This window comes from Aplidium turbinatum, chromosome 5, assembly GCF_918807975.1.
Source record: "Aplidium turbinatum chromosome 5, kaAplTurb1.1, whole genome shotgun sequence".
In the NCBI taxonomy this organism is placed as follows: Eukaryota; Metazoa; Chordata; class Ascidiacea; order Aplousobranchia; family Polyclinidae; genus Aplidium; species Aplidium turbinatum.
In genome coordinates, this window is record NC_137476.1 from 786571 (window position 1) to 924763 (window position 138193).

Consider the following 138193-nt stretch of genomic DNA (forward strand, 5'->3'; position numbering starts at 1 on the left):
TTAATCTGTCGATTTCAGTAACGGGCTGGCGTCAATGATTCAACCTGTCAATATGTGAAACTTCCGTCATTAAGCATTTATTCCGAGGATAAAGATTCAACAGGGAGCCGGAAGCGGGGAAGGACAGGGGGCGGATGCTACCTGCCCTCAATTTTTTATGGGTGGGGTTTAGGGTGGCAAAGGTGTCCCTTTAAGGTCATGCAAGCTACTGCACATTTTGCAATGTAACAATTTCTGCTATAATATTTCATTTTTGGTTTAAAATAATATTCACCACATAAAATTCTGTATCACAGTAGGTTACATCATTATAACATAACATGATGCCCTTCCGTGCCATTGTTTATTGTATACCAGACACTTGTATCATTCATCGATAATGATTTGATAGATGAGAATTATCGTTATATCTTATCATAAATTTTTAAAAAATTGGCCTTTTAGCAACAAAAGTGTCATTTTTCATAATCCTGACCCCCAGTCAAAAATCGTTAAAGCACCCCTGAGATTCAATCAATCAAACGGAACCTCAATAAATATCAAAGATACATCAGTTTAGTCATGAAAGGATCTTCATCTGAAAGCTGAAGAAGTTGCGATGTTAAAGTGAAATAAACTTATAAATCTAGAACATTCGATCACCGTTTATAATCCAGTTAATATTTGTGTTATTATATGAATTGAACTCCACTAGGCTGCGTAAAATCTTAAAGAATTGATGGATACTTCTCAACATTCTCTTCAACATTTACTAGATGTATCACGTACCATGTAGTGCCTTTTCCTAATGTAAATTGTTTCCCACTCTGTCTGTTTTCCACATTATTGCTTTTAATCGCTACGTATTTCGAGATGGTTATAGTCAGTTAGTTAGTTTCCTTCAAGAAATGGAAACCTATTGCATTTTATAAATATTTACAGATTCCTCATGATGGCTTAAGTTAAGCCCAAAACGTTTGACTGACTATTTGTAAATATGAAAAATATATTGTTATAATGCTCAACCCTGTTGCATCCATCATTGTTGTTTGCATGATATTATGATCAACAATTGTTTGACTTCTGGCGCATCACTCTTTACGATGACATCTGTGCCAGTGTTTACAATGTGCATCGTCAATGTTTTCCGCTTCGGTACCAAGTTGATGACCAATGCGCGGTAGTTTCTGTTCACGTTTTAAAAGATTACACGCAACGTAAGCTTTGTTACGCAACAACAATTTCACGCACCACGTTCACACGTTGATGATGCTTTCATATTTGCACTTTCATGACGTCACATGCTTTGTCGATTTATGTTGATCATGTGCAATACAGGCTGGGTTGGAATAAGACGTGGAGGGGGTTCATGCTCTTTTTGTTTTTGCCATCTTCACTTTATTTTCAAAATATAGCAATACTTTTGTATAGTTGTTATCGATATGCCCCTAGAGCTTGTCCATGAATAGGATTTAATATGTTTGATCGACGTAACAACGATTGTAAAAGTGCTTCAGTAACCTCTGAAAGATTTACTTTTATCATCCCATTAGATTTTATTCCTGCAGAGATAATCAAATACAAGTTAAATTTGATTTTACACTTTGTAGTAAAAAATGCAAAGTGCAACAGCAATCTGAAAAAATGTAGACTCTTTTTTAATGACGTCACCACCAATGTTGTACACATTATTCACAAACGTTCCATTACAACCATTCAGCCAAGTATAAACAACCATCCACTCTAGTATAAGCAATCATCCACCCAAGTATAAACGGTGTCCGACGTTTCTTTCGTAAACAGTTTTTCGTAGCCTAAAACAATTGTTCGTAAGCAATTGTTCGTAAAATCAATTCTTCGTAAAGCAATTGTTCGGGCATGCAATTGACCGTAATACTAATTGTTTGTAAACAAATGTTCATAAAAGTTAGGCTACAGCTTTTAAAAAAAAAACAGTTACAATTGTTTACGAACAATCAATTAGGGTAGCCTATATGCTAGAGATGTGCTAATTGTGCTTAAAGACGTGCTGTACCTGTAGAGTGTAGACGAGCAGACAGAGTGTAGAGTCCCTGATTCAGAATGGCATTACAGTTTGTGAGCAGCGAAAAAGGAAAGCCAAAACTTTTGTATAGTGGCCAGCTTTATTATAAAGATTATAGTGCACTTAACGCACAAGGGCAAGAAACTACTTATTCGAAATGTGAGCATTTTAATAAGAAATGTCCTGCACGAGTAACAACTGGTATGGCAGCCATTGTACAATCCAGAGGTGAGCACAATCATGCTGGAGATGCTGGTCATGTCGAAGCAGCAAAGGTTATGGAAAATATTCGTTGTGCAGCAAAAGACAGTCGTGATGCCCATGGGCGTCCGCACATAGGGGCAAATGGGGTCAGCTGACCCCCCCTGGAAAATTGTTGGATGAAAAATGAAAAAGCGAGAACATGCAAAAATAGGCAATTTTCTGAAAGGCTGGTCAAGCTCTCCGATTGTGATCATCACCCTTCTTCGGGAGTATCCCACTTCCTCTATTAATTTACGAAGACACCTATACGAGCTACCCGTAATCGCAAAATTCGACAACTTGAGCTCCTGTACTCTTAGAACCACATTACTAGTACGGGCACTGGCTTTATCGCACATATATTTGAAGAAGGATAATTCACAGTTTCAAATAAAATCATCTCGTATTTCGTGAATTCAATGAAGCTGCACGTAACATTGAATCATACAGAAAAGAACAATCAGCCACCAGTTTAGTTAATCAGTTCTTGAATAAAAAGTGAAGTCGACGTGGGTCTTTGCCGAATTTTTCGATGACTTTTTGGATGAACAAATTTTGTGCGAGTTTATTCGGCTTCTGTGGACACTCATCATACACAGCCCGGATAGCCTGTCGTCAGACATAGTTGATCTGAGCCATGTTTTGACCCCCCTCCTTGTGCTGAATGATCTTTCTACCGTACAAGTAGTGGCGGGGAGGGTCAGTAATGTTATCATCGCTTGACGTAGCCTACAGCTGGAAAAAGTTTCATAGTTTTGACTAAGTCCACAAATTCCAATTCTTCCTGGTTTTCGGACTGAGGAAATTTTCCTTTTATGGTTATGTCATACCACGACATGGCGTCCTGCTGAAAATTGTCAAAGTAGTAGAATTGGTGTATGGTTTTGACCAGGGCTTTGTAGTCTGAACGGTCATTTTTCTCCATCTGCGCTGGATCTGGATGCAGTCGGTATAACATGAATGCCGGCATGTTCGTCTCTGAGAAGCGGCTTTTCAGAGACTGGATTAAAGAGTCCATGTAAGGAACGTAAATGGAGCGGCGATAGTATTTCTCACTGGTGCCACCAGTAGGCTATTTACTCTGAATACTTGACGCTAATTTTCAAATTTGCTGTTGATATAATCACAACTCATAACTTTTTTCTGTGTATGGTTTTAAAGATTATATAGACTCCTAACTACCATCGCGTAATTGAAATGCTTTTTTTTCTCTGTTCTTACCTTCCTTTACTATCTCTTCTTGGAACTATTAGCCTTACTAGCAGTCGGTCGCTGCGGAAACCACACAGTTATGACAAAACAAAGTGCATTATTACCCCAAATGTATATATTACACATTACGCAAGGTTCACTTGAGCACGATAATAGTATGCAATAAAACGATTATATAACTCTGATAATTTTTGCTCTGGCCAATTTTGATAAAAATCCGTAAAAATGTAAACACTGATAAAAATGATAAATTGTCTGGATGGTGTAATAGTCAAATTTTCAAAAAAAATTTGCATTCGGCCGAAAGGGCAGAGTGAACCCACCTGACCCCCCCTAACCGAAAACCTGCGGACGCCCTTGGTGATGCCCCAAGTTACCTCGTCTCAGCAAAAACTGTTGGACTCAGTCAAGCCACGGCAGTAAAACTGCCAAGTGTGCAGAGCATGAAAAGGGCAGTCACTCAAGTGCGATTGAAGGAAAATGCAGGCCCGGCAATTCCACATTCTCTCCGTGACATTGTGCTTCCAGTAGAGTACAAGCAAACGTTTGCTGGTGTAACATTCTTGGCCTATGATTCTGGGCCTGGAGATAACCGTATGGTCCTCTTTGCCACTGAAAGAAATCTGCAGCTCTCTGCCCGTTCAAAGCACTGGTATGCTGACGGCACCTTCAAGAAAGTGCCTTCACTGTTTGAACAGCTTTACACAATACACGGACTGAAGGAAAACACTTCAGTGTCTCTGGTGTATGCCCTGCTGGGGGACAAAAAGAGAGGGACATACATTCATCTGCTGCAAAAGATCAAGGAGTTGTTACCTGCTGTTGCTGTTCCAGAGACAATCATGACTGACTTTAAGATGGCCATACTTAATGCAGTAAGCAGAGAGTACCCACTTTCAACTCACCGTGGCTGTTTCTTCCATTTATGCCAGTGCATTTGGAGAAAGACGCAATCAAGTGGCCTGAAGGAGCAGTACGAGACAAGTGCAGAGTTTGCTCTCAGGCTGCGCATGTTGTCGTCTCTGGCCTTTGTGCCTATTGATGAAGTCAGCCGGGCCTTTGACATTCTCATTGATGGGAATGTATTACCAGATGTTGCTCACTGTAGGGTGGATCGAAAAATCCAAAATTTTTATTTTTCTAAGCTAGTATGTGAAAAAGGTGCAAAATACCCATAATAATATACATGCAAATTTTTTTGGGGTTTTGACAATTTTTTGATCGCCCCCCGCAAGGTTTTAATTTCCCTAATATCGGGTTGGTGAAAGTCTCCCGCAAAATTGGTCAAAAGCATAAATACTGTGTGACTCACTTATGCGCTTTATGATGTCATAATAAGCGACTTGTGTTCAAACAGATAGGCTACAATTGACCGTTTTATCACCATTGCTAAAATACTTGGTTGGGTATCTCAACAATTAGCTGATGTAGCATTTGATTCTTCAAAAGAATTCTAGATATAAAAGAAGCTTTATAGTAGAATTATTGGAATTTGCTTGCACTACAGGTTCCACAAAGTTTAATAAAAGTTATATGCGCTTCTTACAGATTAAAAGGCAGTTTACTTAGACTAGTATGGGTAACTCTTCTGGGCGATGGCCTAGTTTTATTATTACTTGGTACTCCCTTCATCAATCTTCACCATTCAGTTTGACTGCACTGGTGAATGTAGCATTGATCTGGCGATGCGAAACCCAGGATGCTTGAATCACTCAGACACTCACGATGGCTGACTACAGCTAATTAATAGAACCCTTAGATTATATGTCAGCGATAACAATCCGTATGAGAAACTGCAAGCATTGGTTATGTTCATTATCCGTGTTTATGCTCCAATGTGGTTCGCAATAAAATCACACTCATCTTGCAAAGATGGAGCTACACATTCACCAAATGATAACCACATCACGATATCTTTGTCAGAAACACAAAAAAATTATCGAGCCAGTTATGCACCGCAACTCATACTTTGCTCATTCGGAAAATATAATTTTGGCTATGATAACTTACCATCGACCACATATTCGAGAACTAGGCCTGCGTGGAGTGATGAAAGCTAGAGCTGCAAAACCCAGCGCAAAAATACAAAAATTTAAAGTTTCCTCAAAGCTTAATTTTGATGCAGTGAAATACTTCGAATTGATTAACTGGACAGATCTTCCTATCACGGAGCCTCCTGTAATTAAAACAATGACGGATGCTGAGCTCCTGCAATTCATCATGATAGATGTGACTCCTACTGTATTTTTTCCCGAATTTCCATGTCACACGTAGGCTGTTAAAAGGCTCGTGCAAGCTGGTTACCGATGCATCTAAAGCAGTTTGTGGACCGAAATATCGAGACGGCTTCATTTGTGCCCGAATTGCTTCTCGTCAGTTAATGCCAACATTTGAGTCTAAACGTGACTTTACTCACTTCAACTTGTAACTGTTTGTAATATTGCTTGCAGTCTTTGTATGCATGAGCGCATAAATTAATAGGAAGTGACTTTGCCAATGGGCCACCTGTCAAATCAGTCATACAAAGTTTAAGCTTGTGAGTCTATACTCGGCCATCTGATGGTGATGGCTAATAGGCGTTTACCTGTCGGAACCGCGGGTGGTCCATCAGCCAAGTCACTTTAAAATTAATATGCTGAAAGAGGGTGAAGTCAAAACTCTTAAGTACGCACATTTTCATTGTATTTGGTGTTATATTAGAACCTTTTGCCATGTCTGCAAAGCGAGTTAAAATCGAAAAAAAAATTGCCATGCAGTTCTTGTATGTACAAGTGCCTAAATTTGTATGTCGCGGGGGGAGATCAAAAACTTGTTCAAACCTCTTCAATTTTTTACATTGTGTTATGGTGATATATTGGCAACTTTTGCCATATCTAGCTAATTAAAACTGAGAAAAAAAATTTTTTTTGCCATTTTTGATCCACCCTATTGCTCAGCCAGTTATTGACTACTTTGAACACACGTGGTTTGGGCGCCCAAATCGTCGTCAAGGGCGCCGTCCTCCAATGTTTGCAATTCAAATGTGGAACTGCTATGATGGCGTCCTCAGTGGCCTTCCCAAAACTAATAATAGCATTGAAGGATGGCACAGAGGGTTCATGTTCCAGGTATCTGCAAATCATCCAGATATTTGGAAGTTCATATCTGCAATCAAGCTAGAGCAAAACCTAAATGAGGTTTGCATTGAACAGTATGTCAGTGGCCAGGCAGGACCCCCTCCAAAGAAGAAGTACAAGGACAGTGTAGAAAGACTAACTAGAGTCGTCCGAACTTGGCGTCAAGACTTTCAAGATGATGAAATTTGTGATTACTTGCGTGGAATTGCACACAATACTTCATACTAAACTTGGCTCGTGGACAATTTGTACGAAGTTACTCAAAGTAGTATTGGTAGTGTAAGCAAGAATTGCTAAACACAGACAATTGTTGTATTCCAATAAATAACAAAAAATGCGCTTTTTCATTGTGCTTATTTCTTTGTGCCGTCGTAACTTGGTTATTCAGGAAAATTTGTATTACGCACCTTCATCGGAAATTGCAAGACAAACCTTGCTGTTGCGAAAAATTGTTCACGAACAATTCACCTATCACCTGTTTACGAACAATTCACCTATACGAAGAATTGATGTATACGAAGAATTGCTTTACGAAGAATTGCTTTACGAAGAATTGATTTTACGAACAATTGTTTACGAACAATTGCTTTACGAACAACTGTTTGCGAACAATTCACCTATTACCGTATAAACAACCATCTACCCAAGTATAAACACTTAAATTGCAACCAATTGATTTGTCTGCTGATCGTGTGAGTTTGCTTCATTGAAACATACTTCCAGCTGGCAGTGTGGAATAAATCTCTTGTCTGTGTGGATTTCGTAACCAGAAAACCATCACCAGCTTGGCATGGCCTGGTATCAATTGTTCCTTTCGTAATATTCCATAACTATTATTCATATTATTTCATATTTCTACATTGTAATACTGTAGTTCGTAGGCAATTCAGATAAAGGCTGCAATCAGACACCGGTAAGTTGCATTGCATTCATACAATGTAGCTCATTTTATTGTTTCAAACCTAACCTAAGGTGGACCGTAGCGTTACGCTTGATCAAACATGCTGTTTCTGTTCCAACTAATTGTATCTGTCCTGAAAAAATTATACGACACTAAAAGTTAGTGGACTTCGAATGCAATGCATGTTTTTCCAAGTTATACGAGACAATTTGTTTTACTTGGGATCAGTTCTAACTTACTCATATTTCCATAGTAACTGATATAAGAAGAATCACCACTGTCATCCCTGACGAGAAAAAAAACTTGCTACTCTCTAGTAGTTTTTCAGCGTAGTCCGAGAAACATTGTTAACCTGGAGTGGTGGAAGGATAGTAAGATAGGTCACCTCATCAGCTATCTAGTTTTTTTTAGAAATGATGGAGATTGAGATTTGGGTAAATGTGGTATTGTGCATGCGGATGCAGGCGCATCGTTTCACTTTAATAAATAGTTTTCTGTTTAATAAACGTGTATTACTTTATATGAACGTACAGTTTGTGTATTCTTGCCAGTAGAACCTCTATATACATTATACAACCCACATGCTAACGGCCTGTGCAAAAGGCATCCAGGGAGCATTTACCTTCGAATAAAAAACCTATCAATGAAGAATCACTTACTCCGATGCTGGGATGTTGTTGTAGACACACACTTTGACTCTATGGAGGAGATAAACGACGTGATATTGTTCAAAGCAACATCTCTGTTGGTTTCCTGTCCATTTGTCTCTGTATTCCCTGAGGTTTGATGAAATATCTGTTCTGTTCCTTCATCCTATGTTCAATTTAGTTTGTTTGAAGTTGATGATTTTGCTGCTATTCAGTTGAATAAAGTTTAAGCCGATGGACTGTGGTTAGTTTTCCACATCGGAGGTTTGGTGGTTGTGAAATAAATAATATTTATTCAAGAGGATTCTATAATCGCTAAATGTTTTGAACTTGTCTGGTTTTGCCACTTTTTTCTTCGTTGAATCCAAATTCGTGTGCCTAGTATTTCATGTTCGACACGTTTTGACCAGTAATGAAATACAAACAAACTTGAATTGCAAAAATACCACCATTCACACCCAAGCCTTCTTAAACCAGAAAAATTTTTCCAAAACAACTGCTTATAAGCCTACAACGATTGAAGTGTTTCTATGTGTTAATTAGAGAGTTTGAAAGATGATATGCAATATCATTTTTGATAATTATTTTTAATCCTTCGATTTGTATGTGAAGAAAAAATAGGAGATAGGTCAGATTGCTTCAGTGGCCTCCACACCAAAGCGAAACTCTTTTCAACATGTTTGTTCAACTGTGAGCGCTGTCATCTTTTACAAATACTTTTGCATTTGTAAATATTTGCCAATAGAGACTGTGGCAGTGGAACGGTTTAACCATTCACTTGTGATGTCATTAAACCTTATGACGACGCACAAGGCATCGATTTATTGGCTGCAGATTATTTTCAAAGGTTTTCACTTAATAAGTGCTAGTCACTCAGGTCTTATGAAACTACAAAGGAAATACAAATGACAAAAAGTGAAGATGCCGATGAGATGCTTGTATTCCTAATTATTTATCACTGTCTTAAATAATATACTATACTTTTGTGTTTTAAGGAATAAAACTGCAGTAAAATTTAGTTTTTATTTCATTGCTACCAATTTATAAACAGAAAGTGAATATTTGGAAGTGTTGGTGAAGTGGATGATAGATCTGTTGAGCGCTGAGTCGCCATAATGTCAAGAAAAGGACGTTTATTGTCATTTGTTGTTTTCATCTCCTTCCTAACTTCAACGGTGAGTCCATAAACATTTTTTCTTGTGGGTAAACATTTTTAGTAAAGAAGTTGCCAAAAAGTGTAGTTAGAAGTGCGTTTCAATGATAAACAAGTAGAAAGTTGTTTAAATCTACATACTGCAACAAAATTCCATCAATCTAGACATTTAATTTAATAGACTCGCAGTTTCGAAGTCTTTAAAAACTGTTAAACTTGAGATTTTGTAATAATTTAAATTTAAATTCTGCAATTGAAATTTTAAAGTTCTATCCTGCCCTTAATTCTGGACAGATACTTAAACTACAAATATTACAAAACCTCAGTAAACGAATAGCTTGCTTGATATTATCTACAAAGCACAAAAGGCAACATACTGAGCAATATCTCATTGCTTGTTTTAAAGTTGTTTGTTAATTGCATAATATAAATGCGATAGGTGTTTGTGTGCATGATATTTATAACACAATAATATCTCATACACTATAATATCTCATACATTATAAGATCTCACACATTATAATATCTCATACACCATAATATCTCTTACACTATAATATTTCATACACTATAATATCTCATACACTATAATATTTCATACACTATTCATCGTTTTACAAATCTTTTTCTAAAATCTATATGAAATGTTTAACATACACCAGGGCTTCCCAAACTTTTTTGCTTGCGACCCCTTTTAATCTCTTAAAATGTTTCGCGTCCCCTTACGATTAAAACCACAAACAGTGCGAAATATGCATTTGTGATATTTGTTGAAGTTTTTTCTAAGTTTAGATGCATTAAGTTGAATATACAAATATAATTTTGATTATTTGAGTAAGAAATCAAACTAAGTTCAATCTGAATAAAATGCTTGAAACATGCTGAAAGTTCCTGCCCAAATTTGTATGACATTTTTCCAAATTTTTGAATAATTGGAACGTTTTTGTGGTGCGGTTGCCCTCCCTTCACCCGTACCTCCTACGCCTATATTGTCTAATCGTGGTTGATCGTACAATAGTATACATTATGATCAACTACCATTGGACAAATCTAAACAAGTTGTTTTCCACTTCAGTTTTAGAATTTGAAAACAAAGTAAAAACAAACAAAATAATCTACTTACAACATGAGAACTTATTTTTTATTTGAAATAAATTTTCTATGCGATTGCAATGCACTGACATTATTGGAAGCATCCTATAGCACCAACCCTAACGTTCATGCAACATCTCCTTCCCTCTAACAAGCTGTGTACAATCGTTTCAACTTCACTAGGTTTTAACGATTTAATTGTAAAAGGTAAAGGTGAGTCCCATACTTGATTCAGGGGAACGAGAAGATAAGGTTCTCATTAGACTAAGCCTTCGGCATTAACGGAGTAGGGTGGCCAGTTCCGTTCTCTCAGCCGCCTTTCCTTCAGCAACTACGCCCACCCAATTTGTTACACCCTGGGTAGAGGTGAGCGGTGTTTTTCAACAACCAGCTTAAGCCAGGAGTCGAACAAGGATTGCATGATTGGAAAGCGAGCTCCTTATCCGCTGCGCCATCCCACCGCTTAATTGTAGTTTGTTTAAATTTGAATGCTGGAGAAGAAAGGAATGGTGGAGTGCATAGGGGAAGGTGGGGTGAGTTGAGCAATGGGGTAAGTTGAGCAACCCCTAGTTCCAAGAAAACGGAAAAGCTAAAACGAATTTTTCCGTCACCAAGTTATTTTACCTATAATGCCTTTTAAGCCAGTGTATCGATCCAAACAACTGGAAGCTTTGTCTAGGAATGGTTGCACTTTTTTGAGTTTAGGTGCTTAGGAGTAAATATTTGGCAGCGGCAGAAATTTCTGTTCATTGAATTATCAGTAGAGACAGATGAAATTCGTTTTGCAATCGAGGTAGACGTTACATCTGCCTCGGTTTGTAGCCAATTATGCAATATAGTTTTCTAGCCGTTTTTGAAAAATTTAACTTTTTTTAAAAATGGTGGAGATGGGGTAATTTGACCAATTGCTCTTGAGATAACTTGAGCAGTTGCTCAACTTACGCCAGTAAATAACTTAAGACAGCTGATCAGGTCAAGCCAGCTAACTATCTTGTTTTTTCTTTCCTTTTCATGTTAAATATGGCAATGGACTGAAATTAAATTGCGTTTTTCTTTGTATTCGTCTTGTTGAACTGTTGTAATTTACTAGATGGATGCCCATTTACACTTATTCTTTATTGACGCTTTATCGATATAAACTTACGGCAATGGACTGAAACTAAATTGCGTTTTTTCTTTGTATTCGCCTTCTTAAACTGTTGTAATTTACTAGACGGATGATCAGGTTAATGTATTTCTTGAATTTTGTACCAGTATATTGTTGGAAATCGTGGGAGAACACCAGTTAAGATTTAGGCTTGCAGGTTTTGATTTTAATATTATGTAACCATCTATTTAAAATATAATTTTTATGCGTGTTGATAACATCGGAGTTTGCTTTATTTGTTCGTTTTACGTATTTTTCAAATTTTCTTCTTTTTTTACATGTGCTAGCTGAAGATGCTATTACTATAGCGAAATCGATTCTTAACTTAATAAATTACACTAAGAGGTTAGATTGTTGTGCAAATGCCAGCATTTGATGAATGCAAATTAGCAGTACCATCTTTATAGAAGATCAACAATCACCTCAGTTAGACTTCAGGAAAAGCAGATTCCGGCATGAACAGACAAAACAAGATATTTGATTATATACCTAGAATCGCGAGTACCTGGAGTAAGAATTTTAAAGAATGCTTGAAATTAATAAAATTGCAAACTTTGATGGTGTTTTTGGCAAGATGCATCACATGCCGAATACTTTTACCTTCAAATGACAGAAAAGGAATGGACTTCGAATTGCTTTTGCAACAGCAAACTAGATCAATACAAAATCAAATGTTATCTATGAAACAAACCCTCATTGAAACAAACAGATATTGGAAGACGCTATCAAACGAACAAAAAAGGAATTTACTAAATTTTAAACAAGCTGAAAAATCGAGGCACATCAAAAGGTTTCAATGGCTTTGGAATAAGCAAAAAAAGAAACGAGAAGAATTTGGACATTTGATACATCAAAATTCCAATTCTAAAAACCAACGAGATAGAAAGAGATACAAGATGAGAAAGATCTTCAAAAGAAAACAAGACAGTCTTAAAAGAGCAGAAATAATGATTTTAAATAAATCAGACATACAATTAGAAGAAACAGACAAACTCTTGCTGATGCATGGCTTAAATTTTGTCCTCACACCCAAATGGTCTCATAAAACGGAAACTAATGAATGGTTAACTTTGCACCAACACATTAGAAGAGTAGAGTGGTTCAACGTTTTAAAACATGGCGAACAAGAGGAAGAACAAAAAACAACTATACCACCCAAATTAAAAGTAACAAAACACTCTCGACCAGACCCAGATCTCATTGACGAAAAAATTAAAGTTTACACGAATATGGCTACTTCAAAATTAAGAAATCTAGGAGATATGGTGACACATAACTTTAAACACAAGAACAACTTGGACACAGGATTAGGAAAAAGCTTAAAAAAACTAACCAATCTGACACAAAACAATACCATAGTCATTTGCAGAGCGGACAAAGACGGGAAAATTTTGATAATAAATTACAAAGACTACCAACAAATCTTGGAACGAGAGTTAAACTCTTTTAAAAAAATGGATATTACACAGAAAGGAATTGATGCACAACTGAACTTGATCCTGCAAACATGTGAAAAGGAAATAATATCACTTCACGAACTAAATGTTATTGACGACGATTTACTCTTCCATACCATTGGAAGAAAAAAATCTGCACAAGGGATATACACCAAAATTACAGGTAGTAAAGCAAAATATTTTTCGACCAAAGACCCAGCATTTGCCTACCCCCTGTTCAAAACACACAAACTCACACAGAACAATTTAAAAACCATCAATGTCACTGAAATTCCTGTACGATTGCTACAGGCATCTGGCCACATCACAACATCCAGAATCACCGCTTTAATTGAACATTTGCTTAAACCCGTCAGCATAACTTTTTGTCAAAGTGAAATAAATGAATTCTGTAGAGATAGTAAACACTACGTAGAAACACTCATGCAATGGCAATCTGACAAAGAGACCCAAATCACAGAAAAGCTTGAAAGCAATCAATTACATTTAGTTGCCGCTGACGTCAAAGCTCTTTATCCTAACGTCAAAAGATCATTAATTAAAGAGGCACTGAAATATGCTTTAGATCAACACACCACATATCCTCGGATTGCAATAGAAACACTCACAGATTTGACGTTGTATTGTCTTGACAATGTTATCACGCAAAACGGTGAGAGTTTCTATAAGCAACCAGAGGGTATAATAACAGGTGACAACCATTCTGTATCAATCGCCAACATTGCCATGCACTACGTCATCAAAACAGCTTCCAACATATTGAAACAAGCAGAAATATTCAAACGCTTTATAGATGACATAATGTGGATATCATTTGGCCAAAAGACCACAGAATTGATAAAACGCAGCTTAATTACAGCATTTCAAAATCACGACTTGGAACTTACTTTCAGAGAAATCAACACCTCCCAAACTGATAAAAATGTTGAGTTCCTAGATGTTAACCACCGCACTTGCAAAACTTCGAACTTTAAATTTGTGACCACCAACTACACCAAAGAAACAGCTATTGATCGCTTGTACCTCAATGGTAAATCACATCACCCCACATCTACATTCAAGGCAATCATACATGGAGAAGCATTACGACTCAGGAGATTGAATGAAACACAACACGACTACACTGCAGCACTTGAACATCTTAAAAACAAGGCTTTGAAATCAAATTTTCCCCAAAAACTTATCAAAGAAAAAATTCAACTTGCTGAAAAATGGACAGAACGGATACCTAAACCCACAGAAAAAAATGCAACCAAAGCCCACAGAGTAATCTGGCCTACATCTTTTCCTAATTTACTCAAGACCACCAACGCAGAGAAAAAACTACAGCCCAATCAAATGATGACATATAAAAAGCCAAGCACGCTGGGAAATTTACTCACAAAATACAAAAAAATTGCCCTGAATACAGTAACACCAACCAATGGCTACTCCAAACCATGCGGCAAATGTGCACTGTGTGGCAACCATGGAGCGCATAAGCCTATGGTAAAAGAATGCACCTCTATTAAATGTAAACTCAACAAAACATACAGTCTCAAACAAAAATTAACTTGCCAAAATTACGGGATATACATTGCAACGTGCACCATATGTCACGAACACTATGTAGGACAAACCATGACAAAATTTTCCACACGTTGGGCCACACATAGATCTATTTGGAACAGTTTTAATTACTTTGATAAATCCGGTGACAAAGCAGCATTATTGAAACATTATGCGAAACTCCACAATATTGAACTCAAAAAGAAACCAGCTCTGGCAGACTGCTTTGTCGTTACTTTCGCCGAACAACCCAGCAAACATTATTTAGACATCGCTGAAGATAAATGGTTACATACAATCAAAGCCACCATAAACATACAGAAATTGATTCGACCAACCACTTAAATCCCATGTCATCAGCAACCTCCGACTCCTGTGGTGTAGATTCTTCAACTATGCCCATTTAAACGTATTCCTTTTTGACGCTTTGTCTATGTAAGCTTATGGCAATAGACTGAAATTAAATTGCGTTTTTCTTTGTATTCGTCTTGTTGAACTGTTGTAATTTACTAGATGGATGCCCATTTACACTTATTCTTTATTGACGCTTTATCGATATAAACTTACGGCAATGGACTGAAACTAAATTGCGTTTTTTCTTTGTATTCGCCTTCTTAAACTGTTGTAATTTACTAGACGGATGATCAGGTTAATGTATTTCTTGAATTTTGTACCAGTATATTGTTGGAAATCGTGGGAGAACACCAGTTAAGATTTAGGCTTGCAGGTTTTGATTTTAATATTATGTAACCATCTATTTAAAATATAATTTTTATGCGTGTTGATAACATCGGAGTTTGCTTTATTTGTTCGTTTTACGTATTTTTCAAATTTTCTTCTTTTTTTACATGTGCTAGCTGAAGATGCTATTACTATAGCGAAATCGATTCTTAACTTAATAAATTACACTAACTAAGAGGTTAGATTGTTGTGCAAATGCCAGCATTTGATGAATGCAAATTAGCAGTACCATGTTAAAGCTACAATTGATGTACAGGTTACCTTTTCGAATATATTGCTTGGTCAGTTAAATACAATGCCATGTATATAGCCTATCAAGGAAAAACAAACAGGAGAAACATTCAAGATGCTGCGCTGAAGAGTGCAGCAGATGATGTTACACATGGAAAATCCGTGAATGCTGCTTCTATTGATCATGGTATTAAACGGATAACGCTGACTCGTTACATGAATCGAGTGAAGAATGCTGTCGCTGCCGATAATGTTATATGGTGATATATTGAAAACTAGGGCAACCACCACATCCCTAGATACGAAAACTAAAAACGTATTCTGAGTGGTAAATCAATGGCTCAGTTGCTATAAAAACATGTATTAATACTAACTCTGCAACTTAAGAAATTGAAGTTGTCTTGATTTCTTATTAAGGTAAGCAATCAACGCCTTAATTCATTGTTGCTCAACTTACCCCATGCGGTTGCTCAACTTACCCCATTAAAAAAGGGTGGGGTAAGTTGAGCAACTTTTACAAAACTACTCAGATCAGATAAAATGTAAGAGACAAGAAAAATATTTTTGCTTTCAAGCAATGAGCATACCATTAACATCCATGACAAAAATATTCTCTGAAGCCTGACACATTTTCATGAAACGCGTTTTTATAAAAACCTGCTCAACTTACCCCACCTTCCCCCTACTTATGCAAACTTATGAGGGTTCCTCCACGTTCATGCATGGATAGTGGTAATGCAGTTTGCTATATAGTTAAGTGCGTCTCTTGCAGAACTGAGCCTTGTGCTTCTGACCTGCGTCTGGAAACGTCATTGCAGAAATGTAGGCTTACTGAAAACGATAATTATCATGTAACAGATTTGTTCTGTATTGTTGAATGCTTTGTTGGATGCAATTTCAATTATAATTGCATAAATATTCACTTAACTAAATCACCAATGAGAGATTGAATAGTTTGTTCTGCAGGAGCATTAGGGGTTAGCTACATAAGTCATTTTCGAAAGACTGATGGATAAAATTTGACAAAACGTTTAAACATGTCGCCATTCCATGTACCATTATGATTCTTAAAAAACACATTTTGTGGTTCACCTGTTTGATCAAAACTTTTACAGAAAAGCTTAACTGAAACAATTGAGCAGGTTAGTTTCGTTGTAAAGCAAAATCTGATGGGATTGGCGAAATCAAATGCCAGATTCTAAACCAAATTCTTCAAATTATCTCCAATCAATGTTAAGTATCAATTCAATCGAAACTGTGTTGTTTTGACATCTCAAATGTTTAGCAAATGACAAGCAACATAAAACGGCTATCGACCTGCCACAAAATCATCTGGAAGGAAAAGTGTCAATTTTACTTTTGTTTTATTAAAAATTGTAAGTAGGCTATCAATTCAATTGAAACTTCGTTGACCAGTTTTGTTTATTGTCGATTTTGTTTCAGTTTTCAGTGACACAAGATAGAGATGGAACACCATTGCAACCGAGCACGAAGTGCAAGATCGATGAGTGCGCGCATTCTATTTCTGACCCTGTACCAAATTCTCCTAGCTCACAAACTTCCATGAGTGATCCTACAAGTTTCAGTGATGATCAAACAGGTAATCAAGCCCCATTCAAAATAAGTAAAATAAATTTTTTTGTGAAAAGGTTCATTGAAAACTCGGTAATTACACTGGTAATCACTCAACCGTTCAAAGAAATCAATCGTTGTTCCAAGTTTCCGTGATACGGTAAGAACAATCACCGCTGTACACAATTATTTCAAAAGTTGGAGTAAATGCAGACAGAACGATTGATATGTAATAGCAATGTGGAAAAAGCTGTAATTTAAGGTAAAGGTTCATGTGCTTGTATATTTATTGAAAAAAAGTCAGAGAAATTTAATAAGACTTTTAAAAAAATTTGCTTCAGTAGGTGATAATATTTTCATTGCAAAATATAAAACTGTTTACCGGATTCAGTAAACATAAGTATGTAAACATTAGTTCGTAAGCATAAGCATGCAAGCACAAGAATGTAAACATAAGTATGTCAACATAAGTCAAGCATAAGTACTGTATGTAAGTATAAGAATGTAAACATAAGTAAACAAGACTCTGTTCAGGGCTAGACTGACCACAAAGCATTAAATCTGGAAAAAAAACAAGTGAAAATGTACTTTGATCTCTTAATCCAGATACCAAGTTGAAACATTGTGTGTGACAAAATACAACAGTTGCTTGGTGATAAAAGTGAAACATTATTGCTTCCTCTATACAAAGAGGGTCTATGGAGATGTTTAGATTAGTCAGAAACGAAAGATGTACCGCAGGAGCATGCTTTTTCCTCTTGGAAAAGAGTTATTTAGTTCAGAAAAAATTGCTTAACGTCTTTTCTTAATTCATCATAATAAATGATGCGTTTTTGCCTTGCGGAATTAACCGCCATGTGATGTGCTTTTCTTTTCTGCTTTGCCGTTTCAATCTTATGCATTTCGTTTTTTCAATTCATTGTATAGATCAGTTACGGTATTTATTTTAAATGTAGATGTAAAATCAGTTATTTTTCGTTACTTGAAAAGGGCTAATATGTGTAAGGGCGAAAACGTTCGTAATAGTTTATGTTCAGTTTAAATGTATTATGTTGAATGCCGCGTGGTTGCTTGGTTTTATCTGTCAACAAATAAAGGTTCGAAAAGTGATAAAATTGTTGGACATTTACAACACGTGATAGCTTCTAGGCAATTTATATGCGTAAATTCTCAAATTCAAATTTTTATGAGTTTGGCGTTATAGTATTGGTGATAGTGCTATGTATTCTTGGTTGCAGTGTCTAAAACAGTGATTCTTTCCCTTTTTAATGGTTTAACCATTCCTTTATCATTGCATGTTTTGCGCCCCATTCCGGTTTCGAACAACTAAAACACTAAAAGTCAATTTGATTTTGTAGACCACGGTAGGCTACACGTTAGTAGGCTGAAGTACTTTAAATTAATTCTAAGCAACTAGATTTTTAATGTGAAGTTTAACTTCAGAAATTGAGAAACGTTGTTTAAGTCTTCAACTCTCAGCCTGTCCTTGGTCATGACAGCAACGTCTCTTTACACAGAATAAAAAAACAACTGTAAGAGCTCTAGCTTTTTATAAAGCACTCTGCTTTTGCAAAGTTGACCATGTAAATAATTAAGTTCGTTCAGCGACGCTCTGCGTTGCTTTACTGGAGACAAAGTTTTGGATGCTAAGACTCTTCGATAAATAACTCAATCAGTGTTAATCCCATCTGGCATTTGTTTCAAACACACTCGAGAAGCATCAGACGGAAATATTTTAAGCCCTAATATATCGCATTATGAAAATCTTATGAAGGATAGTTGGTTTCACTTTTCAAGATTAAAAATGTATAATATTGTACGGCAATTTTGAGTCAACATACATTCATAAATGATAGTAAAGTTTGAAAAAGAACGTTTCACCAGCACTTTTGTCCACAAGCACATGTGGTTTGCGCACAAAAGTAAATAGCATATTATGGAACAGCGATGAAAAACTTTGCTAATTTTATTTTATTTTATTTTTTGGAATATCCCGCCTCTGTTCTACCTACCTATATGGCTCAACATTTTTGTGATGGCTGTGGAATCAATTGTGGTTGTGATTGCAGCACTTCTTTCTTGGATTTGCATTTGTTTTTCTTTTATTGGGCTTTGAATATCGTCGAATTCAATAATTTTATTTGAATTAGAAGCTATGGAAAAACGTTTTCATTCTAGACTCTGGAATATTGGGAATGCCAACAACGCACATTTTGCAATAACATGAATGACACTTTCGTAAAAACGACAAAGTTTTTCAATTACAGGATAGAAAGGGAAATTTATACGTGCACACAGCGTGATGTAAGACAATTATTATTTTGCCAAATGTCCATATTTTCAAAAAGTAGCAAGGTGCATAATCCTTAAGTAGAATTTCATTCCGAGTGGGCAAAGTTTACTTTCCATGTTTTGGGACAATGTCGAATCATCGTAAAAACTGGTTAACTTTACCATCTGAAATCGTGCACTGAGCAACACAAGTGCCTGAATTGAGAAGAGAAACTATAAGTTATAGGCTACTCAGCGGTAGTCTATGCAGCAATGGCCTACTGTCGTTTGACAGGGCAAAAACTTTTAACTTGATTAATCCGCCTGACTCGCGGTTGAGCGCGGCTACTGTGTGAACAATTGGAAGACAATATGAGACATTTTGACGTCGATTACCAAAATGTAGGAATTTAGACAAAATTTCTGCATTTACTTTTTATTTTCGATAGATCCTGACACGCCAACAGCGTTTATTGTTGATTCAATCTTCTCAACGTCACTTGAAACCTCTTGGCCTACCGAACCTGGTTTAACATACAAAGTTGCAGCAGAACGATCTGAGGCAGCGATTGATTGTAACAATGGAGAAGATGCGACATTACCTGGTGGCAAGGTATTGATATTAAGGAGTAAATTATGGCAAGCAAGATGTTGCACTCATTTCTTCTACATACAGTATGTCTTACAGCATTCCTTGGAATGTTTAGCCAGTAAAACATTCCACGTATCAAGGTATCATAGTTGTTAGTTTTCTGACTTACAAACACAACTAAGACGATATGTCTTGTGCATTATTACAAACAGTTAATGATATTACATTTATTGATATATATTCAATGCATGGGCTAAGAAAGATGGATTGTTTGATGTAACTATGGGTTTATTTGATGCTGCAGAAGTTTGCGAGTTGGTTGGTTTGTTTCTTTTGAACGAACTTTCTGCTATTGTTGACGGAATGATGCTTGGGTTGTATCGTGATGATGGTCTGGCTATTTTGCGTAATTTATCTGTCCCAAAAGTTGATCATTTGAAAAAAAGTGTTATTTAATTATTTAAACAATGTGGCTTAAGTATTACTGCAAAAACTGTCCTAAATTAAAATGATTTTCTTGATGTGACTTTTAATTTACTATCTGATAAATTCTGGCCTTATAAAAAACGCAAACACTGATCCAATTTAAATCCATGCCCAGTCTAACCACCCACCTAACAGAGGCAAATCACGATTATGGTTGCAAAACGATTGTCCGCTACATCATTTGGCCAGAATGAATCTGATAAGACCGTATCTGTTTATAACAGTGGTTCCCAACCTGGGGTCCGCGGACCCCTTGGGGCTCCGTGAGAAAGCATTTGGGGGTCCGTAAATACCTTGATGAATTTTAGAGAAAAAAAAAACGAAAAGCGATCTTTTTACTTTCATTTCTCTCATTAAATTTGCTTACATTAAAAAAGTTTTGGCATATGGCACTTTGGGTCACCTTAATATTCAAATAGGCTGCTGCTGACATTTTTTTGAACTATTCATTCATTTTCTTATTTGAGCAACTGTCCTGATCTTGGACTACTATCTTAACGCGGTAAGAGAGTTTCAGTGCCTCGATGACCTCTAGAGCTATACTGGCGGGAGCATCTGCTCCTGGTAGGGCCACCCAGGCCAGGTTGGTCGAATGGTAGAGGCTAGACAAAATGTAGTCCCTCGACCAGGGCAGGAGAGCCCTCTAGTCCAGTGAGACAATCTCCTAGTGATGGTAACACAAAATCAAATCACTCTCTTCCAACCTGTCATGAGCCAGCATGGAAGCAGTACGGCTTGTGAAATCACATGGAATAATATGTCCACCAATAATAGCATCGCAACTAAGAGGAGGCTACCTCCGGATCCTCGCATGTCGACCAGGAGGGCACATCAGCAGCCCGGGACTGATGTGACAGTTACGACCAGAGGTTTGCATCAGCAGCCTCGGACTGATGTAAGACAAGTGAACAGAGGTAACAAGAAGAAAAATAAACAAATATTCAACCTATGCACACACAATCCAAGGACAATCAATGACTTAAATAATCATGCACTTGAAACAATGATCCATGAACTCGAAAATGTGAATTGGGATGTGGTCGGTCTAGCTGCAACCAAAGTCATGAAAAGCCAAATTACAATTTATAACACCTCTAATCACAAACTGTTCCTATCAACTAATCGAGCATACCCAAGCTCTGGAACAAATTATAGAAAAGTCTATTGAATTCAACAATCCCGTCCATAACACCTTCATTGACTTCAAAAAGCGTTTGACAGTGTTAAATTACCCTGCCTTTGGCAACTTCTGGATAAAACTTCCATCAACAAAAAATACATCAACCTCTTGAAAGCAACGTACGACGATTCGAAAGCACTAATCAAAACAAACATCGGAACAACCAGACGAATTGATATTATACAGGGTGGTCCACAAAAATGTGACATATTTTGTTTATCTGTCATTTCCATAAAAATTAATTCTACCTCTTGATTTTCAGGTTAGTTATAGAGTACAGCTATAAGTTTTATGTGTAGCAGTATGGAACCGGGATATCAATTTTCAGTGGCTGAGCGGACAAAAATCATTGAACATTACTTTTCGACAAAATCTGTAATCTTGACCCAGAGACATTTTCGTCATGACTTTCCTGAAAGGAAAACACCGTCTCGGAATACTATCAAAGGCTTTTTGGAGAAGTTCAGAGACACTGGCAGTGTGACTAACAACAGTAAGAACCATAGTGGTCCACCTTCCACCGCAAGAACCCCCGAAAAATTTTATGATGTTTGAACTCGTGTGGAAAAGTCTCCACGGAAATCCACCAGAAGACTTTCTCAGGAAGTGGGGATTTCAAGATCTTCTGTCAATACAATTATTCATGCTGACTTGCAACTTTTCCCATACAAAATTCAGCTTCTTCAGACTCAAAGTCAAGCCAACAAGGATGAACGATTTGAATTTGATCAGCAAATCAGTGAACGGATTGAGAACAATCCCGGTCTTTTGGATGTGCTTCTCTTTAGCGACGAGGCCCACTTCCATTTGAGTGGCCATGTGAACAAACAAAATATGAGATTTTGGGCAAAAGCACAGCCTCATGCGCATGTGCAAGCACCCTTGAGTGTAACAAAAGTCACAGTTTGGTGTGCAATAGGACGTAATGGCATTTTTGGTCCCTACTTTTTTGAGGACGACGAGGGATGCCAGGTGACTGTTAACACTGAACGTTACATCAAATTGCTCAGACGACAATTCATTCCAGCAGTAAGGAGGAGAAGGGGGACCGACTTGAATACAGCTGTATTCCAGCAAGACGGTGCCCCACCGCATTGTTCCAATCGTACCCTTGAGTATCTGCATCAGTACTTTCCTGGGGATCGATTGATTTCAAGGAGGACCAACAACCCCTGGCCGCCATATTCACCTGATCTTAACCCTCCTGACTACTTCCTCTGGGGATATCTGAAGGATAGAGTCTACCAGGACAATCCTGATACCATCGACAGACTGAAGGAAAACATTAGAAGAGAAATTAGAAGAATTCCAATGGACATGTTAGGGAGAGTAATGGACAATTTCAATGTGAGAGTGGCAGCGATGATTCAGCAGCGAGGAGCATGGATCGAACATATTATCAAATATTGAAATAACTCAGAAACCGGTTTGTTTTTTCAAAAGTGCTTTTGAGGGCGAAAACTTATAGCTATGACCCATCTCCGGCTGAATAGATTTTGAAAAATCTTTAGATTTGTAGAAACTTTGAACAAACGAAATGTGTCACATTTTTGTGGACCACCCTGTAAAAGGTGTTAAGCAAGGAGATGGCTTGTCTGCTACCCTGTTTTGCATCATAGCTACTGTAATAATTTCAGAAACAGAAAATGAGTGTAGGCCTACAACTGGATTCACCATAGGCGGTCATGTAATATCCAACTTAAGCTACGCAGATGATATGGCCATTTTGAATAATTCTAAACTGAAAATTCAGGAATATCCAGATGCCCTGTCAAAAATGCTGCTAAATTCGGCCTCCAAATAAATGTGTCCAAAACCAAATGTATGACAACCGACACTCAATCTCACTCACTACCGAAAACAAATAGAACAAGTAGGCTACCAGAATTCACATATCTCGGCCACCGACTATCCGCGACCAACGATGGAAAGACTGCAGTGCAAGACCGAATTGGCTTAGGCTGGGCAGCATTAAAAAAGAACCAAAACATTTTTACATCCAATAGACTCCCAATCAAACCGAAATCAAAAATTTTCAACACCTATGTTTTACCAGTCGTGCTGTACAGTCTAGAATGCGTAAATTGGACATCATCAACAATAAAAAAAACTCACTACATTCTAAAATCACATCATGAGAAGCATGACCAACAAAAGGCTACTTGACCACACGAAAACAGGATATTTTAACTATGACAAAACTACATCCAATTGCAGCAATAATAAAGTAAAAAGTTTTAAAACTGTTCGGCCACACTAAAAGATCACAATTCGGAATCAGCAAAGTTTGCACAGAAGGCAAAGTAGAAGGAAAAAGAAAACGTGGCAGACAACCAAAACGATGGCAAGACAACATCCAATCATGGACCGGACTCAACTTGGCGACACTGGGCGAGTTGGCTCAAAATCGCCACTCTTGGAAGCAAATAACCCGTGTTGATGCGCAATCTGCTGCAGGCGGAGATGACGACTGATGATGATGATGTTAGCATGATACTTGCCGCACGAGTTATAGCGACAATGCAATATGACACAGTGCAGTAGTTGAGTAGCATAATTATTACATTAGTCAATAGTATGTTAATTGAGTTTAAGGAAAAGTTTAGGTAGGGGTCTGCAGAATTAATAATTTGTCTAAAGGGGTCCGTGACAACAAAAAGGTTGGGAACCACTGGTTTATAATGATGCCCTTTTAAAAAGTGGTTATACAGAGAAAGTTTGCTGCAATCCTGCTAATAACTTATGCACATCTATTCTACACTCGATCTACACTGAGATGACTCCATTTGAATTGTCTGCGCAATTGTCTGGGCGAAGTATTCAATATTGTCCGTCAGTTTGCGATTTTGTTTAGGGAAAATAACCGTGACTTTACTAATACGAAACATAAATACAAAACAGTTACAGCAAAGTGTAGACATGATAGCATCATACATTATGGTAATATGATATACAAAATTTTATAAGAGATGCACAGCTGGTAACAAATTGGGCAAACTATGAACCAAAATGAAAATCGTATTTACCGGTTGTTGACAACTTTCTTTTCCAGAAGTCATTTTCAAGGTGATATACTTATAAGCATTATATCACGACTAAATGGAAACAATTTATAATTAACAAATATTCCAGAAAGATCTAACATAACATCTCTTAAATTAGAGTACCATCAAAAGTCCTTTTCTATACAAATACGATATTTCTATACTGCTAAGCAATTCTATCCATTAACCAAAACATTCGCGTATATATGAGCTATTCATGTTGAATCAACAATAATAATGCGACATTCATCCATTTAAAATGTTATGATTATATTTGTAAGTCGTTCGTTAACGTGGGTGTGGCAAGTGTTTATGATGCAACAAATCTGGTACACAAAAGTACACTCATGAGCAAATAAAATTCGTTTAGCATCCAAGCCTATTGTAAAACAATGTTATGCCAATATATAGATGGCTTTCGTTTACAATAATCAGTCAATTTGAAAGAATCTGATAACACAAGTTATTTTTGATGCTTTGAAAATTAAAAATAGTACAATTGTAGGAATAGTGGCACCAGTGTATGGCTAAAGGACGCACGAGTCTGAAAGCTGTCAAATGCAAGATAGTTAATATACATGTTTTTTCCTGGAATTGTAGACACGAGAAGTTAATTCGTTAATCCTTAAGTCCGTTAATTTTACCTAGTAGAATTTATATTGTCATTTTTTTGCAATTACAATGTTCAGTTTATGTGCATTCCGTTAATGTTCAGCAGCCTACATCAACCAAATATACGTTATTATTATCAGTGCTCTTCATGCTTACTCCGATTTACCACATTGTTACTGTTTATACTTGCGACGATGAATTCTAATATTTATTGTTCTCTTGCTTTAAAGTAGTGCCCTCAATGTAAAATATTTCGTTTTCTAAGTTATATCAAACTCCACTGTAGGCTACACATTGTAGTGTTTTTGTCCGTTTTGTCGTATCCAGGCATACACCCGGTGGTTGAAGAATTAGATCAAGCGAACGGAAGGCAGGGAAGCCAATCTTCATGTCCACCTTCAGGCATGCCTTTTAAGTGTCCTGCCAGAGACACAGCCGCATGCTCTTGAGCGGTGTCGAACCGGCGCCCTTTCGATTGCTGTTTCAGGGCTCTCACCACTCGGCTATGAAGTTGATCATGGTAGTGTTGACTTTGTCTGACACTTCAATTGCAGAAAATAATTTTTTATCAATACATAAAGTTTTTGAGCATTAAGCGATATAACTACACTGATGTGTCAATTCCAGTTTAAGTTCACCGAAACAAGCGACGGAACTGCCTTCACACCAAGAACATCATATTATCTTGCTGTGTGCGCTGTCAATGCTGGAGGTGGAACTAGTGTCCCCAATATTCGCAGCGCAGTTAAGACTGGTAAGTTATCGTACTGAAATATGGTTTTCACAGTTATGGAAGCAAGCACCAAATGTGATTTAATATTAAATGTTTGCTGAGTTCTTGATTGAGGTATAATTGTGAGAAAAACGTAATTTTGTGGTATCGTACACAGGTGGTTCAAATTAAACTAGTCTGTTATAATTATTGCTGAATAATAAAATATTTTGGTTGAGTAAAATTGTTCAAAACCTTACAAAACCAAACAAATTTTAAGGCTTTTATTATCAAGAAAATACAGTAGATTAGCTAAAAAATGAAAACACGAAATAAAATGAGCTGTACTATATTTCCATAAAAATGACAGACAAAACAAAATACTGAAAAGTTTGGGTGTTCATCAGGACAATTATCGTTTCTAGCACTAGTTGCTACGTTCATCTGATAAAATTGAAAGTAAAATTAACAACAAACAAGATGGTTTATTGCTTCACTGACGTTTCGCGCACCATGACAATGCGCATCCTCAGAGCGAATAACATACACAATAAAATTTCACAACATTATATACTGCAGTGCGATTGAAGGCAAGAAAAAATAAAACACGCAATATTTTAAAAATTGGCCAATGATGTGTGAGCGGTTACTTTCCACGTTAAATTACGTAAAAACTTCCAACAACCGCTCACACATCATTGGCCAATTGTTAAAATATTGCGTGTTTTATTTTTTTTTTGCCTTTAATCGCACTGCAGTATTGTATGTTATTCGCTCTGAGGATGCGCATTGTCATAGTGCACGAAACGTCAGTGAAGCAATAAACCATCTTGTTTGTTGTTAATTTTACTTTCAATTTCATCAGATGAACGTAGCAACTAGTGCTAGAAACGAGGCAAAACAAAGTAACCTCAACGGGTTTCACATATTTTATTACACAAAGAAATATAATTAAAATAAACTCAAACGTTTTTGACACGTACGTGTGTCGTCATCAGGAATTACTTTACATCTGCAATAAATGAGAATAATGGGATAAATCTGATTTTGCACAATAACTGTAGTTTCGCTTTTAGCAGCATGATCGTTGCTTACTTCACAGTGTAGATTCTAATGATCTTTTTAAGCCTGATGCTGCGAGTTCGTTGTGGCAATATCGAATTACACGAGCTTTCGGAACACAGTTCCCTAGTCATGTGCTATGACGAATGGTGTTGAATTTAGTGAGTGGTTCTTTCATGTGGCTCTTTGGTTTAGCTTGAGGCTGCCGGCTGTTGAGTTTCTGTGCTGGCTGCCGGCTGTTGAGTTCACAACATTAGCGCCTAACAGCACATTTTGTATTCTAATTTCCCGAAAATAGCTTCTAAATTGAAAATTTTGAATTATAACATAAAGTATTGCTAAACTGAACAAGAATTACTTTTGCTCATAACTATAAGGCTATTTTGGGCGTTTTTACATTTCAAAGTAATTGCACTAACATTTATATTCCACTTATTGTATATTCCTAGCATTGCACGAAAATGTCTAGCCACCAGAGACGAAATGCTTATTGTGAAGGGCGAGAAGGTAAAAAAAGTACCATTGTAGGTTTAGAAAATTTGCAAAGAACAAAAACTAAAAGTCAAAAAATTTCATATTTCTAGCATATTTCCTACTGTGAAATATTTCATTACTAGTGTGGGGCGTCCTCATAAAGCCCCCTGTCGTTATAGATACTGTTAAGGCTTCCAGGATTTTATTCTGGATTTCAGATCTGTTTTGAGAGATTATTTTAAATTGGTCAAGGACACAGGTTTATGTTGAAAACGTTTGAATTTATTTCTAGTTACATTATTTTTCCTTGTGTAATAAAATATGTTAAACCTGTTAACTTAGTTTTGACTGTCTATTGTTTAACAAAGCAAACTCTCTATCGAAGATTTACATAAAATTTTGTGACAATCGGGGCAAATATAATTAAACTTGAAAGGGAGAGATCAGTAGTTTTATGACATACCTGCTGTAGGTTATAGGGTGATTTAGAAAGAAAAAGATGGTGCTAGGAAGGATAGGCTACAAACTTAAGATAAAAATATCAAGAAAATCATAGAAACAATAAACATCAAAAAATTTCTTTTAAATTTATTGTTTCTATATTTTTCGTAGCGGGCACACACTGTAGTTGTGAAAATGTCCACATTTGTTCTTTTTTTTTTATATGTGTATTCTTTTTAGTGCAAGTTTGTTAACGTTATCTGTATCGACATGGGGTTTTATGAGGGCGCCCCACTCTAGTAGTGAAATATTTAGCAGAAGGAAATGTGCTAGAAATGTGAAATTTCTTAACTTTTAGCTTTTATTCATTGCGAATTTTCTAAACCTGCACTGGTCATTTTTCTACCTTCCTGCTCTTCACAATAAGCATTTCGTCTTAGGTGGATAGACATTTTCGTGCAATGCTAGATATATATAACACTAGCCAACAACAAAAAAATTGTGGTGCTGAAGATATTTCAATTGTTTTTAGATAATTTGTGTCTCTGATTTAGAAAATGCAGTCAGTTTTTGTCTATCAGGTCTAGTTTTCGATTTACGGTGATGCCACTGCATGAGTGAACTTATGCATAATTGCTCATGTGAAATCTAAATACGAGTCAAATATATTTTCAAAAGACATAAATCAATTTCAGAAAGCCAACAAAGATATTAAAAACGTACACACAAACATAGGATTAATAAGTCTGGTAGCTTCTCCTTATAGTTCACCTTGCTCAATAGTTTGCCATAAAGTGGCACTAAAAAGATCTACGAGGGTGAACAGCAAAAGCATCATCGCGTTTAATATACCAGCAATAGTCAGCTAGCATGGTAGGCTACCATCCTATCTCCATTGATATCTGACTTTCATCTCACTCATGTTTTCATGAAATCGCACCCCTTGCTCGCCTCTCAAATCGCCAAGATTACCAGGAAAGTAGTCTAGATGACTGTGCAGAAAATGAAGTTTGATGCTCATGTTAACACCAATAATCTGGAGTCTTCTGAGTAAAATAAACACGAGTTCTTTGTATTTGGATGCCTTATTATTTCTCAAAAAAATCTTAACAACTTTTACAAAAGCATCGCAGGCACTCAGTTCTTTTCATTCATGGAAAATGGGAAGTTTGGATCATTGATTAATTTTCTGATTTGAGGCTCATTAAAAATGCCGGCTTTTCAATTTTTAATCCGGGAAATTTTGTGCAAATATATCTGAAACAATTTCCATCTTGTGTTCTTTTACAAATTACTTCATGATATCCAACTTAATATGAAGAGGTAAAGGTAAAGGTCCCATACTCAGATACTGAGCTTTGGCTAATGAGAAGATAAGGTTCTCATTCTACTAAGCCTTCGGCACTAAAGAGAGTAGGGTGGCCAGTTTCTTTCTCTCGGCCGCCTTTACTTCAGCAACTACGCCCACCCAATTTATTACACCCTGGGAAGAGGTGAGCGGTGTTTTCAACAACCAGCTGAAGCCGGGAGTCGAACCAAGTTTGCATAATTAGAAGCCAACGCCTTATCCGTTGCACCATCCCACCGCTACATAATGAAGAGGAGGTAACACAATTTTTGATCGTTCCACCAGAGAATGAACTTGAACAGTTTTCTCGCCAGGAATCATTTTACTTCTCATGGACCAATGTTTCCTTTTCCAATGCTGATCTTTTTCCCTGCTGTTCCACAAACAGAGAAAACAAGGAAACTTTGTGTATCCACCTTGCATTACAAGCAGAAATCCAACCATTTCTAAATCAACGCAAATGATCCAATTGTGTTCATTGTATAAAATTTTTGCAAAACAAATTTGACCTCGTTATACTATTCTTTGAGAGTTGTTGAATGCCCAAGTGGTACAGATCCATAAACAGTTCCATTATGCAGTAAAACACATTTAAACTACATTTACAGCTCTCAATAAAAAGTCGCTAATCTTAAGGATTGTATTCTGCTACACCAAGCTTTTTACGAAGACCTTCCACATCGGTAGCCTACAGTATACAATATCATTTTCCTGAGAAAAACATAGGGCAAAAATTCGACATGGCGTTTCCGATAAAAAGTGAATAGAGTACCTGGTTCCAACATATTAATTTTCGTTGAATCTTGAAGCGAGTAACTCAGAAGATTCTTTCGATAAATTTATATCCCTCGCCAAGTCATTGAGTTATCCCTGAGAAAAAAGTTGACAAGATAAAATAGCAAGAGGAAATTCGCTTTCAGCAAGGGTGGAATCGCTGTCAGTGGAAGCATGCTGTGAGGAAGTAAATCCAATTGTAGCAACCCTTCGAAAACAGGACCAGGAAGTTCTTCACTGTGTGACACTGGCCTGATTGATGAAGCTAGGTTTGGATATTGCAAGGAAGTCCTATTTTTCCTGTTTATGCCTTTTATGTTTGGGGAGCCCAAGACTTATCTTGGTCCCCCAACTTCACTTTAAAGTAAGACAGATAAGCTTTCTTTACAAAATCATACACATGGCTATTATCCAGTAAAATATTTTGGCTCTGTGATTTTCATTGCTCCCGTTATTAACGATTAATTAGCACCGGGCTAAGATAGCCGTGACGTGCTTTCCGCGTACGAAAACAGCTCGTATTTAAGATACTAGGGTTAAACAACCAGTCGCTATCTGCATAGTCTTCTGTGCGCTCGAATAGCGACAACAGACTATTTGCCTACAAGCTGCAATTAAGTGCGCTGTGCCCCGTAACTCCAACATCGTTAACTTACCAATCTCTGCAGGCACTCACTGTGATGAGCTTCACCAAAAAGAGTTGATATATTCTGAGCTATGGTAATTGATCAATCATTTCCTCTTTACAAAATTCTACACGCTAAAACTGATTGACGATATAATGTGATAGACACTCTCTTTTGCGCAAGTAATACTTTAATTATTACGCCTACTTCTTACATCAGAGCCCATAATCGAAATGTTAATTCCAGAACACTACTTAAATATATTCGTCTCTTACCGTTGTTGGAAAACAATCTACTGGCCACGCTTTCCTTGAATACCCACACACATATGGCGAAAACAGGATACATAACATGGGAGAGCTATAAGAACTTATCACTGACTTGGCTTGCCACAAGCTACCCTGTTGTTTGAAAAATATTTTCTGTACACGGAAGCTAGCCGCTTATCACAATGAGGGTACTAATTTAGTAATGATATTAGTTAGGAACAAATTTTGATTCAGGAATATTACTTGACAATTGTAAACACTTGAAAATTTCTTGTAAATGCACGCAAAGGCTCAGGCTGGAGAGTCAATGTACTTTTCTCTCAAGCCTGAGTTAAAAAAATCTTTTGTTTGATTTGTTGCATTATCAGCAGTTATTTGCATTGTTCCTGAATCAAAATTTATTCCTAATTAATATAACAAAAATATTTGACCACATAGCTGATTCACGCTTTTTGTAAAATTAGTTCACCTAATTCACGCTTTTTGTAAAATTGGATTCATTAAATTTTGTAGCCTACTACTCAGTAGGTGCTACCTACTACTATAAATAGCGTATTATATTGTGCATCATGCACGGCTGATCACCTGTTTTTGCTCTTTTGGTCTCTACATAACAAGCATCCTGACTTGTAATGTGTTGTATTTCTTCCTTCAAATGCATAATTGCATATTACATGGCACAACCACTATTTTTGCTGAAAGAGCCATTCAGCGCGTAGCAAAGCGATAACTAAAAAATGCGGGCTGTAAGCTTAATAATAAAATAAAGTCTATTATTGTTTGTCAACTTAATGGATCGACGACCCACCGTACTGCAGATGAACACCGAGGACATCACGGCCAGCAAGCTCAACATCATCGAGCACCTGGCCACCAAGCATCAAGCCCTCATCATTCTCCTCCAGGAGACTCACTGTACATCTGTGGATAAGTTGATAATAACCAACTTCACACTCGCAGGCACAACCTGCAGCAGGAAACACGGCCTCGCCACGTTTGTCCATAACCGGCTGAGCTGGTCCTTGGTTGACCAATCCCAAGCTCAATCGGAGATCGAGTGGCTTTGTGTAGATGTAGCAGGCTACAACATCGTCAATGTCTACAAGCTCCCACTTTCGCGGATAACATCAACAGCCATCCCAGTGTTCCCCCACCCCAGCCTCTACGCTGGCAATTTTAACTGCCGCCACACTAACTGGGGCTACAACTCCATCAACAACGACGGAGAAAGTCTGGCCGCTTGGGCAACCAACAACAACCTCGCCCTCTTATACGATCGTTGGAACACTAGCACGAACCCAGACCTGGCTTTCGCAAGTGATGACCCCGATGATCGCCAGCCGGACAGACGTGTGCTAGAGAAGTTCCCAAGGTCTCAACACCGACCCTCGCTAATCACGGCCCCCTTGCTTGCCACACCTATTCCGAGCAAGCCTGTCAAGCGATGGAACTTCAGAGAGGCCGATTGGGAATACTACAGCTTCCTCACAAACGAAGCTACGCAGTACCTTCCATCCCCACATACCATCAAAGTGGATGAAGCCTACCAGGACTTCTGTGATGCAATCATATCTGCGGCAAAATACTCCATCCCGCGAGGTCGACGTAAAAACTACATACCTTGCTGGGATGTGGAGTGCGACAGGCTCTACCGCGACTTCCTCCGTTCCTCCCAGGGCACCGCCACCACCAACTCAGCAACAGCCCTGCTGGCAAGATTGGATTCAAAGAGGAAGAAGCGCTGGACAGAAGCCATAGACTCAATCGACTTCACGCACTCCAGCCGCACAGCATGGAGTACACTCAACAACCTCACTGGCAGATCACGTTCCCCTCGTCGCCAATGCCCCATTTCAGCAAATGCCATCGCCTCACAACTTGTGAAAAATGGAGTGCACAGAACGAGAGACCGTGAATCAGACAAGTCCGTCCTCAAGGAAATGACGGACCTCTGGAAGGTCCCAACACCTGTCGAGGGCAACATCTCTGGTAAGTTTACCCCAGAAGAATTTGCCCCCGCCTTCCAGCACCTAAAGCCAGGCAAATCCCCGGGCCTTGACCACCTATGCCCAGAACTAATACTCCAAGCTGCCTTCTCTATGAGGTTCTGGTTAAAAGACTTCCTTTCCTGCTGCTTGCTTCAACTGCGCATCTCAAGAATCTGGAGAAGAGCCCTAGTGGTTGCAGTCCCAAAGCCGAAGAAGCCCCCAGGAAATCCGAAGAGCTACCGCCCCATCTCTCTGCTCTGTATCCCCTTCAAGATACTCGAGAGACTTATCTACGCCGTGTCGAACCGATAATAGACCCTCAGCTCCCTCGGGAACAAGCCGGCTTTCGCCAAGGAAGATCAACTGCAGACCAGGTCACTCTGATGACCCAAGACATCGAGGACAGCTTCTCGGCAAAAAAGAAGGCTGGCGCCGTAATTGTCGATCTCACGGCTGCCTACGACACTGTATGGCACAGTGGCCTTACCTGCAAACTACTTCGTCTCCTTTCTGACAGGCACATGGTCCATATGATTATGGAGCTTGTGCAAAACCGCAGCTTTACCCTTTCCACCGGTAGCGGCCGACGAAGTAGACTACGTCGACTCAGGAACGGCGTCCCACAGGGCTCTGTCCTGGCTCCCCTACTCTTTAACACTTACATCAATGACTTGCTTGACACCATCTCCAGGAAGTATGCTTACGCAGACGATCTGGCTCTTCTGCATTCAGCAGGAGATTGGCAGTCAATGGAGAGGAACCTAAGCCAAGACATGTCAACTATATTAACATAACTTATCTCCAGAAATGGAAGCTACAGCTCAGCAAGGCAAAGACAGTGTCAGCGGTCTTCCATCTAAACAACAAGGAAGCAAAACGTGAGATCAACATTACTACCGATGACGAACACCTCCCCTACTGAGCCGAACCTACCTACTTCGGCGTAACCCTGGACAGGTCACTCACGTACCGACGACACCTGGAGTCACTGCGCAAAAAACTATCTGCGCGCGTTGCACTTTTGAGGCGGCTGGCGGGTTCCGGCGGGGGAGCTGATGCGAAAACCCTTCGCACAGCTACCTTGGCCCTCGTCCATTCTACCGCTGAGTACTGCGCACCAGTGTGGTGCCGCAGCTCTCACACCCGCCACATTGACACCGCCATCAATGACGCACTACGCACTGTGACTGGATGCTTGCGCCCCACTCCAACGGACTGCCTTCCCATCCTTGCAGGCATTCAACCTGCTGAGCTTCGCCGTAAAGGAGCCATGATTTCCCTTGCTCGTCGCGCACAGGACCCCGACCACCTCCTCCACAGTACACTTCAGCGCCTACCTGGAGGACAGCAGCGACTGAAATCAAGACGCCCATTTGTGCCCGCCGCACGACAGCTTCTGAACAACGTTGAAGATCTTAGAATAAGTGCGGCACGCTGGACGAACTACACATGGAACATGGAGTGGCAAAACAACATCTCCCGACTGCGTGATTTCCTACCCGACGTCGATCCCCACCCTCTGGGAATCTCCCTCGCAAGACTTGCGTGGGTCCGGCTTAACCGCCTACGAACCGGCGTCGGTCGCTTTCATTCAGACATGTGCAGATGGGGCCTGGCTCCCTCACCGGGATGGGGGTGTGGTGCCACAGACCAGACAGCAGACCATGTCGTCCATGACTGCCCAATCCATCAACCACCACATGGAACGCTTGGACTTAAGGCCCTGGATGACGAGACTGTCGAGTGGCTGATGACATCATGCCCAAGCATATAGTCCGGAAGAAAAGCTCATACGACGAAGAAGAAACATAATGGAGGCCTATAAAGTAGCCTACCTTGTAGCCTACCTTGCAACACATAGCCTACTGTAGTAAATATGTTACAAGCAAAAGTAATATTTAAAATTTGGAATAACTATGATCTTACAAATTCAACATACGCGGATGGACCAACTCTCCTTGTAGCTCAGGTCGCTGAGATATCCTCGTAGAGCTGCACAAAGTGCTCAGAACTAAGTTGATTCTTTGCTTTGAGACCTTGTAGGAATTATTAGGTGATTTACTTAGCCAATGTTAAATTCGAAGACATTTAGCTTCCGGGACCACTGCCGTAGTTTGCAGTACGTATTGTTGATGAGTTTACCTGGGATGTTTACAACATAAATGAAATATCGGGATTGTCTATAACTTAAATTTAAGTTTCACATTATTATTACAGATTTTTTGACCCATTCCTTAAAAATGGATATTTCACTATGAAAGCATTGTCTGCAATTAATGATAGGGTAACAGGTGTTTACCCTAAGCAGTGGTGTTAACACTTTTTGATTTGCGTCCAAACAGCTTTTCCACGAGCTTAGCAGCATTGCTGTTACTTCTAGCGATAGTGTAGAAGAGGGAGGCTCTGCTTCGAGACTTGTATGACATCAATATAATTGAACCAATAATAATAAGTGTCACAATCAATGTGCAAGGCCTCGCGTCGGGCTGCTTTGCGTCTTGACAGAATGTGCTGTTTTCATTATGGAATTTTGAGCGATGTGTTATTATCGGGTATTGACCTGAAGTAACCTCTGATGACGAAATCTGTATTATGTAACGTGTATTCTAGGTCATTCGATTGCTACGTGCAGTTCTAGAGTCTTCTTTAAACTTGCTTGTTTATGCCGCTCAATGCAACGTGACCGAACGATGAGTTCGTGTGATGCAACATTATGTAACCTTCTCGAAGTTACTAGACCGAACAAACCTTTTATAAATAGTGGTGTAATTTGCGTAATGATTATTATTGAGTTGATTATGTGATTGTAATACCATACATTTAGTCACACAAACAAAGTTGGTTTTAATTAACTAAGAAGTTGCATAAACCTAAAACACAATAAGGTTAACTCACAAAACTCAACAAACAACACTTCTACTAAAGGTTAAACTAAACAAAACAACTGCAGCTCAGTACACAAGACAGAACTCAACTGTGGCAAACAAAGTAAGCGTACAAATTAATCAGCGTCAGCGCAAAGCGCTTCAGGACAGAAACGTCCGAAATCGAGTACCACATTCTTCCCTCCTTAAAATGTTTTGCCAAATTATCACGATAGTCTGAAATTACAGGTAATTAGATGGGTTGAATCGGTCAGGAGGTCTTTTTGTTCTTTGCGAGCGCCGAAGCTCCGTCTTTCTTTGTGAGTCGTTTTCAACTTGTGTAGCGGTATCTGAGGGACTTGAAACAGTAGGCCCGCTTGATGAATTTTCCTTGTTCTCAGAAACTTCTTGGTGAATTTCGTTATTACTTGAGTGATCATTAAAGCAGTTGGAAACATCAGCATTCGTATTCTCTTGTGACTCTGGTTCTGCTATCTCTGCTTCTTCACCATAAGTTGGGGCCAGGTTTTTAAGAGCAACTGTGTCCTCTCTGCCGTTCTGGAATCGTATATGAGCGTACTGGGGGTTTGCTTCAATGAGTTCTACTTTTTCTGCCAGTGGATCATATTTTGATGCTCGAACGTGACGTTTCAGTAGAACGGGGCCTGGCGTCGTCAACCATGAAGGTATGGAAGTTCCAGTTGTTGACCTGCGTTGATATGCAAAAAGACGTTCATGTGGCATTTGATTTGTTGCTGTGCATAACAGCGTGCGGATAGAATGAAGTACATCATCTAACACGTCTTGCCAACAATTATTCGGCAGTCCATGCGTTTTAAGGGCTAAAGTGATCGCTCTCCATATGGTCCCATTCATACGTTCGACTTGACCGTTTCCAGTGGGGTTATAACTTGTGGTTCGGCTTGTAGCGATACCTTTTTCATGAAAGAAACGTTTCAGTTCTTCGCTCATAAACGCTGATCCTCGGTCCGAATGCACATAAGCTGGCATTCCAAACACGGAAAAAAGTTTTTGAAGATGAATAATGATGCTTTTAGTGCTTGTGTCTTTGCAAGGGAAAGCAAATGGAAATCTGGAGTACTCATCACATATTACTAGTATAAATCGATTTTTATTAGTAGACGGTAAGGGTCCCTTGAAATCCATACTCAGTCTTTCAAAAGGTTGAGTAGCCTTTATCAAATGCATTGCGTTGGGTCGATAAAAACGGGGCTTACACTCGCAACAAGTTTTACAGGATCGGATAACATCGCGAATTTGATCGAGTGAGAAAGGTAAATTTCTAATTTTCACAAAGTGGGCCATGCGCGTCTCACCTGGATGGCAAAGAGAATCATGTAAACTTTTCAAGGTATTTTTACTCAGTGTCATGCATTTAATACGAGAAAGTGTGTCAGCTGGAACGTTTTCTTTCCCACATCTATAGATGATATCGAAATCATAAGTACAAAGTTCAATGCGCCATCTCATGATTTTATCGTTCTTAATTTTACCTTTGTGCTTTGTGTCAAACATGTAGGCAACTGACTTCTGATCAGTAATTAAAGTAAATCGTTTGCCTGTGAGATAGTGTTTCCACTTCCGAACGGATTCAATAATGGCGGCTGCCTCTTTTTCAACTGCTGAATGTTTCAGTTCGGACCCTTGCAAAGTTCTGGAAAAAAATGCCACTGGGCGGCCATTTTGATTAAGCGTTGCGGCTAAAGCAAACTCTGAAGCATCGGTTTCAATTTGAAAGGGTAGTGCTTCGTCAATAGAAGCAACTACTGAATTTTCGATTTCACGCTTGAGCTGCTGGAAAGCTGATAATGCTTCTGAATTAAGAGGAAACGATTTGTTTTGATTAAGAGGTCTGATTTTGTCAGAAAAATTGCGTATCCACAGTGAATAATAAGCAAATAATCCCATAACACGCTTTTGACTTTTCATGTTGGAGGGAGGGGGAAGATTTTGTAAAGGTTTAAGTCTATCGGGATCTGGCTTTATTTGACCATTACAAACTACATTTCCGAGAATGCTTAAAGTTGTCGTGGAAAATATGCACTTGTTTTCGTTGTAAACCAGATTTTTACTTTTAGCTGCTTCCAGAAAGCGATGAAGGTTTTGATCGTGATGTGCTTGATCTTTACCACAAATGGTTACGTTATCTAAATACGCAAAAGTATCACATAAATGTTCGCCAGTAATAAAATTGTCCATAATTCTTTGGAACGCAGCTACGCCATTCGTAACACCGAAGGGTATTCTACGGAATTGGTAAAGCCGACCATTGGCTTCGAAAGCAGTGTATTTTTTATCTTCGTCTCGAATAGCGACTTGATGATACGCGCTTTTCAAGTCCACGGTACTGAACACACGATACTGCGCAATTTTGTTCACAGTATCATCTATCCTTGGTAATGGATATGCATCTAGGTTAGTGTACTTGTTTATCGTTTGCGAATAGTCAACGACTAACCTTTTGTTCTGACGTTCATTTCTCGTGACAACCACTTGTGCTCTCCAGGGTGAGTTGCTTGGTTCTATAATCCCTTCTGAAAGTAATCTTTCAGTTTCATTCTTGATGAAATCGTGATCTTCGCGACTGTACCTACGCAACTTGGTTGCAGTAGGCTTACATTCCGGGGACAAATGCAGAAACAACGGCGGTGGTGGAGCATCCAAGGTGGTCAAGTTACAGATTTTTACAGGTGGTTCTTCTCCGCCGTACTTGATCGTTACACTTTCGTGTTTGGCTTGCCAATCCTGTCCCAGTATAATATCTGCACACAGGTTTGGAAACACAAACAGTTTAAGACGATAATGCCTATCGCCAACACGAATACTGGCAATGCAATGTCCTTCAACTTCAGCACACAAGTTCTGAGTGGCCATTGAAACGCTTTCCCGACTCGGTGTTATTTCCAAGGAGCAACGCTTTGCCACTCTTGAGTGAATGAAATTGTCCGTACTTCCCGAGTCAACGAGGGCAGTCGCATGTTGATCGTTAACAACGACGTGGATGGAGGACTTTCTTAAACTATCAGGTACACCAACAGGCCTTGTAGTAGCAAGTGTAAGATTTCGAACTGTTGCGTTTAAAGACTTGGTCGGTTTTGCTCGACATACACGCTGGTAGTGCCCCTTTTTCTTGCATTTGTGGCAAGTAGCCTCGCGAGCAGGACACGACGAACGGGGATGATAGTCTGAACCACAGAAGAAGCAAGTCCTTTTTGTAAAAGAAAGAGTTGATTCCTCGGCACTTTTAGACGCAAACTCTTCTTTTTCAACACATGATGTATTGATCGACAAGCCGACATCCTGACTTCTGTAGCATTCCGAGCTTTTTCGTGCTACATCTAAAACCCTCGCTTGATCAAATGCGTTTGCAAGTGTTAGCGTTTGATTTTCAAGGAGACGTTGTCGAATACTACTATTTAAAATACCGCTTATGAAAGCATCTCTAATGGCCTCATCTCTGTGAACAGTGGCAGTTACTTGTTGAAAATTGCAATCTTTACTCATATTCTTCAGAATTTGAAAAAATTCATCCAAGGACTCTTCTGGAAGCTGTTTACGAGTGGATAAGGCATGTCTCACAAAAATTTCATTAGGTGTTTTAACGAAAGCTGCCTTAAGAACTCTTAAGGCGTCTTCATAGGTACTAGCTTCGCTGAACAAGTCGTAAATATCGGCTGCTACGTAATTGATGAGTACATTCAATTTGTTCAGGTTCTCTGACGGCAAAGTAGCAACGAAGTTTTCAAACGTGACAAGCCAGTGTCGCCACAGTTTTGCTGCATCTTGAGTATTCGGGCTGACATCAAACCTTGCAGGTTTCAGCACTTTATCCATGGCCAGCTTTGCCGCTAATCTTAGTTAATTAAATTGTAATACCATACATTTAGTCACACAAACAAAGTTGGTTTTAATTAACTAAGAAGTTGCATAAACCTAAAACACAATAAGGTTAACTCACAAAACTCAACAAACAACACTTCTACTAAAGGTTAAACTAAACAAAACAACTGCAGCTCAGTACACAAGACAGAACTCAACTGTGGCAAACAAGGTAAGCGTACAAATTAATCAGCGTCAGCGCAAAGCGCTTCAGGACAGAAACGTCCGAAATCGAGTACCACAGTGATTATGGGAGTTGTATTATTATTCTGAGAGTTGATTATGAGTTGATTATGAAAGTTGTGTTATGGGTTGTGGATTGGTAGTTGGTGCAGAAATTATTGTTGATTGAGTGTTGAAGTAATCGAATACAAGTAGATGAGAATTGGTGCTGATATAAATTGTGTTCGAAATTAGAGTTATTTGAGAAGCCGTTCGTTAAAGTCCTTCAAGAAGTTAGATTATCATTTCAGTAGTGGAACCTTTCGACATTTAATTGACTGCTGTTCGGTTTGACCCATTAAACTACGTCATTGAACCTTTCCAAGTCTTTTTCCTGGTAAGAGATAGAAAGAAATCATGACAATAAGGAATAGTGTGTATTACCATTTACTTTTTCTCATTTGCTACTGCTTCCCCAAGGCAACAAAAAAGTTTTATGTCATTAGGAAACCGCAAGAAGTAAAAACATCTCAAGAAATGTCAGTCAAGCACTAGCAGTAGCTGTAATCAAAATCTACAAAATGTGACAAATTAGGCCGCATCTCCAGGTGGCCATGGTATTACACACTATTCATTATTATCATCATCAGCTTACACATTGTGTAAACTGAAGATGCTGTCACTAAAGCGAAATCGATTGTAAATAAATTATAATAAGAGGTTAGATTGTTGTACAAGTGCCATGCTACGCCAACAGTTTTATTGCCTTTCCATGAATGCAAAGTAGTAGCTGTAAGTGACTGCCCGGTTGTCGTGACGGAACAGACGTTTCAACGGCAAGACTTCAGAGTTCTCAGCCCCCTCTGTTGTATGCGAATCTTTCAACTCTCCTTGTAGCTCAAGTATCCTGAATCGCCACTATTGATAGATCTTGCAGCTATGCAAGTTCTATCTTCAAAATTTATGCCATCAGATCAGCATTATCATTTGAAAACATTGAAAAAGCAAGTGCATGACGTTTTTGTAATTTCCGTAATCAAACCAAGCATGATATAATAGCCAAACGATATCTGCGCGCCATTAGAGGGTAAAGAATTAAGTTTATGTAAATGCAAAGCTACAGTATTTTAAATAAATCAAATATAGTTATTACTATCTGAAGCCTTTACAAATTGTTTCACTTAACGGATCATCAGAAGGTCTTATTCAAATAAGACCAAGTTTTCATTGTTGTATTTTAAATAATATTTTTTATCAAAAATAACAATTAAGAACGCTTTATGTTTTCTTTACCATCGTTGTGATACTTCTTGTTACAACACTTACGACATTTTAATGACAATTTTTGTTTTACTTTTGTTCATAGACACTCGATATATTGTAAGAAAAACTGCAAGAGACATTCGACATTTCGTAGTTTTTAAAACTTTGTTTCATAAAGGCATTTTATTCGATTTATCGGAATTTTTATTATCTATTGTTATAAATTTGAAACATTTTTTATTTATCTGGCTATCAAATATCTTGTAAAGAATATCACGACATTTTAATACAGAAAACCGATCTCATTTGTACAAGAAAAAACAAAAATTGCATAATGCGGTACTGGTATGTCGAATGCTCACAAAGCATGCTAAAACAATGATTATATACAGTAGCTGTTTCTTTTAAAATTATTGTTTGTATTCACAGGACCACCACCACCAACAAACGTGAGAGCATTAAGCACAACAACAAATGAAATATTTGTTGAATGGGATGATGATGACGCCGTGACTGGTGATCAAGGCGTCAAAAATTATACAGTGCATTATAAAGCAACCAATGGCAACACTGATGAGAATAAAAATACAACTGACCGCACTAAAAGTATAAGAATCACTGGACTCCAACCCAACACTCAATATACGATTAGTGTTGTTTCTAATACGGGCAATACGGGTAGGGTGAAAGTTAGTGACCCAAGTGAACCAATATCTGGAATAACAACACGTAAGTCATCACTTTACTTCTGGAAAATAAAAACTAATGCTTGTTCAAAGCAGCATTGTTTAACATTTAATCAAAGATCAAATATAATCCAATGCATTAAAAATTGTCGGCTGAAAGTCGAACACTGACTTGCTGTGATAAAAGCATAAAGAAACAAAGAGCATAAAAAAATAAAATAATTGTTTTATTGTTATTCCTTGCCCAATATCGCATAGCTACGTCACCAGTAGAGTTGGATCAATTGTAATTGAGATAAATGTACTTAGTTACATTTTTAATGTGATTGTTTAGTTGTATTTTTATTTTCTATAATTTTAATTGCTAAAATATTTGCTAAAATATTACACTTTCAATTGCATTGATAATGAGATCTGACAGGCACAACATGAAATAATAACATTGCATTATAATCACGTCATTCCTCCATCACAATTGCTTGGCAATCTAAAGAATAGTAAATTGATATTGCGTGCTGCCTACAAATGCTTGCTTGTTTAAGCCAAGGAATATTTGGGATTAACAGCAACATCAGCCTTGTCAGAAAGAATTTTTCACAATGACTTTTTCAATTGCAAGGTTTAGTCGATGTGATGCCATAACATGATAATCTGATGACATCTGTGACAAATGTTGCGTGTGTTCAATAACAGTCTGCAAGTTTAAAACAGTAACGCTAAACTTGGTTCATCTTACCTCACTCTCCTTGTTTTATTGTTGAAGAAAAAATACACATCTGAACTTATCTAAATCTTATGAAATTATCTTTTGGAAACATCTTAGTTGCATCAAGACAATAACAACACGGTAACACCAGGCAGTAGCTAACCGACGGTGATCTGATATTTAACGACAATTCAACAAAGAAAAGACAAATTTTACGAAAGTGAAGCAAAACTTAAGTTGCAGGTCAAGTACAAATAGCTCAAACTTCTCACAATGCATTGTTCCAGGTCCTCCATCACCTTCCAACTTTCAAGTGGATTCAATCTATTCAACCTCAGTTGTAACGTCATGGACAGAAGTGGATGGTTTGACTTACAAAGTTGTAGCTGTACCATCAAGTGTCACCATAGATAATTGCGACAATGGAGAAGAAGTGACAACACCGTCGGTGAGTTGTTATTAAATGAGTTCCCAACTATACACAACTATAGATCTTCCCATCATTAATGGAGTGGTGGCTGTTAGTGTTCTGGACTGGTACTAAGACGCGAATATGTTGCTTAATCATTGTAGTGACGCAGAATACCTATTATTTGTGGCCGAACAATGGATTACAGTTTTGCTACAAGTAGTGAGTAACAAATATCCTTGTGTGCCAACTGCCAAGATATTTTAAAAACTTGCACTTTTGAATCATTCGAATAGTTTACAAAAAATTTAATGTTTGTAAAATGTGAACTTTGATCTAAAATAAATTATTAAATTATTTTGATTAATACTAAGATGACCAAGGTGGTTATTTTTACTATTTGTGAAAATCAAAACGTCAAATCAATCAAAAAAAAAAACGTTCAGTTCTACAATATGTCTTTTGATTTAACAAAAATCTTGTAACTTTTAACCATTTTAGGCCCTAAGGCCTAGATAATATCAGAGGTGGGCAGTCGCGCGTTAATTAAGTAGAATTTGCGATAGCGGATTCGCTACATTTTTTTGTCACACTCAGGTTACCGGCTACTTTACAATTTAAAGTAAAAATATTACTAGTTTTTGGAGATATTTTATAAAAACTATGCGTGAAAAATCAAAGCAGAAATCATTTGACTATTGCGGGAAACATCAAGCCACGTTGATACCGAGAAGAGTGACACCAACGCCAGTCATGACTCCGAAAATAACTTTTTTGGTGTGTTGATGCCATCGCATAAAACGCCGGTGGTGTTTGTTTGATTGTTGAGCAAAATAGCCTCTTTTACAAGCTTTAATGTTGAGAGTTCATGAATTAAAATCAACTTCTTATTTTTTTTAAGTAGTCCTCCTGATTGTCCGAAAACAATTTGCTCATCTCCGAGCAGAGCTCTCAGAGTTTGCAAACGACGTTTAAACCCACTCCTCTGCGTAATGCCAAGCAGGAATGGAGATTAGTACCATTTTTAAGAAGTCTTCGATATGACCAAATTTGGAATCAAATCCGCATCTACTGCAAGCACTCAATTCCCTAAGGCAGGGGTTCCCAAACTGGGGTACATGTACCCCCAGGGGTACATTTCGACTTTTCAAGGGGTGCATTAGATTAAGGATATTCTTTCCATAACTTCTACGGTAATCTGCCTTAAAATATTTTTTATCACGTTTATAATTTAAAAAACAGATGACAAAACAGATCGAAACACTTGAACATCTTCGTTGTGCTGTTGTTAATGTTTCACCTCGTATTAATGAGCTTGTTGCTAAAAAGCAGGCTGATCCAACACGTTAACTACGATTGCTGGGCTTATTCATCCAATATATTGTTTGTTTGATTGATTGTAGTGTTTGTTTAACCTTGGATTACATTGTTATGAATAACTTTGTGTGCTTTGATTGGTACAAAATATCATGTATACAGTTTTCTAATGCAGCTCTACTGTTACTGTAGTTTGTTGCAATATCTAAACTTTCTAAAGTCAAAAATATGAGAAAATTTTGGGGGTACACGAGAAAATTTATAAATTGACCAAAGGGTACCGATGAACAGAAAGTTTGGGAACCCCTGCCCTAAGGTCTATTAACCAATCAGAAAGCAAGATTTAACACTTTTCAATACGAGCTGTTTTCATACGCGGAAAGCACGTCACGGGCTATCTTTGTCCGTGCTAATTAATCGTTAATAACGGGAGCTATGAAAATCACAGAGCCAAAATATTTTACAAGATAATAGCCATGCGTATTGTGCGTATAGAAATTAAATTTTTACCCAACAATTTTATTGAAATAAATTGTTTGAGATGAAAAAACGTCAGAAAGTCGGTTTTTATTCTAACTTCCCAAAAATAGCTTCAAAATTTAAATTTTTGAATTATACATAACTAGCATTGCACGACAATGTATAGTCACCTGAGACCAAATGCGTGAAGAGAAGAAAGGTAGAAAAATGATCAGTTTAAGCTTAGAAAACTCGCAAAGAATAAAAACTAAAAGTCAAAAAATTTCACATTTCTAGCATATTTCCTTCTGTGAAATACTTCACTACTAGAGTGGGGCGTCCTCATAAAGCCCCGTGTCGCTACAGATAGTGTTAAAGCAGCTAATTACGGTCACTCGCATCATGCACGTTAGAAAGTAAATTGAATGAATGTTTCGCCGTGGCCAACCTAGCCTAGAAGAAATGGTGATTTCGAAGGTATGGTTTCGATTCCAGCCCTGCCATTAATTTGTTCTTGTAAAATTACTAAGCAAAGTATAAAGCAAAAATCAACTCTCTGGCTAAGTGCTAAAAGGGTCATAACTACTGCAGTCAGCTGGTTCATACAGATTGTTTATAGAGAAAATTCTATGTTTAACCCCATTCGGACTAAGCGATTTTTGTGAGGTAATGGCCTGACGTGTGGACTTATTCCATCCACACTTTCATTGTCTAATAACTTTTGATATAAAAACGTTACGAGGTTGCTTTTTTCGTAAAGTTAGAGCAAAATTATTGACAAACTGGTTAAAATTTTAAGTGGACACACATGCTCTACCAGTTTTTTGCTATTGCTTTTTTTCTAAAAAAAGTCAATTTTTTTAAAATTTGTCTGATGTCTCTGCCGTAATCTCCTTGAAATCGCTAATCTCTTCGTTGAAGGCACGCACGGTCCAGCGATGCATGTAATCCGAAATGGTCACTAGTCATGTAGGTCACGCAGTAAATCTTGGAACGCACAAAACAATACAAATGTTTGCTAACTTGCTTGTACAAGAAGATAAAGTTTTCCAGATAACCAGCGCAAAACTTCTCACCAACCAATATTATGCTTCGAAAAACATTTGTCGTTTATTATAAAACATTAATCACTACGCTGCATTTACAAGTAATATTTCAATTTTCAGATAATGCTTAGTTATTGCGTTGGCTATTGATTTCCTTGTGACTTCAATCTGCTTGTGACTTTGAAAGGAATAAGTTACTTGAAATGAAATTGTTTTAGACTTACGTTGGATAGCGATTTGCGATAGCGAATCGCTACATTTTTTTGTCACACTCAGGTTACCGGCTACTTTACAATTTAAAGTAAAAATATTGCTAGTTTTTGGAGATATTTTATAAAAACTATGCGTGAAAAATCAAAGCAGAAATCCTTTGACTATTGCGGGAAACATCAAGCCACGTTGATACCGAGAAGAGTGACACCAACGCCAGTCATGACACCGAAGATGATTTTTTGGTGTGTTGATGCCATCGCATAAAACGCCGGTGGTGTTTGTTTGACTGTTGAGCAAAATTGCCTCCTTCCCAGGCTTTAATGTTGAGAGTTCATGAATTAATATCAACTTCTTGTTTTTTAAGTAGTCCTCCTGATTGTCCGAAAACAATTCGCTCATCTCCAAGCAGAGCTCTCAGAGCTTAATACGAGCTGTTTTCGTACGCGGAAAGCACGTCACGGTCTATCTTTGTCCCGTGCTAATTAATTGCTAATAACGGGAGCTATGAAAATCACAGAGCCAAAATATTTTACAAGATAATAGCCATGTGTATTGTGCGAATAGAAATTAAACTTTTACCCAACAAATTTATTGAAATAAAATATTTGAGATGAAAAAACGTCAGAAAGTTGGTTTTTATTCTAATTTCCCAAAAATAGTTTCAAAATTGAAATTTTTGAATTTTAACATAAAGTAATACTAAACTAAACAAAAAATTACTCTTTCTCATAAATATAAGCCATTTTTAGGCGTTTTTACATTTCAAAGTAATTGCACTAACATTTATATTGCACTAACATCAGCATAATTATACATAACTAGCATTGCACGAAAATGTCTAGCCACCTGAGACGAAATGCTTATTGTGAAGGGCAGAAAGGTAGAAAAATGATCAGTTTAAGCTTAGAAAACTTATTCAAATAGAAACTATTTGAATAAGCTTAGCTTAACTGAAGATGATCTAGCTTCTAGCTGATCGAAATCGATTTTTAGCAATATATGATTGAACTGACTCGTGTGAGAATAAATTTCTTTGCAGTTAGAAAACTGTTCTCAAAACTATGTGCAAGTAGGTAATGCAAAGGTTTAGGGATCTTTAAAAAGAAAAATATCGTTCAAGAATGTTATTTATTATTTAACTTACAGTAATTATTCAATAAAAAAAAACTAAAAACAATTATTTAAAGTTTTAATGAAGGCACTTTGTCCTTATGCATGATTGTATAATTTACAATTTGATGTATTGTCATCGATGCAGTGTTTGTGTTGGAATGTTATGGGTGTATGTTGTTGATGCCAGTTTATCTTCACCAATACAAGCGACGGAACTTCCTTCACATCAAGAATGAAATACGATCTCGCTGTGTGCGCTATCAATGCTGAAGGTGGAACTAGTGATCCGAGCAAGCGTGAAGGAGTTGAAACAGGTGGGTTACTTTTATTTTACGTTCACTAAGACAAATGACTTAACTAACGCATCAGTAAGTACAAAATAACATCTTGCTCTATGAGATGCTGGAAGTGGGACTGATGACGTAAGTCATACCACTTGTATCGAGAAGGATACTGGATAAGTATAACAATAAATACAGAAGATGACTCTCTACCTACGCCAATTGCTTAAAGTAACCACAGAGAGTTATTTTAAAGTCACGAAAGGAATTATTATGTGCTGTAGAAATCAATCGTTAATCTTAGATTTTATCTTAGATTTAACGCACTTAACTAGACAACATTTGTAAACTTTCGTTTCAAATGTGGAACGCTTGAAAAATTGGAACGAGAGAATCGACGAGCTTGATTGACAACACGCATTTGGAATGTTTGGCACTGCGATCCTTAGAGCAACTTCCAAATGGATCGAGTTGATAAAAAAAATACTTTAGTTATATCAGCTTTGGCTTCACCTTCCTTTTCACATAGCAAACTACCAAGCAAACCTACATACAGTGAAAAGATAGCAAGTTTTTATTGATGGTCTGCAAGTGACAATGGTCTGTTGTTACAGTAACTTTCGGGTCGCTATCGTGTGGACGTGTAGTTGAGCACATGCATTCTTAGCATGGCTCACTATATCACAGGCCTACTAGACGCCCTGTGCTGCCTAAAAACTGGAGGCGATTTTTTTTACATCGCATGATCTGTACAAAACATTTTTTTGCAGCTTATGATAACTGTAGATTGAATGATTGAATCTTTATCCTCGAACTGGGAAAGCTTCTTGCAGAGCATAATCCTGGCAGTTTCGCATACTTGTAGAGGCTTTGAATCACTGACGTAGGCTCGGTCACCGAGATTGACAGAGTGAAGTTTCCGATTGTTGAAGTCTTGTTGCCGGGGAATTATTCCATCCATTAGATGCCACTGAATGGAGAGCAATCCTTAACATGCGTTGTTCAAGCGCACACCCCGAGAGTCGAACCAGCGCCGCTTGATCTTGAAGCTTCTTCGTTCCAGAAGTGACGCGCTATTCCACTGAGCTATCGTGACGGATGTTCCTTTGGAATTTACATTCACATTTAGCAATGCATTTTGGACATTTTTACTAGAAGTTAGCTTCTTACATGGACACCTAAAAATACGGCCTGATTTGTCACATTTTGCAGAAATTTCCAGGTTTTTCTAACTTTGGGCAAACGTTTAAATAAATTTTTCTAAAAATTAGATTTTTACGCTTTCTTTACTCATTTCCCCAAATGACACAGTAGGTTTTAACATCCTCACATGTTCAAAAACAAAGAAATTTTGATTTCGAAGATTTTAGCCAGACTGTTAATTTTTCAATAACAGTCTGATTTTGCGTTTTTCGACTTACTTTTCTTCATTTGCTACTGCTTCCCCAAGGCAACAAAAAAGTTTTATATCATTAGGAAACCGCAAAAAGTAAAAACACCTCAAAAAATGTCAGTCAAGCACTAGCAGTAGCTGTAATCAAAATCTGCAAAATGTGACAAATCAGGCCGCATCTCCAGGTGGCCATGGCTTCTTAGCAGTTATCTTCTTAGCATTGTGATGTCACATTCACCATCTCTGCTTGCAGAAGATTTCGCATCAACAGCTGAGGCATAGACTGCTCCATAAAGAAGCAGCCTATGCATCTCTCTATGAAACAGTCTATGGCTGAGGTGAACAGAGTCAGGTTTTTTGGACTCCAGCTCCAGTCCAAATACTGTGGGATGTTGATTCTAAACTCCATTCGGACTCTGAGGGCAAACCATAAACCACAATCTAGGTTTTTACTGTAGGATAGCTGTAAAATAGTTGAAATTGGCAGTTTTTATGTGAAGAAACTTATTCATCAAAATCAAAAATTAAAAAAAAAAACAAGATTGCATTGTAATTCTTTGGATGTTGCAAATCTTTTTTTTTAATTTATCTTCTTTTCCTATGACTTGTAAATCTGTACATCAGTTGACTGGTAGCCTAACTGTTTGTTTAGCAGCATTGCTGCCAGACCTTTTTCTTTAAACAAATTGCACTGTGTGTCGTGACGTAAAAATCACTTTACTTCTGTTATGTTTTTACCTAATTCAACCAGAGTCATAAAAATTTTCTACTTGTGTTTTAATTTGCAAGAAAGAAACTGTTCTGTGAAAAGGCGTGTCACCAAAATATACTTGAATTTAAAACGGGAAGCGCTGATTGACAACAACGCAAAAGAGAAGACCCAAGGGGAACAAAAGCAAAGTACATTGTTTAAACAAAAACAAACCAAAATACACAACAACTTCGGTAGCTTTGTTTTATTCAAACTGTGACGACTTTCCATATTGTTTCTTCTCAATTTGCTTTCAAATAAATTTTCAAATTTTTTCTCACTAAAAGCTACCTTTTAATATAAGCAAAAATGCATTAAAATCACCAAAAACTTATTTCAGTTTTGATGTTTGTAAATGCTTTGAAAAATTAAACTGAAACTGAATAATCAAAATGTATCTGAAAAAAAAAAGAATAGTACGGTATGCATGTATTTTTGTTATTTAATCGTATCCTTGCCTTTGATTACTTTTTTTCCAAATTCGTACGGTTACACTGAGTCGGTTTCCTGCAATTTTTGAATTGCTGGTTTTTATGACATCACATTTCATTTTTTAAGATGCTATTGAGGACTTTCAAAGCAAACGTTCAGGAAACTTGTTATCTTTTGAATTCCTTTGAATTGAATATTAATATTATAAATTGAATTGAATATTATAAATTGTACCTCCCTATTTACTGTCATGAAAAGATAAACATATTTTTAAATGGAAAACATGCCTGCCTCAAAAATAAAACTACAGAAGTGCTCAAAAATAGCAACTGATCCGAGCGCAGCGAAACTATCTTTATGCTAAAAGCATTAACTGGAAAATACAATCAGACTACGGTTCCTGTTTTTGACAAAAATTTAAGACTCCGCTTCCACTCTGACGTCCAGCATACCCGGATGTTGTCATGTCATCATCTTGTTTGTTTGCCACGTTTTCTCTTCCTCGACTTGACCTTTTATGCAGATTTTACTGATTTTGTGATGTCACATTAAGTGTTTGTTGTTTGTAGATTATGATCATCTGTTGACCAAGTCGTCAGCAGTATTTAATTTTAACCTCGTTTCTCTTGACAATTTCAAGTTTTATGAATTTATTTTTATTTTCGTTTATTACAACAACTAGCCTGCAGCTTAGAACTATTGTGGTTACTTGACACTGATGACGTGCTGGTTAATTAACAAATTAATTGTCATTAACAATATTGCAGATGCAATGATATTATTTATGGTTTAAATTATTTTGCGATTCAAGATTGGATGGTCTGGCAACCTGAACGTTTTGTGGCGACTCACTATACATGCTTGCTCCTGTCCTATAGGGCACTGTTAATTGCAGATGCAGAACCACAATTACGTAAAAATCTTTTGTCCATTTCAGGGCCTGCAACACCAACAAACGTGACAATATCAAGCACAACAACAAATGAAATATTTGTTGAATGGGATGATGATGATGCAGCAACTGTTCATCCTGTCATACAATACACCGTATATTATAAACCAATCGCCGGGAGCACTGATGATGAACAAAGCATACAAACTGATGCGGTTAATGAAGATGACTCTGCTAACCGAGTCAAGTCCATAACAATCACTGGACTCCAATCCAACACTGAATATACAATCAGTGTTGTTTCCATTACAAGCAATCGGTTAAAAACCAGTGATCGAAGTTTGGAAGTAACTGGAACAACACAAAGTAAGTCACAATGTAGTCATACCCGCAACAATGCTTGATATGAACGAATTAGTTACATACAGAGCAGTAGAGAGAATCCAATTGAAGCTTTACATTTGAAATTAAGGTAATCTAGCTTGCATCAATAAAAATATATTATATTAAAAACATATATTATTATAACTCTTCTACATTAAAATTAAAAAAAAATTAACCGACCTCAAATTGAACAAACATGTCAGGATTGCATTGTTGTACTTAAATGAAAACAACCGATCAATTGACGAGCCAGTCTATTGGTTTCTCTCACCTCCTTTAACTCTTTCTTGTCTTTTCGTACATCTATTATCGTCTACAGCGACTCCAAAGATCACCGATGTACACTGCATGAATATTCTCTCAAAAGATATCCAGCAAACTTCATATATTGGTTTGCTATATTTATAACATATGTTTTTTCTAATTTCTTTGATATTATTTTATCTTTCTTCTTATTCAATTACAATTACAGCGTCATCCAAGTAACATCTTTCAAATGTTCAGCAAATCCTTCAACTGCTACTCTACTTCTCTTTCAGTTGCATTTCCGGAATTTGGCTTGGGAAACACTTTAGTTTTTAACATCTGTATTTGAGAACAGTAACTGCCAGAAGCAAAATCATGCTATAAGAAGAAAAAGCGTTTTAAGACTCCGACTCCATAAATCAGTGAATGTCTTTTGCCATGTAGGAGATAAATTGAATTGCCAGTGGTGGTTGTGAAGCAGCAGTGACTAGAAGAGCATGGTGTGTTGGGAAAAATTCAGGAACTCTCGAGGGTTTTTATGTGATAGAAGATTTTCGTTGAAAATAAGAGAAAAATATCACACTAGTTACGCGAGATCTGTAATGCTGTACGGAAGTGAGATATAGTGCTTGCTTACAGAAACCAAATTGACAATTTTAAGAAGAACCGAGAAAGCGATGATAACGGCAATGTGTGGTGTGAAGCTGATGGACCAAGGGAATACCGAAGAACTTATAAACTTGCTTGGGTTGAATGAAAATGTTGATAAGTTGGGGAAGGCGAATGGAGTGAGGTGGTACGGGCATGTTTTTAGAAGGGATGAAGATGATGTTTCGAGAAGAGCGCTGGAGTTGCAAGTGGAGTATCGTAGAAAACAAGGAAGACCCAAGAAAACGTAGAAAATGCAAGCTAAGGAAGAAAGCAGTAGTGTCGGCTTGACAATAGAGGACGCTTTAAGCAGGTCGATGTGAGGCAGGGTGTGAAAGCGATTGCCGCACGTGGAGGCGGATCCGGCAACCCTCGTTAACCGGGGCGCAATTTTTTTCCTACGAACTTTTTGTTACTTAGCATAAAATTTGCATTAATACCGTGTGAATGCAAACGTTTTTCATTGTCGTGTTTGCTTCAGTGGTTTCATCTTGTGCTTTTTGTTCGTGAGGACATAGGTTCGACGCCCATCGAAGTCAGCTTTTTTTTAAATTAATTTTTACCGTGCACAAAAGCTTTTAAAAAAAAGTAGGATAAGGGTTAATTTTTAGGGTTAGGGTTAATTCATCATAGGTCAGGCTTAATCAATTCGAAAAATCTTACTTTTAGAGTGACCAGAATCAATATCTTTTATCAACTTTTTTAAACTTGTCTAGATTAGGTGTATTTCCAGGCTACGTTTCTTTTTTTAAGTACAATGTTTAGATTTGGACCTGGTGGGCAAAAATTGGCTGCTGACTTTGAAAACAGCGCGCGAAAAATGGATCGGTAAAAACAGTTACCGCGCACGGTAACCGGTAATGGCTAAACTCACAGAAATATGCAAATGAGACAGAAAGTTCGTGGGAAAAAAGACTTCGCAACCGGGACATCACCGGATTAACACTGGACTACTACTACATCAGTAGCATACGCAGAAAATGTTCATGGAAGGTTTCAAACAAATTGCATGAGATATGTTAAAGTATGGTAACTTACATTACTTCACGCCAGAAAAGAAAGTAAGCCTATGTCAGGTCACAAACCGTAGGCCTGTAATTGAGCTCAAGATGAAAATTACAAGATGGTTCGGTTGGCTTCACTGACATCAGGGCCCTGTAAGCACCACCAGCAACATTACATTTGTTTGTTGAAAAGTTGTTGATTAAGTGACTGTAAACTACGAATGCAATTTACTGTCCTCAAATATTGTACGCGGTATTTGGCCAGTCTTTCCTGTGGAGTACAAAGATGTTTTTCATGTCACTGTACTTTAAGATCAACAAACATATGTAAATGCTCGTTGCTATGATTGTCTTTCACTCCGCAATAGTAAAAAAGTGTTTTAGGATGATAAAAATATTTAAAAACTTTCTGATGGTATTAAACAAAGCAAATGCGATGTATTTTGTTTGGAAGACTTCTAATTAACAGCAGTCAGTATATGTCAAATAGATACAAAAATCATCACACTTTTAGCACAATGGTATTTTAAATAGCCTACGTATTTGATCAAAGTTGATTTTTCTGAACAATTTTATCCGCTTAGACGCATCTCCCTCTCACCAAAAATACGTTTATGGTTAAAATTCTTTTGCCTTTTGTACATGTTAAGAGTTGAGGTTGGGCATTGTGGTAGTTTATCGTAAAGCTATTAGTGGCAACGTTGCCTGATATTTGGTATGTTTCAAGCCCAATTGCAACTAAATAGTAATCCAATTCATTTACAAACTGAAACAAGCCCAAAAGTAGACTAAAATTTTTTTGTTTGCACAAAAGTAAAAACAAAACTTTTAGCTAAAAATCATATTTATTTTGTAAATTTTAATATGAAATAGAACAAATCGAAATGAACCACCACATAGCTCGTAAGGATCATGGGGCCCATTGGGCTACCCTCTTAAAAAATGTTAAATTTAATGCGTTGTGTGATTGTGTAACGCAAACATGTTATTGTTGAAGAGTGGTCTTGGGTAGCAGGGTCGTATTAAGCACTCCTGGTATCTTCGGAAGGGAGGTCACGACTGTTTAGGGGCCTCCAACTCATTTCAGTTCTTAATGTTTTTTTTTTTGGCTATTTGAAATGAAAAAAATGTTGTTAATATTGCTACAGAAGCTCGATATTCTATATCCTAAATCACGCAAGGCTTCCAAAATCCCGATTAGTGGGCCCAAATTTCTGTTTAGGGGCCCACACATGTTCATATTTAGTTGGTGCAGGGTTTTTTGTAGATTTTAAATGAACAATGTGACAATATTGCTGCAAACTTCGAATTTTATAGCTCAAGCTGGATCCATCGTGTTTGTAGCCTATTGATCATTATTTGGAATGACTATTTTAAATCAGCAAAACCAGTAAATTTATGTTATTTTGTTGGATTTTACAAAAGAAATAATATTACCCTCTAACTTTAAAATGAGTTGGCCCCTAAACAGCCGTGACCCCTCCCCGGGGATACGAGGGGTGGTTAATACGACCTTGCTACCCAAGACCACTTTTCATCAATAGGCTAACATGTTTGCATTACACAATCACAACAACGCTATTTAATGTAGCATTTTTGAGAGAGGAAGGGAGCCGTTGAGCTGACTGAATCATAAGCAATAAGTGCCAAAAATATTTGATCCAGCTGAAGATGTTTAGTCATACTGAGGTTAACACGTTGTTTACTTACAATGAATTAGGTTTATATGTTCTATTTTATAGTTGAACCTCATTACATAGCTTTGTATGGATAATTTTCTAATTTTATAACCATACATAACTGTAGAGCTTCCATCACCTTCCAACTTTCAAACTGGTTCAATCTATTCAACCTCAATTGCAATCTCCTGGGATGAAGAAGGTGATTTAACATACAAAGTTGTAGCTGTACCATCAGATGACCGCATAGATAATTGTGACAATGGAGAAGAAGTAACAGCATCGTCGGTGAGTTGTTATTAAGTGAATTTCCAATCATACACAACTGTAGATCTTCAAAAACCTATCGACTTTCGAACTGCTTTGTTTCATTCAACTTCTATTATAACGTTTTCAACAAAGTGAAAAGTCTACTATACAAAGTTGTAGCATCAAGTATTGTCGTAGCCTAATTCACGGTGACAAAGGAGAAGTTACAACATCACCGGTGGCCCAAGTCCTTGACAATGCGCAACGATTTATTTTGGCTCAAACAGCGATGTTTGTCATTTTATTGCAACTGAAAAATATATTTAAATATAAATAAATCAAATATAGTTATTACTATCTGAAGCTTTTACAAGTTGTTTCACCTAACGGATCATCAGAAGGTCTTATTCAAATAGAATCCTAAATAGAATTCTATTTGAATAAGACCTTCTGATGATCCGTTAGGTGAAACAATTTGTAAAGGCTTCAGATAGTAATAACTATATTTGATTTAATTTGCTCTGCTTTGCTTTTTTGCTTAGCATTGAGCACTTTTTTGTAGTATTGCTAGTTTTCATTGTTTTAAATATAAATACTAATTTATGCTTTTGATTAATGACAATTAATCGAAAGAGATAAAATCATCAGCTTGAAGCTTTCTTACAATTCGTTCATGTCGTGGAAGATTTGTCATAGAATGTATCACCCCCACGACATTTAACCCCGATATCTCACTTGATAAACAACTAAAGTGGTTGGGTTAACCAACGATAGTTCAACACAGCGGCACTTGGTGAATGAAATAATTTATCAACAGCGTGTTTCTAAACTGCAGGTCACTTCAGCAGATGATGTTTTTTTAATCAATCAGGAAGCAAGATTTACATCAGCTGATTGCAGTAGCTGGATAGCCGAGTGGTGAGAGCCATGGTTCAGCATTTGAAAGAGCGCCGGTTTGACACCGCTCAAGAGCATTCGGCTGTGTCTTAGCAAGACAGTTAAAGACATGCCTGAAAGTGAAAAGAAAGATTGGTTTCCTTGCCTTTCTGTCCTCTTATTCTAAATCTTAATACACGGGCCTAATCCTGAAAAAAAAAAGAAGTCATGTGGCTCTTGCACGCCATATTGCGAGCGTTTTTGTCAAAACATGTATGAAAGTTGTCATTTCCATGACATGGGTTGGATTCCCATTTCTGACATTACTCTTTTGGTTTCTGTAATTACCAAACAATGTTCAAAGTAAGAATCAACTCTCTGGGTTAGTGAAGGGTCATAATGACTGCAGTAAGCTGGTTTACAGGAAGAATTGTCCTACGTTGAATTTGTTTTTTTTTTGGTCATTTATCGGTCATTGACCGATTTTTTAGCAGTGTCCGAAAAAAATATAGTCAATTCGATCAAAATGTCCGAAAAAATATATAGTCAATTCGGTCAAAATGTCCAAAAAAAATATAGTTGTGTAGCTAGTCAGGAAGTGAAAATTTTGAATTACATCAGCTACTTGAAAGGAAATATTTTCATCGGAAAAAATGAACGAAATAAATAAAAAATGACCGAATTTTTTCAAGTCATTTCGGACAAATGACCGAAAAGTCTCAGCAAAATAAAAAACAGGCATTGAATTATTATCTATACCACGCTGCAGCAACTTCCAGAATAAAACAACCACAGCAGTTGGTAAAGTAGCTCCTCAGACTCAGATCTTCGAACAAAGTCAATATCAATCGAAATCTGGCTAAAACTGCATCTTCCATTTATTAAATAGTGCTGGGCTGATATGTGGTTTTGAGGTTAACCTGCACTGCATCTAAATCTGGTCCTGTAGTTTTGTGACTAATAGTGCGATATTTGTCGCAATCAAGTGTTCCTGGAACTTTGGGTAGTGCATGGAATACGGTACTGATTTTAAGATGTCCTCAGGAATCACACCACTTTCATATATTCTGTCTAAGAGCTTCCATATGATGTCTATTCCATCTTCGTCCAGGACTTTAAAAGTTTAAGCATTTCCATACAGATTTCATCTGGGCCAGCTGCTTTTCCTGTTTTCAGTTGATGCATAGGCCACTTAACTTCGGCTTTTAAGATCGGTGGACCTGTTACATCACAATATGCATTTTCAGTAGGCTTGCTTCTGCTCGGTTCAGGAAAGAGGTCCTGTATATATTCTTCCCATCTTTGAGTTACATTTCTTTCAATTAAATGCAGCATAGTTAATTAGGCCGAATACTGGGGTGAGTGTTCCATGTATCCTTCCTTAGGGGACAATATTGGTTCAAGAGGAGACACCGTCAGCAAGATCTCCTCTCTATCCAGGAGTGCCTGTGATTGAAAATCGATCACACACGTGGAGGCTCCGTCCCATTAGCTCGGTTGCCTTCTTGGGAGAAGTGCTCGTGGCAGACAACGAACAACATTTGTATCAAATTTTCAACAAAATACATCAATCAGCAAACCAAGAGCACTTTGGGACACTGCACGACAAAGAGGGCATTGGAAGAAATTTTGAACTGAGCATCTAGTAATTCTAGTTCATCAAAGGCCACATCGGCTATGATACTGTAGTAGTAGTAGTTTTGTGAATATCATTGGTGGAAACGGGAGTTGCAAGTTTGTCTCTGTTCTTTTAATCTCTTATACATATTATTGAAGACGTAGTTTATTGGGATATCTTTGTTGTTCATGTATTTAAACAGGGATTTAAACGTATTTTGTTGTAAATTGTGGATTAAAATCATCTTTGAAATGCTTGTAATAAGTTATTTGCAGGTTAGTAGTTTATGTTATAAATACATACTTTGCATTACGTTTCAACAATAAATACTATTAGTACTGCAAGAAGTGCTCAATGTCAGCAAAAAATCCAAGCAGAGCAAATTACATCAAGTATAGTTATTACTGTCTAAAACCTTTACCGTCTGTTTCATCCTAAAAGGAGAATCATCAGAAGGTCCTGAGAAATATGCAAAAGCATTAAATCGGTACTACCTGAGAATATATTAAATATTGTAACCTTAATTTAATCTGCATGCAGATTAACATATATATTCATATGTTGCCGTTATCATTTAAGTTCTAAATTAGTATTTGTTGTTAATTCCAGTTTACATTTACCAAAACAAGCGGTGGAGCGGATTTAACCGCAAGAACGGGATATAATCTCGCTGTGTGCACTTTTGTTTCTGGTGGTGGAACCAGTGATCCGAGTGTTCTGCTTGGTGTGGAGACTGGTAAGTGAATAATCAACATTTTATGACAACAGTATCATAGCTTGCAGCTTAAACAGTGATTGCTATCCAACTAACCATTGTTATATGTAAATAATCATTGCACTTTACTGTATAGTGCAGAGGTCGGAACCCCATGACTTACGAGCCATATAAGGACACTTTTGACGATGGCATCTGGCTTGCAGAGAGTTTTAACTCAGAATATTAGCTCGCAGAATGTTTTAACTTTTTGTTGTAAATTAGAGCTAAAAATACGCTCAGAATGAACCAAATTAAATGTAATTTTCACAATTTTTGAAGGGCCCTTCACACTCCCTCTAATTTTGTCGTCTTCACCAAAGACGCGGCGGTGCAGCCCCACTTTCACAACTCATCCGCTGCCACTATGTGTTGGTTGTATTAGGTGTTAAAACATTATATGATTGTTTCGAACCGAAAGCGGATTAGGCTGTTTCGTACAACACTCCTACCTAAAAATATTTTCAATTCCTGTCATGTACCAATCTCACTGCAATTTACTTTTGAGTCTAATCTTTAGCAACCAGGTGGAGGTCGAGAAACTAACAAATTGAATTGAATAAACGCAAGGAAAAGAAACCATATAAATGAATAAATGGAAAATAGAATGGAATAATAGAATAATATAAAAAAAATAGAATGGAAACCATAAAATCGGATTACCAGGGTAATTAAATGGTAATTACCAGGGTAATTAAAACCACATCAAGGTTTTTTCTTTTGGTGCCTTCTTGATGTGGTTTCCAAATCAAAAGAAATACCGTATGTTGCATTTTCTGCTATTTGTACGTTGAAATGAATGCGAAGCAATGCGGAAATCAACTTGATTGATTGTTGTCCCTTTTGTTATTTTAGATAATAATTTTAATTCTGTAGGCAAGGGTTTGGCAATATTTTTTGCACTACGGACGACTTTACCGCAGGCATAATTTTTTGGTCTGGCCTTCAATGAAACACATTTGGTGCCTGCACATGTATTACAACTCATTCAGATGTCGTAAGGTGCATTTGAGAAAGCAATGGCATGTTTTGCGGCAATGTGCTGCTCCCACCTGGGGATGATGGTTGATGGTAGTCAATGACACCCACAGTGTATTTGTTATGTCCAGTCTGCTTTGTAATTTTATCTTGTTTTGCTGTTTTTGAAGGAAACTTTATGAAGTACTGGTTATTATTTTTGGCTTGAGTACTTTTGGCAGCAAACATTTACTAATCATTAAAAGTATCATTGATATATTTGCACTAACCCAGTTAATCACAAAATCTTTGCAAATTTTGGAGCAATTTGACTTTGATCTTGCGTGCTTTGACAACAAATTTTCCAAGGATTGATATCAGGAGGCCACGGCCAGGTGGTTACCGACCCGTTATGTAGGTCTCAACACTTAGTCAGTCAAAAACGTTCGCAGCATAGCCTATAACTAATGAAGTGGTATGTTCACATAGGTATTTCTTCAATTATCTACAGGTGCTTGATGTTAATTTTGTTGAATTTTACTTTGAAAATGAAACAAAAGTGCGATTCCTTTGAAACAAAGTAAATCCGATACCAGTAGAACATCAGAAAAAACACCAATAAACAATCATGTCGAGGACGATGAAGAGTTTACTTCGTTTAGTTTACTTCAGATATCTTCTAAAGATTGCTTAGTCCAGTGGTTCCCAACTCATGGGTCGCGACCCAAAGGTGGGTCGCCTGATAATTTTTTTGGGTTGCTTGTTTTTCAGGCATATTGTATCTTGGGCGAAAAAAAATAACAATAAAAAAAATTTAAAACGTGATGAGATCGATCACAAAACTGGAAAATATAAACACAAGTCATGAAACGTTTCATGTCGAGACATCGGAAAGCTTTGTAGCATGATCGTAGTGCTAGAAGTTTTAACAATTTTGCTTTTATTATTGTTATTATTATTATTAAATGTAAACCCAACAAAAATTTCAGTCTCAAACATAAATTAACTTAACAAAGTTACGGGATATAATATTGTAACATGCACTATACGTCACGAACGCTATGTCGGACAAACTATGACAAAGTTTTCCACACATTGGACCACGCATGGTGTGGTACAACGCATCAAAGACAAAGCCCCAAGTGCTGTATGGACTTATTGCTTTCTCCACAGAGAGGTCTTTGCTGCAAAAAAGCTGTCTCAAAAGCTGCACGAAGTGTTGAATGATGTTGTGAAGTGTGTAAACTTCATCAAAACAAGTCCACTAAATCGGCATTTGTTTTCGTCTTTGTGGATTCTGATTATTATCAAGCATTGCTGTTGCACACAGAAGTGCAATAGTTGTCACGAGGTCGTGTTCTGAAGCGAGTTTGTAATTTGCGAGAGGAGATTGCTATCTTCCTGAGGCAACAGAACTGTGTGAGATTAGCCGAGAAGTTTTTGCAAGAAGATTTCAAGGCAAAAGTTGCTTACCTTGCCGATATATTTGACTCCATGAATTTTCTAAATTTATCTATGCAAGGCAACGGTTTTACGGTGATTGATCGCGCCGCAAAAGTTTCTGCTTAACACAAAAAACTCATATTCTGGAAAAGTTATGTCACCAGAGATGAGTAGGCCTACAATATATTTCCTCAGCTAACGTATATTTTTATATCTGTGGCAATGAAGTTGATATTAAGCAAACGAAAATTAGACACCTGGAACAGTTTGCCAAAACGTTTGTGCATTACTATGGAGAATCTCTAACACTTAATAACCAAAATGATTGGATAATTGATCCATTTGTTGGAAAAGATCTGCCTCAACTTTCCATCCATGTTGCAGAACAGTTTATGGACAATTGGACATAACGATAGAAATAGCAAACCGTATTTCTTTTGCATCCTTCAAAGACAAATACCCCAAAGATTCTGCAAACATCCACTTTTGGGCTTCGATGTACAAAGTATATCTCACAGTTTCACAATTAGGGTTCAAAAACAGATTCTATTTGCAACAACTTGGCTTTGTAAGATTGGATTTAGCGCCATGTGTGTATTGAAAACTGAACAGCGAAACCGGCTGGAAGTTAAAGCCGACATGCGGCTATGCCTAAGCAAAATAACGCCTCGATTTCAAAAACTCACTGACAGCAAGCCAGCACAGCTATCTCATTAGTGATTTGATAAACATTATCTTCGGAAAAAGTTACTGCTTTTGTAGTGCTGTTTGTGTGCTGTTTGTCAACACAATCTTGTATGGCTTTTAAAATATTACGACAATTTGATTGGGTCGCAAGATTTTACCGAACTGAATTTTTTTTTAAAATGGGTCGCCTTAAAAACGAGTTGGGAACCACTGGTTAGTCTACAGTATATGATGAACGTACGACATGAGTGGCACCATTTTGTTATTACAAAATGACAAATATTACATTTTGTCATTTTGTTATTACTGAAATTTAGTAGAAATGTTTTTATAGGATTCTCCATGAACTGAGAAAATTTCAGTACAAAATATTAAAGGGGTTGGGAGGTATTTACTGTGAAACATAGGTCGAAATGACAAAAAGCAAAAAGAGGTCCTTTTGATATCCTGGTTACCCATAACCCCAGTGAAAATTTACACTTAAATTTCATAGAGAATTGTTTGTTGTTAAATTTTACTTTCAATTTCATCAGATGAACGCAGCAACTAGTGCTAGAAACAATATGAACGATGTTGTTTTTTCAATATTTGGCATCGGCACTATGACTTGTAAAAAAATTAGGTTCTCACTTAATTTACTTAAGCAGTAGTAGGGCCTCAAACATGGCTAAAAAATAAAAAAAATTGTGCCCCTCGGCAAACTCCCCCAAACTAAATGCTTTATAACTCTCGTGTTTCTTAATAAATTTCACTCACATTTGCAGATGTTCATCATATAAGATAGTGAAAAGGTGTGTAAAATTTAAGTAAAATTTAAGAGGTTGAATTTCTTGACTGTGTGAATTGACACGGAATGGCCCAATGGTAAATTTACAAGTGGCTGGTGGCAGATCAAGCTCTCGTCAGATTACATTCCAATTTTGCACAATTAGTTTTAGTAGTAATTGGCAAGTTTTCCAACCCCAAGCTAATAAAGAATTTATAAAAAGTTTTTTCAATCCACCCTAGTGGCCAGATCCTTTCTCTCGGCCGCCTTTAATTCAGTAACTACTACTTAGTTTTGGATCTAGGCACTAACGAGAGTAGGATGGCCAGTTCGTCTCTCTTGGACGCCTTTCCTTCAGTAATTATGCCCACCCAATTTATTCCACCCTGGGTAGAGGTGAGCGGTGTTTGTCAACAACTAGCATAAGCGGGGAGTCGAACCAGGATTGCATGAATGGAAAGCGAGCGTCTTACCTGCTGCGCCATCCTACCATCCCATCACTTCATGAACTAGTAGTAGAGTAATAAAATAGTTCAAAAACATTCTAGCTGAGTTGCACTGTTGATAAAATAGTTTAGTTTTCGAAACTTTTTCTAGCATGATATATTACTTTGAGCTTTTTTGTAATCCATATTTGTTCACTTACGGGGCGTCCAACCCGTGGCCCGTCCAACCTTAGATCAGGGGCGTCCAACCCGTGGCCCGCGGGCCACATGTGGCGCGCGAGAAGGTTCTGAGTGGCCCGCGTGATATTTTTCGAAGTGACATATATTATATCAGGGGTGTGCAACCTGCGGCCTGCGGGCCAAATGTGGCCCGCGAAGAAAAATTGTGTGGCCCGCGAAGACAGGGATATCTAGAGAAGGGGATATGAAGGCTCGCAGCGATTGCCTTATTCTCATGACACTACTAGGGCGGTAGTTTGTAGTGCTTTAAACATGTGGTTCTTTTTAAAATCGTAGAAAGTTTTGTAGTGCAGCTGGTACAATGAGCTACAGAAGACAGTTAGCAAATGTTAGGTAGAGCATATTTAAAGAATAATTGTTTAAAAAGACAGTTGAAAAATTACCAGTAAGCTGTTTTTTTAACAAAGCCTTTGCAGTAGGCTAGATGTAAAGCAAGTATATGGGTAGTTGAATTAACAAGCAACCATGAGCATGCTGTAAATATCCAGGCCTGATGCTAATAGCGCAATGCACGTTATCATATAAAAAATTATTAAACTACTATCGGTGCCAATTGTCATTTTATGATAAACACAGATTATTTACGATAAACAAAAGCCCTTCTATTGTCAGACGAAATAAAAGCCTTCGTATCCCCTTCTTTAGATATCCCTGCGCGAAGATGTGCTAATTTTGAATTGTGTTCCGCCCGCAAAACGTGTTTATAATTTAGTTTAGTCTGGCACGTGCGAACAATTCATTATAGAGTGGATTATTGTACATTTCGCACCTTCTCTTAACTATTTTAGAAATCTCCCACCGGCCACCGCTCATCCGATTGTATTTAATTATTTGGAACGTCAGTAGATTAGAGGCACAGCTTGCACAGAGAATAGCTGAACTATGAAACCGCATTCTGACTGTATTTTTGTGAAGCAGTGTCTTATCGATGTCGCAGAAGAAATGTGCCCTAAAATGAAGAGTGAGTTCGAGAAAATAAGTCTGTCACGGTGGACGATAGCGAGGCGTAGGCTATAGATGATTTTGCTTGTGATATTAGTGACACTCTCAGAGATAAGGTGAAGAACTTTGTTTCATGGAGTTTTGCGATCGATGAAAATACGGACCAGAAGGATAGCACAGTTGGCCATATTTGTAAAAGGAGTGGACAAAGACTTGAACGAAACGGAAGAGTTTCTGTCACTACAGTCAATGAAAGGCACGACAAGTTACTGGTGCTGACATTTTTACTGAAGTAATTGATGCTTTTGACAAGTTCGAACTGGACTTGTCCAGCTTATGCGGAATCGCAACTCATGGTGCTTGATCCATGTCCGGAACTAGCATTGGATTCATAGGTCTCTTGAAGTCTGCCTTGAGGGAGAGAAAAATCAATGATGACATAGCAATTTTTTTATTGCAAGTTATCATTCACTAGAAAAACCTGTGCGCAAAATCCTTGAAGTTCAAACACGTCTTGAATCCGGTTATTACGGCAGTAATTTCATTCGAGCACGAGGGCTCAACCATCGTCAGTTTCAAAAGTTTCTGGATGATCTCAACACGGCACATAAAGATCTACTGTACTTTACCGAGGTGCGTTGGTTAAGCAAGGGCTGCATGTTGCAACGATTTTATGAACTGCTGAAAGAAGTCGTGCATTTTTTGATTTTTACCGAAAACATCTCAACCAAGATGACTTTCCACATTTGAAAAAATTCATGACTTCAAAATGGCTCTTTTTGACTCAACGTAGTCTATTTGTGCGAACAACTTTTTTCTAAAATTGGCGTCATAAAATATCCCTATCGATCGGTTCTGACAGGCGAACACCTGGAAAATGGACTTCGAATTGCGAGCACTTCCATTAAAGTAAATTTGAAAAAAGTCGTCGGGAAAAGAAACCAGCTGCAAATTTCTCACTGAACTCGTAGTCGGTGTGACAATAAATTTGAATAAGTTAGCAGTTTTCTTCAGAAATTTATGCGTCTTATCTTATTATTTCTGCAAGGAATAACCTCTAATAATGCCATAAGAATAACATGAATAACAAGCAAACTACTCTTTTGTGCCTGCAACTACTATAAAGCATAATATGTTAAATTGTTAAATAAATGTGCGGCCCGCGGTTTCACCCAGATATTTATATATGGCCCTCCTGTAATAAAGGTTGCAAACCCCTGTATTATATAATCAACTCAATCGCCAACGTAATTTATGGCGAACTTACATTTCGACAAATTGGCATTTATTGTTTGCTTTCTTTCTCTATTAGTATTACTCTATAATCCCCAGTGCATGGGGTGCGCAACTGTTCATGTTAATTTTATTGTATCACAATGCACATTGTTACGCATCACATTTTCCACATTGTTATTTTTCCACACAATAGTACTGGTGCTTCAAGAGTCAGTCAATCTGCAATATTTCTTGCTTTTAGCGAGAGAAGTTCAAAACTTTCTATTGCTAGAATTTTACAAAAAAAATTGTTTCCTAAGAAAAAGATCAGAGGATTTATAGATTGGCAGTTTTCGTGACATCATTATTCGGCAGCACTTACTTGTGCGAGCAAGTTTTTCGTGGATAAACTTTGGGACAGCCGGACAATACATTACGGGACGCGCAACTCCGCTGTTCCGGCAACATCAGAATTGTCAATTGCCAATTTGACATTTTTTACGCTTTGCTGCTGGCTTGCTTTCAACTAAAAACCTTAAACCACTTTAAAACCAACTTCACTCTTCTTTTATAACCCATAAAATGTACAAACACATTTCTAAGATTAGAATTTGGGTGTGAAGGTTTTTATTAGAAATTATCAGACAATTTTAAGATTACAAATTAGCAGTAAATACTCAAGTGGCCCGTGCAACCATTCGTAAACTACATGTGGCCCTTTGGCCAAAAAGGTTGGACACCCCTGACATAGATTAACCAAACATTCCAATTATTTTGGACTTTTACAAAATCTAATACAAGGCAAAGCATATAAAATAGACAGACTGTCTGTGTAAGAAAGCTTCTAAAAATGCATGTTGTAGCGTGCATGAATTTTCATTGTTTGCTGTAGATACGAAATTATACTAAAATTGTATAAAGGCTTCTTTTGAGTGTTTGCATTTTGTGTATTTCACAGGACCTCCACCACCAGCAAACGTGAGAACATCAAAGACAACAGCAAATGAAACATTTGTTGAATGGGATGATGGTGATGCAATTAATAAAGATCCCGTCATACAATATACCGTGTATTATAAACCAACTGATGACACTGATGAAAAAGAAGCTACAACACCTGACCACACTAAAAGTATAACAATCACTGGACTCCAATCCAACATTGAATACACGATCAGTGTTGTTTCTGTTACGAACAATACAAAGAAAACAAGTGATAAAAGTTTATCAACAACTGAAACAACAAGTGAGTCACAAATAGTTTGTATTGTTTTTGTTGTACATCTTGTTGACAAACAACTCACCTACAATTTTGCTCTCGGACATGGTAAAAACTGAGGCTGTTAATAAAATGCATCAACCAGTTGATAATCATTGAAAAGCCATTGTTGGAAAAAATCAACTTCAAGACATTGTCGTTAGTCGAGAACGAGTCTGGTTACTTTATAAATCATTCACTCGTCTCACTTTGTCCACTGTTTTTGTTTTATTTATCATTTTTTATTTCTTTTGTTTATTTAATATCTTTTGGCAAAACGTTGAGTCACGACCAAATGCCAACAGCGACAAACGCGACAAACGATTAACAACTAACTTTTCGCATCAGAGTTTTTTGAAATGAAATTTGGAACACCAAAAGTTTACAAACATGAAACATAAAATTGTCAATATTTAAGTTTATTTTGTCAATGCACGAAGAGCACAACGTTGGCTCAACTTCTTGCTGTTAACAACCAATCGTTGAAAATGATTCATTTGTTTTATAAAAGTAGTTGTTATTGTTTCTATAACTAGATACCACTTTGAATACATGCCTACCTATTTTTATGTCTGTGCAAAAATTTTAACGTAGTTGTTTTATATTATTTTATAATGTTCCTATACGGGAATATTGAGAACAGGTGATTATGCCAAATCGCGATCTAACTCATCGCAACTGCTTCAAAATTAAGAGAATTCTTGAGGCAACAACGCAGAGCTTACAAATCTGTTTATGTCCTAACAATGGATTTATAATGAATCCAGATTACTGGGTCTTGCGTTGTGTGTTTGTATGGTTGTTGAAGTTGGAGAAAATCAGGTTATGCTGACAATACTAAACAAAGTATCGTCTACAGTAAGGTACTGGGCAAAGATTACTTTATGGACGAACAAGTTAGCATTAATTTAGTCAAGAAAAAAAATTTCCTAAAAGAGGTTCAAGAACAAAAAAATACATCACTTGGATTTTACTGACAACATTATTTAGTACACTTTCGGTAGAGATGTTACTTTTGTAAATCATATACAAACATAACTCAGCGACAACACTACATTTAACATTATGAAAACAACAAGCGAACGTTTTCGGCTCGTCATACAGCCCTTTTCAAGCATGTAAGAAAAATACTTTAAATAAATACTAAAGAATCATACAGCATCGCAACAAAAAATATGGTCAAATCTAAACATTTGAGAGACTGCTTAACTTGCTCACACAAAATAATAACTGAAAAAAAATGCGCAGCACAACAGTTCAAGTGTTTGAGAGGTAAAATTAATTGCTCAGAGAAGTACCCAAGCAGATTGGACAGAAGCACATCACGAGATAGTGGCGAGAGCATTTGCATTGAAATAAGAATGGGAGAGCATCTGAAGTTACTGAATTTTAATAAAAACAGTGCGTAAGATGTTTTCCAGCAGTCTCTCCATGACAGCATGAGGTCGAAGTGATCTTCATGAAACGCCACAATGTGTCGAGAAGTTGAGATGCAAACCGAATGATTATATAATAGAAAGAGAGAGATGTTTCTTTACTTGTCCTTTCAACACGAGAAGAATCGAGTAGTTACGCATCAATAAAACACATATATAATGGAGAAAGGACTTGCAGCACCGAATAACCTTGTGATTTCCTAGTCGAGGTGCTGCCTGTCAAGTAACAGCAATAGTAGCAATTTATTAACCCTATCTTAATACGAGCTGTTTTCGTACGCGAAAAGCACGCCACGGGCTATCTTAGCCCCGTGCTAGATAGTCGCTAATAACTTGAGCTATGAAAATTACAGAGCCAAAATATTTTACAAGATAATAGCTATGTGTATTGTTCATATACTAGAAATTAAATTTTTACCCAACAAATTTTTTAAAATAAATTGTTTTAGGTGAAAAAACGTCAGAAAGTCTGTTTTTATTCTAATTTCCAAAAAATAGCTTCAAAATTGAAATTTTTGAATTATAACATAAAGTAATGCTAAAATAAACAAAAAGTTACTTTTTCTCATAAATATAAACCCTTTTTTGGCGTTTTTAGATTTCAAAGTAATTGCACTAATACAGTGGTTCTCAAACTTTTTTCTTTCGTGGCCCTTTTTTCTCTGCATAAAAATTCTATGGCCCATAAAGTTTTATGAAAGTATAAAACTACAAAATAGGTTTATAAACAAAAAGCAGCAGAACATACTTCAAAACAGATTATTTATTCAACCGACCAATAGTGAGATGCTTGCTCCTGAGTCCTGAACATTATTAACCAACATGTAAATTTTTGGAAGGGTTGAAGATAGCGCACAACGCATATCATCTTCCACTTCAAGTTGGAATGTTGCTGGAATCCCCCTGTTGAATCCAAGCGCTGACGCTTCACACTATTTTCTTTCGTCGGGGAAGGCGGGGCAAAACGGACATGTTTATTTTAAAGTTCTTTAATTTAATTTCTGTTTTCAATATTTTGCCTTTAATGCGTTAGGTACATTGAGGCACCAAACAAGAACACATTTGCAATGTTTAAAACATGATTATTTATTCAGATCAATAATTATTTGCAATTCTTTTTTTTTTTGCTTTGGTGACCGTTTTTTAATCATTATCAAACATCTTTATCTTTGTAATTTAGATAAACTTTTTCCAGGTGAAATTACAATTTTGATGGCTCAATGAATGATGACTAGAACTTTATAACATAATACACAATTACACATTGTCCCTTTTCTTCTCTGTTATCAAAAATTGATGTAAATCCATACTGAATGTAATTTTTATCAAACTTAAAGCCTCAAGTATTGTCAATTCCTCCCCAAAATAAAATGCTGCACGTACTAAAAAGCGGATCTGCAATAAAATCAAGTAGGCTGCCGCTTTTTAAGATGGCTTAATTGTCACAAACTAGTTTATTATATACATCAAAAAGTGTTGTAAAAACTGAGTTGATGTAAAACTTTGTGTTGCAATAAAAAATTTGATGATTGCCACTTTGTAGTTGAAATCAGCAGCATCATTCATTGTTTCTAAACAAGTACACAAGTGTAAAATTGACTATAGGCTACTGTCAAAAATGAAACAAAATGTTTCAATAAATCTCTCAGTTTTTTAAACAAGTCTGTGGCCCACCTCAAAATGCCTCTATGACCCACCAGTGAGCCATGGCCCACTGGTTGAGAACCGCTGCACTAACATTTATATTGCACTAACATTAATATATATATAACTAGCATTGCACGAAAATGTCTAGCTAGCTGAGACGAAATGCTTATTGTGAAGTGTAGGAAGGTAGAAAAATAACCAGTTTAGGTTTAGAAAATTTCAAAAAAATACAAACTAAAAGTCACAAAATTTCACATTTCTAGCATATTTCCTTTTGTGAAATATTTTACTACTAGAGTGGGGCATCCTCATAAAGCCCCGTGTCCCTACAGATAGGGTTAAAAAGTATAATCACTTTCACAAACTGCAGTTTATATGAACTTTAATTTTTATACAACTAGGCAGACATAGTCAGTTCACGAGTAACATCATTAAAACAATTGATAACTCCACCTCACCGTCTCAAGCTATTCAAGACAATCAACAGCCATCGACACTGAGTGCAACAACATTGCAAATTACTATAGGCCACGACACACAGCCCACTCCCCCCTGTGATGCTCGGTGACACCACTTACAACAACAAATAATATATACACATTTTCTTTCATTTTATCCGTATCATTAAATACATAAATACCGAGAAAAATGTTTATGAGATAAATGAAATAACATGGGACATATTATACTATGCTTCTCTAACTGCACTGTACTGCATAAAGTACTTGTTCGAGTTTATATTGTTGTTAAGTGTCAGTGTCAGCATAATTTCAGTGTCAGAATTTAGTGTCAATGTCAGCTATTTCGGAATGGCCCGTTTCTGTGAGTCCGATTAGGTGAGTCCAATTCGGTTAGTCCGATCCCTATTCGGTGATTTTTTCAAATTTTTTTTTTGAATTATTGGGTAGCGTAGCCTAATTATCATTGCCGTTTTAGAGTTAGGGGTTAGAGGTTAGGAACTCACCGAATCGGACTCACCGAATAGTAGTCTACCCCAGCTATTTTGTGTCAGCATAACTTTTGGTGTTTTCATAGCTTGTTAGCTCAGGAGGGGTTGCTCTGTATGCTCTGTAATCGAATGTTGCAAAATCTATAAACAGAAAAAGAACCAGCACAACAGTTCTGTTTATAGATTTAGTTAACCATTGTATTTTTTTCAGATGTAGTTAATTTGTATGTATATTATTCCTGAAGAGGACATCTTGTGATGTCGAAAACGTTCGATACTTAATTTGTTGCGTAGTTTTATGTTTATGTAAATGTAATAAACTTGAAAATGTTAAACTTGATCACGTTGCTCGGCTTCGTATGCCTATGGTTCAACAAGACAAACTCTCTACCGAAGCTCTAAAAATTTAATGCTTTTATAGTTTTATTTTTTTTTTCAGATGTAGTTAAAGTCTTTTGATGCAACTTTACAAATGTTTATTTAAAGCTCATTCATTTCTTTATCCATTAGCTTCTATTTATTAATTTGATAGAGCCTGAAATGCCGACATCTTTTAGTGTTGTTTCAATCTATTCAACATCGATTGCAACCACGTGGAATGACGAACCTGGTTTAACATACAAAGTTGTAGCTGAACGAACACTGGAGGCGATAAATTGCAGCAAAGGTGAAGATGCAACATCACCTGATGGCAAGGTACAGAAGTATAACTTGTAACAAGTTAAATGTTTTCTGATTTCCATAACATTCAATATGTGGCATTCCATTGAATGTCTAGGAAATAAAACATTCATCTAACAATCGTTCTCATGGTTGTTATAGCTTGCTGGGCATAAGGGAAAGTCGTGACTTATCGACAATTTTTCGATTTTTTTTTTCATTTCTCGCATTTCTAACAATTTCTGGAGGAAGCTCAGTTGCCCAATTTGTTAAATATTTTTTAGCGAAAAAAGGATAACAATAACAGAAGTATTCACTGTAAAAACTGCAACACTTTAAAAAAGCTTTCCCCAGTCATCCAGTATGGTTTGTGTGCGAAGGCCAGTGGTCTATCAGAAAGTCCAGCCAGCATGCAAGATGTTTTTTTTTGACCAGCGGAAATACTTAAATAGGAGTGAGAGCAGCTCCGCTTGCTGAAACAATACCAACTTGATTGATGGTTTTACCTCGCTGTCTTGATGTAACTTGCCCAACCTGATAACGTCCATTTTCGCTCAACACTCACTGTAGTTTCGGGACTGCAGTTACTCCAGTCTGCAATAAAAAATTGGAGAAATGTGGTGAGCGTGTTTTTATCGAAGGTTATCCATGGAGACAATATAGACCGAAAGAAAGAATTTATTTAGAAATTATGTTGATCGCCATCTGAATAATCAGTGTTTTCCACAATTACTGCATGGAATAGTTCAATGGCTGCTTCATAACAGCAAACAAAATAAACTATTAGCAAACAAAATAAACTATTAGCCTACTTACTTCATCTAAGTTAAATATGTCTGACGCTGCAAAGCTTCTGGTTGTGCTTCTGGTGCATTGACTCCAGCTTGCCTTGGAACTCCTTCACAGTTGAAACTGGATATGCGAGCAAGGCTAGTTGCTTCAGGTTTTCTCCGAGCCACTGTAGGATTGCGCTCCATGATACCATAAAACCAATCACGGCATGCCATTTCTTTACCTACCCCAGATTTGAGGACAGCTTTAGAATTTGCGCCAGCATACTCGAATGCCATTTTACTTACTACATTTTGGTGACGCCACAAAACATTCTACTGCATTGTGCATTGAATAAAGTATTCTGCCAGTAATTTTCTTCTTGTTCACTAAACACTTCAATTTTTCTGAAATTTGGTTGAAATTGATTTGCTTCCATGGACATGCCGCTTTTTTTGCACCTTCGTATATAGTTTGAAAGTGTCGATCGATTCAGACAAAACATTCTGGCAGCATCACGAATCGAAATTTTATCTTTACAACTTTTTTCTTCACAGATTTCATTGCATCTGCGCTGACGCCGGCAACTTGCTTCTTACGAAAATATTTTCTACCAATTTTATATCTAAAATTGCAAGAAAAAATTAATAACTTTCTTTCAGTAAAATAACATGCCATGTGTGAGAGACGTGGGACAGAAGTCCGAAGTCTCCAAAGTATTGTCCAAAGTCTCCCATATAGCTGCCATTGCAAAAAAGCTAACTGTGTTACGCAAATGCTGAAAAGATATCCCTAAAGACTCTATGGAACATGAAGGGCTTGTAATAACACTTTAAACACCGCACAAGAGCCTTCGTTTTTTGGATCATGCTGTGACCAGCAGCTGAACTTCAACTCTACAAAGATTAATTTTACTTTGTTTCGAAAAACAACCTTTGATTTAACTTTCCTGTCGCTGCTGACAGCCAGATTTTCAAAATGGCTTTCGTAAAAGATTGTAAACAAGTTGTGATTTCATAATTTTGTGCAATCCAAAAGTGCCCGAAAGTCTTTGTTCGAGGTCTCTTTTGGTCTCAAGGGTCAAGACTTTCCCTTTTACACTGGGCTTACTGCTTAAATCATCAGCAGCCTTAAGGTAGAGTTAGTCGTTTTTTCAAGAGTACAAACACATTATTAGGAGATAATGCCTTGCTCATTTTAAATAAACAGTTTAGGCTATACAGTATGTACATTTATGAAAATGCGGAAAGTTACCTTCAATATGTGCTAATCTCTGTGAAAACTTAAACGTGTCTCAGAGTGCTCTTGCCTAATGTTGGTCAAACAAAGCAGGATACACAGTTTTATCAGATTAACGACATAAATAGATTTGTTGCAAAACCAATGTAACTATAAAAACAAAAATTTAAAATCACAAATTTGTACAATTTAATTGCCATTCATTAAATTAACTTTTGCTCTAATGTGCAGTCGCTGGTGTGCTTCAGCATGTTTTGTCTGTTTTAACAAACTATACAGTCCAATGGCCTATACAGTTTTGAAAAAATAAAAATAAACACATCAAAGTTCAGATCATTTGGATAAAATTTGCTTCTTTATCTTAAATTTTCATTCTACAAAGGCCCAGTTCCTTCAATTCTTGCAATTCTTAAAAAAACCTAAATAAACTGTCCATGTTAATATTAGTTTGGTGCTACCATTAGTTGCATCTGATGTAATGAGAGTATTTAAATTTCTTGGTAGTCTAAGTGTAGAAAGAATTGAAAGTGATACCCAAATTATTATTATTTGCCCATGACGCGGGCTATTTTTGTGCGTCTCTGCGCACCAAGCTTTGAGCTCCAACACTCCAAGCTCAAGGACCATACCTCCGGTGTTACACCTTGCAAGTTTATATTGTTTGTTTCATACAAGATGGAAGATGTTATAAAAGGCTTACCTGGCTGATCATTAGTGCATCCACTTCAGCTTCCGTACACACATCCAACCACTCAGCAGGCACAGCATTCTTTCATGGATAATAATAATACCAGTGGGGGCGAGGGATTTACTTTATGAATAGTGAAACCATGTTGTTGAGCAATACCAAGTTTCACTAATATTATAAATGGTTTGAAAAGGAACCGATGACAATATCAGCCAAGACTCTGTTTACTTTTAGATATTCATCTAGATTTTTCCAATGATAAAAAGCCTTCTTCTTGTGTATGAGAAGTTGTTTTTAGACTAAATTTCACAGGGTTCAGATGTCCTAGAACTCCTCAAGCAGTCACTTTATGGTAGAGTCTTCCAGTGTTATTAGAATATTAGACCAACTGAAGCGTTTAGAACGAAAAGTGACTAAGTCACATTTTCACTCGAATTGAGTTAAGTACAAAAACGTATTGCTTTCATTGTCCTTTGTCATCAGACACAAAAATGTTTTGGTATGAAGGTGGCTAAGTCATCATTTTCGAATACAGGTTTTGAGCGGAAAGGTAATTTTTTCTTCTAAAAGTAGCTAAGTCCGTTCTGACCAATAGCGTCGAGTCATTTAACCACGTGACATGATTTTTATTTTGCTTTTTGATCGGGTTCCATTTTAGAGGATATAAAGTCATTAGCTGGTTACCGGTTACTTAGACTGGGACACTGCTTCTGGTTTAGGTAGGGTAGGTGAAGGATTAGGATCATTGGTAGTGTTAAAAACGGTAGTGTTTTTATCAGCTTTTAATTGTAGATATTTTGCAAATAAGTGATCAAATACCGGTAGTATTTATAGGTCTACTGCTTTCGAATCAAATTCAGCAGTCCACATGTCCAGTTTGCAAGAAGTTTAGCAGTGCAGACTTCAATATTCATGGGACATGATTAGGCTATTCGATGGAGTGTTGGTGCCAGCAGATAACGAAATGAAGTACACTTAACCTAAGATTAAGTAGCCTATTAGATTGGACTATTATTTTTATAACTTATTCTGTAAAGGTCCTAGCCTACCTACCAGTCTTCTTTACTTCTATATAATTATGTAGTCTAGTAGGCCTAACCCAGTTATTATTCTACTGTACATTGCCAATGAAGGTGGGGAAGTCTCTGTACTTTACTTGTTTTTTACCCCATTAATTACCAGTAACAGTTATTATGTGCTACCAGCCTAATTTTTCAAGATATTTCTAACCCAAAATAATTCTTTGCAGATTATTCCAATGTCATATTAGTACGAGGTTTGAAGAAATATATTTAAATTGCTTACTTTACAGTAGTATCTGGAATAAGAGATGGCAAATTCTGTTAGGCCTATAGAACAACTAGGCCTACCCACGGATGAATTAGCTGGACCCAGTCACAGACCTACTTCAAATTCAGCCTCAAGTTCTACACCAAAGTGCTTAAGTCCATCATTTGTGTCTAAAAGTGCCTAAGTCCAGCAATTTTCAAGAAAAGTACATAAGTCCAAAAAAGAATATTATCAATATTTTTTGACAAGTTCAACTAAAAAAATCAATTAATAGTGCAATTAGAACTAGGTTGGGGTTGTAGACACTGACATATGGTAAAAACAAACAAATCTTTTAAATCTTGATTTTACAATGCAATTGAAAACTGTACATGTCAATATCTCCTTAATAGTATTATGTGACTTAGTCACTTTTCGTTCTAAACGCTTCAACTGCTCTTTGTAGAATAAAAGTCGAGCAGTGGTAGAGTATATGATCTGCGATCTGTTTCTCTGCACTACAGTTGAATGCCGCAGATAGGCTACTAATAGACCTCATTTGTGCATCAAGCCTAGGCTGGAAGTCTCCATTGATGTTCAGCTCACACTTTTCTTTCCTGTTGTTCAGATGGAAAGCAGTCGAAACCGTTTTAGCTTCAGTGAGTCTAGACTTGTGGATGTAGTCTTTCATTTTAGCCATGTCCTGGGTTAGAGTTCTTTTTATTTGATACCACTCCAAAGCGATGGGCACTATAGCCATGTTGTCGCATCGATATACAGCTTAGATGTCGTTGGTGGAAGATCATGGATGTTAATTTTATAAAGGAATGGATCCAGGACGGATCACTGAGGCATGCCGTTCTTGAGGTGTTTTGTCCTGCTTCTTTGTCCGCAACCTGCTTCTTTGTCTGGTGAGGGTAAAGGTGCGGTTGTAGACAAGCTCCATAATCATTCTGACTATGTGCCTGTCGCGAAGAAGGTGAAGAAGTTTGCAGGCAAGGCCGCGGTGCCACACTGTGTCATATGCTGCAGTGAGATCAATAGACACGGCACTAACCTTTTCTTTAATTCAAAACGTTCTTCTATGTCTTGACTCATGCGAGTGACCTGTTACACAATTGATTGGTCGTTACAAAAATCTGCTTCCTCAGGTGGTAAGAGTGGGTCTATGATTGAATCGATGATTCGATCGACGCGGAATGGATGATCCGTTCGAAGTAGCAATTACTTCAAATAAGTTTGTTTCTGTTTTTACAATATGGTTATGTAGGTCTAACCTCTTTTGAGTTAACAGAGAGTGAATTGGAAGTTTGAAACAATATCTGCATCACTTTAATTTGATAATTGGGCTACCGGTATTGCTGCACTTAACTGTTGCCGTGTTTCTTTTATTTCTTGCGTTTCTTGCTGCTTGCAAACGTATCTCCGATTTTAAATTTTGACATTAATGCATTCACTGCACAATATTGGTAGATTTTTAATTAAAAAAAATAAAGATAAGTCTGTGCCATCACCAATTACCATAATTTCAAATCGACTTGTTTCCATTTAAAATGATATCTCTTTAATAGCATTTACCTACTATTCTTTATTCTTTCCAATATTAGGATGACTTTTTCTTTATTTTGCAGGTGATTTTCCTTAAGTTTTCTTCTTGATTTAAACAAATATTTTGTCTGCTTGTTTAAGTCAATGAATTGATTTTGTTCATGATATTAGTCTCACATCTTTTCATACTAAAGTTTGTTATAAAGGCGTACAGTTTTTGTGCTTTAATTTGTTTTATCGCCTCTGATTTTGAAAAGGACTATGTACCAGACAAGCACTTTGAAATAAATTGGAAGCTTAGCCTTATGTATCCAATTTTAAAGATGTCTCATGAGTATCAATGAACAATATGCAACAAATGCCAGGGATTCTTATCATTTTGTCACTGTTTTCATATAAATCTTGTCACCATACACTTGATGAAATACCTCAAAACACAATTGCAGACACATCAAATAAAATAAAAATATTTTAAGCGAAGTATTGAGTTGCCTCTAGTTAGATTGTCAAGCACTTATCATGCTCATATTTTTTGTTTGATTGCGGTTGCCAACTGAAAGTCCGAATGTATATAAAAACAGTGTGTTTCACAAATGTTTTCAACAAAAATTATTGTGGGCGTGCATGTTAGGACTAAATTGTAGTACTAATATCTTGCTAGAGATAACTCTTATCAGAAATATCTATAAGTTAGTTTTACAGAAAACCACTGTAAAGAAGGAGTGTTGTGTACAAACCTCGGGCGCCATCAAACAACTCTAATAAGTCAATTGCATTTATTTGTTTGGGCATGACGTTCTTGGAATGCTCATGATTTCACATAAGTGTTTTTCGTATTAAAGGTGTTACTGATAACTGAGGCTACTCTTTGAGTGATGTTTTGATTAGACCAATAAAATATTTGTACTTTGTCGTACTTTTATTTACTTTGTCGCTTTTGCTTTTTATTACTGCTACTACTACTGTTCATTCATTAGTCTTACTTCAGTGCATTGTGTGGTATTTTAGTAGCTGCAAATATACATGATTTAGGTAGAACTCTCCATACCTTGATTTGTCGCATCGTCATGTCATAGCATTGCTAATTGTGCCAGACTCTTTGAATGGCAAGAAAGTTTAAATTTGCATTTAAATACTAGGTTGTTAATCTTTAATTCCAGTTTACCTTCACCAACACAAGCGACGGAACTGGCTTCACAGCAAGAATGTCATACTATCTTGCTGTGTGCGCTGTCAATGCTGGTGGTGGAGCTAGTGAGCCCAGTATCCGCAGTGGAATCAAAACTGGCAAGTTATTTGAATTGAATCAAATTTAGCATGTTTAAGTTTATTACATAATATTTACAGAAATCCAAAAGGAAAACTCAATAGAAACAAATTACGAACAGTTTCGACATCACAAGATATTCTTTTCAGAAATATCATGTAGTACTTTTATTTTTGAAGAGGGCATCTTGTGATGTCGAAAACGTTCGTAATTTGTTTCAATGTAGTTTTCTTTTTTGACTTCTGTAAATATTACTGTAATAAACTTAAATATGCTAAATTTAATTGCGTTGCTGGGCTTCGTGTGGCTATGGTTCCACAAGACAAACTCTCTACCAAACCTTTCTTATTTGAATTTATTACACTTTACATTTGTTTTGACATTTTTTAACAAGTATGACTTCTACATTTATAGCATTAAATTTTAAATCTAGTTTAACCCTCTGTCTACCGACAAAAAAAAATGCAAGTTTTACCGTTGGGGTCCAATAGACCCCAAATTTTAAATACTTGTTTTAGACAAAAAATCAGCTCCGATGATAAAATTAAAGCTCAATGGGAAACGATATAACTCATAAACACTGCAGAAAAACCAAAAAATACAATAAATTAACGAACAAGTCATACAGTAGCCTATGCACAAATCCAGCTGATACGCGGTTGATTTAACTTATTGTTGTTGAATAATGGTCAAACTATTGAAAGATTTGGCTAAAAAAAGCATCCAAACGTATATTACATGATAGTTCAAAAGAAATATTGTGAGTTTATTTATTATGGCATTGATTGCAAATGATTTGTGAATGTTCTTGGCAAACATTGAGTTCGCAAGCAGTACACGTTTGTTTGCATTTTCGGTCTTTTTCTCTTTCGCACAAATAGCACCTGGCCTTCTTTGGTCTTGGTGCCTGATCTTCAACAGCTGTTGCCTTTCTTTTATGTTGCTGTGGAGTTAGATGTATTGTTGATGTTGAAGCTGGTAATCCAGCAAGCTCCTTTCCTAGCTGGATCAAAAATTTTCTTCTCTTTTTCATGTTAAATTTGATACTATTTTCGCCTTGCAATTGTTGTCATATCACAAAAGAATTGACAGCAGTGACATCGATCATACTGTAGAATAAAGCTACTGGCCATCTTCTCGTCATTCTCTTGGAGGTGTATGTTCTAATCATTCTGTCAAGAGTGTCGACTCCACTTTTGGTGCTGTTGTAATACAAGATTACTTCGGGCTTTTTCTCTGCAGAGTTTGAAGCTATTTCAGGAAGTAAATGCATGGTTGAGAGCATATTTACCACACGGCCTTTCTTTGGACAGTATGATGCAATCATTGTGTCCTTTTGGAATCCAAAGATGGTGGACGATATCTCACGGCCTTTAGCAACAGTGAATTGTTCAGGAAGCTCCGGTTTGTTTTTTCTGATGGTTCCAACAAGAGTAAGCTTTTTTTGCAGTAGATCACGTGCAAGTGGTACACTTGTAAAAAAATTATCGCAGGTAATGTTTCTGGCAGAGTTTTCGATTTCTTTGACTAAATCCTTGACGACCCTGGTGCCTTGGTTGACTTCTCTTCCAACTGTAGTATTTTTTCCAGTGTATACTCGCATCTTCCACGCATAAGAAGTGTTGGCCTCACATATTGCCCAAATTTTTATGCCATATTTTCCCGGTTTTGAAGGAATGTATTGCCGAAACTGACATCTTCCTCTAAAACAAACAAGTTGTTCGTCAATCGTCATATGAGGCCCTGGAGTATAGGCATCACGCAGATACAAGCCCCATTCTTCGAAAATATCTCTGATTGGCTGAAGCTTGTCAGCAGATCTATTCCTCCTTCGTGAATTCGCATTATCAAATCGAAGCACTCGAAGGATCTGTTGATATCTGTTTCAGCCCATCAGTTTATGGAAAATCGGCCTCCCGTCTTCCTTACTCCAAAGTTGAGAAACATTCTCATTGTTTGATTTGTAAACTCCAATCAGAATAACTACACCCAAAAATTTGTCAAATTCATTTTGATCAATAGTAATCCAATTTTCTTTGTACACTAGCGATCCCTCCGCATTTGTCCAGTTGCGAACTTTTTCTAGCAATTTGTTTCGAAACAAAAGCTTGAACGAATCAAGCACTGTTTCACATTGTGCTTTAGCATAACGTGAAGGCCCAGCTCGATCGCGAAAGATGTTGCAAGCCACAGTTCGACCAGTGTTTGATGCATGTGGAGTCGAAGACCAATTTTCCTTCTTGTTTCGGGAAACAAAAACTGACATAGTGGTATCTTGAATTTCTTCATCAACATCCGAGCCATCAGAGGAAGACAAGTTTTCGATGCTAAGGTGATCGAATTCTCCATCGTCTGATGACTCACTGTATTCATCCTCGCTCTTCTCTTCTTCACTCTCTTCCAAAAGGCTCAATATCTCTTCGTCACATATGTATCTTGCCATTTCTTTCTTCTTCAACTTTTTTTTTTTTTTTTTCTACAAAAATTTCGAATAATAATATTGTTGCTAAACATTTGTCTCATAGATCAAAAGAATACCGAGCAATGATAAACTGGTGATCAGCTATTCTGCAAGTAAACGTTATGACTAGCACACTACAAACTTTGAAATCTGTGTCCACAAGCACTTACGACTAGTATGAAGAAATTTGGTTGGTGTGCGAACTCACTATATCATATTATTGCTTATTACTTAGCCGTACAGTAAGCATTGGTCAAGTTACAGACCCTTACCAAAGATACATCAACTGGTGAAAGTGTTCATAAAACTTGTCTCAGTTTTAGTGTAAATAAAACCAAAAACGGGTCTCATTTTAAAACAAAAGTTATGGATACGAGAAAATTTAAAGAAACTGATTCAAGGTAATATCACGAGAATTCAGACATCAAATTAAAAAAAAAAGTGAATAGCGAAATTTATGAAAATGACAGAAGTAGACATTAAACAGTTTGCAAACAGTTCAAAAATAAAAATATATTCTATCAAACAAAGGTTACAAGCTAGACACACTAAAATCAAAGTATTTTGGTTGGTCCATGGTCACGAACAAGGGAAGTTATTACAAAAGTAACTAGCAAAAACTTTTTTCCAATACTTTAAATAAAAATACCATAAAGATTCAGAATCTAGCTACACCTGCTGTGCAACTTTTTCTTTTAAGTTTACAACCTGATCGAGCAAAGAATGATTTATGACGCAATGCCGCAATAAATGATTGTTTGAAGGTAGCGATGTTGAAAGATAACACTTACATTCCTGCAACAGTAAAATGAAATCTCGAACTCTTCATACATATTAGGTGTCACATCACAAAACATGTTCAAATGACCAAGGGTAGAGTTAAGGAGGTTCATACGATACGTTCATAAGCACCTTATGATTCCCTAGATGTGAAAAACAACTCATTTCAACCAAATAGTGTCAGTAAAGTAGTTTTCTCAATGAAGTTTCTAATAAACTGTAATGCCAATCGACAAGTTAGTTGTTTTCAAACTGATCTTAGATCATGCATGAATGCGATGGCATTACAGCTTTACACTTGAGAACCGCAGCAAGCAGCAAACAAAGTCAGTTGAAACACCTACAAAAAAGTTACACTTGTAGATCCTTATACCTGTGAAGGGAACATCGGCATTTTATGATGACGTGCAATAAGTTCCGTCGCTGTTTCAATGTCAAAATTTTTTGAATCAGTTTCTGAGTTGGTCATTCGAGAGCGATAAAAGCCATTATAGTCAAGCTTATGAAGGATGTTGAACAAACAATGCTGGCCTTGCTCTCGACTGATAAACGTCACTCGGTTAAGCAGCGTCATCAAAGTATTAGAAAAGTTTTTCTCAAATGTTTGCACGGTGTTGATATGCTCAGTAGAATTTGCAAGGTCATTTAAATGGATCCTCGATTCTCTAACTGCAGTCTCTATTCGTTCAGACTCTGACATCTTTTCTTGCAATGTGGGAGGACCAGACAAAGTTGAATGTTCAAGAGATTCTTTCAGCGTTGGGTCATCGACTTGCCTGTTCAGTCCCCTCATGAAATTGCTGAATGATACAACATAAGGAGCTTGCTCAATATCTTCAACATATCTGTGTTTGTGAGAAGACAGTCCTGTAGACATTGCCTCAGAAAGTCTGTGTGATAGTCCAACACCTCATCAACATTGCTGGCTAGCTTCAAATTGCTTTCCAATGTGATCCAGTTTGGTTCAAGCACTTCAAACATCATATAATATTCAAAGTTTTGAATAAAATGCAACATTTTTTGCAATATTGTCATAGCTTGGACAAACCAATGCTTTGAATCAAGAAAGTCTCGTTTCAAACTTTTAAACTGGAGCCAGACTGCACAAAGGTGCCGCTCGACATGCTTGCAGTAAAACAAATGACGAAATAGCATTTGATACTTTGTCAGTGCCTTGCGTGAGATAACAAGGGATAGTGGCCAAGGTACGGTGTAGTCGAGAGCAAATGATTCCAGGCCACTGAGATTGAGTTCAGTTGGATCCAATGATTTAACAAAGGTTTCATCAACTGTGTCTATGGTCAATATTCGCACCAACTGGGTAATAAGATCATAGTTTAACAGAACAACTTTGAGATTATCTTTGTAGGGGTCATGTTCAGACATGCTTGTTCGCAAGGCAAGTTCTAGCAGGGCTTCCAATCTGTTTGGAATGATATCAACCATGGGCATTCTCATCTCATTCTCAGTCAGGTCCATAAAATGCAACAGGAAGTCACCGTCATTAAGAAGAAAGTAACTTTTCACTGATCGCAGTCGTGCTGCCAAGTTGTGTTCTTGCATCAGCAAATCCAGCAGCAGCTGACTGGCATAACTATGCGCATCTTCAATCTGCTGAACATATTCACGTTGTGTATGGCTGTACACTATCTCTCTTGCTCCTGGACAACAAACCTTCTGACCACATTCGTGTACCACATTGAGGTACTTTCCAGTGCTCAGAATTTTATCTGCCATCTGTTCCAAGTAAACAGGAATGCGTTCTCGACAGAGAGTGTACCGGGATTCCCAGTATTGGTCATTGTATTCCTTGAGAAGTTTTTCTTTGCTGAACTTTTCACGTTCTTCCACAAGAAATTCCCCATAGTTGTCCAATATCTCACCTTTATAAATCCACTTTTCAAGCATTTCCAAATATGGTACATTAGCAAGTTCAGCAAGATAAGTGTATACCTTTTCTGCTTTCTTGTCACCTACGCTTGATAAGATGCGCTCATGGAGCAGGGATAACACTGAACCACCAATGCAATTCCCACGATCTATGTCAGTGGCTACAGAAGATAGAACGCGTAGCTGTTGCACAACCGGCTGAAGTACAAAAATTAGCCGTTGAAGAGATGAAATACCTTGACGTCTTTGGTCATCCAATTGAGCGAGACTGATTTGATATTCCCGGATGATGTTTTTCATGGCATAACATAAAGCATGGTTGACTTGCCCATATTCAAATGCACTTCTCTCTTCAATGAAGTTGACAATGATACAGTAGCAACTGGCTATGGGAACAATTTTGTGAATCATTTCTGTTAAAGAAATGTCAAGTGAATGGTCTATGATAAACTTTCGTGGAGAATGCTTGTCTTCACCTTGTCGTACAAGAATGTAGACTCCTTCAACCCGAGAAAGAATTGCCAACAAATCTTTCACGATTTCTTGTTCTTGGTGCTGTGATGAAAAGTTACCAATAGGATTAGTGGGTAGTTGAGTTCTGGTGTCAAACAAAAAATCGTATGTGAGATTTGGTCTCCGCATTGCACCCGACAGCCACTCAGGTTGTACTGGAATTGAAAAGTTTGACTTTCTGGCCTGATACCGTTCTTGAAGCATCTTGCGATGAGTATCTGCAGTTGTGTTGCTGTTTGTTAGTGTTGCTTCCTCAAGACTAGTTCGAAGCTCAAGCAATTGCTGAGACGTAAGCTTGGTGCCAGATGGAGGAAGACTGACAAGAGAAGATCCAAGTCCACCTGGAGGATGCTGAGGGATCATTTTACGAGCATCGCCACGATTCGAGGCACACTTTGTTAATGTTTCTTGAAGTACAGGATCATCAATGATGCTTGATAGAAGGTGGACTTGAGTTCTTCAAATTTATTTATAAACTCTTGTGGTTTGCTTGCATTCTCAGAGATGTGCAGTGAGGCAGAATGAGTGTCAACCTGGGTTGTTACATGTATAAACGGCGTTCGTACTAATGTAAAAAATTTTAAACTTGTCGTTCTCAAACGAAGTATACTTTACTTGGTAAAACAGAACATCAGCAGCGAATTTTTGTTTGTTTGTTTATCTTTATCCTGCATTGCGGGAAAGCGGACTTGAGCGCTATGCATCGGTGTACGCCTTCCGACGTACACCTGACCCACGCTGCAGCCGACTGCAACGTCTGTTTCCGGTTGTCTACTCTACTTATGACTTAAATTTGGTACTACCCATTACTCGAAATCGATCACTAGGTAGAGGCAATTATCGTAAAGTTTCTTGCCCAGAGAAACAACAGCAAGTGCGGGTGGCTGGAGTCGAACATGCAGGCTCTCGACTGCGAGCCCAACGCGCTAACCACTCGGCCACGGCTGCCGACTAATTTTGGTTGTTTCAATAAATTTCATATGCGATATACGAATGCAGAAGGCTTGGGGTCCATCGGACCCCACGGTAAACGATGCTATTATTTTTTTCTGTGCTACAAACCTTTGCTTGAGATCAATAATTATTACATTCTCCTAAAGATCAAGCAAATCTGTGAAAAGTCAGGGTACATCAATATCTGACCTGCTGCATGTCCTTAGAAATCGCAAAGCGAATTTTGTTTTGGGGTCTATTGGACCCCACGGTAGACAGAGGGTTAACTCCAAATGCTCAATGAATGTTTAAGATACATTATACAGTAACTGTGGGAAGGGAGTTGTTTTGTGGTATGGTAAGCTAACATGCATTCTTTTCTATCTAGAATTACGACCGGTGGTTGATAATTTAGATTAAGTGGACGAGAAGGCAAGAAAGCCAATCTTCTTGTTCATCTTCAGGCATGCCTAAATGTGTCTTGGCCAAAGACACAGCCACATGCTCTTGAGCGGTGTCGAACCGGCTGCAAACTTACTAAACCATGCAACCTCCAAAAAACATAGTCTAAAAACGCCATTGTTATTCTTCTTCAATTAATTGTCAATTCTTCTTTTTGAGATGTCAAAGCTTAGCCAGGTCGAAGATATTGATTAAGTGAACGGGGAGGCAAGGAAGCTAATCTTCGTGTCTAGCTTCAGGCATGCCTTTCAGTGTCCTGCCAAAACACAGATACACGCTCTTGAGCAGTGTCGAACCAGCGTCCTTTCGAACGTCGTTCCAATGCTCTCACCATTCAGCTATGCGGGGGGAGTGATTGGAAGAGTAACATTAGGAAGCGGGTTAGGGTAACTTAACTTTATATTTAGCCTGACTTTTGAATAACAACTGAATTTTCCAAGATATCTTGAATAGTTTTTATTAGGTTACTAAGCTGGTTTATGTTGTATTTACATCAATTCTTATGTCATTTTAAATTCCAATATTACATGCCACGTCACTAAAAATTACTAATATGTTGCCAGACAGCTGCTAACAGTGTTTCTGGTCTAAATTTTACAGTAAAATACGATCAAGTTTTCATTACGATTAGTTTCCATTACATGACTATTTTTAAAATAGGCCTAACCCCCACCTACTAACATTATTTAACTATAATGTAACCGACAAAGCAGTACAGATTCAAATGCATGGAGATGATAAAGGATGAGATGATTGCCTTTGCTACCAAATAAGAGTTACAAAATCTGATAGATAAATGTGGAACCGTTTCATTACATGACAGAGAACGTTTATTAGTATACAGTATAGCATCTATAAAATTTGTAATTTAATTGTTTATAAAAGACCCTATTAGTTATACCGTACGTAGATTCATATTTTGGTGTATGGTCATAAGACATAAACGCAAAAATGTTTCCAGATTGATTACATGTCTTTGGCAAAATTGTAATGTGACATTTCATTAATAAACAATGTTTAGTTGATTTACAGCAACATGGTTCTGTGTTTTGCCATGTTAACAGGTAGTCTCTACCTGATCTTGCATGGCAAGACCTTAAGAAGTCTGATTGACGACACGTCGTAATAAAAGCAGATTATCACCTAAAACATGTGTAGTTTAGCTTAATATATACCAGAGGAATGTATCATGTAATTGAAAATTATCTACTATCCATACTTCTCATATCTTTACTTCAATTAGAAACAACACCAGAGCAACTAAACTTTTATTTTTTAAACCTCTTTCCCATTACCACAAACATGCTTTTCACTACAATTTATAAAAAACACACACCGACAAATATGTCAATTTTAATTCACACCATCCTACCATCCTAAACACTATAAACTTTGTACAACTAAAACCTTGTATGTTCGCATTTTTGATATACATATCACAGATCCACATGAGCATTTATATTTAGTGCTATGTTAGATTCTTAAGAAAGTATGCTTACCAAACACAAGGTACAAATTTAACCCTATCATCAACCTGGCATATTTTTGTTTTTTTGCCTTTGTAAGAGAGTGACTAAAACGTGGCGTATCTTAAGCAAAATTAATACAAAAGTTGTTATCAGGATTGTATAGCCTAAGTAAGTTGCTACAAGATACTGCAATATAAATCTCTTCTTTTGTATCATTACAATATTGCAATGTACTGGGAAAAATAAACAAGATCTTAAATCTTGTGTAGTTGAAAAAAAAAACATTTAAACATTTTGAAAAGTTTACGTTTTGCAAGCATTCCATAATTCAGATCACAAATTATATAGAACAATTCCAAAATTCTTAAAGATGAAAGTGATCATAAAATTGTTTTCTGAAAGTTAAATTTCGAAAGCTTATATATTATGTAGTGATTCGCAATGAAGACTGACTTGTTGTTGCCCTAAGCAACATTTGTACTTCAATGTCTTATGAATTGTTTTTACAATGGCGAAGGTTTTGGTTTATTTTTTATTTTAGGGATTACTTGAGTTTGCATTAGTTTATCTGTAAAGACCTAAGGAGTTCCATTTATCATTTAGATTGATGTTAAGTTTTCTTTTGATTGAACCATAGACAAACAAAACAAAGTAACCTTAGCGGGTTTAACATGTCATTTTACACAGAGATATAACATAAATAAAAAATCAACACAAACGTTTTCGACAGGTTCGTTTGTCCTCATCAGGAATTACTTAAATCTACAATATACATAAAATGAAAACTGTAAGATAAATCTGACTTTGCACAATAACTATAACGACACTCCGGATTGAAAAGCACAAACTGAACAAGTGATACAAGAATGATTACGAGTAAATTATACGGCGGGAAACTAATTACAATGAGGTACAAACTACAAGCATGTGACAAACAAATAGAACACACGCAAAAGAAACGATGAGCCACAAGCGAATCACTGCCGTTGAAGAGACGATTATTACGTCTGATCTTTAAGGCTTCCATGATCTTAATCTGAAAATCAGATCTGCCTCTAGAGATGATTTTAAATTGGTTGATCGAAACATTGTCAGTGCACTATTCACAAAAGGCGATGTGCTCTTTTATTGCACATTTGATTGTTAAGTCTGAGTTGATTTTTTTTTTCACTAAATATATTAAACGGAACGTTTAAGTTAATTTTTTTAAAAATTATGTTATATCTTTGTGTTATACAACATGTTAAACCCGCTAAAGTTACTTTCTTTTGTTTGTCTATGGTTCAACAAACAGACTCTCTACCAAAGTTTTCTCTGAGTTTTCGATTGAAGAATGCAAGACCTGATTTTTCTAGTTTAAAATTTTGTACCAGAAATTTTGCTTCAAACTTTAACTTTACTTTGTTTATTTTGGAATTGACGACACCATGATTTTGCTCTTTCGAGTGTTAGACTTACAACCATAAGTTAGTCGTTTTTGATTGACCATTTCAAAATGAATGCGGATTGCCATATGCAGTGCCTTGTGATACTTTAGCACATTTTCAGTCATTTTTGTAATTTTTTATTAGAGTGGGATTCTGGGTGCGACAAGCCACCCTCGCACCAAACTTTACCAATAAGGCAAACCGGGGCGTGTTGTCACAAGGGGCGTGTTGTCACAGCAATTTTTTTTGTACTTGCACTGACTGCTTCGAGTCTATACTTGTAGCACGTGCTTCGGTAAGAGTCATCTTCATTTTGAGGTTAGCAAAGTCAAGAAAAGACAGCAGGTTTAGCTTAAATTAAATTATTATCAATAATTTGGTGATCGATGTAAATTTCACTAACTTTTCAAAATTGTGTGACGCTTTCGTAAGAGCAGTCTGACCGCAAGTATGAAATCAGTTTTATAGCTTATTATGTTAGGAGTTTAGCTGACACTTTAGAAGTTAATAGCGAGCCTTTTCTTGCCACCATTAAAACTTTTGTCTGACTGCATTTGTCGGGGCGAGTTGTCACAGCTGTGACAACACGCCCCGACGTACAAGTTTAATACAAGAATATTAATAAATTTCATTTAAACATTCCAAACAATTTCAAAAACTGGGGACTTCACCCCCATCAACACAAGCCTTGTTTAATTTACGGATTTTTCTATTAACTTTAGTGAAAACGTAACGCCAAAGTGCTAAAAAGTACATTTTAGGATTTCAAACCATACATATTATTAATACAATTTTAAGAGGGCCCTTTTTACTAGAATTTGGGCGGGGGCCCCACATGGACTTGATGCGGCACTGGTTGGCAGGTTTTAAGTTACTGCAAACGTGCAAAAGAACAGTTGCAATCTTGTGACAACACGCCCCATGCTTTGTGACAACACGCCCCGTGCGGGGGCGTGTTGTCACAATTTTTTTTTTTTACAAAAATTTGATTTTCTTGAAATCCTTTTGCGGTTAAAAAGTTTACCTAGTGGCAAAAGGAAGTGTAAGTAGAAAGTGTACAAATGATATAACCAAATCACTTGCATTGTATATAGCAAAAGCACAAATCAAAAAACCCCAAACCTGTGACAACACGCCCCGGTTTGCCCTACCACGTGATCTACAAAAAAATCTACATTATCAATTAATATACAAAAACAATTAGGTTTAGCAATATGCAAATATAGCCTATACAAATATAATTTAAGGTAGGTAATTTAACATATTAGATTTTATAACAATCTTATTGTTTTTGTTTTTTTTGCAGGACCTGCACCACCAACAAACGTCAGAATATCTAACACAACAATAAATGAAACATTTGTTGAATGGGATGATTATGACGTTGAATCTGGAGGCCAGGCTGTCATACAATATACTGTATACTACAAACCGACCACTGGTGGCACTGATGAGAATAATGTTACAACAAATGACCGTAATACAAGCATAACTATCACTGGACTCCAATCCAACACTGAATACACGATCAGTGTTGTTTCGATTACGGCGAATGAAAAGAAAACCAGTGATCCAAGTTCTTCCGTACCTGCCATTACAGGTTAGTTTTTGAATAGGTTGGAAAAAACATCTATTTGAAGAAAATCACTGACCCAATTTTTTCAACAGCTGGAATAGATTTGTCTCATAAGTTTGATAAATCGTCGACAATCAATAATAATGATGATGAATGTTATGATTTATTCCGAATCATCATGAATTTATTTTCTTTAATTCCATGAAATCGAAATTGAATTCCAGCAGCACAAGGTTCAACTAACCCGTGTGCAATTAACTTTGTAGGTTGTTATGAAACCTAATAAATGTTTGACTACCTTAGAAATTTTAATTGACGCACTAACGCGTCACAGTGCACAGTTTGACAACGACTGGCTAACCGTGGTTTCATCATCATTTCTTTAAAATCATGAAGTGGCTGCATATTCGTTTTATGCTTATTCGTTCTACTGTAAAATTCGTATTCATTTTTCAATAATTTTATGTCCGTTTAAACTTGCAGTTCCGAAGCAAGTCAGTCCACCAACAAGTAGTAACGTAACAAGTTCATCGTTTGTCTTGGAGTGGAAAGAAGCAGATGAAGGAACAGTCGATAAAAACTACACCGTCGCGTGCGACTCTAATGATGACAGTGAGACCCGCGGTGGAGATGGAATCGATGCAACTTCATTACAGATCAATGATCTTTTATCCAACGCTGAATATAGTTGCAAGGTGGCTGCTGTCAATCAAGGTGGTAGCGGATTGGATTCTTTTGGGACTTCTGTGATTACTTGTAAGTCAGACAAATTGAAAATTGATTTTAAAAGTAAAGTACACTACTTTACTTTATATCTGCAGTATAAACACCATAGCTCTTATTTTAAAACTTATGTCTGTTTTCAAGTTATACAAAAATGGAGACTTGAGAACTAGCAAACAAAAACATGATGGTTAGTTTTCTGGCTCTGTAATCAAACAAATGGAATTTGTCAAATAAAAGTGTGTTTCAGTTCCAACACAAGCAAATGCTCCACATCCGGATGAAGTAACATCGTTTTCAATATCACTAAGTTGGGAAGCAGCAATGGAAAGTAATTCAATTCAAAGAAACTACACAGTATCCTGGAATCCCCCATCAGCTGAAAACGTTTTCTCAAAAGCTGTCGGACCTTTGCTGTCAGAAAAAATTGATAATTTGACTTCTAACACTGAATATGAATTCTCTGTAACAGCAAGGAATAAGGCTGGTAATGGAATGCCTTCCACTGCAGTGAATTATGCTACAGGTGATATCTTAGGCTTAATTGCAATACATGTACAGCATACTCTCCAATGCAGAATTTTTTACATTGTTGTTTAAAGGGACACTCCTGATGGAATATCAATTTCAGCACCGTCTTTAATAAATTGGTTGAAAAATCTGCTTAACTTGTGGAAAACCCACATATTACATACCTTTGAAAAGAGTATGAAAATTGCAATGAAACTATAGCAATTAAATAGATAAAACACGTTTTTGTGAAAAAAATGTCAAAGAAATGCAAATTTTTTTTTCCATTTATTTAAAAAAAATTCACCGGTTAAAAATTTAATAAGTCTCAAGGGAGAATTTATATCATTCCTAACTTTTGGCATTGTCGTCATCCCTTACCCATATAATGATGAGAGATTTTCTTCCATAGGTCTATATTTAAACAATAAATAAATTTTGAATTTATGTAGTAGAAAAACTTGATAAAGTTGCGATTGTTTTTTAATTTATTTGAAATTACACAAAAATAGCAACAAAAATCCTCTCATAGATCACTTCTCCGGTATATATTGATTATACCTGCAAACTTTCATGCCATTCTGACAACAAATAAACGAGCAATTGTAAATCGAGTAGTTGAAAACATGAAAAATGACTTTCAAAGAAAACAGCATATGAAAACCACCCATTTAAACACAAGGTGCATTACCCATATTTATCTCTGCAAGCGTTGACCCACAAACCCATTGAATTGAGTCAAAATTTTACCGTAATCCAACCCTGATGAAATTTACTACTTTCTAGATACAAAAAAAAAATGTTAAAAAATTATTCCCATCAGAATTTCCCCTTAAGTAAAACCATTTCCTCATATAATACACTTTTTTGATTTCATGTTGGTAATGTTTTTTTTGACAACCGGCAACCCATATTTTTACTGATAGATCAGTGTGACACTTGTAGATTTAGTTATTATTTTTTATGTAGTCATCATCAACATCATCCAAATTCGATTTTTTTCCACTAGTGGGTGTGACCTATTTTTACCTTGCAGCTTTTGCCTGCACTTCTATTCTACTATCTCCATTTCATTCTAAGCATCGCATCTTCTTTCTTTATTCCGACTTTGTTTGCCTCATTTTTTTCATGTTACTTTTGGATGTCCCCGTTTCCTCTTCCCATCTACCTTCAAGGTCAATGCCTTTCGAAGACTTCCTTTCTTCCTACTTAGTAAATGTCCATACCATGTTACTCATTTGCCCTGGCAAGTAGTTCAATAGTCTCCCTCATCTCAAGCATTTCCATCAGTTCTCAGTCATTTTCTCTCTCCCGATTTTCACCTCATGCCTTGATCTCACTATTGCCCTTTTCGTTCTTCTCAGAATGCAAGTTCACTTTCTCTCAATATCCATGTCTCGCTGCCGTACAATATTGCCGGCCGCACACGGCTCCGATAGACTTTCTCTTAAGTTTTTAACGAAAATTGTTTTACTTATAACATTTTCCCACATTCCCTGAATTTTGCCCACCCCAGCCTTGCCATTCTCGTCACAGCTGCTTAGCATCCACCGTTTCCATTTATTTGATTACCCTAGTAACAGAAGTTGGCCACTGTTTCAATTCCATGACAAAAACTTCCTCAACTAAATCTTTTCCCTTGTCACATTTCCCACAAATACAACACTTTTCCGGTCTGTTTGAAGCTCTCTTCGTATTAACGCACGAACCCTCTTTTTTCATCCCTTGCATTGTATTGAACTTCTTATAACTTTTTTTTTACATATTGAGCATGGGTCGACGTTGCTCTTCACAACTATATCTTCTGCTCCACTCACCACCACTTTCATTGTTTTAGATTTACATTCATACCCATGACTCAAATACTTCTTTCTATTTCTCAAACGTTTCTCCCAATCCCTTCATACTATCACTAGTCAAGATCAGGTCATCCACATACAAAATTTTGCTCCAAGCCCTCCCTTACCCCTTCAGTCACAATATTAACCATGATAGAAAATGTAAGAGTTGACATCACTGATCTTTGGTGGACTCCAACTTTCCCAAAATAATCATCTAAGTAGGCTACTAACTTGAACCAACTTTTACTTTTTTTCGCGCACTTTCATACATCGACATCACCACCTTTACTAGCCCTATTCCATCAATTTCTTTGGGATTTTGTCAATCGCATTCTCCAAGGCAACAAAGCACATGCACATTTTTTTCTGCTTTTTCTTGTATGCTTCTTGCATTCTTCTCAATACGAACAAAGCATCTGGTATTCCCCTCTCCGGCATAAATCCAAGTTGCATGTCATTCCATTTTACCACCTCTTTCAACCACTTCTCCAAAGTTCGTTCTACAATTTTTTTTGTATAACTTATATTTTCTAACGTGGACACCTAAAACCAACAAGGATTGCCCCTCTATCTTACCTTTTTTAGGCAACAAACATCTAACCTCATTTTTCTTAGTTTTTTACATATTTTGTTAGTTTATTGGTTCCTTAGTTATTTCGTTTTCATATTTTGTTAGCTTGGTATTTGATCAAGACCAGAGTTCCCGAGACCCATGGGTCTAAAATCCATGACGACTGCCTAAAGTACAAAGGTGTTACTTATCCCACACACTAAACCTTACTGTGTGTAACATGTACACTAGGATGCATCACTTCCGCTCATTTGGGAATTTCAACTTGTGCATTGAAAAATTGTGACCATTCCAGGTCAGATTCAACTAAAAATATAGGAGTCACCAGACCCCTCCTACCACCACCTGCTCATCCTCCAAAACTTGGTTTAGTAAAATCGTTATATATTAAAAGCTAAACATGATAGTCACATAATGTTTAGTACTAAATTTATTATAACTATTAGATTTAGTTTAATTATGCAAAGAAAATAATATTTCAAATTTTTTTACCTACTTTATGGATCAAAGGCATTTGAAAAAATTAGAAAGCAGGGACAAAAACGAATTGAAAATTTGCAATACCAAAATAATAAACGAAAATGACTGCACACTACATTAACAACTAATTGCGTCGCCTGTTTTGTATCTAACTTGGGCTTATTTTCACTAATTAATCGAAGAATATTGTCTTTTTTTCCGTAAACCGTATTTTGATGATTGATAGTGATTAGCTATAGTCTGTTGGCATAGTCTTTATTCTTCACTCAAAACAATTACAAACAGCAGTAATGATTCTAGTTTTTTTTTTATCTATCTATCTATTGTTGATGTTTGTTTCTATATTTGTTTTTACTGTATGTTTACATTCTCTGGTGGTGTAGGTTCTGGCAACAAATTGTTTTCAACTGTTTTTCATCGCATCCCACCTTTAGTCGATCTTGATCTTCCACCTGCTTTCCATCGTCGTTTTGATGCTCCCGTTTCCTTTCCCATCTGCATACTAATCTTAATTGTTTCTGAGAAAATTGCAAAAACTTAATCGTGACTTTCCACTACGTAAATGCTGTTCTGTATTACATTCCCCACAAAAAAGATACGCTTGCCAATTTTTATGTTGAGGTGACTTATGGCTGTAATTGTAGCGTGAGTTTACACATTATTTTTTGATAGAGTAATGAAGAACATGCATTGCAATGGTGTGATTACATTTTTTTTACATTATTTTACATACAGCCAATTCCCTTCACGCTTTGAAACAGTTAGGATTAACGAGACATGGGCCAAATTAATTACTTTCATCCAGCTGGTGGGAAAATTTTGAACAATAGAATATGAAATATTTTAGAAAATGTGCTGAGAAATGCCTTATATCTCTCAATTTATAACCTTTATTCCCTCAAAATTTCAGCTCAATAGAGGTGAATAAAAGTTAGGAAAAGTTAAGAAATCTCTTTGTCGCAGCCTCACTGGTATTAGAGATAGAACTGCTGATACAAAAAAGTTGAATTGACAGCCCTCCCCAACCTTCAAAGGGTTAACTATTTTACAACGTGTTGTGTATGGATCCATTATGAACAACTTTTTTCTACTCTTCTTTCTATCGGCATTAAATTATTTTTCAAGATTTACTTCCTTACCCTTGATCGCGAATGCTTCCTTTGATTGCCTTTCGCTTTTTTCAGTCCTTCCATTCTATACTGGTCGAGACAAGATCATCCGCATATATAAAATCACTTAATATGCCATACCTTAGGCCTACTCTTCCAATCACAACTCCAACAACGACAGCAAGTAGTACTTACTTATTTTTAGTATACCTCCGCTTAGATTTCACAAAAATCCCATTTAAATTGTCTGATTTAACTCTCACTTCACTACTGGCACTTTCATGCATCGTCGTCACCACTTGCTTGTACCAGCGTCTCTGGGATAAGCTGCCTCTTTTCTTCATTACCTACTCTATCACTTTTCTTAAGCTCTGTTAATATTCCTTTCTAAATTCACAAAAAAAACAAAAAACAGATATGATATTTTTCTACAAGAAAAATTAAAACCATCAGTGGTAGGAAAGAATAAAGTTGGCAACGGACTATCATCATGTTTAAGCTATACACGGAATAACTTGAAGAATAATCTTCAGGTGATGGAAGGAAACAAATGTGACATGCCCAATTGCCCAAGTTAAAAAAGTCCACGCAATTAATTGTTAATGCAGTTTACAGTTATCTCTGTTTATTATTTTGATATGGAAAAGTTTCAATTTCGTTATTTGTCCCTTCTTTTTATAGCTTTTTCTATACCTTTTGTTTATAAAGTCCCCAGACAGCCACTTTATCTGGCCCAGATCTGCACCCGATCTGGTAAAGATCTGGACTAGATAAAGTGGCTGTCTGGGTGAGTGGATATTTTTTAAAGATTGTTTTCTTTGCATAATTCATATTTGAACTAAATCTAGTAATGTAGTTACAATAAATTTAATACCAAACACTATGTCGTTATCTTGTTGAGTATTTTAAGTTTTAGCGATTTTACTAAACCAAGTTTTGGAGGGTGAGGAAGTGAAGGTAGGAGGGGTCTGGTGACTCCTATACTTTTTTAGTTGAATCTGACCTGGAATGGTCAAGATTTTTGAATTGCACAAGTTGAATTTCCAAAATGAGTAGGAATGATGCATCATAATGTACGCTCAAGCTATTCTTTGCAACAATAAGCTTGGAGCTAATATAAACTGGACTCTCAACTGTACTTGTTGACTGAATCGAACTAAGGCCATGCAAACAGTTTATCTAATAAAAGTTGTTATCTTGTGCATGCATACTTAATGATTGTATACAAAACGTGTATGAATAGTCGTCCTTATTTAGTCATGCCTTGCTGTACTTTGCAGTGCCCAGACAACTTCAATCTCCCACCAGCAGCGGTGTAACAAATTCATCGGTTGTTTTGAAGTGGACTATAATAGATGAAGGAACACTCGATAAAAACTACACCGTCGCTTGCAAGTCTACTGATGACAGTGAGACCCGCGGTGGAGAAGGAATTGTTGCAAATTCATCACAAATTGATGAACTATTGTCCAACGCTGAATACTCTTGCATGGTGGCTGCTGTCAATCAAGGTGGTAGTGGATTGAACTCTCCAGGAACTGATGTTCTAACTTGTAAGTCACACAAATTCGTTTCTATTCTCAAAAGTCGTATATTCTTTATTTGTCGTAGACTATATACTTATATTTACTTTATTTATTTTATTTGCCGTGTGATTTGGCATTGACATACATCGGTATGTCTACCATAAATTAGGCCACAAGAGTACGAGAGTAGGGGTAAAAAAGGTGCCATGAAAAACCATATCATTTTACACAGATCAAAATTTCTCGACAGTCTCACTTCAAAATCAACATAAAGGCAAATAGTAACTTGAAACTAAAATTCAGGAAGCAGTGTTAATTAAACGCCACAACCCAAATTTGAACAAACAAATATTTGCGGGAGGTTCATCGTTTCTCCTCAACATGTAATAGATGTATCATGCCCTGTAGCGCACATTCATTTGCAGTCAGTTGTTTCTGCTCTAATCTTGTCTAATTTTTTCGCCTGTCTTTCAGTTTTTCAAATAGCCGTTTTACTGAGCTAGTATTCGATCTCTGGGTATATTTTTTGTTTAGTCCGTGATCGAGTCACGTTTAAGAAGTAAAAATTTATTGCAACGGCCGATGGCCATCATTAATACAAAACAAACAGATTGAACGTGTAAAAGATAGTGGTTTATTGAACATAGTGATAAGTTGATTGCAACAACAACCCTGCTGTTCCGTCAATGACTGTGCTGCCTAAACATAAACAGGACGAAAGTTGCTGACATGTTTGTTAAATTGTTACAAAATTTGTTATAAAATGTTGTTTTTTTTTGTACACTTCAAGTGGAGAGATTATGTTTTAACCATAAGTAGACGAGACCTAACAATAATACACATGCAAAAAAAAGGCAAATACCTTCAGCGATACACTTACCTTTACCATGCCTTTGAAAGACACTAATTCTATAAAATGCAATAGGAAGCACACAGAGTGATAGAATGATACAGGGATGTTACAGGACAACCTGGTCAGGTTTAAATCAGATAAGATACAGGATCACAACCAGGCTCAGATCTATCAAAACATATATTGTCTTGTGTTTATATTTTGCCAAGAATCTTTCTGTTTTGTAGTATAGATAGACCAGTGACGTATACAAAGGTTGGCAGTAGAGTAGCTACATTTGTAGCTACTCTACTTTGCTTAGTAGCGGCAGCACTTTGCTTTTATTCGACTGGTAGCGGGAAGCGCCTCTTTTATAAATATTGTGCGGGTAGCTATATCTCGCTACTTTAAAAGTAACCACTACATGTTTTTTTTTAATTTTCAGTTCCTGGTTACATACCTCCCCCCACAAACATCTCAACATCAGCAACCACAGAGATATTCCTACAATGGAAAGATGTTGATCGTGGCTCAGTTGATAAAACCTACATTGTGAGGTGGCGTTCTATTGATGAGGTTGACAGAGAACTTGAAGCAAGTTCAACTTCAACCACAATTTCTGGATTAACTCCAAGTACTAGTTACAATGTTTCAGTGTTGGCTTCGAATGAAGCTGGAAACAGTTCATGGTCTCCTGAAGGAATATTCCTAACAGGTTGGTTGATATGATTTTTGATTTAATTTTCCTACACTTTCTTCTAATTTGTTGCATCTATTATTTTTCTGTTTATGTATCTAAATATCATTATCTTTATTACTAAAGAAGATACAATGTTGCATGAAAACGATTCAATTTGCTTATTTATCTATTTTTTTATGTCTAAAGTCTAAATACGCTGAATTCGATTGCATTGCTTGCCTTTGCATGTTTTTGATATAAAACTTACATATTAGGGTTATGTAATTTACCCATCAATTTTAAGTTTTTATTTTATTTGAATAGTGTCACAATTAACATGCGTAGTTCGGACGGCAGGCTGCATTATTGTTTTAGAATAAGTGATTATTTTATTGTATAATTCTTACTGAATTGTTATTGTTTAGTTATGTTCTAAACTAATCTTCGATTGCGCTAATTTTATTGCCAATTCTAAGCTATAAAAAACAAATTTCCAAAAATGCAAAAGTTTGCAAAAGAAAAGTTGAGCTTATTTGGTTCAACACACATGTGCGAGCAGACGTTCTCGGTTGTGAACTTAAACAAAAACCACTTGAGATTACGCTGAGCGACTCCCATCTGAGTGATATTGTACAATTGACCACAATTACACTCGAACCAGACTGGAACTAGGTATAGACGTCAAGTTGTCAGTTTCATCCCACTAACATCGTTGTGCTTTACAAAGTTTTTGGATGTGTTAATTTTTGATAGAAAATCAGATCTTATACAGCGTAACTTACATGGTATCCCGTAATACGGAATGGCCCGTTTCGGTGAGTCCGATTCGGTGAGTCTGATTCGATGAGTCCGATCCCTATTCGGTGATTTTTTCAATTTTTTTTTTTTTTATATTATCGGGTACCGTAGCCTAATTATCATTGCCGTTTTAGGGTTAGGGGTTAGGAGTTAGGGTTAGGGGTTAGAGGTTAGGAACTCACCGAATCGGACTCACCGAATAGTAGCAGACCCCCCGTAATATGTATACATTGAATTTCCTACACCTGCATATTGCTTTATTTTATCAAAATTACAATAAATAATACAATATTGCCATGTAGGCCTATGCATCTTTCTTTACGCAAAACAAGATTGTCGGAAGCTGTTAGCTCTCGGGCACTTCGCCTTATCAAATTTGGCCCGCGTAGAAAAACACTCCTATTTGTTTAGCTTTACCAAAGTAGGTTACATAAACTGTTTACTACTTAGCATACGGTAAACAACTAAGTGCAAGCAGCAGCAGCTGCAATTATTTTGATAGCGGGTGATTGATGAATTAAAGTTGTTCTTTCCAGAAACAGTTTTTGTTTGTTAAATTTGCAATACATCAATTGGTGCACACTGGCCTTGTAGGTAAAGCCCGCTCTAATTACTTATACAAGTACAATACAAAGTTAGACGTAAACTATAGAGCATTCATATTGCAAAGTCACAAAATTTCAGGACCTACAAAAGTTGAAAGTACGTCACTTGACGCGTTTTGTCTTTCTACTTTGGGGTCAAATATATTACAAATTACCTTGTTAACTTGTATATCCCCAGTTCCAAGTGAAACAAAGCAAACAAACCTATCATTTGTACCCACCGATAATACAACCATGCTGGAGGTGGAATGGTTGAAGTCTGATGGTGGGAAGGAGGTTGATGGTTATCTGGTTCAGTGGATGAATTCTTCTACTGGTGCATATGTCGGTTCTCATAATGAACAACACTTGAAAGGAAACCTCCATTATTCTTACACGATTGAAAACTTGACTCCTGGAGAGACTTATGACGTATCAGTGCAAGCGTACAATTCTGCTGATAGTGGAAACCCCCAAGTTGAGAAATTTACAATAGGTGAGTTGTTTCCATCGTTTATGTTAATGATGATTTATGTGCAAAATTTCTAAAGCACCCGTTGTTAGGTTGGCCGATCCGAGAATCGCTGACTTCTCCCTGCAGAATATGGCACTACCATGGGTTCGGCTGGGAGATTGAATGGCTAAGTACATTCCTGGGATGCTAGGAGGGATTTTGTCTCTGTGTGTTTCTTGCAAGCACAGGATGTCTGGTTGTAAGTTAGCTATAAGAACTGCTTTCGTGGCTGACAAACCTTCCGTATTGAAGCTAATTATTTTCATCGTAGGGCCGAGGGTCTATCCTTTTACCACCCTAAATATGCTCTCTCTGGCAGTAACTGGAGTGTATCTGAGCCCGATAGGACACAACATCCTGCCATCCCAAGTCCTTCCGAAAGTCTACAACAAACTCCCACCCTTGAGAGAAGAGAGTGGTGCTGCCTAAACAGAGTCCGCTGCGGAGTCGGGAGAAATAAAAGCAATCTTTTCCGATGGAAGATGACTCCTGACCCAATGTGTGATTGCGGCCTAGACAATCAGACGATGAAGCACATCCTCACCAACTGCCCCCTTAGCCCTTCATGTGATGACAACGACCTCAAAAACATCACAAACAATGCTCTTATCTGGCTCCGACACTGGCGTGACAAGCTATGAATGAATGATGATTTATCGGATGATCGTTCTGTTTGTTATTCAATAATTTCAGTACGCTACTAGAATACAAAACAAAAATAAATAAAAAGTTCAGCTGAATGGAAGCGCTTCAAACAACACTTCCACTCGGCATAAAATCATAAAAAATTATAGAATTTTGCTTGATTTGGAAAAAATCATAAAAAATCATAAATTTTAGTTGTGATGGAGAACTGAGGATGTAAAAATCAAAAATTTTATTTGTGTACCGATTGTGACCCGGTCTGTGGAATGCAAAATTACTTGTATTGACTATTCTTCCATAATCGATTCTTGTGCTTAAAATATAAAATAAAAAACTTTAAAAAATTAAATATAAAAAACATCGAGCTCTAATGTAAAATCATTAAAAAAGTATAAAATTTTGATGAAAAAAAAAAAAAAATCATAAAATGTTTTACTTTTTTGGCATAAAATCATCAAAATCTTAAGTGGGACCCCTGTTCAAACTTCTTTCCCAGTTTATTTAGTGGGCATAAAATTGAAAATAAAACTGGTTCCCATGAAATTATATTTCAAACTGCAATTCTGAATATGTTTAACGTTTATTTAACTTTTATTGCATAGTTCCTGAGATCGTTGAAGATCTGTCCTCTTCTCCCTCCTCAGATGCAACACGTTATTTAAAGTTAACTTGGAGCCAGCCAAACGGAACAGGAGATGACATCCATGTAAGACTATAAAAACTGTTGATATTGCTTTATGACTCAACTACTTCAAACTACTTCCTTTAATTTTTGCATGACACAAAATTTTCACATTTTAAGGCAAGTACTTGTCGTTTACCAGAGAACCATCATACCATGAACCTTATTAAGTCCTTAGGGGTTCTGCCAGTGACGTTTCATCAACTGCAACTTAGGTTTTGGTTTCAGATGTCTTCCATTTCGAGCAGTAATTTTCCAATTTAAAATAATTTCTGTCATATCCCTTGTGACTTTTTAAATGACTCACGGTCCACCATAAAATTAAGCAAAATTCGCACGGAAACGCTAAATAGCCTAATTATTCATTTTTTACATTAAATGCGAAATTCACTCGTCATTGATATGGGTGCACCTGCTTGAGTGTTTTCAGTTCTTCTAGGTTAGGTTGTGTTTTGCACAATTCGGCCTTTATATCAAGCCTCACATCCAGCCTGTTTCGAGTTTTCTTTTGATGGCGATTAGTATTGAAAATGATGCTTGACATTCTTTGCTTCAATGCTGTTTACACGATATCAGGCTAGGAATGTGCCCCAAAAGTCACTGCAGCACATCTCACAGTACAACTTTCGAAATAAGTTTGCACCCCTATCATTTACTAGCATATTATTTAGGGCTGATCAATACCGATACTTAGACTTCATAAATAATAGCATTTAGATCCGATAAATAATAATATTAATAAGACCTGATAAATTATAGTAATGATAGGACTTGATAAATAATAATAACAAGACTTAATCAATTTTAACATGAACATAGGCTTGGCAGCTCATAGAAATACTAAGTAGCTAGGAGAAAGTTTTTCATACTCGAAGTTAATCATAACCTTCTACTCGGTATTTTCAAGTTCTGTGCAACCAATCAATTCTTCAAATGTTAGATATTTGTAACTCAAAGATTGTTGCTGTTAGCTGAAGTTAGATAAGCAAGAGACCCTAAATTAATGACTTTGATGTTATAAACCTTGAATTGTTTTGGTAAAGTATTTTGTAATTTTGTTTCACAAAAATATTCAAAAATTGTGCACTACATTGATCGGTTTGTATGGGCGAAACAAACAACTGCTAAGTAGCAGACTACATTGGATCTTCTTTAAACTTGCATCAAAGCACATAATCTTGCTCAAAGCACATCAAAAGCTGTCTGATTTTAAATGAAAAGCTTCCCTCAAGTCATTTTTTACATTGAATGCGAAATTCACTTGTCAATGAGATGGGTGCACCACTACACCCACTACACCTGCTTAGGTGTTGTCAGTTCTTCTATGTTTGTTTTTTCTTTTTTCTTTGATATCCATGATATAAAATTAATTTTATTTTATCTATGATATAAAAAAGCTTGAAAGAAACAGATATATTTGTTCACATGATGATTAGTTATTGCAACGAGTTAGAGGAAAAGTCTTTAATAAAATTTTTGATTCAGATTGAGACTTCATTTCTTACTGTTGCTTCATACAAACAATAGAACTGCTGTACAATTATGTCCAGGTATCCTATAGCAGCACTACAACCAGTGGGAATAGCGCAAACTCCGATTTTCCTTTCGAAACCATTGAAGGGGAAATCCCGGTGGAGCCAGGCAACAATTACACGATATCAGTGACAACTTTTTCGAATGGTGTCATGAGTAGAGAAGATGCAAGCACGAAACTCCAATTAAATTCTGGTGAGTTGGATTACGATACCTGGGCGTATCAATAAAAAACAAAACTTATTTTGAATTTTTTTGTTGGGTATCAGGTGTTTGAGACTTTTGTTTGTCAATTTGGCGTGATTCACTGTGGAAAATGTGCTTTTATTAAATATCGAATGTATTTCAATGCGTAACTTCTCAGTTCAAAAGGCGTGTTTTTGTAACGGCCAACAGGCCTCCACGCAGACACAGAAATCATACAAATTCAACTTCCTTTTTTTTAATTGATGAAGACAGTATTTTCTCACAGACAAATCCAGGCGAGAAAAGTTAAAATCATTGCGCGTCATAATTGCGGAGTCAACTATTACTACCTGAGAATGTTGCAATGAGTGATACAGTAGAGCGTTGATTCATTTTCTTGCGAGTAAATTCAACGACCGCTGCTAACTGAGCTTCTCTGCGAAACCGACAGCAACATCTTTCTCTTTTGTCTTTTTACCAGCGGCTGGATAAAACAAATCTCCAAAAATACAAAAGATTGCAAAAAAGAAATGTTAAGCTTGTTTGGTTCAACACACTTGTGTGAGCAGACGTTCTCGGTTGTGAACTTTAACAAAAACCGATTGAAATCAAAGCTGAGTGAGTCCCACCTAAATGATACTTTACGCTTGTCTACTATCAACCTCGAACCAGACTTGACCTGGGTGGAGAAGTCAAGTTGTCAGTTTCCTCCTTCATTAACATCGTTGTGCTTTACAAAGTTTATATGATATGTATACAATGAAACATTTAAACCTGCATATTGCTATGCTGTATGAAAATGACAATATTCTGTGGAGGGATAAAGTTTATAGTGACCGAGAGTCGTAACCGACCAAACGGATGATAATGCTGTATGTGCATGTTTAGTATCTTTCGAAACACTTTTATTTACAATTATTTTGTAAATAAAAGTCATTTAATAACAATCTTTATGACAATGCATTCCTGCAGTTATTACGAGCTTTATTGCTGCAAAACTTCGAACCAAAAGCCAAAATGTCTTGTCTAATGATTATGCATCATGGGAGAATGTATTCTGGCACCCAGGTCCCAGATGGTTGTTTATTGGGAAAATGTTGATGCAAACGACCTCTTCAAGTGTGCGAAACGTTAAACGTAAGTTAAGCTCTCAAAGAAACTTTGCCAGTCCGAGGAAAAAGATTCGCACAATCAAATACTGGCAATAATTCAACATCCAAAGTTATGAAAGACCTCATACAAATCAAGCAGTGGTTTTTCATGGTTGTATTACATTCAGACAGAAAATTGCATTGAAAATTGGAAACTTTAACCTTTTAAATTATTGAGATACCGAAGTTTGCATAAGAGAAATAAGCAAACGCTGATGGAAAAATAACTTTCAATTTTCTTTTAAAGAACCAGAGCAAGTTGAATACAATACAACAACATCAAAGGACTCACTGACGGTTTCTTGGAGTCACCCTGCTGGTTATGTTGAGGGATACAAATTACGAATCTTGCAAAGTAGCGTCACTATAGTGGTGGGTTTGTTATTTCAATAGTTGATAAAAAAAAAAAAAAAAAAACGTTACCGAAGGGAAAAAGTTTCAAAATCTTCCAGTTAAATATTGTTTATTTACCCAACAATTCTGATAATGCAAATTCTAATTCTCAACTAATTATGTTTAATGATTTACTATGTGGAGAACAAAAGCGAAAGTGAAAGCTTGCTGGGCTACAAATTGTAGGCTAGTATGCCTATCAAACATCTTTTTTACGCTGTGTGGTTTTACTTAGCTACTGAAAATGTAAGTTCTATTGTGTAACTTTAATATTTAAATTTATCTAGCTTGGCTTTCGTTCAATGAGTGTGCTCATATTTGTAACTAGCCATAGGATGTATGAATGGGTTAAAAGTGGCTCATTTACGAACTTCATGCAAAATATCTTGGCTGTATCAGGTTTTTGCGTTAGCGTTTCATAAAATAGTTTTTCTTCTTTGTCTAACAAAATGTTATTGCAAAAAATTGTTTTATTTGCAAGCAAATATATTTTTGTATTACTATTTTAAATTCGCACAAACTGGGTGAAAATTGAAGCTTAAAATTTGTAATAAAATTGTGTTAAAATAGTTCTAGGTGTCTGATTGTCAACGACAACTGCTGCGGCAGACGAAAATATTACTTCTTAACATTCAGTATTACTCTACTCTACAGTAAGTCGAAGGAACACAGCAATAAGCATATTTGCAGCATAGAGGAAAGATATTTGAGTTTTGGTATATCGTATTACTACAGTGAATATGTAGTTATAAATGTAGTCAACAAAATTATCTTACTCAGGATGTCACTCTCGGTAACCAGGAAACATCATATGTAGTTAGTGAGCTCAAACCGAAAACTGAATACAACGTGTTTTTGGAATCGTTTATCACTGGCATCAATGGCCAACTGAGCTACACCGATGCACCAGCACCAGATCCAGTCACAACAAAGCCACTTGATCAAAGTACGATTTGTGATTATTTGGTTGTTGAATAATTGAATTTTTGCATTACTCAACTTTAATCTTGCTACTCGGTTTACTCTGTTTAAATTTTGCATTGTAATGTGTAATTATGTAAGAGCTTTAAGAATTGAAATGCAACATCAAGGCAAATTACATACTCGCTTGCTTGTGTACAGCTAGTTTCCTGGGTTTAAGATCATTTATTGCTGTAGTGTCTTGTAGTATGTGTCAGATGAAAAGGATTCGTAATGATTGTGTCTATATAACCTGGTTTATATTTTTGAATATCGTGCGAGCCATAACGGAGGTTCAGTTACTTGTCCATTTCCAAATTTGGTACAAGTTTAAATATCTGCATATGACAACTTCCAGATAACATTTGAATAGGTTTTTTACTTCATTTAGAAGCTAATTTTTAGTAGCTCTTCTTTTTTATAAAAATATTTGTAATCTGTTGGTCCAGCAGCTCTTTAAGATGGGTTGTTCCGACATGGTGCTTTAAGATCCCTGTCGAGACAGCAAAGACCACAAATTTTACAGACATCATACTGTCTACATTTGTTTATTTTCTAACAATTTTGAGACGTTTTTACTTGCTAGAGACTTACCACTGGATAGTTTTACAGTTTAACCTGGTTCGGACTGACCGACATATTTTACCAGTCCATGCCTTAAACGTTTATTCATTCTTTTTGCTTATGGGTTTTGCATGGAGCTCTGTGAGCTACAATTTCTGTCTCGATTTCTTGTCATTCGCTTGATTGCAAGAATCAATTACCAGAGCTCACCACTAGGAGGTTGACAAGTATACAAGCTACTGGCCTGAATTAATTTAAATTTAAAAACTTGTCCTAGAAATTATTTATGTTTATTTTGTTTGTAACATGATATTTAATGTTGAATACTTTTTTAGTAATGAGCAGTTCTTGAGATAGTAAGCTACTCATATAACTGTTTACTGATAAGGGTAAAAATAATCATAGTAGGCTAATTGTTAAAAATAATTATTGGATCACAACAAGTAGAACAACATTTGTAATCACTGTAGTTGAAATCATCACTACTTTCGGTCTAAAATCTGACAATCGCTTCATTTGGGAGCAGTGCTTGCAGTGTCCCATTGGGAGGACTGTAGAGTGTTTTGTTAATTAGTTTTCCTTGAGCTGCATTACTTATGTAGCAAGATTACCTTTTTGCAAAAAAATCTATATCTTTATTAGGTATCTAGTAGGTTGTGTAGGTACAAGGCAGGACAAGATTGCAAGAAAGAGTGTGGTAATAATCTTAAGAAATCCAAGCAGACGACTATAAAACAAACGTAATGTAATATAATTTTAGCAGAAAAGATGCCCCTCCAGCGAACTATTGTTTCGTCAGACTAATAAAATAATGGCGTAACTCACTTTTGACGAAATTGAGATATTAGTGTTTTGTACGTCCCTAAAATGTAGCGCATCTGCCACGTAATTTTCTAAGACCTACGTTAATGGGAAAGTTGTATTTTCGTAAAAATGTCAAATGGCCTAACTCAAACGCATGACTTAGGCTATTTTACAAATCTTTTTAATCGTTTGCTGGAAGTAAAGCTTTCCTCCAACAGAGCAGATGGTCAGAAGACGACGATCTAAATTGTACAGAAATAGAGCTTCCACTTTATCACAAGTCAAGACGATTAATTTAGCACAAAATAATTATGTTTTTTTCTATTCTATGTATCGTAATCTTGGCCATTTTCAAGTAACCACCCTACTTAAATCTATCTGTTTTCTCTCTGTTCCTTTGAGAAGCTTCATTTTCCTAGCACTCTGGTAGTGCGACTTATCACCTCACACTGTGATACAGGTCAGATCTTCTCAATGCGCCGTTTTTCGGAGTCTTCTCGCACCCATGGCAGGTTTTTGTAGCAAGTCATTGTTGGATACGGTACCTAATTAATTCTCAGCTTAATATCATACTTAGCGACTTCATAAGCTCGTTGCTGAGTTCTTCGCCATCATTCTTGTTTCACAGATGGGAGAAGGAAAACATAGATTTTAAAACGTTTGGATTGACTTTTATGTGTAGGTAGCTTAAATGTGCCAAAGTGGGAAAAGAGAAAAATCACTTTTTGGCGAAATTTCTCAATGACTTGCCTACTGTAGATTCCCATTACTGTAGAAAGGTCACAATGTACAGAAAGAAGAAATTCTTGTACCCTGGAACTATACCATAACCCAACTTCATCGGCAATACAAAGAGCTTGCTTCTTCTTCTCTCGTTTGACTTGTAGTAGCTTAGATTGGCAATGCCTCATCGTGCAGCCATGATACGGTAGCTGGGTCCAGTTGTCGAATACCAGTGATTCCACTTGGGAGCCGTAAGATGGAACATTCGTGAAGTATGTCTTGCATTGTTTGTTCTACCGCTCCGCAGACACATATCGGCGTATTATGCAACCCCCACCTAAGCAGATTAGCTCCAGTGCAGCCAACGTCACATCTGATCCTGTTCAATGTGACCTATGCCTTTCTTGCGAGGTCTGCTCCAGGAGGGATGGATAGTGCTGGTATAACAGAACACTGGGGAGGGATATGTGGCAGCTCGTTCCATTCCTGGGCCCATGTCTCCATGAGCTGAAGTTCTTATCCACAAGCTAAAGAGCTTGCTGAATCATCAGGAATACTACCATTGAGCACAGCCTTTTTTAGGGAAGTATTTCATAATGAGAACTTCTCCGTTTTCATCGTCGGCTCCAGCTCGTGTCCGAGCATTGGTTGATCTTCAAATTGAGTTTGGATGGTGATGTCGTATGTGGCTTTGGAGGCCCAGTCTGTGATGGAAAAGACGTGGGCAAAAGGCACTGGAAGACGATCATTATATATCCGCCGCCAATATGTGAAACCAGGCTGGAGGCTTCCAACTCTACCAAGCCTGTCCCCGTTACCCGTGATATCATCGCCATTGGGCTTTGTTTGGTCCAGGTCCAAATTGAAACAATTTAGGCCATTTGCTTGTATGTTTATTTACGGTGGTCGTAACTACGCGAGGGCCACGCACACACTCTTGGCCAGCTCCATGTCCACTGCGGCCCAATAACATCGAAACGTGCAGCTTCAGGGGAACTGGTTGCAACGGGCTGCCGGGTGCTCTGTTCATACCACGTAAGGGTCAGTGCGACGTGTGTGTTTCATTCAAATACAGTATTATTACCAAGGAACAATACGATGACCATATCAAGTTGAAGATTGAAGCTTGAGATGAGAAGACGAAGCCAAAGAGTCCGCTAGCACAGTAAAATCCGTATGGACAATGGATTTACAGGCTGTACTTCTGTGTCCTAAAACTAAGGAAAGCAGTAGCCTATTTATGTAGCCTATTATAAAACCAAGCTGCCTATCATAAAACCAATTTTACACTATTCAATCTTGAATCAAAAGATGCTTATTGCTCTATTTGGAATGAAACAGAAACTGATTTTCGCTGTGAAGTATTCGCTTTCTTGCAGTTTAATCATTTCGAATAAGTAATTTGTGGAAGCCCCGGTCTGGAGGAGATAGTTATTTGGAGTGATGGGTGTGGATATCAAAATAGAAACTCTAATGTCTCTAGTGCCTACTGTGCCCTTGCATGGAAGCATGACATCACTATTACTCAGAAGGACCTCGTGGCTGGTCTCACTCAAATGGAGTGCGATAGCATGCACAGTATTATCGAGCGAAAATTGGTAAACAACATTTTTACGACGAGAGATTACGAAATTATCATCCAGAATGCCAGGATCAGACCGCATCCCAACAATGTACAGAGGATGCAACACAGTGATTTTATAAAAATCGATGGATGCTTGTTGGATGCTTGTTGAGTATTACGCCTGGAAAGAAAGCTGGAGATCCCACGGTTCATGATCTTAGAGGCCGAAATCATGAAAGCAGTGAAAAGGCATTGTACAAGGTCCAATTATGTGAGGCTGCACAATGGGAAGATCTGCCACAGCGGTCACAAACAAACTTAGGTGACACTACATGGATTCCTATTTTTTCAAGCCATCTTCCAATCAAATTGAGGAAATACAATGATCTCCAATCTATGAAACATGTTATGCCAACATTGTGCCACTCCTTTTTTGATAATTTGCCTCATTACTGATAATTTATTCAGCTTGTCTTGCCAACTGTGAACTGTTTTAGGGCGAAATATGCAGTCTAGCATGAAATATAACTCCTATCGTTAGATTGGAGTTGCTATTAGGGATTTTCCTGTTAATTCTAGTCGTATTATCACTGTTATTATGTCACCGTTAAAAAACTCATATTGATAAACTCAAATTATCAAATGGCCTAAGTCATGTCAGTGCATTCGGAAAATGGCCTAAGTCATGCCAGCCCATTATGGGATGCAAAATGAAACAAATCAAAGTATATATGCTCATTGTACTTACATCGACATGCTGTTTTCGTTTAACTGTACAATAAATATGATAAAAACAACCGTGTAGACAGTTTTTTTCGATTATCTCAAAACAAGAAAAAATGAGTTACGCCATTATTTTATTAGTCTGACGGTTTATTAAGCTGGGGTTTGCAATGTTTTGTTTGAAGTACCGCGTAAGTCTTGGTTTTAAATTTTTGGTTGACATTTTCGAATGATTTTAAACGAACCTTATGTGAATTGCTTTCTACCTCAGTTACATTGAAACAGTTTATGCTCATGTGAGTTGTCAAATATAATTTCTGCTGGCTTCTAGATTCATGTTATGACGTACAGTAGACTGCTGCATCAACGAACATTTCCGAATGTTCTTTCTTTATTCAGATCTGGCTTGGATTGCTGGTGTTGTTGTGGGAATCCTAGCGGCAGTCTTCATTGTCCTTGGAGTTTTATACTACCACAGGAGGAGAAATTTGAAGAAGCACAATGACGGGTATGTTGTACCGTACAGTGGGTGGTTTGTGACGTATTGTGACGTGGTTTCTGGCTATCCAGACAGGCCTAGTTGTTAAATATTTAGGTTTAGTGGACGGAAAAACAAGGAAGTCAATCTTCACGTCCACTTTCAGATATGCCTTTAATCGTCCTGCCAAAGACACAGCCGCAATGTTTTGAGCGGTGTCGAACCGGTGACCGTTCGATTGCCGTACCTCTCATCCCTTGGTTATGCAGCCGACGCTGTATTTCAATGTATAGAAGCTGGAAACCGCAACAAATATTGGTTAAACTTCCATGTGGTTAAAGGCACTCTTGAGCTGGATGATGTGAAACCATGTTTTAGTAATGTCCACTCTTCCTCTTTTTTTATTGAAGCTGCAGAAACATTTTAGTTTGTTTGTTTTCTCATTGCTGATTGCACTGTTGTATAATAATGATGATGTGTGACAAGATGAGTGACTAACCACACAATGAGATGTAATATCTGTCACTGTATTTTCTTACAACAGTGCTGTTATAAACAGAACACAGGCTTACTGTTTGCATCTTGTGCAAGATATCTGCAAGGACACGTTAGGTTCTGCAAGAAAAACCTGTTGCGGATTTGTAGTTTTAAAACTGCCATTTCTGTTAAATTCCGAACAATGTGTTGTTAGTGATTCTTTAACGTCCTTCTTGCTGTTGCTTTCATGAACATAAAACAAAGGCATGTTGGGCTGTTGGGCCTACTTACTTGGTACATGATACAATGCAGTGCAACTTCGTGTATTGGGGAGTGAGATCACAAATGAAAGTAATTTGACATACCCACCACACTTTATGTGAAAGATAATCTTCAAATAATATTAATTATTTTGTAGAATATCAATGCCACCTCGAAACACAATGGCTCCCATCACCATTGCCAAGTAAGAATCATAGATGTGATTATTTTCATGTTGCATATTCCATGAACAACGCCTTTCAAACTTTGTGGGTTTATTCTTCATCGTTAGAACTTGGTGGCACCCATTCCATTATTATAAAAACAAGTCAGGATAGTAAGAGTTGTCATAATCAATTGTTTGTCATAATCAGTTGGTTTGTTTTGTAACTGAGTTTTCCACTTTAATAACTTGTGACCTCACTCTCGAACACAAACCAAAGCTGTCGTTTCTTGTAGTAAATTCTATTGAGTTGCTCAGTATTGTCATCGTGTGGACATTGCGCTCATAAAGCATTAGCTGTTGGAGCGACCGCAAGTTTATATTGATTATATTTTCAATCTCTGGTTTACCAACCTCAAATCAGTTTCACTTTCGTCAATGTAAGCCTGGAAATCAGTAACCAGAAATCTATGAGGCATCTGCCTTTTTATTGTACCTCGTTAAACAAAACGATTCATACTTAGCTGTTTATGCTTTTGATGAGGGCCATTTTTGGAAGCAAACATTACGTTCGCGTTGTTTTCCCTTTATTGTGACATCATAAAAATGCCTACGCCTGTTTAAATTTACAGCAAATATGGTTATTCCTGTTTTATGACTTAATAATGTGACGTACATCGTCATACAACCGATATTTTCCAGGCCAGTCACTTCAAGAAAAGTGAAACTGAGTGAATTTGATGGTCACGTGACTTCAATGCATGCTGACTCCAATTTAAAGTTTGCGAACGAATATCAGGTAAGTTTCTGAAGGCAATGAGGCAAACTGCTTCATCCAATGTTGCTTCAGTTGATTTTAGCCGATCACAAAACATAACGAAATGAATGAAAAAAACTAAGATTTCTAGCACCATGTGACCAACTTGTTTTGTGGTTCATAAGCGAAAGCAAACGACAATTATAAATACAATGCGAGCTGAACAATTTCTTTAGTGAAATATTTGACGCTGGGATAGGTTCTTTCGCAAATCTAAAAAAAATCTTTTCTCACCCTTGTCATGCAACCGAATAGACAAATAGTTAAGCTTTGTCTTCATCTTTTCTTACATGACATCGCAACGTAGTTGTGACGTAGGAGTCTTACAAAGTCTCTGACGTCTCTGACAATTTCTTTGGTTCTTATACATTTTTGGAAGGCCATGCTGTTTGGGCCAGGTATTTTTAATCCATTCCTTTGATCACTTTCTACAATCGAAAACGACCGCTTGTCACCTCTGTGAATAAAGCCTGCAACACCGATGGTTTAGGAAGTCCGCTCAAAAACTTTAGTTTCAATACGTGTGTTGTGTGGTTGGATATCTCTGGCAGTAAATATTTTCATCAGTTCAAATGATAAGCCAATTACTCCCTGAACCAAAAAAATTATGTATTTTGTTTGTTTCAGGAATTGTTGTCGGTTGGAAGGGACCAGTCCACAGAGGCATCAAGCCTGCCGGAGAACAAACCAAAGAACAGATACAAGAACATTCTGGCATGTAAGCTCATTCTAAAGTAAAAGAGTTGGTTGTTTTATTTCAGCAGTAGCTCATGTCGAGGACTTAAATCTTCCATTTATAACTAAACAATCTTATTCATCTGGTTAAGATTAGCTCTTTACCTATATTATTATGTTGTTAAGATTATAGGGAAGATACAGTCTTGTAGTGGTGCATCACAATGGTGACAGAAGATGTTACAACAAGTGCATCAAGCAATCAAGGGCCAATGAAACATTTGAAATTTGTTTAAGTTTCAATATACTTTTTTTTTGCGAATCAATATCCACATCGGGTCAAACCATTGCTGTTGAAATCACAGTTTTTAACAAAATCATTAATAATGCTGATTAGTACTGATTAGCATCTAGAACAGTGTAAAGTAATTGCAGGATTTTTAGGAGTTATTGATTTTTGATCTACGCTTTTCTACAGAAGAGCAAAACTAAATCATATTGTGCCTTTTACATATTTCAGATGACAAATCAAGAGTTCCAATATCAAATGCCAATGAACAAGGATCGGATTATATAAACGCCAATTATATTCCAGTGAGTAATAGAAATTCCAGGTCTTGTTTGTTATATGTTTTTTGGCCGCTCAATGCAACGTGACCGAACGATGAGTTCGTGTGATGCAACATTACGTAACCTTCTCGAAGTTACTAGACCGAACAAACCTTTTATAAATAGTGGTGTAATTTGCGTAATGATTATTATGGGAGTTGTATTATGATGAGTTGATTATCATGATGAGTTGGTTATGTGATGATGGAAGTTGTATTATGACGAGTTGGTTATGATGAGTTGGTTATGAGAGATCATTGCTGTAATAGTAGCAGTTGGTAATAGAAGCAAAGATTATTGTTAATCAAAAGTTGAAGTATTGCATACGAGTAAAGCAAGTTGATGCTAATATAATTTCTGATTGAAATTAGAATCGTATGAGAAGCTGCGAGTGGATTACGTTAAACTTGATCAATAGTCGCAAGCATTGGAATCTATCGCCGTTTACTGTTACTTTGATTAATTGTTGGAAGTGGTGAACCATTCGTTGGAGTCCTTCAAGCGTTTTTATATATCATCTCAACAGTAGAACTATCCGTGAATTTAATTGACTGCTTTTCGATTTAACCCATTAAACTACGTCATTGAACTTTTCCAAGTCTTTTTCCTGGTAAGAGATAGAAAGAAATCGTGACATCTTGTAGGAGCAGAACTTGTAGGTCTTGTAGGAGCAGAACTGCTGACGTCTAATGATATACGACATATCCGGCTTGTTGTAAAACCACATCATGGTTCAAAAGAAAAAAAATCTCTATAGCAGGGCTACTCAACTGGCGGACCGCGGTCCGAATGTGGACCTTTTCAGTATTTACTTAGTTTTTTAACAAAACCAAATCCATTATCGTTGATATGCAAAAAATGGGGTAGGCAATTTAACGTATTAGAGAACAACTTCATGCCCAGTCAAGTTAGTACAAGAAAGAAGCCCAATTACGGATCAAAGGATGCGATGCTTGAAAATTCAATATTCAAAATCAATTCTCCAAAATTTTCTTTCCAAAAACAATGCAATTTGTACAGATTTACTTGCACACAACAATATAAGCTGGTTAAGTACGGGAAGAGTTTTGGAGAGATTATGGTTGATTAGGGACGAGTTATCGGGTTTTCTCAAAGGTCAAAACAATGTGAAGGCAGTGGCACTTTCGGCATTTTTAAAAGATGATGAAAAAATGGAGATTGTTGGGTTTTTGACTGACATGGTGTCACACCTCAACGACTTGAATTTAAAACTGCAAGGAGAAAAACACACTATTTTTGATTTGATCACAGCAATTCGTGCATTTCAGAAAAAATTAGAAATTTTCAAACATGCTATTCAAAAACAACTTGTCCATTTTCCGAGATTTTTGGAACAGAGCAAAGGTAAAAATGATTCAGGTACCAGATATGTCCAATTTGTTGAAAAGCTGATTACCAACTTTGCAATGCGATTAGATGACTTTTCTCTTGGTAAACAATTGCTGCTGTTGAATGAAAACCCCTTTCTAGTAACAGACATTAGCCCACAGAATTCTCAGTTGAAGCGAAGGACGTATGTAAATGGGTAGACGCAGCAAAAATTCAATTGGAGCTTATTGAATTCCAGGAGAACATAGCAGTAAAAAAATCAATCTGTGATAATACACCAGAGAAGTTTTGGTCAAAGGCAGGATTCTCAAATAATTTTCCTGCTCTTTGCAAATTAGCAGTGCAAATTCTCATTATGTTTGGGTCTACTTACAGCTGCGAGAGAGTTTTCAAACATGAACTTTATAAAGAATTGATTTCGCCTTCGACTCGCTCTCACCACTTTAAAATCAAGATTTAAAGAACTAGCAACAAGAAACAAAAAATGCCAATTCTCCCACTAACTGTGACTAACAGAACTATAAATACATTTCGCTTATTGCTTTTGCTAATTCCGCTTTACCGGATTTTGTATATACAGTAGTTATAACGTATAAAATCAAATATAGTTATTACTATCTGAATCCTTAACAGCTTGTTTCACCTTTAACGGATCATCAGAAGGTCTTATTCAAATAGAATTTGTTATACCGTATTACATTTGTATGACTGTAAATTATTTCATGAGAATTGTAACGGAGTAACCCAGACAGCAAAATCCGTCATTTCTACATTGATTCAACGTCTGCGGATATTGACTCAATGTAAAAATGACAGCTTTTGCTGTCTGGAAACGGACCTAAGCAATTTTTAAACTTTTGTAACTAGACTTTTGCTAAAAGTAGTTGAGTAGCCCTGCTCTATAGATAAATAGCCCTGCTCTATAGATAGTAGCCCTGCTCTATAGATAAATTTGTACCTGACTACATTTTGTTGCCTACATGGGAAACTGCAACGAAATAATAACGTTTTGCTCAGTCAGATGAAACCGATTGTGTAAAACATCTGCAAGATAAATGCACTTTCATGTGAAGGATCAGACAGCTGCGCTTTTGGTGGTTCAGATGAAACACTACGTCATTGCAAAAAATGTTTTTCATCAGATTTACCTGAATCAATGTCATTCCTTCATTTAGTTTTCTTGCTGTGCGCAAGAAAACTAATGTCGTTTTTGAGATCACAGCTGCTACTCATGGCACTTTTAATTAGGCTTTCCTTTATTTGCATTGTCTGAACAGCGCTATGAAGAAACCGAAAAACATTGTCAGGGCCTGGTTTAACTGATGGGGTGCCCGGGGCGCTTGAAGATCGGGGGGCCCTGTGCAACAAAAAAAAATCGCTCTCTAGGCGAGAAGAACTTTATTAGGTAACTTGAATGTCACCCACACAGCTAATGCCTTTACGCTACGCCAAGCTCAGTCACCACCTTGTGACTAAAAATTAACCTTGAAAGAAAAAGGAGGCATTTTGTAAAAGCTTTAAAGGCTGAGAGAAAATAATAATAATAACACAAAATCACATTTTTCCACGTCGGGAGGCCCTTTAAAATGGGGGCCAGGGGAAACTGCACCCTCTGCCCGCCTAAATACGGGCCTGAACATTGTTTCCGATGACAAGCAGTCTGACAGAAACAATGCAGCGATAATGCGATTACATTAGAAAACAGTAGCTGACTTCTTTGGAATAGTCAAAACGACAAAATAAAACAAAAGCTTGTTGCTCTGTGAGCTGAGGACTTCCCAATACTCTACGAAGTAATACTGCGACGAAAAATGCTGAGAGTCTCTAAATTAAATGCGCATAGTAACTCCAGTTACGAAAACTTCATTACCACCTTAACGGGTTAAAGCAATGGCTCATCTACATAGCTTGAAACAACGGCGGATGTCTCACACAATACCCGGTTGTTCTACAACAAACCCTCTCAGCTTTCATTGCATAAATACCTTTCAATACTCAAATCGTTGATGAGGTTGAATTCCTTTTCACGTTCTTTAGTTCAAAAGTTTTAACTTTTTAATTTTATTATTCAGGGAAACAACAAACAAAGAGAATATATTGCCACTCAAGGTCCGCTATCTGGCACTAGAGAGCATTTCTGGAGACTTGTGTGGGAACAAAACAGTAGAATCATTGTCATGGTTACTCAAGTGATTGAATCAGGTGAAGAAAGAGGAAGTTTGCGACAGCAGTTTATTTAATTATAAAATTTTTAGTCGAATGCATCACCTTGTCCATTTGTTTCATTTAAGCAAAAAAGTAGAAAATTACCTGCTCAAAACTCTCTAAGTCACTTGGCAGCTTACCGTAACTTGCTGATTACTTACCGATGTCATTTATTTACTGGACCACGAGTTGTGGAGAGGAAAACTTCGTCCTCAACAGACAGATAAGCTACACCCTCAACATGAGGATTAATTCATGGCCCTGTATAATCAAGATTAGTTGATAATGATGATGATGAAGTGTACACGCGTTGGTGGGAATTCCTAATAAAGTGTAATTTTAGTTGTGATTGATGTAAGTTTACATCACTCTTTTCTTGTTTGCTGCAACAAAATACATCAACTATAATCAACACAACGTCGTCCAATGAAACAATTCTTCGAAACCAAGATATAGGCTAAAATACTATGGGATTAGTCTGTAACTCATTGAAATTACTTTCATAGAGCTGTTTTATCATGGTGTAAGTGTAATTTTCATTTAAACGAATAACTAACAAATTCTTTTGTTGAACTTTATCTTCAAACGTGACAAAGTTGGATTTTTTGAAAATCAAAATTATTAACCTGCCAAGCTGCTGTTTAATTTCTATCCATTTGTTTCAGGTAAACCGAAGTGCGATCACTACTGGCCAGTAGATGAGTCACCAATACAAATGGAAGGAATGAAAGTGACTTTAACTTCTGAAATTGTGTCACCAGACTGGACCATTCGAGAGTTTGATCTGAGCAATGTGAGTTAGTTTCGTGGCATGCAACTTCCTTTATTGCAGGATTTCTGTTAGCTTAGCTTACTAAGGTATAATCTGTACAGAGAATTAGAGGCATACATGCTCACTCCAATCTCCAGTGGTTCTGCCAAAATCCCAACTAGGAAAAGTGATTAGAGGCAGTTTCTTACGTGTCCCCATGACTTTGTTAGCAAGACGAAAGTTAAAAACTTTTTTTGACTCAGTGACGTAAATGGATCCATGGTAATTCTGGGTAAGATTTGTTAATGTACTAAATACAGCTGATGAAGACACATTTGTGTTGCGTAAGATTGATGAAGGCACGTTTATTTTGAGTAGGATTGGTGGAGGCACACTTTTGTATTGAGCTAAATCAATAAAGATCCATTTCACATTGCGTGATATTAGATGGGTTTTTAGGTGTCTTGAAAAATGAAAAACAAATTACCATACACACTGTTAGCATCCATAGTTTTCTTGTCGCAAATCCGGTATTTTGCCTTGAGTTATGGTTTATATTTTTAGTTTGAGATGACTTAGCTTAGCTTTGATCTAACGTTAAAATCTAATCACAAAATTTTCAGACTGCTACTAATTGTTCAGTCTGTACATTGCAGTCTCCTTTTGTATCCACCGATCTGTGTATATCAACATTGTAATATCTTTTGGGTAATACTTGAAATAATTCCTAATTTAGGGATTGGAAACACGGAACATCAAACAGTTCCACTACACAGCCTGGCCCGATCATGGAGTTCCTCAAACTACAAGAACCCTGGTTAGGTTCGTCTGGAAAGTTCGCCAGGCTATCAATGAAGAAAATAGACACAAAACTGGACCCACTACTGTTCATTGCAGGTAGAGTGGTTGTTTGGAAATACGTGAACAAACGGATTAATTCTTTTCGAGTTTCTTGAACTAATGGAATAAATTTTGATGCTTGCGCTGAGAGTATAATTTCCTTCTCCGACTCATCCAATGAAACATTGTAGACTTGTTGTATGCCGACCCAAGCTAAGCATCAAGGGTTTCCAGACTAATAAATTTATTAAAATCTTATTGACCTTCCACCATGGTTTGTAACCTTATTATTTACTTGTTGTTGAGCAACACACTTGAAAGACTTTGGTCTTACATTGACTTCTATTGTGTTATTCTAGCGCTGGTGTCGGACGCACCGGTACATTCATAGGCATGGATCGACTTCTTCAGACATTGCGATCGGAATCTTCTGTAGACATCTATGGAATCGTCTATGAAATGAGAATGCACAGAATGTACATGGTTCAAACTGAGGTACGAACAGTGTTAGTAGTAAAAACACCAACATCATCCAAACAGAAACTACCCCAAGCATACATTGCAAACAGATTGCTCTCAAGCTTTAGTAGCCTGTATTGTAGGAAGGTGCTCATCACTTCTCACACTAAACCAAACCATTTGCATAGTTCCTTTTAAAGGTATATGACCTCGGATACATTTTATGTTGATGTCACAAACTATAATACATTCGAGATTTCGAGATTACAATAAATCAATTATGAAAATATCCCATGTGGCGTGATGCGAAGATCTTTGCTAGAGCTAGTTTTCATTTCCAACCTACATATCTGACTTACTTCTGACAATATCCTTTAAATCATCGTTGTTTGTTGATAAACTTGTTATGTTAACATCAACAGCATCTGCGCCCAATCACAACAAACGATTGAAATTAAGATGCAAAGTATCATTGATTGGTTTATTGCTGACAATTTTGAATCAAGTACTCGAAAACAATCTGGATGTAAAAACAAAATTAAAAACAAACCAAAAAAACAAGCACATTTAAAATCACGTACAAAAGTAAATAACTAAAACTGTGTTAACAAACAAAGTCGTGCTGTAAATTGAATGAGGCTGTTTACTATTAGAACTCAAGACATACAGTTGGTTAGTATCCATCTATACATGCTGTTACCCATCTACACATGTTGTTACCCATCTACTCGAAACATTTTCTTTCGACAATCGATGATACATTCAAAATTGTATCCGAGCTTCCCAGTGAGGAAACTTTATTTTGTTGTCATTTTATTTGCTTTTTTGGTGAGAGATAAATCATTTCTGTTATTGAAGCCAATAAGCTTGGTCTTTTATGTTGCAATTGCTACTACGAAATAAAGATGTTACAACATTTTTTTATTTTTTTTAGATGTCCAGTTATTTAGAACATTGATAGTAAGAATGTTGATGAATTAATCAAATTTTAAAACTGTAAGTGAAGTCAAATTTCTTCATTCTCCAGAGCCAGTACATCCTCCTGCACCAGATGGTGCAGGACATCGCTAACAAAGCGTACGACGCTTATGACGAAGTGGATCCCATCTACGCCAACGCCACAGCGATGGAACCTGTATACGAGAACGCAGCGTTCCAGAGTGACGTCACAATATGATGGTCTTGGCTTCTATTGAAAGTCACATTTATGTTGGTGGCGGAAAGTTCTGTTGATCTAAATTATCAATTATGATTCTTTATTAATCTCATCAAAAGCCATTGTTTTGCTTGTGGTCGCACAAAAGTCAAGAGACTCCCACAACGATACGTTATTCTGTCCCCAAACGTTAATTTGACCTTTACAAAAATTCAACACCCTTTAAACTTAAAAATTTCAAGCCCACCTAATTTGTTATCGGTAGATTAAGTTGTTTGATATTTTCGCATGACCACACAGCAGTTGCACATATTGATCTGAATCTAGTGGTGTAATATTCCTTCATACCATTTTGTTTTTATTATTAACGTCATTTTCGTCAGAAAATACTTTTGTTCCAGTGGTGTAATTATGGACAGTGAAATTATTATCAACCCAAATGCTGTTAGTTAAGTTCGGTTATTTGAAATGTCCCATCAGTCTTGGCGCTGTCATGAGTGACACCTGGGTATTCAAAATGAAATGTACATTATGATACAGTAACACATTAACAATACTGGCATTGTGACATGTGACAGTGCAGGCATAGTGGACTCACTTCTAATGATGTAAATACTTGCATAGCCTTGATTCGTCAAGTAGCATTGTAATATTATTTGTTACATGCAACGTTGTTGTCAACTAATCACAATTTGATCACGTTTCTTCTGTAATAAATCTCATAATTGATCGCATTGTCTGTGTCCATTGTCATCGTTTTAATTCGCAATAAAATTTTAAACCTCACTTTCTTGTAATTATTTTTGTGTTGCTTTATAAATGAATGAAGCATTGATAGTTGCTAAGTTCAATGGATTCTTTGTGCAATTGTGAACTTATACAAACGAGCAAATATTTATTTTTGATACGTTATGACTTACTTCGTTACCATAAAATGTTATGCTGCTTTCGACCATAGGCTAGTTCACTTCAGTTCAGTTGTTTTTATTTCTGACCATCATATCAAAAACAATACACGTCAACATAGCAAAGGTCGAGAAAAAAGTAGAAGCGACAAAACGCGAACCTTAAAACGTGCTTGTGACCGAAGTAAGTGATTGAGTTGAAAAAAAATTGGCACGGTCGCAAGAACCTTCAGAAAAATTTAAGATATAAAGGAAAATAAAAGAAAAAGAAAATGTTATAAAACAAAACAAATAAACAACATAAATTTAGGCTATAGATTTATTAGCCCACATAGTTTTAGCTGATATATTTAAGATTTGTATGGACAGTTGCTATGAAGATCGGCCATGGTGCGTTATCAAGAGTGCTGATGGTCGTGAGGGGAACACGTCTTGATGCGTTTAGATCATAGCAAAGAAGAGCACATACAATTCGGCTTACACGCCAAGGATGGTAACACTGGAGGCTCTACTTCCTTCTTTTTTACTTCTTTACCCTGTTCAGGGAAATTGTGGTAAATTTAGACGTCCAAACCTTTCGGGCTAAGTGTTGCAGCTGGAGAGACCACTTCCCTGCAGTGCAAGGAAGTTACGTTTTTAAAAGAAATCACCAGAACACTCGTTGATATAATGGCTGTGTGTTTGTGAAGCAGAGTGAACGTACAAATTTTTTAATGTTCTTTTCAGTGATTGCAAAACTACAACACAACTGTTACGCTTGTAAGTACTGCAGAAGAGCAGTCTGCCGTGATTTGTCAGAACCTAATATCCGCCATTTTCAAGTTTTCGAGATAAACGACTTTTTGTGTTTATAGCTGTGAAATTACCAAGGTAAAACACTCAAAGTTGACTTTTGTGAGGCTGGAACGGACAACCAAACAAAGTTTTTAAAAATGAAATTTGAGCCAGGTTTTTGTTTGTGTATTAAAACATGGCGTATATTTGGTTTTGACAGATAACTAGTTATAAAACATGTATTAGGTTTGAATGATAAAGCCTAATATATACTCTCGATGTTGACTTTTACCGCGTTATTGGCTTATTTAATGTTATGCTTTTGTATGATAAAGCCTAATACAGTATAAGCTAAATGTTGGCTTTGACCACAGTATGTAGGCTTTGTAAGCCTAAATCACACCTAAAGTACCGGTAAGCCTCTGGATTTCTCCCAGAACTGTGTAGCCTATCATTTCGTCATTGTAATCTGTAGATAATTTAGCTGATATCACAGCAGCTTGCTAGGTTAAAGCTATCGCCGATTTAAAATCAGTTGCTGGTAGCCTGCTTGATAACCATGCCTTCATTTAAGGCTACCGTATTATATTGGCTACACAAGTACACAGCATCTGGTACGGTTGATTAGAAATGATCAAACACACTGAGTAGCGTACTCCCGGGTCTCTGCTTTAAAATCTTAATAATCGTATGCAAGCTAAGTGATTTAGCGTACCGTAAAGTCAACTAAGCCATCAGTACACCATCAGTAAGCTACGAAAAGTCAAACTGATCGACGAGACTTTAATGAAAAGAAAATCAAATGTGTTCGGATGGACATGTTTAGACTAGCCTACATAATTAAGCATACTTAGTGCTTAACAACATTTTATCTACTTTATCAAACGCTTTTAAATCCGCTTCAAGCAACTCAAGAGATGTAAGATGTGGTGAAGTAGCTTGTTGCATGGCTGCTGAAATTTTTCCTGTCACGTGACGATATCCTGTTAGCCTACGTCAGTGCTTCTCAACCCCTAGATCGCCACCCAAAACTGGGTCGCCGTTTCATTTGGCTGGGTCGCTGTAAGATGTGGTGATAAAAGATGATGTCTCTTGAGCAAAGTTAAAACTGCCTATCACTATTTTAGTTTTCGTAATTTCCACTATTTAAACTACACCGCAGGTTTCACCCGACGATTTTGCCACACGCATTTTGGATGAAGTGTACACAACAGCACACCCTAGACTAGGGAATTGTAACAATTAATTGCTTCAAAAACCACACCAAAAATTGATCTTCGGACAAGAAGATTTTAATGCAGAATACAGACATCTGTTGTACTTCTCTGATGTGAGATGGTTATCTCGTGGCAAAGAAGCATAGCTTGGCAGAAAAGTTTGCTAAACAAAAGGGGCTTTTGCTTGTGGCGTATCTTTCTGATATGTTTTCGAATTATTCATTATTCTTGCACACATTAGAATATGTTAGGTTTTACACACCAATTATCTCGAAAACCATATTACAATGGGGCACATTTTTTTGTCAGGAGATGCATGAAGTCTTTAAACGTAGAAAAATGCAAAAAAGTCATTTTCGGCAACATGGCGGATATTAGGTTTGCCAAAATCACAGCAGAGCTACAGAAACCAACAAACATAAAGGAATTGAAAAGAGGTCATAGCACGAGTAGGGCTTTGTGTACAAGTGACAAAACACTGTGTGGTTACCAAGTCCTGCTGCAATAATTACAAACTACTCACAGCCGCAGAGAGGAAGATGACTCGGTGCAATGCACTAACACAAGGCAATAAATAACGCAAAACTAATGTTACCAAAGTGTATCATTCCTTCCTTATAAATTAACACTTAGCAATAGAAATAAGACATGGCATTCCACCATACGTAGACCTACACGATATCGTGTAAAAAACATTACAGCTAAAGAGGTCACGTAATAATGGTTTTATTAAAATTAAGGTCAGAAGTACATACGACTAACAAATTGTTGTGTTATCAAAATCATGTAACGAGTCATACTTGAAACCTCCAAAGTAACCTCGAAATGAGAAGCGCTGATTAACAAAAGCATGCGGATGAATACAGAGCAAAAGTGAAGACCTGAGGGGAACGAAAGCCAGTTACATAATTTCAACGCAAATATACCAAAATACACAACACCTTGCCATTAGCCTTATGACCACCCAATGGTTACGCGCTCGACTCAAGATCACGCGGTGCTGATTCGACTCTCTAGGGGTATGCGCTTGAGCAACGCATTCTAAAAACTGCCCTCCATTCAGCGGCAACTAGTGGATGGGATAATTCTCTGGCAACAGCATATTAACCACTAGAAACTCAAGGTAAGGAGTGTGCTATGAAGTATTCGGAAACATGATTTCATTTGCTAGTCATTAGGCTATGCATGTGTCGGCGTGCCTATTGCTGGAGTAAGTTGCTTCCTTATGAAGTACCTTTTTTCGATCGGCGAGAACAAAGACAAAGCGTTTTTGTCTGGCATTCATGAAGACATTTTCGTTTTTATTTTCATGTTGCTTCGGTATGCAACAGAAGAGTTTGTTCCCATTTCCTTACGGAGCGTCATTTTTAACGAGTCAAGATCTCTTTCACGCTGTTTTTCCTGGGCGAGAAAACAAAGACTTATCGCGGATTATCTACTTACCGCCAGCGACTTCCCAACTAAGCGACTCTCCAGAAAGGAGCCGGGAATAACTGCTAGACACGAAACTTAATACACACTAACACTTGGTTAGAAATAAATAAATTCCGCACTTAACAAGTTAAAGTTAAAATAAAGAATTGGTCGCAGTAATGCAATATCTCGCGGACCCTTGAGCATTGCAATTGGCACCCCAGGGGAACCACTGCTTTAAAGTAATTATGGACAGTGTAATTATTATCAACCTAAATGCTGTTAGTTTGTTCGGTTATTTGAAATGTCCCATCAGTCTTGGCGCTGTCATGAGTGACACCTGGGTATTCAAAATGAAATGTACATTATGATACAGTAACACATTAACAATACTGGCATTGTGACATGCGACAATGCATGCGTGGTGGAGTCACTTCTAATGATGTAAATACTTGTATAGCCTTGATTCGTCAAGTAACATTGTAATATTATTTGTTACATGCAACGTTGTTGTCAACTAATCACATTTTGATCTCGTCTCTTCTGTAATAAATCTCATAATTGATCGCATTGTCTGTGTCCATTGTCATCGTTTTAATTCGCAATAAAATTTAAAAAACCTCACTTTCTTGTAATTATTTTTGTGTTGCTTAATAAATAAATGAAGCATTGATAGTTGCTAAGTTCAATGGATTCTTTGTGCAATTGTGAACTTATACAAACGAGTAAACATTTATTTTTGATACGTTATGACCTACTTCGTTACCATAAAATTTTATGTTGCTTTCGACCATAGGCTAGTTCAGTTCAGTTGTTTTTATTTCTGACCATCATATCAAAAACAATACACGTCAACATAGCAAAGGTCGAAAAAAAGATAGAAGCAACAAAACGCGAATCTTAAAACGTGCTTGTGACCGAAGTAAGAGATTGAGTTGAAAAAAAATTGGCACGGTCGCAACACCTTCAGAAAAATTTATGATACAAAGGGAAAATAAAAAAAACGAAAATGTTATAAAACAAAACAAATAAACAACATATATTTAGGCTATAGATTTATTAGCCCACATAGCTTTAGCTGATATATTTAAGATTTGTATGGACAGTTGCTATGAAGATCGGCCATGGTGCGTTATCAAGAGTGCTGATGGTCGTAAGGGGAACACACCTAGATGCGTTTAGCTCATAGCAAAGAAGAGCACATACAATTCGGCTTACACGCCAAGGATGGTTACACTGGAGGCTCTACTTCCTTCTTTTTTACTTCTTTACCCTGTTCAGGGAGATTGTGTTAAATTTAGACGTCCAAACCTTTCGGGCTAAGTGTTGCAGCTGGAGAGACCACTTCCCTGCAGTGCAAGGAAGTTACGTTTTTAAAAGAAATCACCAGAACACTCGTTGATATAATGGCTGTGTGTTTGTGAAGCAGAGTGAACGTACAAATTCTTTAATGTTCTTTTCAGGGATAGCAAAACTACAACACAACTGTTACGCTTGTAAGTACTGCAGAAGAGCATTCTGCCATGAGTTGGCAGAACCTAATATCCGCCATTTTCAAGTTTTCGAGATAAACGACTTTTTGTGTTTATAGCTGTAAAATTACCAAGGTAAAACACTCAAAGTTGACTTTTGTAAGGCTGGAACGGATAACCAAACAAAGTTTTTAAGAATGAAATTTGAGCCAGGTTTTTGTTTGTTTATTAAAACATGGCGTATATTTGGTTTTGACAGATAACTAGTTATAAAACATATATTAGGTTTGTATGATAAAACCTAATATATACTCTCGATTAAGTTATTTTGGCAGCCGATTGTAGCATCGAATAGACAGCGATAGACACGTGTTTCGCCCATGAGGCTGGGCTCATCAGTATCGCACCGTATTCTTGCCACTTGAGTAATCGACCGCCGCTTTACCAGTCAGTTTAACTCTTATCTTTGTGGAAAGAAAGAGCCAACAAAACCAGCAGGTGCCTGGGGTGGGTTATGTGAAGAAAGGCGTTCTTCCCGGCTATCAGCACAAGGCTGATTACTCACTAGCACAGCGAGCAGCAGTAACGCTTCGCTAACCAGAACGGTGTAGCTTCCACGCTAGCCATAAAGACCTCCAATTAAACGTTTAAGTTATTTTGGCAGCCGATTGTAGCATCGAATAGACAGCGATAGACACGTGTTTCGCCCATGAGGCTGGGCTCATCAGTATCGCACCGTATTCTTGCCACTTGAAGAACGCCTTTCTTCACATAACCCACCCCAGGCACCTGCTGGTTTTGTTGGCTCTTTCTTTCCACAAAGATAAGAGTTAAACTGACTGGTAAAGCGGCGGTCGATTACTCAAGTGGCAAGAATACGGTGCGATACTGATGAGCCCAGCCTCATGGGCGAAACACGTGTCTATCGCTGTCTATTCGATGCTACAATCGGCTGCCAAAATAACTTAAACGTTTAATTGGAGGTCTTTATGGCTAGCGTGGAAGCTACACCGTTCTGGTTAGCGAAGCGTTACTGCTGCTCGCTGTGCTAGTGAGTAATCAGCCTTGTGCTGATAGCCGGGAAGAACGCCTTTCTTCACATATACTCTCGATGTTGACTTTTACCGCCTTATTGGCTTATTTAATGTTATGTGTTTGTACGATAAAGCCTCAAATAAGCTAAATGTTGGCTTTGACCACAGTATGTTGGCTTTGTGAGCCTAAATCAAACCTAAAGTACTGGTAAGCCTCTGGATTTCTCCCAGAACTGTGTAGCCTATCATTTCGTCAATGTAATCTGTAGATAATTTTGCTGATATCACAAAAGCTTGCTAGGTTAAAGCTATCGCCGATTTAAAATCAGTTGCTGGTAGCCTACTTGATAACCATGCCTTCATTTAAGGCTACCGTACTACATTGGCTACACAGCATCTGGTAGGCCAACGGTTGATTAGAAATGACCAAACACACTGAGTAGCGTACTCCCCGGCCTCTGCTTTAAAATCTTAATAATCGTATGCAAGCTGAGTTATTTAGCGTACCGTAAAGTCAACTAAGCCATCAGTACACCATCAGTAGGCTACGAAAAGTCAAACTGATCGATGAGACTTCAATGAAAAGAAAATCAAGTGTGTTCGGATGGACATGTTTAGTAGGGTGGAGTGAAACATAGGTTAAAAATGAAAGTTGATAGAATCAATCTGTAATAGTTACTAAAAGTTGTGATGTGGTAAATGTATTCACATGCTGAAATATTTTTGATTTTGATCAACGTTTACGTCTGCCGCAAGTCCATTGAAGTTTTCACTGGTATTTTGGAGCTATGACGTCATCACAATTAGCAGATCGTCACTTTTATCTAACTTCTACCTTCGGTACTTCTATCTAACAATATCAGAGTTGTAAATTACACATAAATCGTTGCAATGCAGTGGAAAATACGTCTTTTAGAACGCTTGTTGCATGTATATGATCAACTGATAAGAAAAAACACGGATTTTAAGCTATTTTCTTCAAATTTCTGTTCCTTTCACAAGTTCATCACCACAGTTTAAGCAAGTATGTGCAATGAAGGTAAAGCAAACTACAGTAGAAAAGTGTTTTTCTTAATATGACAATATTGAGATTTCGGTTGCCTGTTTACTTTTGATCCCATATAAATATTGTAAACGCTTTTTAAATTATCAGCTTATACAGTACATGGGCGTTGGCAGAAATATTGCAGGGTGTTCACGAAATTATGGCCAAGTTATCTGTCTCCGTATTGTGACATGGATTGTCGCGCAATCGTGACGTCATCATTGCGATGCACTGTCACGCTTGAGCGACAATCTCTCGTCATTCTTTTTCTAATTTTCTAACTTGTGTTTTCCAAACGTGCTTCGTCTTCCTTTTACGATGTGTGAACCTAACGGACGGACGTAATTAAGAGTGTGAAGTGACTATTCCACAACACAATTGAAGATCATAAGACTAATTGCACAAAGGTTGAGATGTGCCCTGGTGACGATGATGACAGTCTAGAACAACTCATTGCCTCTGCACCGTCGTTGTATGTTTTGCAGAAGCGTGTGGCCTATAGGGCAGCGTTTGTTCAGTTTCTGTTCTGCAAAATCAAAGGACGCGAGTTTCGTAAGCCGAAGTTAGATGTCGATTATCTTAACTGGTCATTGGAATTAGTTGTTAAATTTGTTCAAAATAAAGTGTATGGGTCTGCTGTGGAATTGATGACTGAAGAATCGCCAGAAGCCTTGGATGAGGCGATCAAAAAGCTAAGCAAAAGGAGTAGCGTACGTAATAAACAGTGGTTGGGTGATTTGAGATCATTACGTAGGTTTAGACCATGCGTAGATGAAAAGGGTCTGTTAAGAATTGAAGGAAGATTGAGTAATGCACCGGTTTTGTCTGAAGATAGAAAACATCCGATTATCTTGCCAACAAAGCATGCGCTCACGCGGCTGGTTGTGTTATGGTATCACAGCCGAAATGGTCATGTTGGTGTACAACATTCGCTGCTTTGTACAAGGCAGAGGTTTTGGATCATCAAAGGTGCATGTGCGGTCAAAAAATACTTAAAAGAATGTGCGAGGTGTGCGTTGGAGAAAGCGAAGCCCATAAGGCAGCTCATGTCAGATCTCCCAGTAGCTCGTACTGCTACATGTGATAAAGCCTTTGACATCTGTGGCATGGACTACTTGGGGCCAATTGAATTCGTTCAAGGGAGAAGTACACGTAAGGCGTGGGGATTGTTGTTTACTTGCATGGCTTCAAGGGCAATACATGTCGAACTTGTCACTTCGCTGTCATTGAATGAGTTTATATTGGCATTTAGCAGGTTCACTGACGTAAGAGGCTCCGTGACGAAATTGTTCTCTGATAACGGGTCTACGTTTCAAGGGGCAGCTAACCTTTTGCCAGAGTTGCTTGAGTCTTGCGAGTGGTCGAACTCTCTACGTGAAAGAGGTGTTAAGTTTGAAAGGATCCCGCCATATGCCCCATCGCAAGGTGGCACTTGGGAATCCATGGTCAAGCAGTTTAAGCTAATTTTCACAAGAACTGTGCACGAGTTGGCACGTAAGCCAAGCTATGTTGAATTGCTGACGTTTTCCTCGAGCGCCGTTAGGATTGTCAACGAAAGACCATTAGTATCGTTAAGTGATGACCCTGACGATTTTGCGGTGATAACACCTGCGTCATTGCTTACACCCGCCTTCGGCCGTTATGTGCCTTTGGGGGATCCTCAACCCAGGGACCTTCTGAGGCGTGATTACCGGTTTTTACAAGGGCTCTCTGATAAGTTTTGGGGTCACTGGACAGATTTCTACCTACCTCAGCTGCAGGGTCGGGGAAAATGGAGAGACATCTGTCGCAATTTAGAACCCGGAGACTTGGTCCTGGTATGGGATATGAACGATCGGCCTAAACGAGGGGACTACCGAGTCGGCAGAGTGGTTGAAATTTTACCGCAGCATCGAAAAGGTAAAGAGTTTGTGAGAAGGGTGAGGGTGGCTGTGGTAGCATGGGACACTAACACAAAGAAGTCGCACGTTGAAACCGTGCTTCGTGATATTTCTTGCGTTGCTCCGGTAGAGGGCGCGCGGGCACGCACTGCTGTGCTCGTTCCAGTTGGTTCGGGCCCCCCGGATGGACGTTAAGGAACGTCACTCATAGAAAATGTGTTCACTTTTTTTATTAATGTTTAATTGTTTATGACTTGTGTGATGTATGATGCTTATGTTGGCTGTTTACAAATTAAATAGATACAGTCTGGCTGGAACGTATGTATTTATCAAGTACATATTGTCACTTTGAGTTACGCCAATATCGCTTACAGCAAATTTGCTTGTGATACCTGTGACTAAGCTGAGCATCTTATTCATTCTTTCACATTTAATTTAGTATCTTCATATGACAACTTTGTTTTGTATAACTTTAGGTGTATGGTGTGTTAGTACTGTAATGTCGTGTGAGCATGGTCCGTTTTAAATACCTTCAGACAGCAGTATGGGACTACAGGTTCATCTACATGACTATGTATGTTATTTATACGACAATATTATGCGGTATTGCTATTATGTTTAATGCGTGTTAGGTATGGCCAATGATGAGTAATTTCGTTTAGGCAAAAATAATCTTCTGGAAGATGGATATTGTAATATTCATCTTGGAGGCTGCTATGTTCACGAAATTATGGCCAAGTTATCTGTCTCCGTATTGTGACATGGATTGTCGCGCAATCGTGACGTCATCATTGCGATGCACTGTCACGCTTGAGCGACAATCTCTCGTCATTCTTTTTCTAATTTTCTAACTTGTGTTTTCCAAACGTGCTTCGTCTTCCTTTTACGATGTGTGAACCTAACGGACGGACGTAATTAAGAGTGTGAAGTGACTATTCCACATCACAATTGAACCCGTCTCTTGTTAACAATATACCATCAATCTTCACTCAACACATGTGGAACTTGAGTCGAAAGTTAGGAAGAAGACAGGTTGGATAGCAGCTCATATACATAGCGGTTATCAAAAAGAAAGAACACAGGGGGAGGGGGCAAACATCTTTTAAGCCAAATTTCATCTTGTGAGCTACAACGAGTGCAACGTAGCTAAGTGTATTGATGAAATGTAACGTAAATTTGGACGGCACGAGCGAAAACGTTACAATTAAAGATATTTCCAAGGCATACTTAGCGATAGTTTCCGAAAGCGCGAAAAAATAGTCCTGGAAAAATGTTGGTTTACTTCGAAGAAAATTGGATGAAAAAGATATTATCGCCCAAAGGTAAGAAACATTTTTGAAAGTATCGTTTTCATAAGGAAAGAAACGTTTATAAAACCCAAATCCAGGGGGACAAGTGCCCCTCTCTGCCGACTCCCATGAGTTTAAATCTCATTAAGCACTCCATTTGCCAAAAACTCTCGTTTTGTATTGAATACAGGCATTTCTAATTTTGACTGCAGTCTACTTCGAATAAATCCGTCCCGTTGTTTCTGCCCACACACCGCAGATGCTGCTTCAATAACGAGGGGCAAGGCCACCTTCCATGGCTTGCGTGTGACACGGATAGCTAGGAAATTCAAGCTCTGGAGCTGCAGCATCTTGAATGAAGGACATTAACTGACTGTCCGGTATGTCTCGAGTTAGTGGTGGTTCATATCTCTCTGTATGCTGCCAATCAATCAGTTCAAAGTATTCGTTTGCTTCAAAGATCAAGAGTGGAACTTTAAAGAGACGAATGGAATCTCCATGACCTTGTTTTCTGGAAAGTATCCTTCTCAGTGCTAATTTTCTGTTGTACAGACGTTCATCTACCAACATCCACAGCAATAGGTTCTCTTGGTGAGCAAAAAAGGCATTTCGGTTGATACCAGGGACAACTATTGCTTTTAGTTCAGCGCTAAGACAGCGCGACTTTTTAACTACGTGAAACAAAGTGTTTAGCTCCTTTACAGTAAGTAGTACAGGAAGGTTGCGTTTTCACTGCAAACCACGTTGGAGCGTATAACTTGGCAATGTAGGCTACTCCACCAAAAGTTTCCTTGCTTCAGTTGTCCCATTAGGTCATGACGATGTCGCCGCCAATGTGCGGGTTCAACTATGGCAGGAGAGACTGGCAGCCGGACCGACATTGGCCAATATGGAGCTCACACCCATGGAGAGCCTTCCTCCCAGAAAACGTGAACCGTGGAAGTATTGGCGATGCCTCAACCGCTTAAGAACTGGTATTGGCAGGTGTAAAACCTTGATGAGACACTGGGGGTATTCCATGGGGAGCACAAGTTGCAAATGCGGACAGGAGCAAACGATGCAACATCTACTCGAATGCCCTGACCTAAAAGCAAGGTGCTCTGCACAGGATTTGGCCGAGTTCAACGATAGAGCAAGAGCCTGCGTGATGCTCTGGGCTACGGCCGTGTGATACACGATGAAGAAGACCAACGCTCTCAGATTTTACAGGGATTGTTTCGTGAAACATAAAGCTTCAAAATGCGATTGGTTGTTGTCAGCCATCTGGAGTGATTCATCTTTCTTGGATTACAATAGGCAAGCTTGGCATCACAACGCCCTGAGCTAATTGCTTTACAGATGCCATACAAGTAGGCTACAGTAGGCTACTGCTGGTCTGTGCTTAAGCTCACGTCAATTGAAGGCAGTTGAATATCAACAGCCTCAAACTCTGTGACTGGTAAACTGTCACAGTCTTCAAGTTTTTTACCAATGGAGCCAGAAAAACTTAGTGGACCAGATGTAACTCCATCAAGATAATGCATCAAGTGTCTCAGTGGTAATTCATTAAAATGCAACAGACATACAAACCGCTGCAATGGCTTTTTCAGGCCCTTTTTAAGAATTGCATATTTCCGATTATGTTGCTTAAATGGACTAATTGAATCGTAAGAAATATCCTCTATGACGTCACATGCGATGGTTTTGTTGCGGAAAAAAATCTGAAGCAAATTGTGATATTTAATCAGCACATCCCTTGTAATCTTGAACTTGCTTGCGGCAGACGAAAACTTTATTTTAAAACGCTGAAATTTTCAAAGCTTAATAGTCAAGCCACACTACAACTTTTAATCGCTATTACAGAGCAAAAATCAAAATTTTCTTTTTTCACTCCACCCTAATGTTTAGGCTAGCCTACATAATTAAGCATACTTAGTGCATTATTGCATACTTATAGCAACATTTTATCTACTTTATCAAACGCTTTTAAATCCGCTTCAAGCAACTCAAGAGATGTAGCCTAAGATGTGGTGAAGTAGCCTGTTGCACGGCTGCTGAAACTTTTCCTGTCACGTTACGATATCCTGTTAGCCTACGTCAGTGCTTCTCAACCCCTAGATCGCGACCCAAAACTGGGTCGCCGTTTCATTTGGCTGGGTCGCTGTAAGATGTGGTGATAAAAGATGATGTCTCTTGAGCAAAGTTAAAACTGCCTATCACTATTTTAGTTTTCGTAGTTTTCACTATTTAAACTACACCGCAGGTTTCACCCGACGATTTTGCCACACGCATTTTGGATGAAGTGTACACAAAGCACACCCTAGAATAGGGAATTGTAATAATTAATTGCTTCAAAAACCACACCAAAAATTGATCTTCGGACAAGAAGATTTTAATGCAGAATACAGACATCTGTTGTACTTCTCTGATGTGAGATGGTTATCTCGTGGCAAAGAAGCATAGCTTGGCAGAAAAGTTTGCTAAACAAAAGTGGCTTTTGTTTGTGGCGTATCTTCTGATATATTTTCGAATTGTTTATTATTCTTGCACACATTAGAATATGTTAGGTTTTACACACCAATTATCTCGAAAACCATATTACAATGGGGCACATTTTTTTGTCAGGAGATGCATGAAGTCTTTAAACGTAGAAAAATGCAAAAAAGTCATTTTCGGCAACATGGCGGATATTAGGTTTGCCAAAATCACAGCAGAGCTACAGAAACCAACAAACATAAAGGAATTGAAAAGAGGTCATAGCACGAGTAGGGCTTTGTGTACAAGTGACAAAACACTGTGTGGTTACCAAGTCCTGCTGCAATAATTACAAACTACTCACAGCCGCAGAGAGGAAGATGACTCGGTGCAATGCACTAACACAAGGCAATAAATAACGCAAAACTAATGTTACCAAAGTGTATCATTCCTTCCTTATAAATTAACACTTAGCAATAGAAATAAGACATGGCATTCCACCATACGTAGACCTACACGATATCGTGTAAAAAACATTACAGCTAAAGAGGTCACGTAATAATGGTTTTATTAAAATTAAGGTCAGAAGTACATACGACTAACAAATTGTTGTGTTTTCAAAATCATAATAATAATGTTATGGTTTTATTTATTGTCGCTCTACAACAGCTAAGGTCTTTTAGCGACAGGGCTCATTTTTAATTTATATCAGGTTTACGATGTTATCACATTATCACCCGACTCATTCTCACTGCGCTATGCAGGATAGAACACAATCGGTACCGTTTTTAAAGTCTTCGGTTTGACCCGACCTGGAATCGATCTCAGATTTACCAGCACCAGAGTCGAAGGCGAAACCACTCGGCCACTGAGCTGGTTTTCAAAATCATGTAACGAGTCATACTTGAAACCTCCAAAGTAACCTCGAAACGAGAAGCGCTGATTAACAAAAGCATGCGGATGAATACAGAGCAAAAGTGAAGACCTGAGGGGAACGAAAGCAAGTTACATAATTTCAACGCAAATATACCAAAATACACAACACCTTGCCATTAGCCTTATGACCACCCAGTGGTTACGCGCTCGACTCAAGATCACGCGGTGCTGGTTCGACTCTCGGGGTATGCGTTTGAGCAACGCATTCTAAAAACTGCCCTCCATTCAGCGGCAACTAGTGGATGGGATAATTCTCTGGCAACAGCATATTAACCACCGGAAACTCAAGGTAAGGAGTGTGCTATGAAGTATTCGGAAACATGATTTCATTTGCTAGTCATTAGGCTATGCATGTGTCGGCGTGGCTATTGCTGGAGTAAGTTGCTTCCTTATGAAGTACCTTTTTTCGATCGGCGAGAACAAAGACAAAGCGTTTTTGTCTGGCATTCATGAAGACATTTTCGTTTTTATTTTCATGTTACTTCGGTATGCAACAGAAGAGTTTGTTCCCATTTCCTTACGGAGCGTCATTTTTAACGAGTCAAGATCTCTTTCACGCTGTTTTTCCTGGGCGAGAAAACAAAGACTTATCGCGGATTATCTACTTACCGCCAGCGACTTCCCCACTAAGCGACTCTCCAGAAAGGAGCCGGGAATAACTGCTAGACGCAAAACTTAATGCACACTAACACTTGGTTAGAAATAAATAAAATCCGCACTTGACAAGTTAAAGTTAAAATAAAGAATTGGTCGCAGTAATGCAATATCTCGCGGACCCTTGAGCATTGCAATTGGCACCCCAGGGGAACCACTGCTTACCACTGCTTTAAAGTAATAGCCCGTTGCTGAAGACGCTGAGCTGTTAGGACTGGTAGATTATTTTTTGGCTAGAAGATCAAAACTAGTGGTTTAAGATCCGTAATAAAGTAAACTTCCTACCGTGCAGGTATTGGTGAAACTTTGTTACCCCATATCACTTCTCGTTCAATTTGTGAGTACCTCTTCTGCGTTTCACTTAAAGTTTTCGATGCATGGGCGAGTGGACGTTCCACCCCATCGTGCTTCTGCATCAAACTTGCTCCTATTCCGTACTGGGATGCATCGGTGGCTAGTATGAGTGGTTTGCTCTCATCCTAGTGACTTAACGTGGTTGCATTGACCACGTCCTCCTTTAGTTGTTGAAAAGCGAGTTTGCAATGTTGCGTCCACCTGAACACTGCTCCTTTTTTCAACAACGAATTTAAAGGTTTCTGACGAAAACTGATTTTAAGTGACTTTATCGGCACAGATGATGACAAATTGTCAACATGGCATTCCTTTTCTATTTTTCTTCACAAATGCGCCGCTCTGAAAGTGAAGTTGTCTTTTTAAATAATTTGATGTTGATAAAACTTTCAAATCAAAACAATCATTATTTGCTGGCAATCTAACTCGCTTTAGTCGGAAAGTTATTCACTAAATGCACGTGCAGCTTTCTTACAAACCGCCGGTTTTTCACATGTGATAATAGTTAGCTACTACATAGTTATTTTAAATTCCAAACTCTCTATTTTCAAGACTATCTCATATTGTTGACGTTTTGTCAACATATGTGGCGATTAACCTTAGAACTCCCAATTCATATAATTTCATATTCATATATCTCTGGCATTAGCTTGGTTACAACACACAAGCCAGATAAATTTTCTTGTTAATATTTGCAAAATAACGTTATCTTTATCTACCGTCAATTAACCGGTACGGTCGTTCGAAGTACAGTATGACGATTTTCCTGTAGTTCTAGTGTTACGTCTAATTCTACATTGATGGTTTGTAACAAAAAAGCCAACATCAAGGTTTGTAAGGTCAGGCCCAACAATTCCAAAGGATCTGAATTGCGGACACAAAAGAAGAAACTTACTTACACAGTTCAATAAAGTGTCACGTGAATCAAAAGAAATGATGATGACACTTTGCCGTATGTAGATCTACGTCCCTGTATCTAGTTGTCTGAAATTATTCCCAAAACACAAAACCGACTGTTTGTTTAAATTGTTTAATTTTACCTAATTTATTTTTTAAAACAATGAACAGACATAATTAAACGACAACAATACATGTAACCATGGCCACCTGGAAATGCGGCCTGATTTGTCACATTTTGCAGATTTTGATTACACCTACTGCTGGTGCTTGACTGACATTTTTTGAGATGTTTTTACTTTTTGCGGTTTCCTAATGACAAAAATCTTTTTTGTTGCCTTGGGGAAGCAGTAGCAAATGAGAAAAAGTAAGTTAAAAAACGCAAAATCAGACTGTTATTGAAAATTAACAATCTGACTAAAATTTACAAAATGAAATTTTCTTTGTTTTTCAACATGTGAGGATGTTAAAACTTATTGTGTCATCTGGGAAAAAGAATAAAGAAAGCGTAAAAATCCAATTTTTAGAAAAATTTATTTAAACGTTCGCCCAAAGTTAGAAGAATGTGGAAGTTTCTGCAAAATGTGACAAATCAGGCCGTATCTTTAGGTGGCCATGATGTAACATTATGAAAACAATAAGCGAACGTTGTTCGGTTACTCATATAGCTCTTTTCAATCGTATAAAAAATAGTAGCCTATAGAAGAAACACTAAAAAATCATGCAGTATCACAAGCAAAATTGTGGTCTATTCTGAACATTTGAGAAACTATTTAACTTGCTCACACAAAATGATAACGGAAAGATTACGCAGCACAACAGGTCAAATATTTGAGAGGTAAAATTAATTATTGTTTAGAGAAGGACTCAAGCAGATTGGACAGAAGCACAACGCAAGATGGTGGCACAAACAAAGCAAAAGTGTGAGAACAAGAACACGTGAAAGTTAATCAAAGATAGTTAAAAGATAGGAAGCTCCACCAGCATATAATTGCCTGGAGCCCTGGGTTAAACGATTGGATTATCAATGCCCCGTGAATCTTGGTGTCCAACTCGGATACTGGTGTCCAACTCGGACAAACAATTGCGAACAATCAGGAAAGACTTCAACGAAGGTTTACAATTTGAACACGATTGGCAGTTTCTAGTATGATGTTTAGTTGCACTGTTTTTACTAAAATTAGCTAAAAACAGTTGCACTGTTTTTTACTAAAATTAGCTACATTCAAACGCTCACCCACTCTCGTCGCCAAATGTCGCGTGGTCACACCAATGTATGACGATCTCGCATCATGCGAGCAAGTGAACTTATACACGACGTTTGAACATAAGCGGAAAGAAGTTTTAGACTTCAACAGAAAATTGTAACCAGGTTTAAATGTTTCATAGACGGAAAAATCTTAACGTTAAATTTAACATGTTAAGTAGTATCTGAAATGTTTAGCATTAACAATGTTTTTTCTGTAATATTTTATGATTCTTTAAAATTTCTTTTGCAATATTTTCTTTTATAAGCTTGAAAAGGGATATATGACTAGCCGAAAACGTTTGTTTGTTGTTTTTATAATGTTAAATGTAGTGTTGTTGCTTAGTTATATTCATTTACTGTTGAAAAAAGTAACCTACATTAAGTAAGGACACATTGACGCTACTACGGATGCACTGCAAATAATGGCATCTGTGTTTAAGGATGGATTAATTATTAAAAAGTTGTTGCAAATCCAAAATGGCGTTTAATGTTCCATTCAAAGTGTTGGAGGAAATATTTTCGTATCTACCCCACAATCAACGTCTACTTCATTAGTTATAATGCCTATTGTATTCACAAAACATGTAAAAGTATTTGTTTTTTAAAAGTTTTTAAATTTATTGTTTAATTGATTTTTAATCTGACATTAAGCAAACATTTTAGGCTTATCAATAACCTTTAAACCTTGCTTGTGGTTTGTATTTAAACTCATGACCACTCACATCGTCACAGAAAAAAGTATCAAATGAATATTTTCTTTATTTCAATTTACTTTTCATTGAAATTGAAGACAAGATTAATACTTTCCTATTGCAGAACTGAACACAAGCAATGCACAATATTACTGAATACATTATGATATGATAAACCGTTGGTAGAGAGTTCGCTTTGTTGTACCACAGACCTACAAAACAAAGTAGCCTAACTTCAATGGGTTTAACTTATTATTACAAAAAGAAGTAGAACATAAAAATTATTTGATCATAAACTGAAACGCTTTCGACAATTACTTGTGTCCTCATCACAAATAATATTATTTAT

At 37.2% G+C, this 138193-nt stretch overlaps 2 protein-coding genes and 1 pseudogene across 4 annotated transcripts; 2 read left to right on the top strand and 1 right to left on the bottom strand.

Annotated features, from left to right (window-relative positions):
• The first annotated feature begins 9148 nt into the window (after window positions 1-9148).
• Window positions 9149-120368, top strand: LOC145770733 (receptor-type tyrosine-protein phosphatase H-like). 3 transcript variants are annotated; one of them, XM_082582433.1, is made up of 33 exons: window positions 9149-9317; window positions 16955-17111; window positions 19804-19967; window positions 25896-26022; window positions 41581-41880; window positions 42831-42991; window positions 47288-47414; window positions 50895-51215; window positions 54938-55098; window positions 58163-58289; window positions 65962-66249; window positions 70826-70989; window positions 77629-77755; window positions 88977-89270; window positions 89730-90002; window positions 90220-90495; window positions 95761-96033; window positions 97284-97553; window positions 99099-99395; window positions 100661-100764; window positions 102291-102468; window positions 103858-103982; window positions 104784-104949; window positions 109741-109849; window positions 110715-110762; window positions 111423-111519; window positions 112165-112255; window positions 112733-112806; window positions 116244-116373; window positions 117042-117169; window positions 117864-118024; window positions 118327-118462; window positions 119454-120368. In XM_082582433.1, the coding sequence occupies exons 1-33, from the start codon at window positions 9258-9260 to the stop codon at window positions 119601-119603; spliced, it is 5664 nt and encodes a 1887-aa protein (XP_082438559.1). In that variant the 5' UTR covers window positions 9149-9257; the 3' UTR covers window positions 119604-120368. The 3 variants fall into 3 exon arrangements, with proteins under 3 accessions (XP_082438559.1, XP_082438560.1, XP_082438561.1); XM_082582434.1 differs by lacking the exons at window positions 90220-90495; window positions 95761-96033; XM_082582435.1 differs by lacking the exons at window positions 116244-116373; window positions 117042-117169; window positions 117864-118024; window positions 118327-118462; window positions 119454-120368 and adding an exon at window positions 113481-113566 and having other exon boundaries at window positions 112733-112826.
• On the bottom strand, window positions 81344-87795 carry LOC145771401 (gamma-tubulin complex component 2 pseudogene; annotated as a pseudogene).
• Window positions 120369-127855: 7487 nt separating the features above from the next.
• On the top strand, window positions 127856-129517 carry LOC145770153 (uncharacterized). The gene has a single exon (XM_082581741.1). The coding sequence runs from the start codon at window positions 127856-127858 to the stop codon at window positions 129515-129517; it is 1662 nt and encodes a 553-aa protein (XP_082437867.1).
• The last annotated feature ends 8676 nt before the right edge of the window (window positions 129518-138193 follow it).

What these genes read in the sequence shown, in the direction of transcription:
- LOC145770733 (XM_082582433.1), top strand. Translation starts at nt 9,258, where the DNA reads ATGTCAAGAAAAGGACGTTTATTGTCATTTGTTGTTTTCATCTCCTTC. An exon ending in GCGTGAAGGAGTTGAAACAG is followed by an intron (nt 47,415 to 50,894) that starts GTGGGTTACTTT and finishes TGTCCATTTCAG; the next exon opens with GGCCTGCAACACCAACAAAC. An exon ending in TAAACGCCAATTATATTCCA is followed by an intron (nt 112,807 to 116,243) that starts GTGAGTAATAGA and finishes TTTATTATTCAG; the next exon opens with GGAAACAACAAACAAAGAGA.
- LOC145770153 (XM_082581741.1), top strand. Translation starts at nt 127,856, where the DNA reads ATGTGCCCTGGTGACGATGATGACAGTCTAGAACAACTCATTGCCTCT.